At 37.7% G+C, this 130,513-nt stretch overlaps 1 protein-coding gene across 2 annotated transcripts; it reads right to left on the reverse strand.

Moving 5' to 3' along the window:
- Positions 1-21,608: 21,608 nt before the first annotated feature.
- BMP5 (bone morphogenetic protein 5) lies at positions 21,609-78,375 on the reverse strand. Of its 2 annotated transcripts, XM_030945219.1 has the most exons (8): positions 78,135-78,355; positions 77,158-77,525; positions 53,392-53,584; positions 49,196-49,344; positions 38,798-38,995; positions 31,007-31,083; positions 29,035-29,145; positions 21,609-25,380 (listed from the first exon to the last, which is right to left on the reverse strand). In XM_030945219.1, exons 2-8 carry the CDS (start codon positions 77,405-77,407, stop codon positions 25,231-25,233), a joined length of 1,128 nt encoding a protein of 375 aa, XP_030801079.1. In that variant the 5' UTR covers positions 77,408-77,525; positions 78,135-78,355; the 3' UTR covers positions 21,609-25,230. The 2 variants fall into 2 exon arrangements, with proteins under 2 accessions (XP_030801079.1, XP_030801078.1); XM_030945218.1 differs by having other exon boundaries at positions 77,158-78,375.
- Between the last annotated feature and the right edge of the window lie 52,138 nt (positions 78,376-130,513).

Consider the following 130,513-nt stretch of genomic DNA (forward strand, 5'->3'; position numbering starts at 1 on the left):
TGATTTGGCCGGGGAAAAGTTCAATTGAAGGCACACAGTTAGGCTATACATACAACAAAGAGACGGGGGGGGGGGGAAATGCAAGACAAAGGATTACTTTAAAGTTAGACATCAGCTCCTTTAGCTTTACACAATGAAGGAAAGCACATAGGTTTCAACGGGATAAAAGCAGACTTTATTTTGTAAAGAGATCTCAGGATGAAACAAAGGACTGTAATTGTACCTCCTATCTGCAAATCTGAGGTGGTGAAGGAAAAGAAAGTGGGTGGATGGTTAACAAGAATAGCTTGAAACCATGCTTTGTTAACAGAGTAAAATTAGCTTGCTGAGAACCTTTATTTTCCACATAACTTTTAATAGGAGCATTATTTTACATATCTCTATGGTAGAGACCCCATTTACAAATTTGCAACAAGTAACCACTGAACTTCAGCTAATTTTTCTCTGTTTTCTGTTTCATCTGCTGAATTAATGACAATACATCTGAGGTGGGTTGCTAACACTTCCATAGCTGAAAGTTTGTCAGCATTTCCATTGTAGGCACCTCAGGCTATCACACTGTATTAATTTCACCCTGTGAAATCAAAACTGGAAAAGATTTAGAGGTAAAAGTATTGTTGGGTTTTCAAAAAAAGCATCATTCATATAGCTCTGTTTGAAATGTTGGATGAACCAACTCAAAACAGCAGAGGATTCAATTCACATGTCCTTTTATTTTGCTGGTTTTTGAAAATCTGAAAAGCCACAGATGGGTCAGACCAGATATTTGTCCAAGCTCAGCATCTGCCTGGTTAGAGAAAAGTGATCCCTCTGCCCCTCCTGCCGTGCCTCTCAGCTACTGTCATAGCATTGTCTTACATGTCCATCATAGAAATGAGTTATGTGATTTCTCTTTTTTTCCTTTCACAGTTGTATCCTAGCAGACATATACTGTACTTGACATCATCAAACCTGCTCCCAAGTACAGTTACATTATTGTTGGTTCATTCTGCCATGTCTACCAATCATCTGCTGTGGGGCATGTGGGAGTGTACTTTTACTGGTGAACATTTCTGTTTGCCTGGTGCTTAACACCAAGGAAGTGGTGAGACCTGTCATTGCTGCCATCCAAAACCAGAATTCACAATTCTGTTTTAAAAATCTGACAACGTCTCTCTTTTTCTTTTCTAACCTCTTCCAAAATCTTCCAAATGCAAGACGCAGGATATCCCTGTCATCCATTTCAAAACCTGATCGGCTTTTGGCTGGAAGCCCCCTCTACAACTCCACTTTCAAATTCAGAAATAGAGATTTTCCACTCATTTTTTAGGACTTTTCTACTTTGTGAAGTGAATTTCACTATGACTTATGTCATGGCAGGTGTTCATCTCCCCTCACCTTCTTAATGCAGGAAGCATATGGGGCATTACCCACAATAATAACCCCACTGAATGTGTCTACCAGCAATGATGACTGGAAAGCCAACTGGCCAGCCTGGAGTTCCCTTTCATAAGGGAAATTCCATGGGAGTTATGGGGCTTGTATAATAATAGCCTTATTCTAGAATATTTTCCTACATGAACTTCATGTTCAGGTTGTGGACTTGGGAAAACATTTTTTTAAAGAAAGAAGTAAATGTTTCAGAATAGCAATTCAAGAACACATCAATTCAGATTTAATTTCAAATTGTCATGTTTTGGGGATTGTAGAGTCAGGCTCTTGATCTTATCAGACTGTATTTTTCACACGTTTCATTCTTTTTAAAATGTTTTATTTCATTTAAATTTATTTAGCAGATCCCTCTTTGGAGCAGGAAATCCCAACATTATTAAATTCAAGGACTCAAGAAAGGAAGGTAGAAAAAATATGTTATTTGGAAAAATCTGTTGATTAATATTGAAGGGCTCTCTAACCAATTTAAAATTAAGATTAATCTGAATCCGTATAATATATGGAAACTCATTCTAAAATTGAAACTTGAGAAACTGTATTTTAATCTTGAAAAGTTTTATTTCTTCTACTACACCAAAGTGAATATGTATTTACACTCTAAATTATACACAAGACTCATCCTCCAAATAATTTTTTTAGAGTATTCATTAACTTTTCAAACATTTTGTATGAGCAATTTTTTGCAGTACAAGAGTCACACTATAAAAATGCAATACAAACCATATAATATAGACAAATGTTAGGGGTTTTACAGTGCTTCATTATTTCTTGGAATATTTCCAAAGAATTTTTTTCCTTTCTAATTTCCCTTTCTAATTTAACACATCAGCCAGTCTTTTCTTCTTCTGCGGTTTTAGCCAAACTGTGCTGCCCGGTCCAGAGTGTGTGATGTTGTTTGTACTCTGCTCTCAGACTGGGACAAGGAAATCCATTTCCCTGGTAGTGGGAAATACAGGATTTCCACTGTTCAGTGGAAGTGCTATTCTAAAGAAAGTTTCTTGCTTGGCCAGACACTACACTACACAGCAGAGGGTGAAGATTGACCCAAATACATAGATTTCACAATGCTTTCCGTAAAATTTTATGATACACCCTGTCTGCATGTTTTCCTACACTCCTTCTAGCCAAGAAATATTTACCAAACAGTCATTGACATAACAAGTGAAGAACAGATCATGAAAACTCTTATTTGTTTTCTCTTTTCTCAAATACAAGAAAAAAATTAAAAATGGACAGAAAATAAATATGCGTATAAAGTAAATTTTAAAATTTAAAATAAATATTGAGAGCTACTCAAAGATATTTATTAACACAGCTGAGGGTCTTATGGTCAGAGACCATGAGTTGGGTTAAATATGATTTCCTGCTGCTACCATGCTCCTGTACACAGGGAATGCTGCACCACCAGACAACCCCCTGCAATGGGACTGAATTTATAGCAATAAACTTGTGCAGAGATTTACTGATATAACGCTGCCTAAAAACCTTTGTAGTGCTAAGTCCTGTGTTTCCAATCATGTATAAGTTTCCTCTCATTCTATGTGCTCAGGTATTGTAACAAGGATTTAAGTGCTATACTGGAGGAGGGTTGAAAATACTTCTATTTTCTTAAATCTTTGGAAAATTATCTTAAACCTCTGTGACACATACTGATCATTTGGATCATTTTAAAAACGAGAAGTTTAAAGGTCCTTGTATGTGGGGAGGAAGAAGTTTAAAAAATGCAATATAGGACTTCTAACTGTGCTTCTGTATAAACCATGCTCTGCCTAAGGGTGCAAGTAGTGCTCTGATCTGGAGCAGAGCTTGCTTCTTTTGCCTTTTCCCAACATTATAAGGATTTCCCAACAACAATACTACAGGACCAGGGCAGGAGAAGACTCCCATGCTATGTTTGAGTGTAGTGAATAGTTGTAGCCACAAAGACTGAACAGTATCTTGATTATAAAACTTAGGCTTTTTTCAGATTTTTCAGATGTCTAATTTCACTTCTACAAATGGTTTAGCTGTTGGTTCATTGTAAGAGTTCAGTAACACATATCATATTTACAGGGAAAAGGCAATAGAAATTTGTTTAATCTACTTTAAACACCAAACAGGTACAGATTCAATAAAGTAGTAACAATAAAAGGAGCAGTAGATTTCAGAGAGCAGCAAGAATAGTACAGTGTGACTATAAGGATTCCTCTTGACAGACTCTGCTCTCACACAGATCAATACCTCTGTATGAATTGTCATTGCATTGCATTTTAAACTAAGAGATTTTTATTCCCTGAACTTTTCTGAATCTACTTACTGCTTAGAATATAAGTTCACCACATGATTTCCACCATTTTTAACATTTGGTGGTTTTATTTCAGGCATGCAGAATGGAGAAATCAGGTTATCATCAGGATCAAAGGTTTTGTGACAATAAGGAGAAGAACATAGATTGTTCACAGAAGCTAGAAACTAAGATGGTTTGCTAGTTAAACACCACAGCATTAAAACTTGTGTTAGGACTCAAAAATGGTAGCATATGTACTTGATGGGAAGTGGTCACAGCATCAAGCATGTTCAAGGAGCATCTGGATGAGGTTCATACTCATATGGTTTAGTTTTAGGTAGTCCTGCAAGGAGTCAGGATATGGACTTGATGATCCTAACAGGTCCCTTCCAACTTGAGAGATTCTGTGACAATGCCAACTCAGTTTTGATACAAACTGCTGCAGAGGTGTTTGGTAAGGCCCAAATTCTATTGTAAGCAGCTGTCAAATTATCACACTGTCAGTCACCTGACATGCTTGGTCCAACCACTGTTTCTAATCCACATACAAATACTGGTGAAATAAATATGCGATGTCAGAAGATGTTCTTGCAAGCCACAGAATCACAGAATGGGTAAGGTTAGAAGGGACCACAATGAGTCCAACTTCCCTGCTCAAGAAGGGCCATCCTAGACCACATTACAGGGAATTGCATCCAGATGGTTCTTGAGTATCTCCAATGAGGGAGAGTCTGCAACATCTCTGGTCACTCCATTCCCAGATGTGATCATTTGTGGTGACTTCCTCAGATTCAGGTGGAATTTACTGTGCATCAGTTTCTGCCTGTTCCCTCACTAAGACGAGCCTGGAAACATCCTATTGATATCTTCCCTTTAGATACTCATAGACATTGATGAGGTTCCACCTCAGATGTCTCTTCTTGAGGTGAACAGGCCCAGCTCCTTCAGGCTTCCTTCATAAGAAATGGTCCAGTCCTTAATCATCTTCGTAGCCCCCACTGGATTCACTCCAGGAGCTCCATGTCTCTCTGGTACTGAGGAGCCCAAAACTGGACACAGCACTCCAGATGTGGCCTCACCAGGGCTGAGCAGATGGGCAGGATCAGCTCCCTTGACCTGCTGGCAATGCTCTTCCTAATAGAGCTCATTGGCTTTTGCAGCAGCAAGGGCACACTCTGGCTCATGGACAGCTTGTTGTCTAACAACTGGACAACAGCTGGATCTCCGCCTTATTTCCTGAAATATGTGATGTTTTATGTCTCTTAGCATTCTCATCTGGATATTTGGGCTTTACTAGTCTAATTCCTGAGGATCAGAAATATACTGGTAGATATCCAGCCTCCCTCAGATCCAGTCCCAATGAACTCTTGCAGCAATGAGTTCCACCAGCTAACCATGAATGGTATGAAGAAACATTTCCATTTGTCACTTTTCATTCCAGTTGCTGGCAGGAAATCATTCTGTTTTTCCTTCTTTATTTCAGCCAGTTGATCTTTCTGCTGAACAAGGTGATCCACCCAGACTTAGCAGCTGTGACTTGCTGTGATTCACACGCAGAGGAATGTGGTGATAATAAATGGGATTTTTCAAGTCGGAAACAGATCTGTGGGCTTGGAGGGCTGATCTACAACATGCACCATGGCTTTCTTTGTAGTCAAATTCTATAATAACCTGTAAAACTAGTTTGCAGTTTGGAAGTGGGTGAGTTAAGTGTCACTGAGGTATTTTTTAAGTGTCACAGGTGTTTTTAAAGTAATTGTCTGTATTCTTTTGATGAACTTTGCCTGAAGTCTAATGACTGTAAACATTCCTGTATAATAAGAGGCCTCATTAGCAGATTGCCAGCATTTGTCTTGGAAAGAAAAAAAATGTAAAATCTTCATGGCTTGAAGGAACTAGTGTTTTTTCTTTTGTTTTTATTTTTTGAAAATTTTTTCTGGTGCACTGAATGTGCTGATGCTTTGGTTGCTTTTACAGTTTATAACAGTATGTGTTTACCATGCTTTCCCCAGTGACATTATGAAACAACTATGTTTTTTGTGATACTAGGAAGTTATGAGGTTTGTGAGGCAAAATTTGGATTCTTATAATGACACTGTCTGTTTTATTCTTATTTTTTTTAAGATGAAATTGTCCTCTAAGGAGTTTATTCACATGCTATATATTTGTTGAAAGTTGTTGTGAAATCTGGCTTAGTCAGTAGCATGACCTGATTCAATTGCTCTCCGCATCTCGGGCCAACTAATGTTATTGGTCTTTATTATTAAGTGACTAACAGCGCTACATTACTTTTATGAGTTTCTACCACAAGATACAGAACATAGGTAAAATCATGGAGAATAGATTCATCCTGGAAAACATAACATACATGGCAAATGTTCACCCCATACTTGAGAGGTTAATTATGCATACTTTTATTCCACATCCTTTTGTGTATAAAGTGTCCATTATGTGCAAATTTTTTCCTAAATATTTTTGAAGGTCTTGCCCTTTTGTCGTTATGGAACATTTGAAGGAGTCTCTTTTTGTTTTTCTTCCAAGGAATAGACAGTGATGCAAAACAAATTTTCTTTAGTCTTACTCAGGGAAATTTTGAAAACAGTGCTAACTGAGTAATAAGTGCAAAATTGAACAAAAACATTAAAAAAGACATGCATTAGAACATTCTGAAAATGAAAAATAAATATATTTTTTAAAAAAGGAAGTTACAGATAATACAAGACATTAATTGGTTCTTAAAAATGAATTGTTTGTAGTTATGTAGACAAAACATTTTCTATACCTACTAATCAGTGGGAGTATGGATAACGTTTTCCCAAATTTTATTACATTTATAGTAGTTTTGGTGTCGTACCACAACTGCTGTCAGCAAGGGCAGAAAGCACACATGGCTGTTTCACTCCCAGAGATACCATAGCAGCTACTGCACCTGGTATGACCTAGCTTTGCTACAGGAATGGTCTTTGCATGCCCACAAACTCTGCTATTGATTTCACCCTGCTCCTTTCCCAGCAACCTGACACTGTGGAGCGCTGGCACCGATGAAATCTTTCAACATGGAAGCTCTTCATCACCAAGGTAAATAAGGAAGCTACAGTTTCAGCAGCTGAAGTTTGTGGCATGTCAGCTTTAAATTATCTCAGTCCCATAGTGACTGCTAATCCCCTCACCTTGAGCCTCACTGTACCTGCTGGTTTCTGCTTGGTGTGTTTGAAAAGAACCCAGTGATAGAGTCTCCTCTTCCAAGACATGCTGTTGCTGACTTGCTGTTGCAGACCCATCTTAAGGGTTTAAATGCACAGAAATGCTGCATTTACCCACATTCTTGATACACTTGAGATGCTAAAATTTATGTTGTATTTAGCCTTTTTATGTTAAAAGAAGAGTAACCCCCAGGAAGACTTGGTAGCCTGTCTTCCATTGGTTAGAGCTGATTTTCCCTCAATTAATTCAAAGTTCATTTGCTATTTTAAGCAAATGAACTTTGAATTAATTGAGGGAAAATCAGTAAGATTTTATTCTGTGGGAGGGCAGTACAGCAGGGAAACAGTGAGGTATGGCTTGCAGCCAGAATTACCCAGAGAATTTCTGGATTTTGGCTGCACTTGCTGTAATAGCAGATTAGTCTAAACTGAGAGATTTATCAGGGACTGCACAAAATTAGAAAACCAAATCTGTTTATGATGAAAACTTCTCTATCGTGTCAAAGCCTGCTTAGGTGTTCCCTGTGCAATCCACCACTACCTGTTTCCCTCAGACATCTGATGCCTAGATCACAGCAAAGCATCTGAGAAGTCATCTGTTTTGGTCCCTTGGATGAGCTTTCATGAGCATATTGAAATGAAAACAAAGACAGAGAAAGAACAGAAAAAGTTTAGAACTACATTCTCTTCATTGTTTCTCCATAGCCTAGCAATTATTCATGAGATAATGACTGAATTTTAATATACATGGCAAACATGTTTCCATTAATATTTGTGAATGAGCTACAATTATGAAACTGGTTTGCTGTCTGATTTTTTGCCAAACCTCTTCCAGGCGGACTATTTTTGTCATGGGAATTGGCCATAAACATTTTATGCTTCAGCATAAATTTAAGATAATTCATTCTGGATTTACATCAGTATATCTCATTTTAGCTTGTGGCATTTTCTTTATTTAAAACAGTACAAATCTCAGCAGCATCTGACTTAGTAAAGTGAACCATGGAGGTTCTATGGAAAGTGAGAGTCATACTTTTTTAAACAAAAAAGCTGTCTGCCTATGTCAGTACTATTGAAAAATATTTGTGTCATAATAGTGCATAAATAATAATGAAATCTTAGTCTGCTGTAAGGGATTTCAATCATCATTTCTGTAGCTTTTTCCCCCCGACTTTTCTCACACAATTTGTATAATTTTTTTATCCTGAGCAACTTTTAAAAGAGTAAATGTATTTGCATATATAAGTCAAATTTAGAAATGAGAAACATGAGCAAGCTATTTCATGGAAACAGCATCAGGAAATTGTGGAGAAATAAATATTATATCTCATCTCTGACCATGAGGTCATACTACACCCAGTTATGAAAAGTCATATTTATAAGCTCTTACCTCTGTGGTTTTGAAGGAGGGGGAGGGTATTCTCAGTTTGCACACTGCAAATCACAAAACCAAGGGATTCACTCTTATGCGAAGAAATTTGTGAGTTATATTAGTCTAAAACTGGATACTGTTCCTAAAACCAGGTTTACATTATTAAAATACATAAATAAATAAATACATAAATAAACAGAAAGAGATAGGAGAAAGAAGTTATTTGCACTGTAGCAAGAAATCCTCAGATCAAACAGCTTCTTTTCAAAGTGTGATTATGGAATGTAGCAGCCGCTCAAGGTTCTGCTAACTGTGGAAGATTCATGACCAGTAGATTAATTTACTTTTCAGCAATTATAACTTATCTTACATCAGCCTGTTTACAATTTCTCTGCCATCTACATGCATTAGCACCAGGTTAATGTGCAAAACATGCACTAAATTATGTCCTGGATAAATCTCTCCTGCTAAATACCACAATCCTTGTCCCTACTTCCTGAGAATAACCTTTGATCTTCACATCAACAAAAAAAATAATTACTATCTTTGCCCAACCCGGGACAAGTAATTTTGCTCCTAAATAAGTGCACAGCTGGAGACAGATGTGTTCTTCTCTCTAGGCAGACCCTGCAGGGTCTTCCACAAGGCTTTATATCATACTTGTCATTCGTTTATCAGGATCCAAATGTTGTGCGCTGAAAATGTGTGTAAAACATTCTCAGAATTTCAAACAATAACAAATCAGAATGGGGGAGGGGGGAGAAAAGGCTGCAAGAAAAAATAGAAGTCTCCCAGCTGTGCAAACTTAAGTAGCTGGTTTAGCAGAAAATGCAGTCCAAAAGTTACATTTTTGCCATCTTCAGCAAAAGTTGATTCAAGGACTGTATTATCAAATTTTAAATTCAGTATCAAACTAATGAAAAAATGTTTCAAATCTTCCTTTACATGCACAAAGACTCCAGACTATTCTGTTCAGAGAAGTCTTGGAACTATTTTTTTCCACTTCCCCCAATAAACTGGTATTCTCTGAGGAAGACAAAAGAACTCCTTAAATCTTTTGTTTCTTGGGTTAAAGAAGATTTTTCTTTGAAGCATATGTGTTAATATTTGATTCTGGTTTTTCCTTCTATCTTCATGTCTCTTTTAGGTACTCTGGGTTTTTTGTTCCTTAATCATATAAAAGATTGTGTCACTTTTGCTACATTAGGAAAAAGAAAACTAAATAAGCAATATCATTTAGGGAAATTATTTATTTCAAATAATTTTTGATATTACAATAAAAAAGAAAAATGTGAAGAAGAGAATTAGAACATATAGATGAAAAAATGCTTTAAACAGCAACTTGTGAAATTTAATATCACAACAAATATGAATATTACAATCAGTTATATGGCTACTGATATGTAATTTATTAAAGATTAACAAACAGAGCTGTATATCCTAAAAGGAATATTAAAAACCTTTAAGCCAATTTAATGAGCCAACTGACATTAATCAAAACTTTAAACCATGTTCTGAGATCAAATGTCATATGAATTTGATCCAATATAACATGTGCAAATCAGAACGAAAAAGCATGAAGCTGAGCAGTCTGGATAATAAGTTTTTTTCTTTAATTCAGAAATCAGTAGTATTCAATCAGAAACTATCAATCATGTCTAAATGAGGGAAGAATTGCTTAATTTTATGGATTTTTTTTTCTGTTCTTTATTTACTTTGTCTTGAGTCTTGCCTAGTCTCTGCAGGACAGTCCTGGATTGCTGCCTCTTTCTTTGTCATAACCTTTTCCACCTGACAGTGGTACCTCTCCCAGCTCTCTTAAAATATCAGGGTGAAATCAAGTGGGAATACAATCTGGAGGGAAAAAAGTGAAACAGCCTCTTAGCAAATTACCATGTTCAATTGGCTACTTTTCCTATACTCCACCATGTGAGAAGTCTGGACAGATCAGTCTTCTCTGGCTGAAACAAAAGCCTTATCCTTGCTGAATGTTCTTTTTCATCCAGGGTCTGTTGCCTCTGTAGATCCATATTAATGAATAAAATCACTGAGGGCTCACCCTGTGGCTCCAAGGACAAATGGTTTGGCAGGGTGATGTCCAGAGCTGTCCAGTGTGTGCTTGTCTCCCATGCAGGAGGGCCTCACCCTTCCTGCCTGCTGGCAGCAGTCCCCAGCACACACCATCCCTGAGCTGAGCCTGTGAGACAGGGCTGGCTAGCATGAGCCAAATCTGTGTCCAGAGAAAAACCTGCAGCTATTAACCAGCAGTTTGGAGAAAGACTGCAGAAGAACACAGAAATAAGATGATCCCATGCCCCATTCCTGCTAGGCTGGAGCAGACAGAGTTGCAGCGACTAAAGTTGCCATTCTGCTCCATGAGATACGTGTGTATAGGTGAGGCAAATGGACAAAATTCTTGTGAGCATTTTCAGATCTAATGTGCATGGTCTTACATTGTTTTAGTTATAGACAATTCTCAAACACCACAGTCACAAGGAAAATACAATTTTAACTGTCAATCATAGAACAGAACTAAAGCTAACAATGCAAGACAAGAAGAAAATGCTCCCGTACTTTTAAGCTGATTGCTGAAATACGGTCATGGAAGCAATTCCTTTGCTTTCTGCAGTGAAATCTCCTAAAATAGTGAGCCGAGTCTGATGAAAATTAGATCAGCTACTATGTAAGGGTCTCACATTACATTTGCCAGAGAAATGCAATAAGCTTTCTTGGTCCACATCTCTTTAACTTGTCTGTGAATGGGAGGCTTCACAGTGACCACAGGGTTCAGAGTCCAGATTACATACCCTGAAGCAAACAGGGAGTATCACATTCTGCATAAAACATTTTTCAGCTAATATGGCAGGCAATGATACTTTCAAAAGTTTCTAAGGGACTTAAAGGTGTAAGCTCCCTTTCCAGCCAGGACCCTGGTCTGTACATAGGGTATAGTCATGAAAAAGCTAAGCACCATAGCCCCAGGGGTTTGCATATCTCACTATCCCCAAGAGTAATCAGCGAGACTGAAGCTGCTGTCTCTGAACAGAAACTGATAGAAGAACTGACTAAGCTAAGGAGCAGATACTGCTAAAGTAATTTTTGAAGATCAGCCAGAAAAGAAGGCCCTATGTAACTGGAATTCACGCCATGAATTCCTTAGTGAACTAATATTTTGCAGTCTTAGGCAAAAAAAAAGTGTGGTATTGGTGGTAAAAATAGTCATGCCAGTGCCAGTGCTCCCTTTTGTCCAAAAAGCTGAGTGCTAGAGAGCAAAATGTGGTAACATGGGGTTCAGAGCAGCTTGAGGAGATTACAGCCCACATTTCCCATGTGAGTTCTTTAGCCATGAAGGTAATGATCCTCATAATCATAAACATATTTTCTCTCCTGCACAAAGATTTAAGTATGCTACTGAAAGAATAACAATTCTTTCAGACAATACAAAGACCATTTCATCCCAAAATATCCTTCAGAAGAGAAAGTCAACTTGTAATATCTAGTTAAGGCACATGTGGCTGAGAATGGCACATCATGTGGCACACACCTGGGAAAGCAGAGAGGCATGGAGGAGCTGCAGGGATAGTCCTTGGGTGGAAGACACTGGCTGCTCGGATTCCCAGAGGGTGGAGTAAGCTGGGCTGGATGCTCAGCGAGGTTCCAGGAGGATCTGGCAGTGTCTGCTTCTGTTCTTGAGCCACTTGCTACCACAGAGAAAATGTGGGATGCACAGTAGCCCTTGTGATAGGGTCAGGGGATTTGCCTCCAAATGAGAGCCCAACTTAAAATGCTCATGGCAAATAAAGCAGATGGAAAAATGAATGTACAAATCTTCCATGGTTTAAGTGACTGGAAACAACGTTCACAACCACTGGGATGAAGAAAACATCTTTACTCCTGCTTTTTCCATGTGGTGTAATCCAGCATTTGCCAAAAGTGGGTTTCTACAGCAGAAAGGCTGAGTCACATGATTCTGCCCCCCCCTTTGCTCCCACCCTTTCTACCACACTCACCTGAGCATTTGTCTGGTGTTGTGTTGACCCTGGTCAGCATACTGAGGGAAAAAACACTTTTTTTCACATCCAACATTTTCTGTCAGATTTGCAAGCTGAATGATTCAGCACAGAGAAGGCCAAACCAGCTGAGAAAGGGAGAGGTCAGGACCCTGGCAAGGGGTGGGCTCTTGGAAAAGCTAAGGCAGGTTATGATTGCACACAGCCAATTGAGCCAGCAAGGAAACAGGCAGGGAATGCCTGCTGCAAACATTAAGGCATCAAGCTACAAAGCAAGTGTAGCCAGTACTGAAGTACCTCTCAAGGGGAGGTATTTGAGCATTTTATGGAACTTTACCAAAAGAAATTAGACTTCAGGCAACTTAAGGATTCAGTGATGCCTATATTAATGTTTATCTGAATTTATGTTTGGATGATAGTTTTTGCAGCAATTAAGTAACATTTGGTTTCCTATATCAATCTGAGGTTTCTAACTCATGATATCAAAAGTACTTTTGAAAATGTTATGGAAATAATTAATTACCCTGGTATCTTTGAGAATTTTAGCCATTCTATTTACAAACCATTCAAGACCAATTGTAAAGGCTGTAATAATTTCTATGTTATACAACAGACTCCTGATTCCAGGTGCCATGTATTACTAAGCATCATGTTATCTAGTACTCAGCTAGAGCCTTTTTGAAAGACAGATTGTAATTGAGTGTCATAAATTCTGTTTTCTGATAACTATTACTACTTAGTGCTAGAATAAGTGGCTGAAAAATACATGTCTATAAATAAGTTTTAATTATATAACTCACAGTGCTTACTTTGTTACTTAGCCTCAGACAATCTTGTTTCCCTGTTCTTAAGAAAGACATAAAAACCCAATCCATAATGTCTTACTCTCCATATGGCACTTTTATCCAAATCTTAATTAGATTTCTCTCACTATCTGAGTGAGGCCCTAAAGAGCATGCAGCAAAGCCAACAGTCTGCCATTCTTATACTTTTAATTATTCTTCAAACCTTTGTGAAGAAGTTTAAAATGCAATTTTAGCAGTTGTAGCAAAAAATCTGTTGGCCAAAAGGATAATAGAGGATCACATCTTTATGCATTTTTGTGTGTTGTATTTTATTATTAATAATATCTTCCTGTGAATGTCTGATAACTGAGAAATGAGAAAAAAGTCTAAATATCAGGTACAAATAAGAGGAAGGCTAAATTCTCAAACTCTACTTCAACAGAATTAAAACAGAAAATTTCATGGAAACCAAGAGCAAGAAAAGTTTATACTGTCATTCTGATCAGATTTCCTGTTACCTATATTATAATTATAAAACCTATATTAATAATTACCTATTAAAATTGTTAATTTACAACATGTACAGCATTTCATAAAATAACAAGAGTGTAATAAGAAATAATCAAATTTTAAGACTCCTCCATTGCCAGCACAATCTATGGGATGAAAATCTGGGTTTTTTTGCATCTTTCCATTATTTGGAAAGATGCAAAAATTATCATCGAGATAAATGCTTGCTGTTGAATCCAGCTTTTCTTTCTATGCACACAACATTGTATGACGTGGGAAAACTTCATTTTTCTCTGCTGCAATAACAAGATAACATTGTCAAAACTCTAGGTGATACCAGCCAAACGTAATAGCACTGCTCCAAAATGCACAAATTGCAGATCTAGCTCAAGGACCAAAGCTTCTAGTCTTATGCATGACATCCCAAAAATTAATAAGCAAAGCAATATACAGTAGTACCAAAGTACAAGCCCAAGCAATTCTGTTTTCATGGAAAGACATTGATGCCTTTTAACAATGTCGATTTGAGCTGATATGGGTGGACGAACACCAGTGCTCAAAAATCCCAAAATAACAGCAAAATTGAACAAAGGAGGACAGGGGAGCCCTAAAACATGTGTTACATGTGCAGTCCTTCAGGGAGAAGTCTTGTTCTACTCTTTAACACTGTGCTGCATACACTGTCTGGAGAAGCCACAAATAAGCCAAGCACAGGTCCATCGCCCAGAGAGACATGGCTTTTTCCGTGATTTTTACCTATCTTCCAGGGAATTCAGAAAGATGAAGGCAAAATGTAGAGCTTGGTACCATCACATTGTGTTCTGATCTTTCCAGCAGTATACTGAGTCCATAAACCAATTTGTTTTGCTCAGCGATTCTTTGCTTTTTTTGAAATAGATGGAGTGAAAAAGGCTAACATCCTTTCCAAAGACCAATCTGTATCCCAACAACAGATATACTCTTTATTTATACATGCAAATAAAGCACAGGAAAACAAATATCACATGGAAAGACACACAGATATACAAATGCTGAGAACATATGTTAACAAATAGACATCTAAAACCATTTTTCAATGATAGTGTGCGAAGAGGAAAAAGTGCTTAGATATCAAAGACATGTGCATGGTCAAGTCACTAATGTATTGAATGCAAATTCAATATGCAGAACAGTTCACCAGTGTAAACAGGGTTAGAGCTGGGAAAGAAGAAAATTAAGATAATTATGAATTTTGGGGCATGTATATTTTTGACTAAGGCGTTTTGGTCCCTTGGGGTGCTCTGACCCTACTTTTTGTTGTGCAGAAGATGAAAAAAATATGTATAGCTAGAAACCAACATAAGAAGTAAATCCTTCTGGGGGTATCATCTCATGATTATTTTAATTGAATGCAGAGTCTGTCGTCTTACTCCAAGCTATTTTGAGATAGTTCTCTCTCTCGACCTTTTAGATGAGGTCTACGGTTACATCTACCTTTCTTTTTGTTCTGAACATAAGTGGAGAAATGGTAGCAAGGAGTATTCTCATCCCGGGGGTTCACCATGATTTTGGAGAAAGGCTTCTGAAGTGAGCAATTGTAGATGGCCCTGAGTGTGCATAAGCCCCAGACTGCTCAGTTTTTGGTGACACTCAATATCCCTATGGAGCCATACAGTAAAGAATATTGCTATAACCAATAACAGATACTTCTGTTTGGTTTATTCACTTTTATGTCATTAGGGGAATAAAGATCAACACAACTACAATGACTGTTCAGGCATTTATTTCTGTTCTCTCTGCTCTGCCCCTTGCATTAACATGAAAACTCTGCAAAGACTGCTACAGTGCAGTGAATAAGACCACTAAGTCACTAACTAGAGAAAATTGCTCTCAGATTCTGTGAGTCATCAGCTCTGCACATTATGTTCTTCAGACTTTTTCACAATATCTAGAAAAATCTGAGAACTTGAACAGTAACATGTTGTAGACTGGAGAAAGTGACTTCATGGGAATAAATAAAAAAATAGCTTGAACAAATAATTTTATTTGTTTATGACTGAAGGAGTTCTTTAGTACTAAAAAATGAATACCTTGAAGGAGAAAATTAGAAAAAAGATACAATTTTCTAATGAAGGAATATTATTTTAATTAAGAAATATATCAGATGGCATGTGTTTACATACTTGCATTTGTACATGCAAATAACAAATATGCACAAACAGGACTACCTGTTATCTGAACCCCTCATCAATGTAAAGGTATTTAACCTTTTAATTTTCTTTTGATACTGGTAAATATTATTTTACTACAAATGAGAACTGAAAGAGGCTAACAAATCTCTGTGAAAATTTTGGTTTCTCACAAAAAGAAGGGTATGGCAGATAAGAATTCAGAAACAAACCAATAACAGCATCTAATGCCACAAATAGCACTATTTTTGCTCTGCTTAATGGATCTGAATGTCAAAAGGTCTCACAAAGCCTAATTAATTTCACTTGTCCTTTGTCAATGTGTGACCAATTCATGCAGATATGGGACACTTATTTTCCAAAGTTTCATTGTGAATCAATGATAGGACCCATAACTTTTAAGCCCATCTCATTTTATTGCACCAAGGAAACTTCTAACTCTGGTTTTATGCCCTTTAAACTGCATTTGAAGTTTTAATAATTTATATGAAATGAACTGGATAAGTGACTTCAAATATTAGTCTCTAGACTTTCCAAAATGAATTGACTAAATTGCTTTGATAGTCAGCTGACAGTCGCTCCTGTCTTTTCTTTACTGTCCAGATAGAAATGGGAAGAAAAGATCCACATGTATTAGAACATAGCCAAGAGTTAATGTGTCTGATACGAAAATGATACAATTTCCTCTTGCAAAATCTATCCAACAATTTCTAGTAATTTGAAGATCTACATCTTTGCACATAAGCAAAGGTTAAATAAGGTTAAAACTTTACTCGCTGGGCTGTTTTTATACTGTAGTAGACTCTTCAAAATATCTAGCACACAGTCTTGACCTTGGAAGGGACTGAGAATGCAAGTGCTGTCAGTGGCTCTTACTTATATAAAACCGAGTCAGCATCAAAAATGTCAGCAGAACACTTTCTGTTTTAATTTAATTCTCTCAACATTTTCATTGGAAATGTGCGTACATTTCAACACTGGGCTGCCAAACTTAAGGAATTCCCAGCTCTGCACAGATGATTGCACTGTATGGTTAATCACTTCACTGTATCTCTGGAGCACTGCATAAAGCAGGGGAGCAGCCACCTTCTCACAGAAGTAGGACCCTCACAGTTGCAATGAACCAAGGACAAAAGTACTCAGAAGTACTCCTGACAGGATGTTAGTCAGAAGATGGTGCTATTATAACAGAACTTTTAAGGCAGCTGAATCTGCGTGGGAAAAGGCAACAGAAAGTAAACCCTAAGTGTAAATTAAAAACTGATTTCCATGTGAGCTGGTGTTCTGCATCTCACTGAATACACCTCACAGATATGCACTCACTAGGACACCCTTTAATTCTACACCTTGGCTTGCTTGCATCAAGGGGGAAATGCACAGGAAAACACATTTTAAATTGCCATTCACAAACTTTTGCACACAGGTTTGGATCATTTCAGCAGCCCTCAAATAAAAAAAAAAAAAGACATTTTTATGAATTTCTATCCCATATAGATTTCTATCCCACATAGTGTGTTTCCATGTCAATATATGGGTTCTGACTGAGTTGCTTCTGGTACTACAAAAAACCTGGAAATAGGCAGTAATATAATTTCATAGCCTCTGAAGCATTATTAGCTCGAATATCTACATAGAACCACTGTTTTGTGTCATATATAAATTACTTTGAAAGCACTTTGTCTTTGTAAGGGGAAAAAATGGAGGTTGCACAACTCTTCATAAAGAGAATACTAAATTTTCTGCAACGTGAAAAGATTGCATTGTGACTGTGAAGGAGAAAAAGCTGATGTCGGTGGGAAAATGAGGAAACAGACGTATAATTACTAAAACATTCAGTTGCAAGTAAATGAGCATAGTAATTACTGACACAACAAATGGGTGATTAGAAACGCATGAAATTAGAGCAGTCCATAGGAAAGCTAATTGTTATAATTGATATGATGAGTGATATGGATTCTGTAGTCTTTGGACAATCGTGAAAACTAGATTATAGAGGCAGAAACACTAAGTAGAAGTGACTACAGATGTTTTTTACTGTCTGACAGAGATCTCTTCCTTGCTAGAAAAGCCATAGTAATGTTCTTAATATCTAGAATATAATGAATGTGAGCATACATGAAGAAAACCAAACTGGGGACAAGTGTTGTCATCATGATCCACATACATTAATGGGAGAGGTTACCATTCCTGGCTGCACTCCAGGGCTCCTCTGAAGAAGGTTACTGTATTGAGTAAACTTCTAGAGGAGCAATCTGTTAAAAAAAATTGCAAAAATCACATCTGTGAAATGGAACAGCCTGACAGCCTGGCATTGCTTGGAAATTCCAGCAGACTGCTCTCCTGGAAGGCTGATAGGTCTTACTTAGTGCTTGAGTCAGGGCAGTGCCATGTAACTAATGTCTGTAAGGAGAATGATATAACAGCTGAGTGTACCATGTTTAGTTACCTAATTAAAACAATTTAAATATGATTTCTGCCTTAACAATTATTATTTGACTCATTTCTTACAGCTTTTTTCAGCAGCAAAGGTCAGCTAAGGGAAAAGATTCAGAGGAATGAGAGGAAAACATTGAAGAAAATATTTTGCAATTAGCTATTCTTAGCTATTATTAGTTACTTAACTATTCTAGAGTAAATCCAGAGGAGCTCTGCTGCGTCTACTGCAATGTGTATTTACATCATGGGAAAAACCAAGAGAATGGGAAAAGAGACAGTCAGTGGAAATGGGGTGTAACATGATTGAAGAGAGGGGTCAAATTCTTTCCTGCCAAAAATGAGCAAACCTCTGTGAAAATGTCAGTGAAGCTTCACTCAGAAATGTCAGGAGAAATTTTAGCTGGAGTGGGAATTTCACAATGAATACATTTCTGTTTTTTTGAAATAGAGCCATATCTTTAAGCACTTTTGTGATTAAATGCAAGAAATTTCAATGGCCTCTACTGCGCACCATTCTATGAAACCCTTCTGTTTCCTTGCTGGACAGCCCCTGTGTCTGCACTGTGTTAGAGAAGGGAGCCCTGCAGCTTCCAGGCTCCTTTCCACACACGTGGGCTGCTGGCTCCTCACTGAGTCCATCAGCACCCTGCAGCCACAGCCTCTGCCAAGCTGGTGGGGCTTCTGCCAGGCGCCAACGCAGTCCGGGCTTCTCTGCCCCAATGGCCACTTCTACAGCACTGCCGTGAGCTCTGCAGATCTGCAAGGATCTTTTAAAAAACTTTTTAAAAACTGCTTTCATGCTTGTTTTTAAAACTTCTAATTTAAGTTTTGGAGCTTCCACATTCAGTTCAATTCTGAAGCATGAAATTAATTTCCTATAGTTTTGAGTTATCTTCAGCCATATTTTGTTATAGATGAGTGAGAGAAAAGATTAAAAGCATCAGGCCTTATTTATAAGGTGAAGAAATCTGAGAATTAAGGAGTTAATTGTATTCTGGCATGAATACCATTCTCATTACCTCACTGTCCAATATGGGTAAACAGAACCAGAAATATGTTTACAAGTACTTCAAGGACACTATTAATTTTGATAGATTTTGTATGTACACCAATATATCTGAGAATATTGATTTGGTCCATGGATATATGTCCTGAACTACACAGTATAGGTCCTGCTAATTAGAAACTCTTAAATTTTCACTAAATTAGTAGATTTCAAAAGATGAAATGTTTTCAGGCACAGTAGCTTGCTAAAACCTCTTTCCTTTACAGGGAATAGAATTAGCTATACTAATTCAATTTGCAAAGATGAAACCAATTAGGGAGTTTTGTTTCTTACTAAATGCACAAATCCTTTTCACAGACATGTTTCATGGAACCCTATGCACTTACCTATGTATTTTTATCCACAAGAATTCATACCAAGATAGCAAACCAAGAAAAATCCAAGTGCATGCAAAAATGAAAGAAAAAATAAGCAAAAAGATTTCTCAAAGTTTCTCATCCCAGTTAAACAAGTAACTGACCTTGCAGGTCTTGTCTTTGTTCTGTCCCTGCAGCACAGTCTAGGAAAGAGCACTCCCGGTGGGAGCTGTTAGTCTTGAATAATAAAACAGATAACATGCAGAGAAGGCTGAACAGAGCCCTTGCAGAGGTTAAGGGAGAAACACTAATTTTGGAAAGGAATCCCAGTGGTGGATGTAAAATTTGCCCGAATAAAAGGGAACACATGTTCCTGTGGCAAAACAGCTCAGCAACCAAGAAAATAACCAGGCATGAAAAGCTTTATTTTCCAATTATATCCATTTAGGGAGTTTGATATATGCACTGTGTATCTCTACCATGTCTTATCCAACTTTTGGTCTCTCTGCAGTCGAGTAGCTCCAGGTTCAAGCCTGGACTTCTCTGTCAAAGGATTTATGGGGCCAGAGATGCCAGAAAGATCCCCCACAACGTTTTCTCCTTACAATTTAGTCAAAGACCTTTCTCATTTTCACAAGTGTTTCTGCTCATAAGTCAGCTGGAAACCCAGAAGAGACCAGGACAAGTTTTACAGAGACGATCTGCTCCCATATCTCTGTTGCAATATTATTCTCTGAGAGCTGTTCCCTAGAAAATATGTTGCTCTCACATCTCCAGCCAACATCTGGCCTGAGAACCCCTGCTACACAGATATGAATACAGTCCCAGTCTTAACACATTGCTGAACTTCCCACTGAGGAGGAGGAAAATGTAAGAAAAGGGAGGGATATAACATTGCCTTCAACTCTACCAGTACAGATTTATGACCCTGTTGAAAAGGTGCTCCAGGATCTGCTGCAAGATAGTTGTTGGCTCCCTAGAAGTACCTTTTAAATTCCACCCCTCCCACATTGGAAAGGTGTAGTCTACATTCTGCACACAAACAGCCATGAAAATAGAAAAATATTTTGTAAAGGCCAAGTATAGGTCCAGGTAACCCCTAAGACTGCTTATCTTTCCTTAAAGTTACGAGTTGCATGGACAGAAGTGCCAAGTGCATAAATCCCTTGCCAAGAGTGTGCAACAGGGTTTAGAGCACTGGGACACTGGAGGCCTGGTTGTCTTCCCTATCCTGCCTCTCATCTGCTCTTCTCTTTGTCAAGCCTCTCCACTTTCCTGTACATGTAAAGTTTAGCAATACTAATAACACACACTTCTACTGTAAAGCATTAACATCTGCTAAAGCAATTAGAATATTCATTCATATTAATAAGAATAATCAGTGGTGCCTATTGGAAGCAAAAACGTACAGGAAGAGAACAGAAAGCATTTAGCTGGAAATATAACAGTTGGGAGAAGCGTCTGTGTCATGTGTTGTAAATGTGGAAAACAGAATACAAAAGGCCCTTTTCATTCACATGAGATTCACGATCCCTCGTATACCACGTTTGGTGCTGATTTATTTGAATTAAGATGGCAAGAAAACCTCCTCTTGCTGTTTTTTGATGCATTTTTTTAGTTTAGTTTTCTTTTGTTTTTAATCAAGATCTTGCTCAAGCCCTGTGAGTAAGAATTCAGTAACACATTGTAAATCACATTTTGCAAGTTCTGTGACTTCAGATGAGATAGTAAAAGATAATGCTGTATAATTCACATGTGGCTGGTTTGTCATTCCGGCACCACATGTCAGATTCTCCCTCTACACAGCTGAATGTGTGAGCAAAAGAGCAGTAGAGCTTGAAAATAATGTAATTTTAAGGCCCTGGTAATTAGAATGTTTTGATTATTGCTGAAACAATTCAGAGTCTTATGAGTGCAAGCCTAAGCCATTTTTTAAACAATCTTTGAGTAAATTCAATTTATGATGAAACTTTTCCAAAAGAGGAATTGAAAAAGAGCTCAAAAACCATCAACCAACCGAAACAGAAGTAGTACGCAGTGAGCAGTCAAACCTTTCCCCTGTAAATGGTAGAGAAAATTATATTCCAAAACAAAAGTGTGACATCACATCATACCAGGAGGTTTCTCAAAGCTTCACATACAAAATGAACATCTGAGTAAAACTTTTTCAACAATGTAGTGTTATTTTTAAGGTGTCAGGGGCTGTCACTGGCTACAGTTGCTCAAACAAGGTCTAAGGAGAGTCACTGTCCTAAACCTGTCTTTGGAGAGAAATAGGTGATTTGCAATCCAAAAAAGCAACTTTTCTATGTTGTCCCTAAGAGAGTCTCAGTTAAGGTGTCTACATCACAGGTGTAACTAACACCACTCATGCATCTACCATTTACCAAAATGAGGACCCAAAGGGTCTGACAATTGACTCACATCGTAATGTAAAGACTAAGTATTGTTTTATAGTGTTATACATCCCAGTATGCAAAACAATCAGCTGTGCTCTCGTGGGCAGCAAGTAAGGCCTGGTTTCTTATTCCTGAAAGTACCCAAGCCCCTCGAGTGCCTTCATTTTCACTGCCTACCTAATCACTCACACAATTGCACATTTACCTGAACAGCCTACTGCAGAAGGAAGAGTCATGGCACTGTTAAGGACATGTCAGCATTTCAGATAGATGCACAGTGAAAAGAAGCATGATCATTGTTTTCTTGAAGACATCCACACCAACGACTCTCCGAGACCTCTCTAGCTGGGTTTTGCACTGGTCCAATATATTGCTATGTTGTCAGCTACCAGACAGCTTTGCAACATTAATTCTGGGTTCTTTGGGTTTTCAGCCCTTGAGGTTCCAGTTGTTAAGGACGTTGAAACCCTCAACAACTTGAAAAAGAGCAAAGCTCTTGTGTCCTAAATTATAATAGAAAAGTCTTCATAACTAGAGAAACTGATATAGCTACAGATAAGGGTAAATTTTCATATAATTATGTACGTGTTGCATTAAATATGTGTATGTATATTATGAATAAATATATATAAAATAACAAGTATTTGATAGGACAAAGGAAAAGAACAAAAAGTCCTGCATTAGTTTGTACTACTGAAGAAGAGATTATCTGAACAGGTTTACATGAAAACATGCCTACATTTACTTCTCCAGAGCATGTAGAAAGTTTGGTGCCACTATCCCTAATTACAAACCAAGGAATTATAGGTTATGAATTTATTAGGAATTTTTAAAAGCATTTTTCCTTTCTAATGTATTTCAAGTAGAGTACTGGCACTTGGAGGTATGATTTGAAGGTATGATTTTTATTAGAAGTGTAGATGGTTCACCATTGGCTGTCTAAGAAGCAACAAAATAAATGTAATTTTGCAAAATGTCTGTACTAAAAATGAAGTATAACAAAATCTGTCCATAACCATTGATGATCTCCTGCTTTTCCTTTTAAAAGGATACATCAAGTCAGTGTCATTTTGTCATGTATCTAAGGAGTAAAGCCACAGCAGAGGAAAACATTATTACAGGTTTATTATGTCTCAAAATATAGAAATATATTCCAACAGCATATTTTAAAGAATAATATAACAATAATCTTCAGCTTCTTAGTCTCAAAATGGTACACCATTATTTAAAAATATATTACTTAATGTACCCAAAATTTAGTGTCCATCAAATTCCATTTAGAATAAATTGAATTCAAAAAAGCACATCCATGTACCCATTTTGTACAAAAAACCAGTAATTTTTTGAATACGACAGAAGAGTTTAACTTTTCTAAATGGTAATTCAGATGCAGACCTTTTTTCCTACACATTCTTGTGCATGAACTGCAACTAAATCTATGTAGGCAATGTCAGTATAAAATACAGATGGGAGTGTAAAATGGAACTGTTCTATTAAGCGGAAAGAGTTCCCAAGGCTGAAATCAGAACTCCTAATTTTTTTTTAATTGAGTGTATGCATAGAAAGGATTTATGTATTACTCCAATAGCAAGATAAAATAAATTAGTTTCTGCAAAAAAAAACAGCTGCCTATTCACATGCATACACACAGTCACACACATGCTGATTTTATCAGTCTGTAATCATCTGAGTTTTCTGAGATATGTTTTAAATAACCAGAGAAGTCAGAGTTTACATGATTAGACTGTCTAAGAAGAAACTTATCAATCCTATCAATTTTTTAGCAACTCTTTGAGAATGGTTTAAAGGAAGCATTTTTAATGAAGGCAGCTCATGATAAAAGCGTATGTGATAATTAGCCATGTAATAGAGAGAAAAACATTTCTATTTTCTCACTTTCACAGCACTAAAACAAAGGGGTGCCCAAAGACATTAAGTGTAATTAATTCAAAATAAACCTGTGTGTAGTGGTGATGAGAATGGTAATTTGTAATTGGTTGTGTAATTCAAAGCCAAAGGATTTAACTTGAGGCCAAAATTTAGTGGGAATAAAAAGTTGTTGATATGGATTTAAGAACTATTAAAGTTGCAAATGCTAAATAAAAGAAAAAGTATCACATATTGAGTCCCATTATTTAACTCAATTCCCACCTGATAGAAAAGCAGATGGGACTGCAAGTAGGCTGCAAGTTACCCAGCATCATCTTATGAAAGGTGTTTTTCACCTTTACCTGAAAACAGCCACCACCAGGGATAAGATTTTTGATTAAACATTTGACAACTGCTGCACCCCCCTGTGCCTTCCCTTGCACACTCTTAAAACACATCCAGGATTGGGAGCTAAATAAAGCAAAGCCCTTCCATACCCTGTATTCTGTATACTTTGTGCATATAGTAGCATGTGTATGTAATGGGAAAGCTTGCATGGTTTTTTAAAATTTGATTTTGGCTTGCTTTACACTAATATAAAAATACTTGCCAGAGCAGTGTCATAGATAATAGACTGATATGATTTGAGGTAAAAATGTTGTAGTTCAATTTTTAGTGTTAACTTGGAAAGTCATAGATAGAGGCAAGAGTCTCTCTACACAGAATTTCTGAAGCCTGCAGCCTTTTGCAAACTCTGCAGGTCACAAGCCAAAAAGTAACATACTCCTCCAGTTACACTCATCGTGTTAAAGAGAATAGTTATAACAATTATGTGCAATTTTTCACTTCTATTTTTTATCTCCTATTTATTTACTTAAGCACTGTTCAACATTTCACTTTTTCTAATGGAGCAGAAGTTCTAAAAGAAAAAATATGTTTAGCTGTGCAGTTTTGTTTAGTTTTTTTCTTCCTGTGCCTTTTTCTAAATAAATACCTTGCCACAGTTTTCATTGGCAAAATATGACCAAGTGCACTTAGTTCTTCTAACAATACAAAGCAGTTACAGAACTTCTGGAGTTTCTTGTTTAAAAAAATTCCATACAAAAAGGCTTTACTTTACAATATTGAAATGGGATAAAGCAAATTTCAGTATGGTCAATTGAAAAATTAATTTGTGAACTTCTGCTGCATAGTGAGGTGACCCATTAAATAAATGTTTCTGAAATTTTGCTCATACAAAAGCAACTATATATTTTTAAATAAATAAAAGCTACTATGTACACTATACTGTACAATTAAATGAGAGATGACATGAAATGGAATAAATTTAGGCCTGCCTTTTCATCAGCGATGCTCGTATCTTGACTTTATTACAATTTTGAATAAAACCCTCTGCTTTAGATTTTATTTTTTTTTGTTTTAGTGGCAGCCACATGAACGCACCACCATATTCCTGTATTTTTTTAAAATAACATTGGAACTGTCATCAAAGTAGAGCACGGAGATTGCGTTCAGTTTTGTTGGTGCACAGCATGGCTTGGGTACGTGATCAGGGAACATCAAATGAACCTGAAAGACAGATAAATACACAGCTCATATATCAAACAGAGAGGTGCAAGGACAATGTCAGTGCAAAACATGTCTTTGCAATTCAGCAAGGGCTGTGGTCACAAATTTTCCTTGGTTAGCAAGTTTAAAGTACAGCTTACCTCCAGCACATTTTTCTGATTTCAGTTGCACAGGCAGGGTTATAGAATAAAAGCAGATGGAGAGATAAATGAGAAGCAGCCAAGACAGAAAGTTGGTTTTCAGATGAAATTTAGAGAATTGGAGTTAGGCAGCTGCTCAGGAAGACATTTAAACGTATTGTCTGTACCATCTTTGCTGAGGGCAAGGCATAACATGAAGCAAATGCTCAAGCCCCAGGTCTCACCAGGACCCCAGCATGTGCTAAAATGCTTTCCTGTGGTGGGGGCTCAGTGTGGAGGAAAATCTATTGCAGACAGCAAAGGCTGTGCAGGCAAAGCCTCATAGTGAAACTGTTTTCAGCCTATGAAATGGTAAGATGTGGAGTCTCAGACAGTATGAGTGCATTTTAAGGTCTTATCTAGGTATCTATGGATCCAATTCTACTTCCACTGAAATAAAAATCAGTTCATAAGGTGGGTGCCAGCTGGACAGAATATTTGGGGCAGGAGCTGAGGCAGACAAGTCTATGTTCACCGGGCTGAAATATATCAATGAAAGATTAAAGCAAAAGAAAAGAGTTTTGAAAAGTGTCCCAGAACAAACAAGATCTAGTGGAAATAAAATGGGGGAAATTCAAGTTCTTTGTACTTGAAAGAAGGTTGGATGTAATATTCTATACACGCTGAAGACTTGAAACCTGGGGAGTGAGAGGAGGGAGTTGTAATAGAGAGGGTAACAGATTATTAAGGCATGGATGAAGACTTCAGCAGTAATAGATTTTGTTTGTATGTTAAGTCTTTGTAATTCTGTTAGAGCCATCTGTCTTGCAGTGATATAAACCCAGAGCCTTTGCCAGAAAACAGAGAACGGTCTATCAGGAAACGATTTTTACATAACAGTTACCATGAGAAGGTCTTTTGAAATGAGCAATAATAAATCCTGAAGTAGCTGTTTTGTAACAGTTTAGACACACATTTAAAAACTATTTAACAAATGAATAGCAAAGCACTGGAGAAAAAAATGATTGTGCCTGACCTGGTCAGACGTTTGTCCAGCCATAAATCGTGGTCCCACCAGCCCCCGCCACCCCTGGCGGAAGATCCGTGGCCCCACAATACCCCCTTGGAAGTGTGGTTCACAGCCTTTTCAAGTGTTTACCCCAAATTCAGTGCAAGCCAACCTGATAATCCACTGTCTTACATGACCAGGAGGTCAATGCTAACCCTGTGCCTGTTCTGAGGGTGATGCAGGAGACGAGAAGTTTATAGAGCTTATTAAATGCACCCCGTCTTTTATTTATATGCATCTGTATTGTCTGTTTGCCTGAGTTTAATTGCAGAGAAACAAGAGAGGGAGAGAGTGAGGTACTGGCCTGTATTTCTCCTATTCTTGTTACAGAAGAAAATAAAAAAGAATCAGTTAAGTTTGGAGGGGTACCAAGGAACAATCACTTCCCACACCAAAGAGCAGGCTTTTTCAGGATGGTGTAATCATTATGGCCAGGAGGTGACTGCATTTGGATTAGGGTGGAGCATATGAATAATTGCTTCCCAAGCCATCCCCATATGCACACCTTGTGTAAATCTGAATTTTGTATAATTTAAACCAGAAAGCATTAAACTACTGTTATCTCATCTAATTTATGTACAGCTAAAACTTAATTGGCCTCATGATTTTTTGGCTGCACTGAATGCATGTACAGTACATGCAAAGGGAGACACGCAATTCCAAAATGGCCATAAAAAGAGCAAAAATTAAGTATCCAATTTAAAAAGTAGGACAAACTACACACATTTCCTAACAATGGGAAAATAACCATTTTTTGGAAAGGAAAAACACACAAGAGAAAGTAGCAGTGAGCCAACCCTTATTTAACAGTCCATAATTGCAGGAGGGAACTCTAACCTGGGGATCTCAGTGATATTGGCAACTTTTCTGGACAATGCTTGTGTAATACTAAACTATTGCTTTGCTGACCTACTTCTTTTCTGCTCAGGACTGCAGATATGCTGTTCTTCATTGTCTTCTAAGAACATTGCTGTATTCCTTGCCAACTGGCATTTTCTGTTCCCTTTCACCTGAACTCCTTAACATACTTCTCCTTATTTTCAGCCTCTGACATTTTCCCTTCTTTTCGTAAATCTTGCTGACTGGAATTCTAGTATAGAGGAATAATGTTGCCTTGGTGACTGGACTTGGAGAAGGTGAGTAAATGAAAAATTGAATGGAAGGGAAAAGTTCTCAGCATATGCTGAGTTTTTGAAAATGTCCCTCTCATGTAGAAATATTTGGCAATTTTCACAAACAGAACTTGTTTCCTATCAGAAAGAAATCAAATTTTATTTTTCTTTGTTTGCTTGCTTGGTTTTGGGTTTTTTATTTTTGGTGTGGGGTTTAAATTTGAGGGGGGTGTTTGGGCTGGTATCCCAGGTAGTAACTCCACTCATTTCTCAAGGGGGGAAGGTTTTTCAGGCCCAGATTTTGATGTGAGAATAAAAGAAAAAGATCATTATCCTTGGACAGAGTCATCAGCATAATCTGATAGTCAGGATACTTTACAATTATTAGTTTAAATCAAACAGAACCTTAAATCCATGTTTCTCTAATCTCAATTGAGTGTCTTGAACTTTCCAGAAACTAACTGGGGATGACAGCCCTTTCCTGTTCTCATTTCATACTGTGACTCCCTCCTTGTGTATTATCTCTCATCCCTCTCCTTCTTAATCATTCTGCTAATACCAGTGCTATTCAGAGCCAGTTCTTCAGCTGGCACAGGTGAAAAATCAAGTTTTGACCAGGCTGACCAGACTTTGGCCTCAAATGTAATGACATTTAGTCATAGTCTAAAGGTCATGATTTCTGTAGCTGAACACTGCTGGGCTAGAGGAGGCCTAGCCAGCTGCCTCAACTAAGATCATCTTTTTGGCTGCTCCAGCTGAGGCACAGGACTAACATAAGAATTAGCAGAGGCAGAAAGCTGGCTGCAAATCCCGTTTTAGATGTACCAGGCAGAGCAACAGATCCAAACACACTTATTTTTAAATTGCATTTGTAAGCCAGGCATGACTGAACACAATTTCGTACATGCAAATGCATCTGTTTGCAAAGCTTCACATTAAATTACAGTGTAAGAATCTGTGCCAACAGTTGACAACAGAGGTCCACGGAGTGGCCAAGTGTCATCATTTCTGGAAGGTATAACATGTAGATGTTAACACTGAGCTTCAATAAGTTGCAAAAACTCTTGGAAGTCAAACCAGGGGGCCCCTTTGGTTCCTGTCTACACAATTCTCCAGTAATACAACACAGTCTTCTCATGCGCTATTGCATTTGAAATGGAAGTGAAACCTACCACACAGGCCACTCTGAGCAGTTCATCCTCTCTCCAACAAAACCACTAAAGCAGGTTTTGAAACGAGTTATGATTTACCAAGAAATAATCAAAATTCAGTAGTGGTAAACAGAAGAGTCAGACTCTGAGCAAAGACACGAACAACCGCAGCATAGGCAACTACAACACAGTCAGAGGCATACCAGAGTCTGAACAATGGCATGGTTTGTTGCATTCATGTGGGCATTGAGGGGAAAAGAACACTCTCCATCACAGTAAAACGCAGCGTAGCCCTCCGGTGCAATAATCCAATCCTAAAACAACAACAAATAAATCCACTCATTATATTTTCTCACGCAGGGAATTCATAACTATATCAAACTAAGACTTGCTCAATGACAAAATGAACTTCAGAAGGTGGCATGTGAAATGAATTTTTTTTTTAAAGTACTTGCTTTGTTCATGTAAAATTGAGATGAAAATTAATGAAACCTAAAAATCTGTACTGAATACCAACTAAGGAGGCTATAAGGGAGACTGAAGATTAAAATATATTTGCAGAATATTTTTCATTCCAGACTAAAAGTCTTGAGCACTTCTTGCTGCAACAAAAGTAATTAAAATGCATTCTTTTCCTTCAGCATAGTCAGCACTGTTAACTGTGTTACTGTGTGAGACAGCGTTGCTAGGGATTACCTGTTGGCATGTCAATGAATCATACATTTTCAGTATTTCAAGCAACACAGCATGGGCAAAAGACCACAAGAGGGAAAATATTTTAAAATGTTAATGAAGGCTGTGTGTTTAGTTTGCTGAATTCCTCCTCTGGCAGGTAATGGAGGTGCTGCAGGAAGGGCAGAGAGGATCAAGTAGCTACTTGGGATTTGTATCTTTTTTTTTTTTTTTGTATCTTATTTCACCCTGTGTTTCACTCATCAAATATTGTACAGTGCAACTCTGGCTTTCCAGCTGAAACTTTTAGTTCTTATAGTAGCCTTTGTGTTAAAAATAGATTTTCTTTTTTCTTTGACTACTGCGGCCACTATGGCCACTGATCTGAGAGCCTAGCACGTCTTGGAGCATACCAGAATTTACTGTTAAAAAAAAAGCCAAAACAAACCCAAACCAAAAAAAACCTGTTGATATCTGAAAAAAAACCCTGTAATCAAGAGACAATGGCTCACTTGTTCAGTGGCCTGAGTCCAATACCACAAGCCTGCTCTGTGGCCCTGGACAGGGTAATTATGCTTTGCAGACTTGGGAAAACAGCCTCTGCCTACTTCTTCAGGCTGCTGTGGGGATAAATGTACTACAAAATATCAGAGAGGATAATGAGGCCATAGGAGAGTCTGAGCTAGATACATAAAGGTTGAGCTGTCACTGAAGAGATAGCATACTTTTGCTCCTCATAGACTTGTTCTGCTCCTGGAGAATGGTTTCAAAGTAATTCAGAGAAATCTGAAATGCACAGGCAACCATCCCTGGGTTCTTACCATATATGCAATAGTTAGAGGTTGCTGAAGGCCTTCTTGTTCTTTCTTTATAGAGAGTTCCTTGCTTTCTGGAAAAAAACCCTAGATTGATCTCTATTTTCTTTTCCCATAATGCCCTGCCTCTGACTTCATGACCTTTTACTGTAAGTATATTATTTTTTTGTTACTGTATGGCAGGACGAGTTTTCCTCAGAAATTATATAAAATTAGCTATGGTATCATTAAGATCACTGAGCCTATTTTCCTCAGGGACATAAATCCAAGATTTATTTCCCTAAGGACCCTACCCGAGTGAAATCTCTATGACCTGCAGCAGACAGCACTGAACAAGGGGGATTTAAATCTGAACTAGTCAAAATTGAAAACTTTTCATCACTTGATGTGGAGATTTTGGTTTCATTTAGAAATTCACTCAACTCTTGAGCAGTAGTTTAAATTTATCTTTATGTGAACGAATCCATATAATAAAGTCCCTAATGTATGCAATATGTTTGAGAGTAGAGCTAAAAAAGGTATAGTGATAGCAATATTGATAAGGATTTGTTACAAAATGCATTCAAAGAATCTGTCTCTCATCATTTTAATACCAATTTCCATAAAGAAAACAGAGTGCAAATAATGGGGGACTTTAAAATAGATTGTCCCAGTTTGAACTGTTAGGAAAGAGCATTTATAATCTTACCTGCCATCCTAAGTCTCGGAAACTCACATAAAGTTCATGTTTCTTACATGCTTGCTTTTGCTCGCTTGTGTTATAATCTACAGGAAGTAAATAACATTCATAAGTTATTTGGAAGCATTGCTAGAACTGACAAGCTTTAGCTATTTTTGAGATCCTTACCAAGCTGTACAAAGGAAAGGAAAACCATGCAGTCATTTACACTCCTAGGGTTAGTTGTAAAGGCAATGTAAACCTGGAAATATGGAATCAGCACAGTCAGACTGATACAATTTCTGTACACTGGCAAAATATTGCATACAGTATTAGGGGAAACAGGTTTTCAAAATGTCTATTTGCTGGCCAGCTGAGTAACACCTCTGATAATATCCACACAGGTCATCAAAGAGGACAAGTGAGACCGTGATCCAAAATATCAGGGAAATCATCTCTAGGTTGGCACAGTTTTAACTACCAGGTAAAGAAAGTAGCTGAGTTCAAAAGATGAATTAGCAGCAATAAAAAACATCCTAAAACAAGGGAATTTCCAACAATCTCTTAGTTAAACACACAGTGGCATGTATTATACTTCTTAATTTTTACCATATATTCTGGAAATATTCACCACTTGATGATATTTAGTTGCTAATACTAACGTAAACAAGAAGACTAACAAGTGCTTTTTAAAGGACTGAAAGGTGTCTGTCAGAGATGCGTCAGGATAGAAGGACACCCAGAACTTCCCATACATGCTTCTCCATGAGGACCTTACTCCTGGAGAAATTCTGGTGCTTGTTCCTTACTGCTCCTAAGTAACAGGAATGGAAGGGAATAGGATCATGCCTTCATCACATTAACCCCCAAGGTTGGTTTTTAGAGCTATTCATGTGGTGCCATAAGTGAAGCATGTGACAGAGCAGGGAGCACAGACTGCCTCCTCTGTTTCCAATTCAAGAATGCTTAAGGTGACTTTTTTGAACCAAAATAATCATTCTGGGAAAAAAAGTTCACAAAAAAATTCACAACAAAAACAACAACAAGAAAAAGCAAACAAACAAAAGTCCACAAAACCCTGAAAATGAAGACATGGAAAAATAAAACAAAACTTTCAGTTTCAGAAAAGGAATTTTTTTAGGCACATTTCTTTTTTAACATTATAAGACTTGAGACTAAAATGGGAAGGTCTCTGAAAAATTTCAGGATCGTTAAGATTCAGAGAGAAGCTCCTTTCTCACATAAAATGAAAGGAACTTCCGCGGTCTGTTAACTAATCTGGGTAGCTCTTCACCATCCTTGCAGAAAACTCTTCCAAATATATGGCCTAGAGGAGTTTTTCTGCAAATTTGTCAAGCGCATCTTGTCAGCCGTCCTGACCTCTGCTACCATTGCTTCTCTGGGTTCTCTTCAGCTTCTCTGTGTCCAAAGATGTGATGGCCACAACCAAAACCAGTATAAAATAAAGCAAAGTAGTTATTGAGGCTTGTTTTCTAGTAGTGTTACCCAGAATAGGAGTTTTGCAGTAAAACCACACTGTCAAGTAATCAGCTTCCAAACTTTTTTTTAATGTATTCCTGCCTTGTCAGCCTTAGGAGTCTGTTGTAGTTTTACAAATCAATGAATAAAGAGCAGATTGGGGATGAGGATGTTGATGAGATCTGCAGCATGATGGGGCTGCAGCAACCATAGTAGAGTAAAGGTTCTGCGGGATGACATCCACAACAGCATTGCAACCTGTTGCAAGTCAAGCAAAGGTGGCACAAATGCACTGTGGTTGTCTAGGAAAATCTTGACTGAATTCAAATTCAAATAGGAAGCAAAAGTAATGTGTAATTGGGATGAACCACACAGAAATAATATTAACATGTTGCCTGGGAAAACATAAGAAAAATACAGCTTTGTTGTGCAGTAGAGCAAAGGGCCTAGTGACAAGGACTCAGAAGAGGTTAATGTGGCCAGTGATTTCTTTGTCTTGTTTTTTCCTGGCAAGATTTACCCCCAGGACTCCCAAGGTCCTGACCCTAGCAGCTGAAGGTCTAGCCACAGTAAAAGAGATAGAGTTAGGAGTCAGCTAAGCAGCTTGAAGATACATGAGTCCATGTGAGCAGAAGGGATGAATTTCAGGGTGGGGAATGAGCTGACCAGCACTGCAAAGTCACTTCCTGCCCTTTTTGAGCATTCATACACCAAAAGACATTTCCGATGATTCAAAATGGAAAATGTCACACCCATCTTCGAGAAGGCCAATCAGCTTAACTGCAATTTCTGGGAAATCTTTGGAACAAGTTCTCATGGAAACTGTCCAGGCACACAAAGAAGGTGTTTTGGGAAGAGTAAGCATGAATTTACTAGTTCAAACTGTGCCTAACCAACCTGACTGTTTTCTGTGATGATCTGACTAGCTTTGTGGGCTTTTGAAGAGCTCTGGGTGTTGATCCCTTTCCTTTAGGAAGGCTTTGGATATGGTCTCCCATCATATTCCTTGTGTCAAATTGGTCTAACCAATAAAAAGCTTTGATAGGTTAGAGTACTTTGATAGGTAAGAATATAATGGATGGAAACTTGCCTAGGCTTCTGGGCCCAAACAGTTGGGGTCAGTGGTACAGAGTCACCTGGCAGCTGGTTACTAGGGAGGTCCCTAAAGGATCAGTGCTGGTATTAGCATCCTTTTTAGTAGCTTGGACAATAGAACAGAATGTGTTCTCTGGAAGTTCACAGAGGATATGAGATCTAAGAGGAGTGCTCCATCATCCAAATTACCAATAAAAGGTTGGACTGCACCAGATCCAGAAGAAACTCGACAAGACCTCATTCAAAATACACAGATAATTTTTTCTTTTACTGGTAACATGCTCTTTGAATAGGCTTTTTCTTTATTTTTTAAACAGGCTGTGTACCCACTTTCTATTGAATACACATGGCCCCAATATGACTCCCAAAACTGTGTCAAAAGCTGCCCACAAGTCACAATTATGTTCATTTGCAATACTAGATAAGCACTAGGGATGTTAAGCTAGGCTTTCTAAGCTATGGTTCCTCAGATCCTCACGGTTTTTAAAGACAAGCACTGTGCTCTTTCCTATGGTATTTTTCTAGCCCTTCAATGACCACCATTAAAGGATCTCCACATACATCTGGTTATGTGCTGCCATCTCAGATACTTTCAGTTGTCCCAGGGTGTGCAGGGTCAAAATATACACCCACATCCCATGGGATATCTATGTCTTTTTGGAGAAGCAGCTGGAAGCAAGGCAGTTTGCCCTAAGACATCACAATTTTTCAAAAATCTATATGCTTTTATACAACCAAAATCCCTGAGTTTGTGCTGAGTTGTATGTAACAATCCAATGGGTTTTGCACACACTCTAGAAGTGAAGGTAGTTAAAAGTAAATGAACTTAAAAAAATTGGAGCTGTGTTCACTGATTACTCTTCACACAGTCCTATATATTCATTTTCACTAACATCAGTGCCCATAGGAGATGAATATTGAGCTTTTCTGTCTCAGCTATTAGAGGGAATATAAAACTCATACATATAGAATAAAAGTCACTTTGAAAAAGAACTGTGACTGAAAAATGTGGAAAGTATGCACATGAGAAAGTCAGGAAAGCCACAATATGTTTTTTAATAGCACACAAGCAGGCAAACAAACGAAGGCTGAAGATTGTGGTTTTGCCAGCCTTCTCTGCAGTGACAGTTTCATATTCAAGAACATGTACAGAAGTTTTAGGGCCAAGATGTAGCAGAACATCCTCCAGTTAAAGGGGAAAATCTGAATAACACATATGTAAGTCATTGCACAGATGTCATCATTGTTGTGATACTCTGAGCCATCTGAATATAGGTTCAGATGATGTGTGGTCACACCAGAACACCTGATAAAATGGCCAGCATGTACAGACTGTAAGCCATCTAACCCATTCACCTATGAAGAAAGTGAGACTCAGGAAAGTCTGAACCCTTCCCTAAATTCTACCTTTCATGTAGGACAAATGTTGTGTGTAATATAACATTTTATGTAAGTATCAAATGTGACATTTATAATAAGATCTGGTGCTAAGGATTCAATTTCACACACTGTAGCTTCAAAGCCCATATGCTTATTCTGTCACGAATCAAAACCATAGGCTATTGTGATTGAGAAAACATTGTTCCTCAGTGGAATCTAAACCCCTACATAGCAGAAAAAGCTGTGGAAGGAGGTCAATAAAATATATGTATAAGAAATTTAATGAGTTTTTTTTCAGGGGAAATAAAGACATAAAAACATGCTTATACATACTATTGCAAAATACTATATTCTGAATCAGTTCATGTTACACCAATCAATAGCATACACAAAATTTAGTCTTAAGTATTGTTTCTTGGTTTTATCTCCATATGAACAAAGATTATGTAGCTTTGTTTTTTATTTTCCTGGTGTAAGTCATTTTTCAGTATTTAAATGTGGCTATTCTCTAGTGCCCAGTTACATTATAAGTCTTTTCAGACAATGCTAAAAAAGTTAAAATTTAGCCAGCTTTTTTTTAGGGGACAGTTATGTGACTGACTTTGTAAACAACCTGCTTGGTCTTGTTTTGGTTTGAGGATTTTAATTTTGATTTCTTCTATTTATAGTTCAACAAAAATAAAACTAGGTAAATAAAAAAGAGTTTAATCCTCTGAGCATAGGAGGCAGGTAGAGCCTGAATGCTAAGCTTAATTCTGTCTGTCTTTACACTGCATTGATGTCATCTCCTCTTGAAGTTCTTAGCAACACAGGGGTGGTGATCCCAAGTCTGTCAACAATTTCCCAGGTGTTATAATAATAGATACATAAGATTTTATTCTCTTATATTGAGATTGTGTATATGAGAGAATCACAGAATGTTGGTTGGAAGTGACCTTAAAGATCAGCTACTTCCAACTCCCCTACCAGGGGCAGGGACTCCCCTCATTTCCACTAGATCAGGTCTCTTCCAACCTAAACCATTCTATGATTTTGTGAAACTTCATGAATAATTAAAAAAATGTCTTGTCCTTTGGAAGGGAAGGGCTGGGTTGTCTGGTGGAGCTTTCCTTTTTGACCGTCTGAGAACACAGTAAAGCTAATTGATGAAATCCAAGAACTTAAAAAGGGAAAAACAGGGTGGCAAAATACAAAATGCAAGAGGCAAAAGAAAGATGAAAAAAGGCAAGAGCAAGGGCAAACAGGAGAAAAAAAAAAGAAAAAATAAAAGGGGGAAAAAAGGAAGAGAAAATGAAGAAGAAAGAAGCAAGGAGGAAGGGAAGACATGATTGTGGTAAAGTTGAAACTCATGTATAGACAGAGAAATATTAGAAGTCTGTCATACATGAATGACAACATACCTATCTGGGTCTGGCTACATTACCTCTGGCTATGTAAGTGAGCATTTTGCACTGTCAGTGTCTGTCTTATTTGTTGTAGATACAAGGTCGTGGAAGAAGCTTAGAAACAAAAGACCTACATCACACAATTATTTTTGCCCGTCTCTGTATCAAGTGTCTTGCTTCAAGGAGTGAATGAGGATTGAATACAGTCTATTGACTATCTTCCATGAAAAAGATGATGGGCAAAATTCTTTGGTTTTTTCCCAAAAACTTTTTGTGTTTGAATATGAAGATGTGAATTTTTGAGAACTTTTGAGGTTCTGCTCATTACTGAAACTGTAGGGAACTGGGACACTTAGTCTTCACCACAAACCTAAAGGGATGAAGTATATCCCCCAGATCCTGGGGTTGGAAAAGAGAAGAAAAACAGCATAGCTTTTCTCTGATAGCAGGCTCTCCATATAGAGGGACTATATTCTGAAAAGAGTCAGAGATCAGAGAAATATGTTCTCTTCTCTATGTCTTTTTTTCACACTGGTGACATCTGGATAGAATCCCTACATTGCCTTTGCAGCCTTCAGCATTATCATCCACAATATTTCAAGAGAATTGTTGCAGTTGTTATTAAAAGAATTCTGGATCACCCATGGTGGGAAAAGTCCAGTGAGCAATTGTTAATGACACCCAAACAAGTTTGTTTATTTGTGACATGGGGATTGTTGAGGCAAACTGCAAGGCAAGAGCATGGAATGTGGTTTGCCACAGTGCAGGAGCTACACCTTCAAGCAGTTTTGCCAGAGATGTTGCTATGTGAAGCTGTGGTCACTTATCTACCTTCAGCTTTGCCATCTTTTCCAGTCTGCCTATATCTTAATGCTTCCCTCTCCAGGCAATGCCTCTGATTTTGATGCGATTGCATGTGCAATTGCTTCTTAACCTGATTTTCTCTTAACAGTATGGTTTTCTTGACCTGCAATCTCTTCTGAAAGAGATCTGCCATGGATCGACATATGCAGTGGTGTATCTATGCTTAGGTAGACCTTAAAAGATTAGAGAAAATTTGTTTCATAATGCCCATTTCACTAGAGATGTTCTGATTTTCTTATTTTACAACACGTCTGGTGCACAACTGGATGCAGAGACAAGGTTGAAAAGTATTTTGAGACTTACAGGCAGCTCTCCCTGAGGTAATTCTTAAGTCAATATAATGTGATAAGGTTGTGTTTTTCCCAGGTTAAAGCAGCAAGGAGCTTTGTCTTTCCTGCTATAATCAATGAGGGTTAAGAAACCTGTTCAATTCTCACTTTTTCATGCACTAGATACATAGGATTCAATCTGAAAGTGTGAGATATATATTTAGGTATCTTGCATGTACCATGTACCTAGGTGATTATCCCTTCACCCAAAATAATGTGATTCTCAAAATCAGGAGACTTTCCAGAGAATATGAAAAATTATTTAAATAATTTCTTTGATTTCTTTAGCAACTTAGCAGTAATTTTTGGTTGTTATGGTAAAATTTTCCTTCTGCAAAAGATCTGGGAAAGGCTTTTTCATTGCATTAGAGTAGTCTTAGCCTGCCTCTGTCAAGGTTCTGAGACAGATATAAGTAATGCATATTGCTTGTAACATTTCTCTTCAAATAGGTGAGCCCCACCCCAAGGCTAAATTCTTTCCACAAAATATTGATTTGCTTACTTTTAGACTTCCATGGGATTTAAGAACAGCACTTATATTAAGGCTTTGATATGCTGTTATTAAATCTGCCATGCCTCTAGAAAGAAACTATTTCACACCCTTTTCCCAAAAAGTAAATATGTTTGTTCAGAAATTAATATATTTAGAAAGTGACTTTGTGCCTTCAGCTGAAAGGATTGTTCCAGGAAAAACTGGAGCAAAATTTATTCCAGGCTCTAAAGCAATTAAGAACATTTTTATGTGCATTATTGTCCATACCCTTCAGGTAAGGGAAATTCGCTCCATAGAGGGATATATTTTATCTTTATATCATTATTTGTCAGCTGGTCTGAACTCCAAAACAGTTTACAATTTCGCAGATTGGTTTAGCTTCCTCATTTCCAGTATTGAGGTTTTTGTGTTACATCTTGCCTTCTTCAGCTGAGGCAGTTTTGCTGAGGATTGCTAGACAAGTAGTAGGGGTGCAATCCTTTTCCTCTGTTTTTCACTTATGCATAGCAAAGTATCATCCAGTTGCATACTGTGTAGGCTTAGTTTCAAGCTCAGACACAGACTTTCTTAAACTGCTTGGTCCTTTCACCCGCCTGAGGCCCATGATACATGTAATTGATCTGACTTACAGAAGGGAGATCACGCCCAGGGCCAGCATAACGAAAGAGGAGTGGGAACACTGTTTCTGGCAGTTCCGCCAGTGAGCAGCACCTTTTCGAGCTGTTGTAACTGCATTGCATTTGAGCAGGTGCCCATACCTCCTATAAAAAGACTGCAAATCATAGCTCCATCTTACCCCCAGCACTTGGCATCCTAGAGGACTCCTGTTGACTACTGGATTTGTTGCGGTTCTGATTTTTCCTCTTGTTGTTGGCTGCTCGGACAGAACGGAAAAGCACTTCACTTGCCTTGAAGAATGCAACCATGAATGGTTGCTTTGACTGAGGCCCATGTCTTCCAACTAGGCCAGCAGATTTAACATTGATACTTCTACCTAAAAGCAAGGGAAAATAGAGGTTAAAAAGTGAACTTCTGGCCCTCCCAAAGTCCTAGCAGAAGTTCAACTGCTGACTGAATCATAGCAAGGAATTTGCTGCAATCCTGAATTTATATGATTAGTAGTCTATCCACATTTTGTTTAACAGAACTTAAAAAGACAAAAAAGCTAAGCAATTTGCAAAAGTTTCAACAGCTTTACAGATACAATTTTTATTTCATAAAATTGCAGTCTCTGTGTGCTATATACCTTTTTCATTACAGAGGTGTTTTAATTCAGTCTCATATACACCTCTAGAACTGAAAAATAAATGAGGCCCATTAAAGTTTGTTTTCTATAGAAAGGATAATGTAATAAGGTCTTCTAATTTTGCATCGTTTCAGTGGGATGTGGAACTTTATATCCCCCAAGCAAACCAGTAGCAAATAGAAGTGTAAATAATAAATATAACTCTGCTTTAAAAAAAAATATTGTGCAGTGTTACTCAAACTGATGTTCATTCACCAGTAAAGGTAGGAAGACATTCAGTTGTTCAAGAGAAGAGAGTTTGAAATATGTGTGTTATTGACTCTGGTTCTGTTCCCGCGGGATGTGCATATTTCTTTAAAATATTTGTTCAGCCAGGACTGTGTGGTAACCTCACTATATTATGTGGTCTAAACCTCACTGAAAGAAAGGAAAGCAAAACAAGTCACTGAAACTGCATCAGTGACATTTTAGCAAATAAACCCTCACTCTTAACAGAATTTATTTTGGCAGCATAAACACTTTTGTGCGTACGTGTATTATGCAGAGCCCTTCAACCGTCAGAAAATGAGACAGTGTCATGTGAAGCTGTGCAGCTGTGCAGGGTGGGGACACAGAGGTCCTTTAAAGCCAGGGAGGCTCCGGGCACGGGCACCGCGCGCCGGGCGGCACCAGGGCGCCTCAGCACTCTTCTAAACCCGCTGGAAAATTCGGTACGTGGGCAACAAAGGAGCATCTGCCTCACAAATGTATAATGCTGTTAACTCAATCACCCTGAAAAAGAACTTGAAAACATAGGAGTAAACATTATAGAAATAAGCATATAGGTTTCCTTTTCAAACACAAACTCACAGTGGCTGCACGCCAGAGTCTATATTTCTTAAAAAAACTCTATCACTGGCGTAAATGAAAGAGGCAGTTTGATTTGTGGTTAAAGTAGTTTCCATTCTACTTCCACTGTAACAAATGTATTAATTCAGCTCAGACTTCCTCCTTCTGGCAGCCCTTTTGCAGTAAAAAGAGAAATTAGAAGTTCCAGCCAAATACCATACCTTGAACTGACCCACTTCAATACATAAACACTTTTACAACATGTTTATTCAGGTGTAGCACTTTAAATTGGTTTAAGATGTTTCCAGTGACAGAGAGCCCAGCAAAGGCAAGAGAAGAACTGAGAAAGTTAGCAGTTATGGAGCAGAGTAATTGGCAACATATTCTGAACAATTTTGATAATTGCTTTTTTGACTGCAATGGAAAAATATATTTGTTGAAGCTTCTGATTTCATTTTAAATGCTTTTTTAGTCTTGTGTTTCTTTAATTCTTTTTTTCATGTGTTTGAGTTACTATTAAATAATTCAGTAACATTAATTTCTATATGTTCCAATCTTCTGTTGCAAGTCAGATATGAAAAACTGTACATGCTATTCTCTATTCATAACAACATGGACAAGCTAGCTTCTCACCATAAAGTTCCACATTTCCCTTCATTTCTAGAGGGAATATTTTTACTATTTTTCTTTGCTTTTCATTCCAACGACTTTCAGAATTTTAATTTTATCTGTAAAATATTAATGCTTTACTGCTAGACATATGGATAATACTTTTAGATTTATATATTGAAAACTGTAAAGGTGTGTGAAGCTTTTCTGAATTTAAATTTAGGTCCCCTGAATTTACAATGGTGGATATTGTGTGCGAAGCAAAATATCCTTCAAACCAATGTGAACTCCCTTTAAAATAACTTTTAATATTATTAAGTTTCCTCTGGGTTTCCTTTAGACTTCAGCAATGAGATGGCTATTAAGATTCCACAAGTTAAGGCTTACTTGGTTATCCAGGGTATAGAGATATACTATAAAAAATTAATCCTGTAACCCACAGCCTTTTTACACAGAGAAACAGCTTATGTGACTAAATTCCTTTATGTGCTTGATCTTCTAAGCAGCCAGCATAAGATTTTAGCACTCATTTGTTCAATTCATGAATGGCATATGCACTGGATCTGCTTCTTGTGCAGAGGAAAACTTTTATTGACTTCTGTGGGTACATTGTTAAACTGTTCTCTCTCAGTTTATCATATACCTTAGCTTATATGCACCTTTCAGAAGATGAAGCAATCAAAATATACACTGCCCTTGAGACACTATATTTCTTCTGAGGAGGATCTCTGAACTGTTTGGTTTGGAAAATCAAATTACATATGTTGTCTCCATTTTAGGTTGCTTCTTTTCAAAAGAAATTTTGCATTTACAGAACTTCTCTTATCCTTTATTAAAATTTTTTTTAAAAGAAGAAAAAAAGAAAAAAAATGGTCTTCAGTCTAAAAAGCATTGCCCCTTCTTGAACAGGAGGTATTTCAAAACATTCTGTTCTGAAAAGCATCAAGCTTTCTGCCATAGCAGTAGCTCCATTGTGTGTGCCATGGTCTTGTTAGGTAGACCTTATTTTTGTTTGTAGTGTCAATTTCAGCATACATTAAAAAAATATTTGCTCTATGCTGAATTTCCCCTTGTAGCATTCATTTTTGTAAGTGGTTTTAATCTATCGTTTCTTGTAAACATTTCGAAAGCTCTTGGCTTCAATGGCAACTGGAAATCCAGGTCTCTGGGGCATGCAGTTGTTCCATACTGTGGCATTAAAGCAATACTTTCTAAAGTCAGCTGAATGACTCAGGCTGACCTGCTTAACTACACTCGGAGCTTCAGCCAGATGAAACTCATAAAACCAAAACAGCGAGGTTTGTCTTTCTGCTTCTCTTGAGCATCTCTGAACAACGTTGTCAAGCATTCTGAAAAATGGGCTGCATTTTGTCCTTCCATCAAATCTTTAATTCTGAGGATTTCAAAGATGTTTTTCAGATTTCAGAAGAAAAGAAGTGCAAGTAACCAGCAGTCTGCTAGTGCCTGCTCCTCTGAACGTAGCCATTGCAATTGCCCCTGCATCTAGGAGAAACCCCAAAAACACAATAGATGGATTTACTCTGTGCAGTGATAGTCCAGAGCCCTTGTATTCTTCACATTCTGGCATGCAGTCCTCAATACTGCTCTGACAATTAATTATCTCCTCTACGCACTGGCAGGTATATTTGGAGACTAAAATTTATTTAAAGCATTATGTTTCAAATTTGCTGAACTCCTTAGTCCTTATTCATAGGATTCTGAGTCTTTGGCAAGATGTATTTGTTTGACTTGGCATTTAAACTTCTTTTTGGCTTTTATACTATTTGATAGTAAAGTGCCCTTAGCAGTTTGCATGAAAGCTTGCATGGAAGTTTGGGGTTGACTGACTGAACTGAATGAATATTATTTGCCTTTTCACATTCTCTCCCCTAATAATAAAGGAATCACTGCTGCAAAAATAACTATAAAGTTCAGCTTACAAAAAGGTCCTATCTCAACAATCCTGACAATTTTGTGGTTTTTTTTTTTTCACCCACAAAATAGGAATTGCACTCGGGTTGATAACAGCAGAGCTATTTGCTGTGTCACTCTGTCTGCTTCAGTTCTGTCACATGCAGTCATATCATACAATCCTTTGCATGAACTGATCAAGTTCCATCTTAAAAGTTCATTTCCCCTCCAGCTGCTCCAAATGGAAATGCAAGAGGCCTTCAAACTTTCAATAATAATCTGTCTTGCAGTCTTGACCTGGAGACATATCCTTGTTTTTCATAACATTCAGAAAGCTGACTTTTTCTGAGACTGCCAGTGTGGATGCTCATGACAGTAAGATCTGTGCCTTGGCTTTATCTCCTCAGACAGTATATATTTTAAGTAAAATATTGATCAGACACTTATTTTGCAAGAGCTTTCAGTCATTATGCATCCTAGCCAGATTTACACTGGCAACACAGCACAATGAGTAATTCCAAAATCCATTATTTTGTCCTGAGTCATCAGCCTGCACCAAACCACTCATTTTGTTATAAAAAACAAGAACTTATTTACTTTCAAAAGCGTTCAAGAAGTCACAAAACACATTTTATAGATTAACCAATACTGCTAGGTCACAATAGTTATTTTGGTAATAATTTTACATATTTGTACTTAGAAATGAAAAAATTAGCAATTCTGAGAATTCATTTCAATGCAGTTTGCTGAAAAAAAATTAAAGTTCCAATGCCACACCCAGGATTTCCTTCTTTTGGACAGTGACATCTGAAATGAGGAAAGGCCTTTTGAAGAAAAATCCTGAGCATCCAAGGTCCAATAACATTTTATATTTGAGCAACAAAACTGCCCATAGGCTCTGACTATGAAAGCTGACACAGTAGTTTTCAGAATTAGAGAGAAACTTCCATGGTTTTTCATGCCCGAACAGCACTCTTGAGAGCAGTGGGACTTGAAACAAAAAAGAATTGAGCTGGAGCTTGACTACCTAAGCTTATTTTAAAAAAATACAAGAAAAAAGCTAATAACACCATTGTGATGGTCTATATATAACACATCCTCAACACTCCAACTCTAAAGTATTTTTTTACTATCTCTATTGTATTATCTACATAAACTGTTGCTCAAACTTTTCCTTTGGTGGACACATTTATCTATAACAACATAAAATATGCTTTTGACGCATGCTTTATGTGTTTTATTAACTCTTCTTCTCCCTGGAGGCTTTAATGGGGGGTCTTGGATGCTCTGCTCTGACTTTCCAAGTTTTCACAGCTTTAGTCAAGACTAGATTCATCTTTTGTTTGTCAAATCTTACATTTAGTTGTTTTTACTCAGTTCATTTAAAGGAATTTCGGGTATCTTTTTTGTGTTAATTTTGGTATTCATAAAGCTCTTGAAGAAAGCACTTGGGAACACATAAGGAACTCTGATATGCTGTATAATGTGGCAGTACCATATATGCTTACACAAAAAAATCAGTTGTAATTATACACAAAAATGCTCTGTAAGTACTTGATTTATCCTTCCAAGTTAATGCACTTAAACTGTGAGTGGCTTGTGGGAGTCCTGGGGCTTTTCTGCACCATTAAAAAATGTGTTCAGGAAGACAATAAAACAAGGAGAGATTAGATTAATTGGTCATCCACCAAAGAATAAAATGGATAAAAGCCTTCTGAATGGAATGGAACACAAATGCCATTATCTCTAAACTAATGGTGTTGAGAAGCAGCTGTATCCTTCAGCTGTCTGGGGAGCAGGGTGTGGGGTGATTTGCACAGCTGTACAGCCAGGGCCAGTGTGCACCAGTGGTGGAAGGAGAAAGGGTGGGAGCCCATTTCACGCCCCTCCTTGGCCCTTGTGGAGTGTTTGTACCCAGCTGGAAACTGTGGTTCCACCTATCTGAGCAAATTAAAGACTGCTGGAACTGGATCATCCGCTCTGCTCAGGGCGGGAGTGTGCTCCTGGTGCATTTACATCCTCTGCCAGCTCCACCACAGTCAGCAGAACCTCAAGGCAGCACTGCAGCACTGGGACCTTTCTCATGGGGACAGCTGTCATGGGATCACCCTGTTTTGGAGACTGAGACTCATCCCTCCAGCTTGTTTCACGCCAAAGTATTGCCGAGCACGTTTAATTTAAAACTAGTATAATTTTGGCCAAAGTCAGCTCTGAACCAGAAATGAATGTAGCTGTACTTAGGCAATGCTTGAGCCCAAGCTAATAAAACCTGCTGAGGGGCAGGATGTATTAGCTTGGGTTCAGTGCTGTGCTAACATGGCTATATGGCTTCCAGATGGCCCAGAATTTAGTCAGGGCTATTGCCTGCCAAAGCCCAGATATATATATATATCAATATAAATACATATTTCCTAAGTTCCCCCACTATAAGGACAGTAATGGAGGAGACATTGCTCCTCATACTTTGCCTTGTAAATACCAGATCCATCAAGAGATTTAAAGGTAACAACCCAGCAGCATCCTCCAGAGTACTTGATAGCTACCATGGCCCAGGTGGTCTAGGGGCAGCTGTGGGATAAATTCATGACATTTAGTGTGGTAATGGTGAGGCCAAAACAACATCAAATATACAGCCAAGTACATGAAGAGGCCAGAGTGCTGCCACAGGTTGTCATTGCTTGCAAGCAAACCAGCCACTCCATGCCACACTGAAAGCTGCCTTTCTGAAGGCTTAGTTGAAGAAAGGGACATTGGAAGATATAGGCTAGAAGGAAGGGAGGGTAAAAAAAGAGAGACTATGGTTTTTAGTTTCTTCCCCAACATGTATGGAGAAGAACTTCACCAGTCCTTCATGCAGCATGTGGGGTTAAGAACCAAACCCTCTTCCAGGGGACACACATCAGAGCATACCCAAATTCATGCTGAAGAGGGAATCAGCCTTCCACAGCCTTCACTTGGATTGAGTAACCTATTTTTTTCAAGTTTGCTTTTGCTCTGGGGAAAAAAAATACTTGAAAATACTTGAAGAGTCAGAGTCAGGGAGCTGAGGGTTCCTGCTGCCTGCCCACCTCAAAAAGCAAGAAAGCCCAAAGAAACCTTCTATTGGACTATGTGGTAACAGAAATCCTAATCTTTGTTTTTTCTAAGTAGACACCAGTTTATTCCCTTCTGGTGTGCTGGTAGATAAAAAATAAGTGAGAGCTGCAGTAATCTAATAAAAGGCACAGAACTATATGACTGTGGGGCTACTCAGGATGTTGTGTATTTGGAATCCATTTTATTCTGTGGATCACCACCAATCACATTGCACATTATCTCCCTCTCCCATACTCTGTAAACAACCCTAGGTTCTCCTCAGCAATGACATAAATAGAAAAAGGCTTGCTCTTGTAGCTGTTTATACTACTTCAGCAATAGTGATGTTCAGATCACTGCTAACATCCACTTATAAAAATGCTAAATGTTAATACAAAGGTGCTGATCCAGTAGAACAAGTTTTAAGTCTTAGGAGACGTGACATATATACAGGAAGAGGTTGCATGGAGCTTTTGAAATTATTTGTGCATCTGTATTGATTTTATGCTGCAATTCATCCAACACCCACGCATCCATCAGCGTGAAAAAGATCACCTCTCATTTGAATCACGACAGAGACTTTTGGTGTCAAAAGTAGGGAATCAGCCAAAAAGGGATGCTGCAGAATGTTGAGGATACGTTAAAAAAGAGAATAAAAAAAACCTGATCCTTAATTTGCCACAGCCCCAGGGAAAGAGTGCATTATATGTTGACAGCTTCCATATGTGTCATGCAAACCTTTATTCTTACTGTTCAAAATAAAATCTCCCATTAAGAGAAAAAGTCTACATTTCATGCTAAAATGAGATGTATGATACCGAATACTATCCTAAAGAAAAAATAAAACACATTCCAGTGTCATGTGGCTTTTTGTACTTTTTTCAAGATTTTCAAAGGGGGAAAACATGAATTACAACAACCAGACATTTTTCCAAAGATTTTCTTTTCACACTGTTGTATTAGTTACAAACTTATTTTTATTCCTTATGTAGACATTATTATTATTATTTGTGCACCGTCTTCAGGGATGCAAAGAAATATACACAAGTAATTGCCAAAAAATGTCTCTGATAGATGATGGTAGAAAGATTACTTTAAATGGTAGTGATAACAATATAATAGCACCCTGGAGTCTCATCAACCATTGGTTCCCCATATTGGCTGTATGAATAAATCTAAAAATTAGTATGTACTTACAGATTATCCAGGACCCCAGTGTAGCATCAGAATAACTCAATCAGGGATCCTCTTACTTACCAGAATCCCATTTAGTTTAATGATCTGTTGCAATAGAAAGGTTAATGGATCAGGTTTTATCATAAATATCTCTCCAGTTATGGGGACAGAAGTACTATGCCTCCTGTAAACTCAGCTGACAGCTGAAGGCATGAAGAAATGTGTTTCAGACCTGCATGGCCTGAAGTTCACTCAAGCCAAGGGAAGGTTTTTCAGCTGTTTTGAGCCAGTCCCTGAGCTCTCTCAGAGAACTCGTTGGAGGAAAGGTGGGTGGGGTTCTCTGGGTTACGAACTGAGTCCGCTACACACTGAGTCGTATAAAAATTCATGTTCCATCTGTACACAAACGTGTCATTCAACTGCTGGTGTTTCTAATAGCTTCCAGAAGTAACAGCAACCCAATAAAAATAATCAAAGCCTTAAGAGCAAAATTGTAAGAGCATGAAAGGATGATTTTGCTTGTGCTAAGCTGAAGCAGTGTAGCGTAGGTCTATCCTATAGTTTTGAAAACTTTAGTCCCTAGAAGTGGACTCCTTGTACAAATAAAGGGGAAAAGGGAATAGAAAGTGAGGGAAAAGGCAAATTCCTTCATAAGTCAAATAAGTAAGGTGCAAAAGGTAAAGCTGTTTGTGGCTTTGGAATTTAAAATAGAAAATTATCTATCACCTTTCCGATCTTGGGAGTAGGACAGGGGAAATATTTACATGAGCTATTCTTTTACAATTTCTTCAGTGTATTAACCTAAAGGTTTCCTTTTACCCATACAAACTTTCCTGTAGTTTACCAAACGGATGTAATTTTGAGGCTAGAACCAACAAATTGCTGGTTGCAGGGTTTCTTAATGAATGCCTTTCATGGATATTTAATTTTCAACAATTTCTGTGTTCAAATCTCCTGGAAAAAAAAAAAATCAAGGATGGAGTTTATTCTGGAGCAGGAAAGCTGGCCAGAAGCCAGTCCACCTAATTTGGATTCCTGACGGAGGTGTCACCTCCCCAGAATTGTAAGAGCTTTAAAATGGCTCACTAAACCAGGCTGCCTAAGAGATCTACTCCCCATGCAGCCCAGGCTCAGGAGTGGTGCCTTTGGAGGTTGGGTGAAGGCAGCAATGTGGTCTGCTCTGCACTGGTGCCCCCCTTGTCCACTGGCTGTACTCTGACCATAAGGTAACACCAGATGGAATGGCCGTGAGCTTCGGTGCAAGCCTGCCATCTCTCTTCTTAAGCATCGTGCCTAAAGGACAGTTTTTGCATAACTCTCCAGCAGCCAGGGCACTTGCTGAAAAAGTATAAGACGCTTTGTTCACAGCCCAGCTGAGCCTGAGGGAGAATTTAGATCAAAACCAATGAGAAAATGTAGCCAGAACAAAGAAGAAAAAAAATATTAATCCTTACACCAGGGTTTCTTCTGCTACTCATTAACATTATGTCAGCTAAGGTTTAGATTAACTGGCATCATAGATCCCTTGACCTCTGACATAAAAAGCTTTTTGACAAAAAGAGTTAAATCTGAGTTTGCTTGTAAAGTGGTATGGATTAAGTGAACCATCACAGAAAAAACAGTATATAAGTCTCTTTTTATTAGTTTCTAAAGAAGTCTAAATAAAGAACATTTCTTCTAAAAATATTGTTTTGCACTGAGATGCATTTTCAAATTTAATGAAGAGCATAACTCTGAATAATGCAGTAGCCCAGTAAATTTGTACTAAAACCCCCACAGCTCAAAACTTCAGTTTTGATAGTGGTTTTTTCTAATTTACAGCTAACTAAAATTTTCAAGATTTCAAATTTTTAACCCATTTCAAGGTTTAAAAAAATCTTTTTTTTTTTTCAAATTAAAGAAAACCAGTTCCCGCATTACCCTATTGTTAAACTTGCTTCAACATCAGTATCAACAGATGCTATATCTTTTGAATGGCTCTGAGGTTTATTTTATAACGTTTTCTATGCTTCAGCCCAAGAAGAAGTTCTGCAAATCTGTCTGACTTTCCTGAATGTAATCATCAGTAGTAGAACATTAAAATGCATCTTAATTTTGTATGTAGGAGCTCTTATCCTGAACCCAATTTCACTTGATTCAGTTAGTTTTATAACTGTAATGTTCTAAGGAATTGAAAATAATAGAAAATTTGCAGGCCACATCAACAGCAGGATAAGATTAGTGTTATTTGCTTACAAACTCTCAGTGAATTGTCACCCAGTCAAGTTAAAAAACACCCATCCAGAAAAAGGTCCTAGCAAGGTTTGACAAGAGCACACAAGGCATTGGGATCTGTAGTTTGGATCTTACCGTCCCCAGTTTCAGCGCAGAGTTGCAAGCCCAGGTTGTTCTGTGGATTAATCACCCAGTGATTGCTGGTCACAGTGATGTCGAAGACAAACCAGCCCACATCTGAAGCTTGAGCCTTTCTTGTGTCTAACAGGAACAAGTCTGCATCCCTAAGTTAAAGAAAATAGAGACTTAAGGCATTCAAATATTATTAGCTTTGCCCCTAATTTTCTTGCTGACAATAACTTCTTGGAGCCCAAATTAATAATCCTTTGACATATCCTCATTATGACATAGTACAGCATGTGCTGTAGATGACAGGTAGTTGGTAAGTATAATGCAGGTATTTCCCCTAAGAGGCTTTTCTGAAATGAGTTGCAGCATGTAAAAATGATAGCTCTGGAAAATCTGAAAAATACAACTTCCTGATACAACTACATGAAAAACATAATTGAGGCCGTGTATAAAAAATTCATCTCTCAACATTAGAATGCGTCAGGAAGATTCACTTTTATAAACTTTTCAGCATAAAAGACAAAAAATGTCAAAATCACTTCCCAATTTCAACTAAAACTCAGAGGTATAGCATTGCTAAAAAGATCTGTTGTTAATAACATATGACGGCAGCTGTATCCTATGACAAAACATTAATAGATAGCAGTTCAGACCGTTTCCTATTACTGCAGATGTTTAGAAAATAAGTCTCTATATCAAAGCAGAAATTACATATCTATTCAATAATATAATTATTACATTTTAACCCTCAGTTCCCTGGTATATTTTCAAATTTGTTCCCATGAAATCTTCCAGTAATTCAGAAGGGCTGCTCGGGGGAGTTAGTATAATTGTGTTACTAAATTTTTAGCATGGGTCATTTACTTGTTCTGTTTCCACATATCTTGTGACACAATTGGTTCCAGATCATCATCTATATTACAAATAATTTACTACAATGACCAGACTAAACCCAAGATATTTAACTCTCATCAGTTTCATTTTACACGCTTCTACAAAGCAGCATGCATTATTAAAAACTGTTTTCACCATTTAACCTTTTAAACCTAAATCTATAGTTATAGAAACCTATTTTTTATGCCATAAACAGTAGTCAAAACAGTAAGATATAAGAAAAAATATTTCATTCTTATTTTTTACTGTACAAGCCAGCTAAAGGCAGAGTTGGCTCACATAGATCTGGGAATTGTACTGTTGCCTACAGACAAAATGAATTCACACTTAAAGAGGAAAGACAACCAGCCAGAACAGGCTTTGTGTGAAAAAGTGGATTTAAAATTGCTAGTGTCTTGTCACTGTATTCTTACATGCTTAATCACAATGACACCTTAGAAAGTTCCTGTCTTATCTAAACACAGTAAATGCACCTAGAATGTCTGATACTAAAAAAGCATCGAGTGCACCTTTTGAAACTGTGATTGCTAAATAATGAAGAAAATAAGACCAAGTGAACTATGACAAGCATATGTTTACTTTTATGTGAGATATATCTGCAAAATCAGGTTCAAGAGCTCAGAAATTATAAAGGAAGATAATTTAAAATAAAAAAGGGAATTGAAAGGGCTTTTTTTTCAAGTTGCCTTTTTTTTTCTTCTGTTAAAGGATAATCTTTGTGCTGGGCTCTTATCATTTCCATTCTAGTAGAACTGTGCTAATGACCACACAAGGAGAAAACCTACATTCCCCCTCTGGAGTTAACATGAAGAAAATCTTACAACTCAAAAGAGCCTGATCTGCTATGCTAGCACTGAACAAATTAACAACGTACCACAAGCTCATAAATAGTACTCTCTGGAGTCTTAAATGCCAAGTTTTTTTCTCTAATAAGCAGTTTTATCAGAATTTTAAACCTGAAAAGTTCCGACTGTAATAGTCTTTGAGATTTTTATTTAGAAATACTTTTGCATCACTCAGTAGATTTAATAGAAAACTGTAAAAGTGTTTGGAATATAAAATACTACAATACCACAGTGATATAATTCCACACTTGTCTTTTCTCCTCCTAGAATACATAATTGCTTTCTCATATAGAGTCTTTCCATTCCAAATCCTGGACTGATACTAAATGTTCTCAAAATTACAATGTTTCCCATGCTAAATCAGAATAAGGCACTACTAATGGTCCAGTCCAGAAATGCCTATGAGGGACAAATTTTTCCCCAATGTGACTTTATTACTTTGTACTGCAGCAAAAACTCAAACTAAAGTGTCTTTGATATTGGCATATCAATTACTTGTCTGTCTCCCTGCAAGTACGGCGATCTGGCTAAGGTAATAAACTTTAAAGAGACAGATTGCTCTTACTCATTACCTCAGCAAATGAAACAAAAATGAGTTGGCATTACTTAGAGAAAACCAGAACTGATTCTTGAGAGCACACAGAAGAATGGAGAAAATGTGTCTGGATCAATACTAGTAATTTAGCCCAGGTAACAACAGCATGTTACTACAGAAATTCAGTCTGTAAAACTCGGGGAAAAAAATTCGGGGAAAAAAATTCAGGGAAAATAACAACTTCTTCCACAATTGATACAGATACAGGGTAAAAACCTGACCCCTGAGAAGGCAGCAGGAGCTCTGGGATCAGGGTTCCCCCATTAGCTCATGTCATTCATTCAAACTTCCCATCATATTTTGTGACATTTTTAATTTTAAAATTCTCCTTTATTCTGTGCAATCACACTTAAAATGAAAAACAGCTGCAAATTTTGGCTGAATTTTAAAAAGTATTTCTATTTAAAATATAGCCTACAACACATAATAAAAACCCAAGGCATTATGTCGTAAATAGCCCAAAATGCAGAATGCAGCTGATTGGCTGTACCTTTACAGAAGCTCTTTAAGTTCAGTGATTTCAGTCTGGTCCCCAGTGATCAGTTTTATAAAGGAGAAATGCTACCACAGTCAAAAATTTCAGCAAAGAGGCTGAAGGCAGAACATCTAAGAAGCTCCACAACTCCTGGGACCCTTAAGGAAGAAAAGGTGGAACAAACCAGCTACGTGTTCCTTGAAAGCCAGAACAGTACTTGATCAGATCAAATAATCATTACAGTGTAATAAGCCATCCCAATAATGCTGTTTTACCTCCATCCTCATTCTGGAAACTGGCTTTTGTATCTTACTGCCACTTGAGCATTCCCTAATGTGAAAACAGCCCTCAGAGTTTACTTGAATTAGTGGCTAGCTGCCACCAAATCATGAACCAAGATTTGGCATCCATTGGACAATATTTACTTCTATCTTGAGAAAAGAGCCGGGTAGGATTCGATGGTGGGGCTCCATAGGAAGTCAGCCTGCTATAGGCCATGCTGTACATTTCCTTAGACCAAATAAGAAACTTTAATCTCAAAGACTGGAACTTCAGTAAACTCCAAGGGAATTAAACACACACACTTCAGTAGCCATGCTGCCATAGAGACAGAACAATGCCTGAGACTACAGGCAATCCTTAGTATGCAGCTTGGAAACCCTGAGCCCTGGACACCCGCTGCCTGAAAGCACAGCAGGACTGTGTTTGGGATTGCAGAGTCCTGTCAGACACCCGTGTGTCCTGCTCAAAGCAAAGGGTGCAGGAGCAGTTTTGCTGTGGAATGTCACTAGTAAGGACTGTGGGATATTACAGAATCATAGAATCAGAGAGAGGTTTGGGTTGGAAGGGTCCTCAAAGATGATCAAGTCCCAACTCCATGCCATGGGCAGGGAAGGCCCCATTCAGCCCGGCCTTGAAAGCTTCCAGTTTATCTTTTAATTACCTTCTGCAGAATGGTCAAACACAAGCAAAAAAGCCATGCTTCTTCAAAAGTAATCCAAGTTAGACAATCTTTCTGCCTCTAAGGAGCTAAGTGAATCTTGGCTTGCAGTACCTCAGTGTCAGCAAATGGTGCATTTCCCAAACCCAGACACTTGGACTGTGCGCGGGACTCCATCATTTGCTTGTTGAGAACATGAACCCTCACCTGCTCTGTGCATAGGCAGATTATTTGGTGAACTTGGACATAACCCTGGATTAAATTACCTTTAAGGTAAGTTTTATTCTTGTTCGGTGCTTGCTGTTGTTGCCTAAGAATTAACACTGCACAAGGCACAGCAGTAGCAACGAGGCCTTGTCAGGTGTGCACTTATGATCAAATATTGTCCCTACTTAAGACAGGTAAAGGGGATGGAATTCAACATGTGGTGAGTCCATGCCAGGATTGGGATACCTGTTGGGATACTCCTTGATGATCTGATATATGCTAATCTGAATGGTTTCATTCTCAAAGCGGCTGTTGCTCCGATCTTTGTATATCCGGAACTCGGCGGCTGTCACTGCCTCTCCGTGAGGGATCTGAGTCAGGTCAAAGCGGAATTCCTTGTAGTGCCTTCGGTGGTGGGAGAAGTCCTTGTCCCTTTCAACTGTGAGAAGAAGAATTGAATGTAAATTAAAGATGTGAAACAAATGCCCATTTCCCATGATGAATGGAGCATTCCCTCTGCTTGGGGGTTAACAAACATGACAATATAAAACTGTGCAAATAATAAAACCACAAGCCCAGACATACTTCCAGTTAAAGGAAATTCCACCAGCCCAGTATCTTCAGTTCAAAAGGAAAAAAAACCTCCGTGGCTTTCATATAAATTCCAGAAGCTGGAGTGGAAAGAATATCAAAAAAAGCTGAAAGGGGGCATGTTGTAAAGCAACTAGAAATATGGACAAACTAAAAGCTGTGAAAGGATTTAGGACTTGAGTGTAGCTATAAGCACAGCAATGGCAATGTCAGAACTATAGATTACTTTGAAAAACACTAATTGCCTCTAATAACCAGGCTGATGAGAGGAATGCAGCTTATTTCTGTTTAATGTAATAAAAGTGGTACTAAAATGCACTGCAACAACTGTATAGTTACGAAGCAGTAAAGTCATATAAATTAACACAAGTTGTACTCTAATGGCATGCACGTCATCTTTCCAGTGGTCAGAAGAAGGAACAGTGGGTCAGGGCCAAGTGGTTCTGGCACCCCAGCAGCATAGGATGTACAATTCTGGCTTGAGAAGTGCCCTCAAACCTGTTCTTGGTGGGCAGGTGCAGCTCCCACTGCTTCTGACACTGCCACAATTTAAAATAAAAAAGCAAGCCTCATGATTGCTTAATTGAGGTTTCTACAGAATTTTAAGAGGAACAAACCAGATGATTTTAATTTATAACTGGTTTGGGTCTATTTCCATTGTCTGCTGCAGTTCTGATTCTGAGTTAGAAGCAGCTTTTGCAATGGAATATATGTTTTGATGTGACAACGGAAACTACAGGCCATAGTACTGGCTGATCATTGCCTTATGGGATTCATACTTCAGATTTTAGGGATGTGGAAAGGAAAATGATCCATGGTTTCCACTTCCACAGAGTACAACGTATCATTGACCTATGAATAAGCTGTGCTCCGTGGGAAGACAGAATTTCTGTCTTCTGGAAAGTTCTACCTGCCTGGTGACATACGTGCTTTGTTTAACTGATGGTGGACAAAGTCTAAAATGCAGAGTTGGGATTTGGTTTTAGATAACCAACTAAACATTTATGGCTGCACTCAGCTTCCCTAAACACTCTCTCCTGTAATCCCAGCTCTTTTGCTGCATTTTAGTCCTCAGATCTGAGGGAGGAACAACGTCTGTTCTGAAAAAGCACACATTTGCATTACTAAATGCTACATGTATGAATAATGTGTAAATTATTACAATATTTATACTTACATGCTTATATATACATGCCTCCCAAACAATTCTTTCTACATACATAATGTGTATGCGTTTGCATGTATATACATATAATTATATAATTTGATATATAAACCTACATATCTGTATTATTATAATGCATCTGTTGTCTTACAAAATAGAAATCCACTAAAAGGTAAATAAATAATTTTGGGCTTGATACATAAGGGTATAGTTAAAGTGGGAGCTATCGAACAAAAAGTATTTAACACTATTTTCAGAGCAGTAGTTACTAGTTAAGTCACCTGTGGTCATGTAACTAGCTCTTTACAGTGTATTTCCCTGTCACCTTTTCAAAAATCCAAACCCTCCTTGCTTTCATTAGCTTTTTTTTTTTACATACAAGTCTATATTGCCTTAAGAACCACAAAAAATAAAATATATAGGTTATAAGAACACTTTATCTTCAGTGAAAATGAACTTTCTCCTGGCTGACAAAAGGAAAATTGTCTGCTAACTGTGAGGTTTACTTGGCTCAAGTGCATATTTAGCTTACATGGGTTTGCCATCGAACGCTGTGCAGAAAAAGTAAAGCAGAAAAGCAGCAGAAGCATGTAAACTGGCTGCTCTGCAGCTGAAGATGGATGGGCTGCTACTGAAGAGAAACAGGATACAGTCTATTTAGCAGCTCCACTGCCCAGTTCTAAACCATGAGATATATACAGAGATCTGACTTAAGGTTTGGGAGTTGTTTGCTTTTTTTTTTAAATACCCATGTAAAGCCTTTCATTTCAGAGGAGCTTGGCAGAGATTAGCATATGCAAAAGCACTGAGCCGGGAGGGTTTTTTCTAGTACAAAGAGTCTGCTCCAAGTTTCTGAGGTTATAACTGAGCATTTCAAAACTGTCATGGAACAGATATGTCAATAACCTTCAAATGAGAACTATATTTAACACAGACTTAGTACAGTGCAAACCTTTCTGCTGTCCCTGGATAGTATTTTCTCAACAAGTATTTACCAGCATGCATGGGTAATTAAGCACTACTCACTATGAGTAAATACTGAATAATTAAACACTGAATAAAAGGTTTAAATGCCACTACTACTGGACAGATGGATTTTTCTTTGGGTTTGAAGCTTCCTTTCGTGTAGTTTCTACCAAGTACTTTTTAATTAGTAATATCAATTTAGAAGCAGTAGTTGTCTGCCTATATGTTATAGTTTGGACAGAAGCCTCCACAACACCCCTAACAGTATCAGTGGGGATCTCTCAGGATCACTCACAACTGCTGAAAGAATACTGACAGCCACTTTCTGGCAGGCCTCAAATTAATTGTTACAACTCACACAGACAGAATTTATCTGTGTTTCCACGTGTATACCCAAGGAAGATGCAGCACTGTCATCTGAAAGGGACACAAGCTCAAAATTTCTCTGGTTCAAGACAGCATTTACAGGCAGGCCAGGACTTCAGAGCAGCAACAGTCTGCAGAAGTGAGGGGCTGTAGGAAACACTGAACAACACTGCAAAAACACCCCAAGTCCAAGGAGGTCCCATTCTGCAGTGAACCCAGAATGTCTATCTGCAAATTTATATCAGCCAATGTATAAAGCAAAAAAAAAAAATTGCATGCAAATGTAGACAACTTAAAATCTTGCATTATATAGCAGACTGCAAAAAAAGAGGTGATGGTGATGTTACAATAATGACCAATAGTTAGAATGATAGACAAGTTAAAAAAGTAAAATAGTATTTAATGATAATGAATATTTTATTACTGAAAATAATACACAAATCTTGGTCCCTTCTGCATCTAATAAATGCCTTGTCAGGCAAGACTGTGAATTCTCAGTAGGGTATCTGTCAGGTCCTTTGTCCTGCTGAAATAGCATGAAGTGCAGGGAGGCACCATTTCTCAAATATTTTTATTTCACAGGCAAGAGCTTTTCAACACTAGCAGCCTGAAAAACACAGGTTAAATTTTCAAGTATTCAGTCCTTTCAGAATGTTCTCATGTCATTCCAGCCCTGCTCAGTACATCTGCCAAAATGCATTTCTGTGGGACAAATCACAGCATCTAAAAAACAGTTGAACAGAAAATCAGTATTTTTTAATCATTGGAGGAATAGAATTTTTCTAAGTAAAAAATAATAGATTAGGGGCAATACTGATTACAAAAAAAAGGAAAAAAAATCTTCCTTTGCTGTCATTGGTCAGGATTCTTAGCATTGACTTTTAAAAATGGCATTTTTATACCACCTGAAATTAATATATGCAGCACTACAGTTACATCAGACAAGTTGTGGCTCAGGGGAATATCACAAACACCTGTGTGTAAGATGGGAAAGAATGATATTTTCCACCCATGTGGCAAACTGATGAAACATTTACACTGTATTAACACTAAGTCCAACTCTAAGAAGAAAAAAAGTCGAATTTACAGGAAAAAAGGTATTTTGGAAAAAGGGTCTTCTTTTATACCAAAATAAAATATCATGCATTGTTTTTCATTAACAAAACTATTTGTTTTATGAGGGGGAAAAAATAACAACTAAAAAACACCGAAAGCACTGACTTAGATGTATAACAAGTAATCAGTATTTTAGCAATTCAGTTATAAATATCTGATTATGTTGACTGAGCTTAAAAAATATAAAAACTGCTAGCAATGAGTTTAGGTTATAGCGCATGAGGGACTATTAGGTGTGCTCTTTCATTAGTGATTAGCTCCACAATGATGTGTGCTTCACTTTTCCTGAAGATGGTGTGTGGCTGTGACACATGGGCAAAGTGAAAGCTGCTTTGGCAAATGGGTAACAAACCAAAGATATGCTGAAAGACATGTTATAATAAGCTGATTTTACAATATAACATCCCAGGATCCCAACTGGCGTCACAAACACTGAACCTTCACTAATCAAATTAATGTCACTTTTAACTATTAAATCTATGTTCCAAGGCAAAATGGAGGGTTTAGAGACATGTGTAACTAGAAAGGGTCATTTACACTAATCTCACTGAATTTCACTGTTTGACTCTAAATTCTTTGTATAAGTACTAAGTAAACCAGTCAGTTTTAATCACTCCAAGGTGATAAAGTTTACAGTAAGCTGATACACTACAAACGACACTCATTTACATCTTGAATATAATGAAATGATAGTTTATCTACAGTGAACACTAGTGGTTATCTGACCAAAACAGGTCAAAGGTTCCAGGCATTTTCTTCTGAAATTACTCAGTGCTGCCTCTAATGACTGATAATTGAAAGCAGAGACTGGAAATATCAAATGTGGTAGGTGACAGATAAGCAACAGATTAATGCAAGTACTCTGTTACAGGACACTGAAAGGTCAGAGGCCCTAGGAATTAGCTATTGTGCTACTGTGAAAAGACAGACATCAAATAGCTGTTTATCCCACTCTTGCTCTTCTCTCTCTCATTCAAATTCCAGTATCAGAGATGAGACTGTTTAGGGTGACTCACCTTTCATAAATAAAGGCAACAAATGTTTTGTAGGGTATATAGAAAGGGGAAAACTGATTCTAGAGAACCATACAGGGTTAAAAAAACCCCAAAATAAGGCAGCTATGCTAGGTGCAAATGTTTCAATGAAGTGCTTCTGAGAGAAGTTAAGGACATTCATAAGAATGTCATTCTCAGTTGAAGAGAGACCAGATTATAGATTCTAAAATATATATATTTTTATTTCTAAGCTTTATAATTTTTTTGGCTTGTAGAAAATGAATATCAACTTTAGAAAATCACTTTATCTGGGAAAGCATACCTTTCATTTTTTCACCCTGGAAGTCCTAAATATGTACAATCTAGTCAATATTGAAGTAAGTGGCAGCCATTTCATCCCGTTCATTGGCCTTTGAATGAGGATTACAGTCTTCTAGAAAAGGTTTTAAATCAGGTGAACTTTTAAAGTCCAAGAATGAAGAAAAATAATTTCCCAAAGTAGTGATTAAAAAAAAAAAAGCAGCAGACTATGGTTCTACTCCTCTAAGCACTACTGCTTTACTAGTTTTATCTGTTTTTTGAATGGTAAGTTTCCTGATCTGAACTCAGGGAATCTATTTTGAGTTAGACGTTGAAATTGAAAAAAACAGTCACCTGTCCTTAAAGCATTGCTTTGGACAGCAGAGATGGCTGCCTGATATGGTCAGTGGAGAGACAATTCTGTTTGTTAAGGGTCAGCTGTCTTGTACCAGCCAGTAAACAGAACAAGAGTTTATTTACATTCCCTCTTTGGTCCACTGCAGCTCCAGCGGATAGTCCTTGCTCAAAGGACAGTTCAATCCTTATCAGCTGATTTCAGTGACTGTGTCCTAACTGCCAGGATGCCAGTAACCCAGCAATGGGACATCCTGAGAAGAAATGGTTGAGGTCCAAAATGAGAATGAAATGGGTTTTTGTTCCCACACCTGACTTCTTTTTACTATGTGACATTAGACATTTACCATTTACATTACCATAATCATTCAGCTGAGTATTTTAACTACAAAACTTCCCCACTGCATGTCTGATGGCTTGCTCAACTGAAGTGCTGTTAAAGATGGCTATAAACCCTTGAGAAGGGATAGGAAAGGAAGGAGAGGCAGTGAGGCAGCCCTCTATATTAGGGAATGTTTTAATTGCCTAGAACTTAATTATGGTCACAGCTGGGTTGAGTGCTTATAGGTAAGAATCAGAGGGAAGGCAAATGGCAGGTATCCTGGTAGGAGTCTGTTACAGACCATCCAGCAGGATGGAGAGGCAAATGAAATGTTCTACGAGCAGCTGGGAGAAGTCTCCCAGTCACCAGCCCTTGTTCTCATGGGGGACTTAAACTTACCAGTTGTCTGCTGCAAGTACAACACAGCAGAGAGAAAACAGTCTAGGAGGTTCCTGGATTGTATGGAAGAGAACTCCCTCCCACAGCTGGTGAGGGATTCAGCTAGGGAAGGTGGACATGCTGCTAGTGAATCACTGGTGAGTGATGTGATAGTTGGAGGCCTCTTGGGCACAGCAAACACAGAATTATGGGGTTTTAATGGAGTTGTTAATTCTCAAGAAGTAAGAAGTAAGGTAGTGGGTTAGTAGAACTGCTCCTCTGGACTTCCTGAGGGCAGACTTTCACCTGTTTAGCAGGCTGGTTGGCAGAGTCCCTTTGGAGGCAGACTGAAGGACAAAAGAGACCAGGAAAGATGGACATCCTTCATGAGAGAGATGTGAAAGGCCAGGAGCAGGCTGTCCCCATGTGCCAAAAAAACAGTCAATGGGGAAGAGGAGCAGCCTGCCTGAACAAAGAGATTTGACTGGAAATCAGAAGAAAAAGGGGAGTTTATGCACTTTGGAAGAAGGGGCAGGAAATCAGAAGAACTCCAAGGATGCATGGGTTTATGCAGAGAGAAAATTAGAAGGGCCAAAACCCAACTATAATGTAATCTGGGCACTGCCTTAAAATGCAATGAAAAGGTTATTGTAAATACATCAGCAACAAATGGAGTGCTAAGGAGAATCTCCACGCTATTGGACGTGAGGAAAAACACAGTGACAAAGGATGAGGAAAAGGCTGCAACACTTAATGTCTTCTTTGTCTCAGCCTTTAATAGAGCTGGGCCAGTTGTTCTCTGGGTGCCAGCTTCCTGAGGCTGAAGACAGGTACAGGGAGCAGAATGAAGCCCTCAAAGTGGTGCACTTGTCAGTGAATGTTTAATACTTGGAGTCAATGATCCCTTCTCAATATAAATTATTTTATATGAAAAATGTAGGCAGAGGCTGAAAACAGGAGTCCCCAAATTACATTCCACACATATCCTATCTTAGACATGAAAGTCATTGTCAGAAACTTAATCTACATTCAGATCCCCTTCCAACTGGAGCAAAGCTGTTTCCTTTATCAGTGGGGATTTTGCTTAATTAGAAAGGGCAAGTCTGGAGAATTTTTTTTTTCATTGCAACAGTTCTGTTTCTTAAAAACTGATTTATTGCAGTACTTTTTATATGAGTTTCTCTGCATTTATTATTACTATATTGGTTGTATTTAAAATAATTATATATTTACAGATGTGGTTTTGAAATAATAATGTAAATTACTTTCACATGAAACTTTATTTTCAAAACTCAAAAAATGAAGTTTGATCAGTCATGTACAGAAGCTAGATACACTGCTGTAAATTTACAGTTATTTCACTAAATCCTTTATTTTCAGGTCAGCTACTGACATCAATGAGCAACATTTTCCTATTTTGTTTACCAAAATTAGAGGCAGTTTGAAAATTGTTTGATGAAATACTGTGCAGTTAGTGACAGTTTAAATAAATGAAATACTTATTGAATCCAAATTTTTAGTGTTTGAACATCCCTTCTATAATTGAACAGACATACTGAACTGTATAAATTGCATAGTAATTTAAATCAAAACAAAGTCAATGAAAACACCTTCAACAATGGCAATATAAAGCAAGAAGGAAAAGAGAAAGCACAATTAAAAAATCAAACCAACAAAAACCAATTGCATTTTTTCTTTTTCCTTTTTTCAAAGCAAATATTATTTCACTTATTGTTTTTTTTCTCTTTAACCCTCAAAGAAATGCATTTCAAAATCCCATAATTCATAAAAAAAGAAAAAGTTAGACTGTATGAATGTATTTTAATCAAGCACTTAGTATTATATCTTTTGAGAGCGCTGTTCTATTATTAAAATGTTCATTTCTTCATTTTGTTATTGTAGTCAATAAGATCTCATAGATCCTTGCCAATTTACAAAACACACATTTCAGAAACTACAAATAGTGTAAAGACTAAAATATTAAGCTGGACTTTCAAATTATGTGATTTCTACTTTCTAATCCCATCAAACTGTACCTGCAATGTTTTACATTTATAAATAAATGTAAATTAAAAATAAATGTTTCACTTTAGTAAGTGATAGACAGTACCCAGGTGAATAATGAAAGTTATACACGCATGCTAATATATAAGTGAATATGTAAAAGGATAAGTTTCTTTTTTTTTTCCATTAATTATTTTCAGAATTAGAACTCAGTTAACAGTTAAAAGATTCCAGCATTCACCATGAGAAGGAAAGAGTTCCCAGAAACCACGTAACAATGCCTGCCAGCAAGTTTTATAAGCAGATACCTAAAGAAACACCTCCATCAAAGAGGCATAACTGGGCTTGGCTTTCTCACACACAACCTCCCAGGTGATCTGGACACGGTGAGATTACCCATGATACCTTCTTGCTACTTTACATTAAATTAAGGAGTGAAGCAGAAGTTTTAATGAAATTGCTGGTCTTCATTCAAGAGCCAATGTTTTGTTAAAAATTTCATTGCTAAACATGTGTTATTCATTCAATTTACTCTTCTTCCAAGTCAAATGCACTTGCTCAACAAGTCAAAACAAGTGCTGCACTGCAGCTGGTCCAATGATAATTAAATGCTGGAAGGCTTTCAGTTGTTGATACAAAATAAGTGGGAAAGCAACACTCTGCCTTTCTTATGCTGCCTTGAACCCAGCCAAAACAAAAGGAGAAGTAACCAGACAAAGAGATTGAGTTCTAGAAGTGAACAGACCTTTGAGAGTCTAAGGTTGGGTACTATCATATTCCTAACATAGAAGATAGTTCGCAACGTGATTCCTCAAAATCCCCTTTTTCTGATGGTTTTGACAGTATAATGCACTGTCTCTTTCAACATGAAAAATGCAAATCTTTCACTCCAGTTGCTCAGCTGTAGCACAAAGCACAGCAAAAGATACAACTGCACATATGTGCTATTTAATCTTTAATAAATAAGGACCCTGTGGTTTCTTTGTTGTTTTAAGACACACCATATAACAAAGGCACTCCAATCACAAATGCATGTGTTAATCTAAATCTACTAGATTTCTGATTGTGTTCAGTTTCATCAGTGATAAATAAATCTTTACTTGGAGAAAAAGAACTCCACAAAGATCCCTCTATTACGTAGTTCTGAGCTAATGCATAGATAAATTAGCTAATCCTTACACCACCACCACTTCTGGTTGCTAATTTTGCCTGCTGTTTTCAAAGATGTCTATTTTGCCTCACCTTTGGCAAAGCCAGTAAATTTTGATACCATCTGTCAATGGACTTCCATTTTTTCTCACATTTAATTCTGTTTTTCTATAATCACAGATCATCACAAAGAAAACGAACAATTATTGCCAGGTTTCTAACTGTGTGTGAAAGTCAGGATGTCAGATCAACACAACCTCAAGGTTAACAAATGACAGAAAAAAAGATCCCTCTTGGGTTCAGCTGCAACTGAATAGAAACAAAAGTTATACCTCTGGGATCCAATGGTCAGAAAATAGGTGTAAGTTATAACTGTTTTGACACTGTAAAAGTATACAGATGGAACATAACATCTGAGGAGGGTGAAAGGGCATATATCATCATAGGGCAACTGGCAGGGGAGGAAAAGCTAAACATTAAAGTGCACTCTATCTTCTCACATCTCCTTAGTTTCTGCTCATGTTAACCCTCTGCTCACTTCCAGCCAGAGGTGGCAAGCCACTCTACCATTCACCCATGTTGCCTAATAAACTCCGTCTCTTTTCTGCTGTGGAATTTTTTGGAAATGCTTCCATGGAAGTTGTGTCTGAACATTAAGCTGGATATGACTGGATAGGCAATATTTTCTGCTTACTCTGTGCTCACATCTGAGTATTTTAATATTACCCATACCCATTAACACTGACCAAACATTCCATAAAAACAGTCCAGCTGTAACAAGGATAAAGAAGGAAGCCCTCAAGAACATATAATTTAGAAAGTAGAAGGCTTCTTTACATATATAAGAAATCAAAAAATTTTGCCAGACTATATTATAGACAGGATATTAAGTACAGTTGCAAAAAATAGCTGCTGACAGGCCATGCACTTAGTTATTCTGTCAGCTTGGCTCAAATAAAATCAGAAGTCCTCTGATTTATACTTTGGTTGCAAAAATGTATACTGGGCTAATCACTACACTGAGCCATCTCCTTAAAATTAAAAATGTAAGGAGACTAAGCTTCATCTTTTATAATCTGTTGGCCCTTGTTTTGCAGGTTTGTCCTGCACACTCTTGTTGTTGTCCAACACCAAGGAGCCATCTAGGAGAGCCTAAGAGGTGGTGCTGAGAAACAGAGCATCGGGGCCAGAAGCACAGCAGGGGCAGCCCTCACAGACATTGCACTGGAAGAAAATCGGAGGAAGATGAGGAGGAAGAGCAAATAGGAGACTGGCCTGGGGTGGTGAGAAATGGCACTTTCTGATGGCAGGTTTTAACAGCCAGTTTGGGATCTGGCTGTGGTTTTAACAGCTTGTTAATATGGATACAAAATGTACCCTCTCCTCTGTAGCTCTGTCAGTCTAATCAGACCATGATTTATGCTCACAGAGATAATTTCACCCCCATATGGAATAAGTCCTCGCAAAAAGAAGGAAAAAAAAGTGGGGTTTTTTTCCCTGAAAGAAGCTTAAAATTTACCAAAGCTAATTATCATTTTGACTCTTTTTCTGGGCAGAAACTCACTGATGGTTAGTGAATAAAATACCTCTGGATTGGCCATCCAGCATTACACCTGTACTGCCAAAGGAAAGAAAAACAATCTTCACAAACAATGTGAAGATCTCAGATTAACTCCAGGTAACACTACAGTAGGTTGTGATCCCTCACAGTAGATTCTTTTGGAGACTTGGGGAGAAAGACACAGGAGGCTCAAAATGACATAAGCAAGGAATTAATTTCCAAAGTAGAAAGTATGACATTTTGAGCACACAGTACTGTTCATCCAATAATTGTCTGATGCAAGATCATCACTCCTCTCAGAAAAAGACCCAATGATTGATGTCAATGTACAAGACAAGAGTAAGGTCCCCCTTCTTTGTAGCTACTCTGTCACAGAGTCACAGAGAGGCTGTGGTTGGAGGGTACTTGAGGAGATCATCTCCTCCTGTCTCAGGCACAGCCACCTAGAGCTGGTTGCCCAGGACTGTGGACATGCTTGTAATATTTCTGCATTTCAGTGTTATTCCACCTAAGACTGCACTTCTCATATTCCTCACACAGTTACTTACAAACACAATACCTAAGCCAATAGTAGAGGCATCAACAATCATGCTGTAGGTGTAACACTTCTCTGGAACAGCAAAGATGGTTTCCCGGACCTCGTACTCTGCTGAGCTGATGTGCCCCAGAAAACTTGTGTGTCTTTCTGAGCAGAAGGTAAGAATGAGCAGGGAGTGGGAACCTGACCTGCAATCTTTTTAATACCACACCACTAAGAATATTTCACATGCATTTTGTAGCAGCTGATCAATCTTTGCCCACGCTTGTGCTAAACCTGTGTTTCCACTAGTTTGGAAGTGACAACTGCTCTAATCTCTGGGGATAGGTGTAAAAAGTAAAAAAAACCCATTTGTCAATCTGGAAGCAACACAGCCTCATCTTTTGGATACATGCTTTCATTCCCATTTTGATGAAAACAAGCTCCCTACCTGCAGACAAGGAGAAGCAGCATGATTTAATGGAGGTTGTGGTAAATCTCACTGATATAATGATGTAATGTTAATGATATAGTGATATGTAAATAAAAGAAGCTTTATTACTGTACAGCAGCAGATGGTAATGTAAATACAGCATGAACAGGTCATAACTTGTTTGGCAGCTGTGCCCATGGAGCCAAGATTTCAGTTCATGAGTGTTCCTGTGTAGTGGTTCCAGTTGAGTGATGAATGCCTTTTAGACAAGGTCTCCCATGCACACACACATCCTAATAGAACATCTTTTGTATTTTGCATTTATAAGGAATACCTACAAATATGGAGGAAGTAGAACACAACTGCTGAGCAATCAAAACAGTGGCAATATGCTGTCAATCCTAATGACATTATTGTCTTCATTCTGGCCCAATGAATTGCAGCAGGAAGTTGAACTAATCAGCCTCAAGATTAGCTCAGCTGGCCAGAGCATGGTGCTAACATGACCAAGGCTGGGGGTTCAATCCCCATATAGGGCATTCACTCAAGAGTTGCACTTCATTCTTGTGAGTCCCTTTCAACTCTGAATATTCTGTGATCTGTGTCTGATAATTTACTCTACAGCATCAATTGCCTCTGGATTTTGCATTAACACATATCTATATTTCTATAGAAAAATATATATGTACACATATTTTATAAAATTATAAATATATTTAAGATACACTTACTTAAATTGAAAATGTGATATATCTAAAAATGTTTGTCTTTGTAAATGTGATCTCATTATATACAGCCTCATTAAACATGATTATTAATTCAATAGTTTAAGAAGTGATAAAAAAATTAGCTTTTGAAGAACCATAGTTGATAGCTATAGGATATAATATAGGAGATAACCAAAGAATTAAAGAAAAGAAAAAACTTGATTCTGAAATAATATGTAATTTTAAATTACTGGGATGTACAATATTGTATAGTGTCACATAATACTACTTCTCAAAATTCTGAAAAATAAATCAGGCCTCCCTGAATGTCATCATATTTAACTGTATGTTTTCAGGTATATTTTCTGTTGCTTAACACCCAAGAGGATTAAAAAATTATGATCTTTTGAATACCTTACTGTGACATCCAGCAAATTCAGTGTTTTATTTTAATCACATAGGCTTGTAATTTAAATCAATACTCAAGAAAGATTTAACTATGTAAAAGCAATTGTGTCTAGTTGAACTATAGGTTTAACCTTTGCTACATGAAAGACAGTACAGAGTTTTAGCTTTCACAGTAGTGTTCTGTTCACAGTGACAACCATGGGCAGTACTGCATCAGCCAAAGAGCTCACAGCACAGCCCTAAGTAACTTACCTTCTTTATCTAGCATTTGACTCATGGGATGATAAAGCATTGCAATAATGCCATGATGTGCAATTAACCACTACAAACAATTAAATTTTTATGGCACTTCATTCTGCAAGAAGTCTATTGATCACTGTTATAATAAAATGAAATTGAAGGTGTATTCTTTTGCCTTGCCTTAAAATTTTGGGACTAGATCTTCACCTGGTAATGGTAATTTTATAGCTTCTATTTCCTTTTTCCTTATTGTATTTTTGGAAATCAAATTTACTACAAATTTGTGGAAAGTAAGCTATGGAACAACAACAGAAAAGGACACACACACACACACACACACACACATTATATATATATATATATATATATATCTTATCACTAGTGAGAAGAGAAGTGATATGGTCAATGCCATGTGTTTCAAAAGCCGTCAATTATATGAAAAGCATTGTAAAATAAAAAGTGCTTGAAGTTGCTTTCTGAGCCTTTAGACTGACCATTTTCAAGAACTGCAGCTCTTTCTGGATATTGATTTGTTTTCATTTCTGTTTTTCTGCAGCTGCAGGGGATAATTGCTGATCTTTAATGAAACCTTAGATGTGCTCATAAATCATCAATGCACAGAAAATCTCGTAACAAATATTATCTAAGTCTCAAAAAACTCGTGGGAACTGGCAATTCTATGGAAGCCTAAGAAACTGTGAAATCTTGGAAAACTACAGAGATATAATTTGTGGAAACAGAGGCTACTGTCTTTTATATCATCAAATGTGAACTTCAGCCCTTGCAGTACTGTTGATATCTCACTTCTTTCTTGATCTCTTTGGAAAAACAAAAAAAGTGTGATCTTATTCACAGAAGTACCAACGATCCTAAATGGAAAAGAACTGGTCCAAGGACCTAATTTTGCCATCGACTGGACAAGCCACAGCTCTCATCAGCCTCACTACAAGATTATTCAGCATCTCATACCGCTGAATTCTGCTGCTGTTTTAGTCTTCAGGTCTTTGGAGCAGATCCATAAACTCGCCTCCTTATTTCAAAATGTTACAACAGGATGTAATTAAGTACAATTAACAAGGAGGTCAAATGGTCATCTGATAAACACTGGTCCAAACAGGCAGCTTGAAAGGTCAGGGCTGTTAAAGCCACATAGTATTGATGGGAAAAAATATTATGATTTAAGGGGGAAAAAATTCCAGTGACTAAAACTGAAGAGATTTACATGCTTTCTATATTACATACACAAAGCCATGCACACAGACTGATATGCAAGCACACATAACTCAGAGACACACAAACCTATATTCTGAGAACAAGAGCTAAGCTAGCCACACTTCCTCTCTTCATTACACCAGAACAAAAATCTCAGTTTTGGTGCTTACATTCCAGTGCCTCTTTCTCATATTCATTATTTTGTAAACTGTGTTTTAAGAACATCAAACTTGTTGCCCTTATAGAAGAGCCTTTTTAGCCCTTTCTAAAATAACATTTGAGATCCCCATGATGAAATGCAAGGTGTTGTGAGGCTTTTAGAAGCAAAGTATTTTACAGAGCACACAGCCAGAGTAAAACACAAGAAGAAAGCTGTAACAGTCCTCTGCAACTTCAAAGAATGACAATGCACAGAAGATAAAATGAATGCAGGAGTGTTTGCCCATCCTCATTTTATGGACTGGAAAACAGAGGCACACTGTTTTCATTCTCTATCTGAGGCTCTTCAGGATTTTCCTATTAGGTTGCTCTGATATTTCATTCTGACTCAGCTGGGGGGACTGACTCCCTGCAAAACCTTTGCATACATTTAATTTTCACGTATGAGGCAGCAAGGTAACCTGGTCAGGAGCAGCAGAGTAACCTTTGGGATCACTGGCACGTTATGACTTGTAGCTTTTGATGAATATTCCAGGTGAGCTAACCTTGGGAACAACCTTCCCAGAGCTATGTTCCTGCTGGATCTCCACCATCCTAAATCACCCCAAAGACTACAGCTGTTATGGAATTGTACACTGGGCTTGGACTTGCTCCCACAGCGATATCATCCACACTACTGTTCTCCCACTCGTTCAATTTCTCAGCTAGTGTTTTGAAAACTGTGCCACCAGAATCCCATGGCTCTAGGCACCAGATACCATCAGATGCCATCTGCCCACTGCTCCAAAATCAGAGCCCCTGCTCATTCAGTGTCCCTGCTCCTTCTTTTTCTAAGGCCTAGAACAAAACAGAAATAGGGTTTTTTCCCAGAATTTTATTCCTTGTCAGAACAGAATTTAACACCTTTAAGTCCAAAAATTATGCCACTCACAATTGAAGAAGTCCAATAAAATGAATTTTTAGATTTATTTTGCAGTATCTTATAGGGGCGTATGTCATGTGTATTTCCCCTCCATTTTTGTTTTAAATGGGTATGCCTAGCCAAATTGCTCTTAATTTACAATCATTACTCTGGAATAGGGGTACAGCTTTACCAGATCATAGGAATTTAACTTCTTTAACTTGACTACAGTCAAATACCTGGGAAATAAAACAATAACAATTTCATTTAATTGACCCAGTCTACAAAGGCATATAATTACAGAATCATCAAAGATGGAAAAGACCTTAAGGTTCTCACGGAGTCTGAATAAGTAATATTGTTAAGTCAGATAAGGATAAACCTTACAGAAATTTCAGTTGTACAAATTTCTTCCTCCTCCTGACTCTCCTTGAATAAGAGAATAACGTGGAATTTTGCTTCTGCTAAGTCACTGCTTATTAGCTACAGATACATATCATGAACCAGCACTAGCTGCCCTGGTTAGTTTTCTAGGCTCTGACTCATTAATAATTTTTGCCTCAGTTTGCCTTGAATTACAGTGGGAAAAAAAAGTAGAACCACATTTTGGTAAGGTACGACATGTGCCTCATATACTACATGTGTATTAAGTGGTATAGTAGTGGTTAATAAAGCCAGGTTCTTGATCTATTGCACCAAAATAATTGCTCAAAAAAAGCTGGGAACTAAACACCAAAATTCACCTCTTGGAGCATTTCTCAATAACTGGGAAATTTCTGAGTGGAAAGCTGAGCTACAAAATCTTTCCTTTTCTACTTTTATTACAGTCATGTTTTGTATAGAAAAAAATTCATAATTCAGTACAAAACAAACCAGCTCTTGCTTGGTGTACCCCACCCACAAACTTAAATAATGTAGTTGTCAAGGTTGACAAGTTCTGCCTGCTGTAGCATTTCTGCGTTTTATAGGAAATTTTAACCAGGGGTGTTATTTTAAGAGATGAGCAAATAGGGAAACCCCATGGCCTAGCCAATAAATATGAACTTTAGGTGCAATACAGCACTCATAAATATGACTGAGAACAAGGGGATTCATTGTTTCTCCTGACCCCTCTTAGCTGCTCCTCTGATCTCAACCTCTGTGTGCGTCATGGCAGCCCTCATCCCTTAACCTGCGGTTTTTAAAAGCGGCTTCTAAGTTATTTACGGCTGCTAATGTGAGTAGCCCGTCTGTGTGCTCCCGGCGCACACATACCAAAGGCTGGGGGGAGCTGCATTTTGTTTTGCAAGGATGAAGAGTCTTGCCTGGGAAGCCAAGTGCCTGGGGAGGCTGAGGTAGCTGCTCTGCCGCAAGGGATTCAGCAGAAAAGTGCTCCCTTTGCCTTCAAGGCTTACTCAGAGAAGAAACCCACGCCTGCGCTAATTTTGCCTTTCATTTCTACAGTATCTCTCTTTATCATGCTCTTTGCTCTTTCTCCATTGCATTCACCTTCTCCCTACATGACTCTCCTACTGGCATGGGAAATGCTTCCAGTGCTGCAACATCATGCTCCACATGAGGCACGGAGGAGCAGGACTAAATCTTCCAGCAATTTCTGCAGAGGCTGTTTCTCTGTTGTGAACCTTTCCCATGGTATCCAGCCCTGCACGTTGGCTGCTACCTACTGGGAAGAGGGATGTCCTCCCTCTAAAGTCCAGCCAGTGCTTTGCTGCTTTTCTCTCATGCTTGCTCTCATTCCTTCCCTCTCCATCTCATGTGCTGTCTCCTGGACTCACCACTTCTCACCCTTTAATCCTTTCTGCAGCCAAATGCCACTGACATAAAACTAAAGTTCAGTGACCCTGCCTAGGCAGCAGGGGTTAGAGACAAGGGAAAGGACAAGGAGGAGAGGATAGGGAAAAGTGTGGGAAATAATTATAAAGTCTAGTAGCAGCCAGAGCTCTCCTGAAGCCCTGGGGAGCCTTTCTTTAGCTGGAGGCTGCAATTGGCACTTCATAAACTGTTCATTCTCAGCTATGTGGAAACACCAGACGACACCTAGAATGATCAGACTGCAATCAATCATTTTTTTTCCAAATTCTATTAGTATGTGGGCCTATGAAAGCAAGCTGAAAGGAACTGCCATGGCAGCAGAGAAAAAAGAAGGGAACTGCCCCTGTCATAATTACCCCCATTACTCAGGCAGTAAGTAGGCAGGTAGCCACAGTAAAATTCTTTGCATAATTTAACATTCAGAGAAAATAATAACAGGAGCAATAAGTGTGGGAGATTACATAGATGCCAAAGTTGTCCAGTTATCTTAGAAAACAACCCAGAGTTTAGGGAGAGAACCAAGAGGCTCTCCATCCAATCCATGGCAGGATTCCTCCCCTAATACTCTCCACACAGAGATGTCTCCACAAGCCTGCCTCTTTCATGGTTAGCCAGAGTCACTGCCAGATTTTGTTTTCCTGGGAAAATATGCACTGTACAATACATGCAATCCCCAAAACCCCACCCAAAGTCTGTGTTTAGTCTGGAAAGGAACACTTTCTAAAGAAGAAGCGGAACTGGGTCAGCCGTTCTTCCCAATGGGAAAAATATTAATAATATTTTTATATATCCATACATATATATAGCTTTTCACCATGCACGTCTAACCATCTGCTAAATCAGTTTCTCTTCAGTTATCTGCAAATTCTTTCAAACCTGTCGGCAAGGAGAGTCAGACAGTTTTATACCCCAGTTAATGGAGAGCTTGACATTTTTTTGGCTGGGTAGATACAATAATTTACTTGGATTTAAAGTGTTAACTTTGGCAAAAAAATTAATTGACAGTTATAAAAACATTATTTTGTTAGATGATATTTATGGATCACACAAACCTATTTTGAGGTAGAGCTATATAGTTCTTAAGATTCATGTAACTTGAGAGATTTCAAAGGAAATATAAAGTATTTCAATATAAAACAACAAAGGTAGTGTAATTCAGAAAAGGGATATAGAGGATATTTCTTTCTAAAAATTAAAAGCAATCTCCAAAAACCTGTTCTGCCATTGTACAAAAATTGTTTAAAACTCTAATGAATTGTAAGTATTGGATGAGGATTTTTAGCTCATGTCATCCTGTGAGTAAAGTCCTTTTGTTCTAGAAACAAGCAAAAGTATTTTACAAAGAATTGTCTTAATATTTAATTTGATCATAGACAATTGTTTCATAATTCATAGTTATTTCTAATGCCTGACTGTACTAGGTCACATAAAATTCGTTCCATTCACTCACTGGGTGATAAAACTTTAATAAAGGGAAAAAAAAGTCTTAGAGTTTCGAGATGTCAAGTGGTATCTACTTCAGATGAAAATTAAGTGAGACCTCCTTGATCCAATTTGCTCTAAATGTTATGTAAAACAGTGAAAAATGACTCCTTATTGACTTGGGGTTACCATTGAATAAAAGCTTCACAGATGTTTTCTCATTTTTTCTCAGTATTGATCCAACTCCACAATTAAAGACATGGGGTCTATTTGTAATTTAACAAGCTTTATCTCTGCAATAGCATCCTTCTGTTCAAGGCAAGATAATAGTGCTCTTTCCATCACTTCAGCTAAGGCTGTGTCAATATTTTCATTAGAAGCCTGGGTTTATACACTAAAACTGTACCACAGCCAAAGAAATTAATGTACGGTTAAAATTAAGACAGCAACATCTGAAATCCTCTGGAAAAGAAAGAAAGTGTGCTCATTCCTGAGCTTTAGGAGAGAAGTTAATGATCCTGAGGCCTTTTTGCATGTATCCTTCAAACCCCTTCCTCAGCTCCTGGCATTTTATAGCTTAGCACTCCATATTCCTTGCTGATATGTTAGCTGTGAGTGGAAGGTTGTAGAAACTGAATTAGTTTAATTTAAGAAATGAGCTACTATGTATGCTCAGGGTCTAACTGCAGTAAGGAATCCTTTCTTTTACGTGTGTAACAAAAATATATTTTTACAGATATTTGGTGCGGATTGATGTACTATAGGTTTCTCAAAGTAGCTGTAAAATTTGTTCTATACCATGTTAGCATTCTCCAGTGAACACAATGGGCTATAAATCTTTTGAATTTATGTATTTACTTAATGATTCAGGTTTTAAAGAAGCATATAATCTGTAAAACAGTGTTCAAAGTTGGGATAGAGAAGCTGGAGAAATATGAACAGTCCTCTGTGCCTCAGACAAAATTTCCATTGATTTCAGTGTCTGGTTTAAGAACTGAACACAGCACGTGCGGTTTCAAAATTATTCTAAGATTGTGGAATCATTCACATTGTTTGTGAAGAAGAAAAAATGTCTTTCTGAGGTGGGTTGGTTACTTTAAAAATCTCAGTAATTATTGTATCCTTCTTAGCACATGTACATCAGGGGTCACGAATTTTATTGTGATCTTCAAATTCAAGTTTTTGAAATTAATTTTATATGCCAAAAAAGAAAACATACCAGACAGCTACAAAAGCAGATATATATCTCCCATTTTATGGAAGTTTCATATCAATTAATAGGAAAATATGAAGAAAGCAAACAGGCTAACTTAGCAATTGAACCAATCTGTTACAAAAAAAATTAACAGACGTGATGTAAAAAAATGAAAATACAGACAATTTGAATGGCATAAGAAGGAACACCTAAGTATAATGAATTTAATGATCACTTTAATGATAATGGAAAAATCAGTATTTGAAATGTTTAAATGTAGTTTACAAAAGGGCTGCTGTTTTTCCAAGTCTCATCCATGTAGATCTATTTTATTCAATACCCCTCTTTTTGTAAGAGGTGAAGAGTGGAAACACTAACATTTATCTTAAAAAAGTCCTTCCCTAACTAAATTTTGAGTGAGCAAAAAAGTGAGTTGGACTGCATAAGTATTATTTGCCTGTTCTCTGGGGAATGGGGTATCCTATATATGTCATTTTGGGAGACCAGCCAAAAAAGAAGATGCCAGAACTCTAAAGAGTCGGGGTTTTGCAATAAGACAATAAAATATTATAATAGGATAAAAAAACACTCAGTCAGGAAAACAAAGTTCTGAATTTGAAGGTGATAGAATCAGATCTTTGAAAACCCCAGTGTGTTTAGTGGAGGATTTATTCTTTGACTGCTGGACCAAACCCAGTTAACTCCTCTGTTACACTCATCAATATTTATGGCGAGTTGCCAACACACACAGTCTTATACAAAACACAAGACAAGACAAAGTCTCTGTCTTGTTGTGTCTTTCAAGAAAGAAAGAGATGGAAATTCTGATATAAATTCCAGTAGAAAGAGCAGGTGTTTACAATTTTAACTTCAGGAAAAGTAAATGTATTCTTATTTTTCTCCCTGGTTGCTTGACAGAATTATGATTGCAGTTCCCTTGATAATTATTTTCTAAACTTGTTTTTGAAAGTGAGGTATTTGCAGCTCTGACAGGTTGGGGTTTTAATCAAAGTTAGCATAAGAGTTTAATTTTTTATTCTTTAATATGAAATTATTTGCTTTTTTCTATTTTTCCTATACTTTTTAATTTTTTTCAGTCTTTTCAATTCTTATGCTTAATAATTTCTATCCAACCTCTCAGCTACATATTTCTTGTTTCAATATATATGTCTTAAATAGTTATAACTGGTACAACTGTATACAAAAGTTTCAATTTAAAATATCATGACGATTAATAGAGTTTTATAATTACACATTATGTAATTAATGGTGTGCAAGTATGAACATGGTGAATACTATTTTCAGAGCAGATTTATTTGATGCAAGTTGTCTGGGGCTTCAATTCTAAATCCATTTGAGTTATTACTCTGCTGCATCAGCATTTATTGATTTTAAGGTACAGCATTAGCATTCACTTATCACTGCATATTTTTCCCCATTCTCCATTAAAAGAGCTTGCCCTCATCTGTCACAATCTCCTACTGCATAAATCATATAAAATGGTTACTTGTTTCCATGATTTATTTCATTTTTATGTTAATTATACTGAAACATAGGATTGTTTAATAAAAATGTTGAAGCTAATCTATATTGGTCATCAATATTTTTTACGCATTTTACACCATGGAAAGTGTGATATACCACAATATCCAACTTGCATGGAAGGGTATTCAAAGTGAATTAGGATTTAAACTAACTTAGAGCTGAGATACATTTTAATTTTACAGATGCCAAATCAAACATGACATTTACACAGTATTTTAAGCTAATGGTGTCTATTAATATTAATCACTAAAAAATACAGCATCTCAATCCCAGCTTTCACAGTTTTGAAACACAAGATAAGCTTTAGCTTCTCAGAATTACTTTCTTAAGGCAGCACTGGCATCCCAACAAAATAAGACAAATATTAGAAAATTCCTACCCAAGGTAAAACACTCAGTGGAAACCTGAGTTCTTCCAGAGAAGGTTTTTGTCTGGGAAAGCGCAGTAGGATCAGCCTAGGACATATCTGACTCTGAAACTTCAAAGACTTCTACTCATTCACTGCAAGAAGTCCTATTGTATTCAAAGACATTTCTGAAATCAAAGACTAGGTCTCATGTAAATAGTCCTCAGGGATGCTGATGGAATGGTCCCTGATATATTTACAGATGGTACTTCTCAGGACACACAAGGAATATTTTTGCAGGATCAGTGCCTTGACTAATGCTAAGTATAAGACCATTTCTGATTTTTCTGTATAACTTTGCTATTTTAAATTCAGCTGACTCCAGATGCTCTGGGTAAATCGAGGCACGCAATGTTAGTTTAAAAGTAACGCATGAGCAATATATAACTGTTTCCTAATGATATGGAACACATATTCAAAAAACAGATTCCATTTCTTTCCTAACCTGCTATTTCCGAAGCAAAAACAACAAGCAAATGTATTTAGAGGTGTGGACATCTGTTACTCTTAAGGAAAAAGACCTCAGACTTGAACACCTTCTTGTCAGCCAAATAACTAATGAAAAGTGATTTTATTATTATGGAAAATAAACTCCAGAGTGTTACTTTCCTAGAATTTTAGTATTTGGAGTATTAGTATTTACTAAAAACCTGGTAGACATAAAAAGTACAGAATGTTTGTGATAAAATGAAGGTATTTTGGAACATTTGCCGCTGTTAAAAAGTTTCTACAGAAAGTATTACCCTGGAAAACAAGAGTACATCAAATTTTGTACCAGCTTATTGTGAAACTTCAAGTTTTCAATTAAATCTCTTGTTATTCTGATCCAATGAGAAGTGGCTTTTTTATCCAAATTTATGAGTCCTGCAGCATTTCATATACTTATAAAAATACTAAATGGATTTCTTGAATTATTTGCAGCTTTCTAGATGAGATTTAAGTTGCGCTTTAGTAAAGAAATCTGTAACTGCTTTTTTCTCCTACAATGTAACTGGCAAGCATGTTTATTACACTCAGAAGCCAATATAATTTAGTTTTATCAGGTTTTCTATCTGAATTGATATAATTTTCAAAAGCATTCTTTGCTTGCATGTTTCTGGTGTTTAATACTCTACTTGTCATTTAATTTATTTATGACAGAAAAAATAAGAACCATTGTAGATTCTGAGCACCATAGCAGTGTAATAAAACACAGACTGTTGTTATTAAATAGAAATAACAAAGGAACAGCAACAGATTATTTAAAATCCAGCCATTCAACTAAAAAGATAATAAAATTCTGACTCTTAACAACAGAAAAAACCCACTAAATAACCTAAGAATTTTTTTAATGGTTTAACTTTTCCCTTTTCATACCTTTCTAGGCTTTAAAATATTAACAACTGATGTTTGTTCATGTGTAAGCTTTAAGGAAAACACTGAGGGAAATAACTGAGCAATAGGCATAAGTGTTTGATTTTTAGAGATTTAAAAAAAAAGGAGTTAGTTGGCCTAAGGCTAGAATTTTCATTACATCAATGAAAGAAAGAAAACAGAAGCCAGCAGAGGGAAGTTATAGAAACTGACTTTATATAAACAGTGAGAAAAATCTTTTTCCATGGCCACCTACAATGTAGCTACTTTACCATCCGTATGATTTTTCTTTTACCGGTGGCACAGCAGCCCGGGCTCAATCCTGCTATCCTGCTGTTTTAGAACAGGTTACAGTTCGGCCGAGAGGTTTGCCCTTCACAAGAGCAGGCTAAGAGTTTGTCAGAGAGAGCAAAAACAAAAAATATTTCCACATACCTAAATTGACAAAGCTCATGACCATGTCAGCATCATTCAGAAAGTTGGTGTCGTGCAGGCTGGCTAAGGGAGGATTCTGTGTGGTCAGGGGGGTCATGCGAGATAATTGCATTCTCCGCGAATATCCATTTGGAGAGGCAGGGTATCCTTTCCGTATCCCTCTGCTCTCCCCTGCCATTGATCCCTTTAGTGAATACTCCAGCTCCTCAGAATCCTCTTCATTTGTCATGGCATTATACAGGTCCAGCATGAAGAGGGGTGCAGAAGAAGCCTGTTTTCCTGGTGAAAATGGTCTGGGTCTGTGAGGTAAACCCAGGATAGAGAGAATCTCTCTCTGAATCTCCCTTCTCTCATGGTTCCGCAGCCTCCTGTAAATAAAACTTGAATGGACATGATTGTCTCCTAAACTTCCCTGTGCGTGACCCACCAGAACCCAGCAATTCCAGAGCAAGCCCACGAAAGCTTTGAGCGCAGTTAGGTTCATCTTTGAAAAGAAAAAGAACAAGGAAAAAAAAAACAACAACTTTTCTCCTACTTGTTCTGAGTTCCTATGAGGTCTGCTTTCCCAGTAGTTGAAAAACAAAATTTACCTATTCTTCATGTCAATGTCATCTCTAAACGTAACATCGTAACATCTTTGGTGATTCCTCTCCCCCCACCCTGTTTAAATATTATGGAATGTGTCAGGTTGCAGTTATTTCTAAGAAAGCTGAAATTCAGACTTCCAATTTTCCACTGTTGTTATCGTCTTTTCTGCATTTATGGAGCAGAAGACCAGTATTTTGTCAGCTGACCTAGGCATTCCTATATAAACCTTAGATAACCGGGTCTTTGGTAGGGAGCTGTATTAGCAAGAGATGTTCTTCTGACACATTGTAGTTCCCAGAGTTATCTTCCCTCGTTATTCTGAGTTCTTCGTACACCTTGCGCTCTTCCCAAGATAAAATCCTGAGTCACAGATTTGTCTTGATCTGTACCTTGGTGGTGTAACACATATTTGTCCAGCAGCCTGGAGATAACTTTAACATCTTTTGAATCTCTTGAGTGTAAAGTAATTCTAAAGCATGTACTAATCAAATTAATGTGTTGCCATGAATTTACTTGCAAAAAATAACCTTCTGTAAATCCATTCAACCCTTTTCAGCTTCTGAACTGTTATTTCCAACTGTAGCAGGCACAAATATAACAGCTCTCTTCAAGAGAGATCTAAAGACTAATGTAAGCACAACCCTGCTGGGAAAGAAGAGGCTTCTCATTGTAATTTGAAACGGGTATAGCAAAAAAGTCCTTAACCCTTCTCTTGCCAGATAGAGCTTTAAACCTCTCCCCCATCTCTCCAATTTACAGTAATATACCTAATTTTGGCTAATGGCTGGTTTTTTGTAATAGCTTGTACAATCAATTTTAACTTTAACAACTTTAGGATATATAGATGGCATAATATGGAAGCTCTCATGAGCCTCCTTATGAGTCTATGGTTAATTAAACCTGAGTAGGAAACTCTCATAACACACTAAAATAGCAACCCACTAATTCAAGAAAAGTTTATGTTTTAGGCAAATTTAGCAAACAAAGATGAGCTTCTTAATAAAATCTGTAGGACATTTTGTAAGCGAGGCTTGATTCACTCTTTTCTAAAAATGTTGGAAATGCAATCTGAATGAAAACAAATTTATTCAGCAAGTAAGATTTCAAATTGTGCACAGTCAAGGCTGTAATTATGGTTATAGTCACAACTTTCATAAACTGTAATTTGCAATGATAATTTATTCAAAGTACATTTTTCCTCATAAATTGCTATACTACTTTTCCCTGTAAATATGTAAAGTTAAGATTTAATCCCACAGCCTGTTATTAAATTAAGTTTAACTGAAGAAATAAGAATATTAAATAGATTTTAAAGCTGTTGCCCATGAAGTTAAGGTTCAGTGTAGAATTTTTTGACAGCAGGTAACTAGTGTTTTCCTCTCACTAAAACAAAATCACTGTGTTAAATTTCATACTGCTCAGATTATTGGTGGTCATTTTCCTTGCTGCTAAAATTTGCCTTTAGCCTTGAGAAGACTTTACTTTGATGAAGGGTAGGAAAAAGGGACAAAAAAGGGTTTTTGTCGACATGAAATTATGGGGAAAAACTAGCTATATAAAATCCATTGCTTTGGGTTTTCCTTTACATGACACCTACTCAGCAAATCACACAGTCCTTGAGTAAACTTGGGAGTGTGACAGCAAGTATAGTCACACCCTAAGAAGCCAGGAACAATTTATCTAGTATATTAAGCACAAACAAACTTTACACTCTAGTCCAGCCATCACCTAAATACAGCTGATTCTCTCTCATAAATCAGCACATGTAATGCACAATGCTTCTCCCAAGAAAGGATTTATCTCATGCTAGACTGGCCGAACTGGCACTAAAATTAGGAAGATATTTAGCAAAAGTCTTGTTCTTATTAGCAGAAGAGCAATCACAATCAGAATACATTTTCTTTCCTCACTAAGGTGTTTCTTCAAAATCTATTTGTTAAAAGAAAAGTGTTATTTTCTGGTTTTTCTTCTTTTCATTTGTTCTGCTCAGTCAATTGCAATGATACATGAGACTTTACTATACATGTCTTTTCTAAATTTGGCCATAGCATAGCCTGCAACAAGACTTCTTCCTCTTTTCCAGTAATATATTTCCTTTTTTCCCTAAGCATTCATAAAAGCCAGTGGATTGATTGCTCAGATGATTTAAGTCCTCAGCACATCAGTATGTCCAGCAATAGAAATTTCCTATATTATGGGACTAGAAGTTCCACATTAGTTAATTTTTTTTTCATTAAAAAGCCAAAAATGCCTTTAAATTCAAAGGTATTTTTATGTGGCAAACATCTTTCCAGACAGAAACTAAATAAGAACACATCAAACTTAGTAATGATATGTTTGACGAAAAGAGCTACTGTTAGTTTTTTATGGAGCCACAATTAAACAAGTAACATAAATACAAAGCATTTATTTTACAATAACTTGCACTCCACTCAGGCACCAAATGTCTCAGACTAGAACACAGAAATATTTTTTTAAAGTTTTTATTAATATAAACAAAATGTCCTTTTGCATAAGCCTATATTCCACAAATACTCAGTCTTAGCATGGGTATTTCATACAGGGCAGCTCTAAAACTGAAAGTCTCTGCTAAAGAAGTGAAAGGTGTCTGTAATCATTGATAGACCCCATTTTGCATTTCCAATATGAAACAATGAACATCTAAAGAAAAAATACCGTTTACAATTTCAGCATGTCAAGATATACACAGATAGACCTTTCTTTGCCAGATGCTAAACCTGGTAGCAACATAAGAAATCACCTGAACAGTCCTTACCCAGCCCTTTAAAAATAAAAGGAAAACTAAAATGGCTCCAGAAGTGAGCTCCCCTTAGGGATAGATATCTGAGAGAGGAGCACATAACCAGTGGTGCACCTGGAGAGCTGGGACTCAGAGGCAGGAAAGCAGCAGAGCACCGTGCAGGCACCCTGGCAGTACAAGATAGGAAGCAGCTGCATGAATTTCTTAAACAATGTGGCATGTATGCACATGATGAGTGAATTCAGAGCTCATTACGTTTGTACTAACCTAAACAATGTTAGAGAAAATATTGTAGGGGAAGTAATGAAACCTGGGAATCCAGATCTTGCCAATCTTGCATTCCAATGGATCGCCATTCACTATAATGGTGAAAAAAATTATAGCTACCCAGCAGACCACTGTAATCATTGAAGGTAGAAGTGGTTTTGTGGGCAATGCCCACTACTCAAAAATATACAAAAATCAGTGGATGGCTTCTCAGTGCAGAATCCCTTTGGTTCTCAATGTCACATCAATAGAGGGTGATTCCCCACAGCAACGTTTCTCTGCAACTGTTTGGCAAGTTAGGCTAAAATGTGGACCCTCTTCAGGATATTTGCAGGCTAAATCTGAAACATATGCATGCACACAGAATAGTTCTGATGGCCCTGTCCCTTCTTAATGACCAGATAAATTTGACATTCAGATCAATATTATGCATAAACAGATGATTCAGCATTAAAAATGTTTAAGTCTGCTCTTGTTACCTCCCTACAAGGCTATTGCTGCAAAAAGTACCTGGAGAAAGACTCCTATGAAAAGGTTTCATGAGAGCTGGAGAATAATTAGTTGCTAAAGCTACAGATTCCCCAGCAAAAAGAAAGCAAGTAGTCTGAACATCTCCAGGGGGAGGAATGTGACACTGACACCATAATTTGGCAAACCTGTTGCACTACCTGTATCCAAGCCAGATTTAGAGTGGTATGGACTGCGTAAGGTGTACATTTCAGATTCAGGACATAAGTATGCACACGTCCATATGTTCCAAATGTCCAATCAAAAAAACTCGTACATAACTTTCACTCAGTTTTTTATTTTATTGAGTTGGATGTTGTATGACATGTATTCTTACCCTGCTAACATAAGAATGAAGCACAAATATATTTTTCTGCATCATTGAAAGACACATCTTCTAATGCAAAGGTAATTCCATTTGTAATGAGCGCAGTGTGAAAACTGGTAGAATTCACTGCAGAAATTGGCAGCTAAGACATACATTAACTACGATGTTTGAAAACCCCTTTTATTCAGAGTATTATTTATTTATAGAGAGAGTACTTCCATTTTATGCTACAGCAAGAGGAATCCATTGCAAATAACACTTATTATGTGGAAGTTTTCAATACTTAGATTATAGTGCTATTTATTCAGTTACCAACCAGTTTCCTGAAAAAAAGAGTTTTTCATCCAGGTATTTAAAAGCACAGGAAAAATCACAAATCTGCCTAGGATGTAAGTCATCAAGCATTTTATAGATGGCATTTAATAGAACACTTTGTTTAAAATTTACAGAAAAGGCTCCAGCTTCAAGTACAATAGTTTGTGAAGTTTGTCCTATTCACAGTACATACACAATGTTGTAAAACTATAAGAACAGAATACTCTGCAGTATTAAAATTATACTTTTCTTTAACATTAAGAAAATTGAGAAAAATAATTTTGCAATCTGCCTGAGGACTTTTTGAAACTTCTTGTATTGAAGGACTGAGAAATAAAAAACCTTGTTTCACACATATACTTCAGAAATGAGAACAACAAAATATACAGTTAATAATATGATTCAACATCACAGTGTTATCATTTGTATAATTTAAAAACCCAAAGAGCTCCCAGAAATCCCCTTTGGTTTAAAGTAAGCCCCTAATTATCTCAAAAGAAAAAAATGGAGCTGCACTGAAGCAAATACAAAACACTTGGACAAGAGCAACAACATTTGCAAGTAGTAAAGCACTTTTAAAGAAGATTATTCTTGGCTCAGCTTGTAGAAGGGTTTTATTGTGCCCCAGCTGTAGACTGGTACCTGCTGGTCTCCTTGTTCTCTGGCTGCAGCACGGCCAGAAGTATCTTGTGCTGTTCCCAGGCTGGTTGAAGTGCTTTTCCAGGGAACATCTTCTGCCTCTTGCTGGAGTTCTTTTTATTTTCAACTACAGATTCAAACAGAAATTAATTTCTAAATGGACGCCTTCTGGGTAGCTGCACTGTACTATTGTTCATATCGTGAAATACTCTACCTAAGTACAGGAATTATTTCTTCCCTTGAGCATTTTGCTACTCTATTCCATAGCCGTGGCTTTAGCACCTCTACTGGCAATGGGATAGTGCAGCAGTCTCTTAATCTCTAAATTAGTTTTGGGGGTTTTATACCGTTTTCCTGTGCTTCATTTTACACACTCTCTCCCTCTCTTCCCAATACTTTCTCCTATTACATCTCTCTACATTTAGTTTGCCACTTGAATGTGCTGCCTCTGATCCCACATGGACTTTCTTTTCAGCTTTTTAAACTTTAAATATTTTTTCCCCACCATCTCCATTTTCACATTTCTTCTTTCCCTCTCCACATATCTGTAGACAGATGTTATTTCCTTCTTTTAAAATTACTTCCTTTGTTTAGCAAAGTTTCCCCTTTTCTAAGAGATCAGCTGGCCTCTCAGGCAGTAAAAAAGGAGCTGCTGCTCCAGTAATTCCAATTGAAAGTGATCACTACCATGAATCACACAGTCCTTGAGAGACTAGTTATCTCCTGCTGTTGGAGGACGATTATGGGAGAAAAAGATGTGCATGGTACAACTGCTAGACTGTGTGCACCCTAAAATCTTTGATATGTGCTAACTGATCTTTCTACATAGAATTGTCGAATAATTTAGGTTGGAAAAGACATCTAAGATGATCAACTCCAGCCATTAACCCAGCACTACCAAGCCCACTGCTAAACTGTCGCAAAGTGCCACATCTATGTCTTTTAAAAACCTCTGGAGGTGGGATCTCAGCCATTTCCCTGGGACAGCCTGTTTCACTGACTGACAGTCCTTTCTGTTAAGAAATTTCTTTATCTAAACTTCCCCATGTGCAACTTGAGGTCACTTCCCCTTGTCCTGTCACTTGTTACTTGGGAGAAGAGATGGACCCCCACTTTGCTAACCCCTCTTTCAGGTAGCTAAAGAGAGCAGTAAGGTCTCCTCTGAGCCTCTTCTCCAGGCTAAACAACCCCAGCTCCCTCAGATATTCCTCATAAAACTTGTGTACAGACCTTTCACTAGCTCCACTCTGACCCAGAACTGGATATAGCATTCGAGGTGTGGCCTCACCAGCGCTGAGTACAGGGGGAAAATCCCTGCCTTGCTCCTGCTGGCCACACTATTGCTGATACAGGCCAGGATGCCACTGGCCTTCCTTGGCCGCCTGGGCACACACTGGCTCACGTTCAGCCAAATGTACACCAGAACCCCCAGGTTTTCTGCTGGGCAGATTTCCAGCCACTCAGCCCCCAGCCTGTAGTTCTGTGCAGGGTTGTTGTGACCCAAATGTAGGACTCAACACTTGGCCATGATGAACCTCAAAAATTTGTCTTTGACCCGTTGATCCAGCCCATCCAAATACCCTTTCTTGCAATTCAGCATATCATCATACCTGCCCAACTTGGTGTCATCCACAAACTGACTGTGGTGCACTTCATTCCCTGGTCCAGATCACTGATAAAGATATTAAACAGGGCTGGTCCAAATCCCTGATCCCTGGGGAACACCACTAGCGACCACTTACCAAGTGGATGTGGCACCATTCAGCACCACTCTCTGGGCCCAGCTATCCAGTTTTTAATCCAGCAAAAATGCAACTGTTCAAGCTGTTGGTCTATTTAATAAACCGACATGCTATAGCACTGTGGCAATGATAAAACACAAATCAAGAAAAGTCTTTAAGACAAAATACTGTTTTCCTGAAATTCTCTCATTCAACCATACTCTCTTCTAGCATGTAATGCCTTGATCTTGCAAAATTATTACAATTGGCCACAGCTGATAAAATTTATTTAATTAACAATCGGTAACCCTTGCCAGTATTTACTACAGCAGTCTGTTCAAACCAGAATTTGATAAGCTGGCAAAGCAAAGGAATAAAGTGAAAAATCAGTTTATGCTGTTGGTCCAGAAAATCCATTTGTTTCTCTCAGATGTTTGTTATGGTAGTTGAGAAAAACTGAAATACTGAAGAAAGTATATACCTAAAATCTGCAGTAAATTTGCTGCAAAATCTTTACATTGAAGTTAAAAGATTATTGTAGCTACTCAACTTTCCTTTATGTAGCCAGAGGTCTGAAAACATGACCTGCATGATGCCAAATAGAGTAATCCAAGGCTCTTGTAAAGTAGGCTTAGGCAAGAGGAACATGATTTACATTGCAACTCTTGCATCTGAAACTGCATTGTAATCTGTAATCTGTAAACATGGAAGAGACATGTGAGCAGTCCATTTCTGCTTCTTTGGCTGTACTACTTTCAGTGTTTGTTCCTTAACATTTAGACCTTTAAATTGGAAAAAAAAATGGTATTTCCTGAAGGAATTCTAGCTAAGCCATGCAAATTATAAAACAGCTACAGATGCTGACTAAGACTGTAGGACAATGTTTTCCTTTGGGCAGTGGATTCACAATATTTTCATAGGTTTTGCTATCTGTTGTTCACTGCTAATTGTCAAAAAATATATCTGCCTCTCTAGAAAGAAGCACTGAATCACAAAAAACAAACTGAGCCTTGTTCATGAGTAGCTTAGATTAGGATGATACATATGATAAAAATACTTCTGCATAGCCCAAGCATGTGGGTGCACCTTCTCATCGTGATCTCTCAGAGCAGATGCCCAATATTTTCCACGCTCTTTTTCTCCTCTTTATCACCTTTTAGTTATAAAATGCACACTGGGACAAATCAATGAGAATTTTCCATTACTTTTAGGCATTTTGGATATTTTCTGTGTGCTCCTGTGAGCGCTGCTAGAAGAACCAGCTGTAATGGACTGGCAGGAGAGCTTCCACCTTTGAGATGTAGCTGCCTCCTGGCTCTGACATCTTCCTTTGGCATAAGAAGGGTGCTAGAAAGGGAAGGTCAGTCTCGTGGCAGAAGCATTTTGCAACAATTCATTCTGAGGCCCAAGGTTAACGAAGTTCTCATTTCTTCATTGTAATTCGAAGCTGATCAGTCTTCATTATTTCTGTAAAGCTTTGTGAAGTTTGTTCTCCTATATTTATGGACATTTAAAGAACTAAAATTCTCTCCTTTCAAGCAGTGACTGATCCTGTTAATGCAGATGAAAAAAATAAAATATGTTTAAACTACAGAATGGCCAGAGAGCCTCAAACCATAAAACTTCTGGCTTATTTAGTGCTCTCCTAAAAAGCATAAAGATGACCAAACATATTATTTGTATTTAGAGGGAAAAAAAAGAGAGAAACAAAACTTTTCAGTCTAAGAATTTTGTTTCTAAGCTCTATCTAAAATCATGTTTTATGGTTACATTATAAATTGCTTAAAAATGGGGTTTATAATGGAAATGGTGACAAACTTAACTATGGCAGCACTAGCAGGCGCCAGCATAATTACAGTCTTCTCAAGACATAACTTATTACAAGCTACACAGCAGAGCCAGTATTTTGTATTTTAATTAAGAAACCTGGATTTTGTTTGTAATAATTGACTGTTATGCTGCCCCTCTTGCCAGGACACTCTTTTACAAGAGACTCTTGCCTCTAGTAGTCTTTTTTTGTTAAATATTTTAAATACATTTTATATTTTTGACCAGAAGATTGCATGCATTTTATAGGTCATTATTAACTGTCTTTTGATGACTTCAGTTGTTCTATATTTTTTTATGGAGATCTTTTTTCCTCTCATCTGTGACCAGAAAAGGTTTACATAAGTCTCTGAGAAGTATAATACGGTAATATCTGTTATCTGCCTCAATCTGCACTATGCAGGCCTTCCATAAGAAAGCATTTTCTTTGGCAATGCTCTTCTGATGCCCTAGGCAGGTACTACAGACCCCGTTACCCAGAGATGCCAAAACAATTACAGCATCTCTCTGCTGTCCTGACAAGGGCATCATGTCAGCTCCCACCATGGGACAGAATTCAGTTCCTGGCACTGGGCCGTATATCCTACTTGCTACCAGCTCCTTGTACATTGCTGAAATTAAAAACCATGGTGCATAGTGGTCTGAGAAACACCAGCTGTTTGTCAGTGCTGGGGAGGAGCCAGCCAGACGCTGGGACAATGCCACAAGGGTTGCTGCCACCACTCAGCACATCAGACCCTCAGTGGCCTCTTCTGGCCATGCTGCTCACCTGCCTTGCCCTCAGCCTCACCCTCACCTCTGCAGCAGCTGCTGCTACAAACACACTCCTTCTCTTTTTCAGCTTTGCCTTCAGCTCCTGATTTCTTTCAGTTGTTCTTCATGTTGCAGGAGTGTGTCCTCCACAGCCAGCACTGACAACTAGCAGCTCTGTACAAGCCTGGTCCACAAGCACTAGGTTTCTGATTTTGACAGCAGGTAATTAAATGCTTAGAGAATGACCTTGATATACACAAAATTAAGATCACACTAGCCCATGGGCAATTTAATACGCTGTAGCTTCACAGGCACACATACAAATGAGATCTATAGAAGCATTTACCATTTTAAACTGGAAACCACATATGAACTGAAGCAGTTCAGAACAAATAGAATATTTTTCTCAAACTGTTATTTTTTTTGTGCCTGACTGGCACTGAGTACAGCAGACTCAGCTAAAAGCATTGTTCACAGTCTCTTTCTCTCTGTTTGGCCTCAGAACAGTGCTGTTCCAACTAACACTATTCAGTCATTTTCCCCCAGGACTGTCTACCAACCAGAGAGGTTATCAAAGTTAATTATGTCACTTCCTTTCTTCTCTCCAACACACTTGCAGACTAACAAAAGAGACAAAGCAGTCACCCTTACCAGCAGCTCTCTCTCTGCTTCCTCCTACAGAAGTTTGCCTCCTGCCAAGAGCACCTTCAACAAGACTTTGCCGTTTTGGATCTTCCAAGTGGACCACAGAAAAAAGGGAGCATAGAATATAATCTACCACTACGTGGTATGGGAGGGAAAAAAATCTAGAAAATAGTGGCACTGTCTTGTGATTTTCTTTTGGATCCTGAAGCACTTATCAGTATTGCATTAGCAAAGAGATGATTAAAAACAGACAAAAAAGTTTTTATTTCTATTTTGAGTCCTTGAAAAATACTTCCAAAATGAAGAGTAAGTGAAGGAAGAAATAAACAGCAAGAAAATTCATAGAAAATACTCAGAAATTATATCACAAATATCTATATTTGAGATATCAAATATCTTAAAAATCACTCTTCACCAACTATTTATTAGGTGGCATTGATTTCAACTGTGTGAGGGGAAAAAAGCTGTAAAACATATTTCAGTGATAAAGCTCAGTCAGAAGAACTGATGATCAAGCAATAATCTGTGAGATGACTGGAAAGGCTGAAGTCTGAGCCTAGAAAGCCCACATCAAGGTCCAGTGAGGTCCCTAGGAAAAGGAAAGTCTATTGGATGAACTAGTAGATAATTTTCTGATATGCACCCTACTTTTAATCATGAGAACGAGGGAAGGCTGTAAGGTGAGATATCAAGCAAGTTCTAGTTCAGCTGATGCTACATAAGGGAAGGAACAACCTTGTCCAGCGCAAGAGGCACCCAGCACCTTCCAAGCAGTGTTATGGAGCTGAGGGCAAGGAATCAGGGTGGGGTATGACCACCAGACTTTAGAAAACACAGAAGATTTGAGGAATGCTAATGAAGTATTATTGCAGTCACTGCTAATGTAGGTTCAGTCCCATAATTTTTTCTCTGCTTGATCATATGTTAAAACACCTTTTCATCTAATTCTCCAAAGACAGCCCAAGCAATATTTCATCATGCAGGAAACAAGAGGGACCAACAAACAGACTGCATGTGCAATAAAAAAGAAAAAAAAACCAGCCCCATGATCTGATTCCTTTATCCAAACTGACTAGACTGATTGCCTTGACATCACGTTTATCAATTCCACATGTTTTATGGGGAAACTTTTTCTAATTCCCAGAAAAGGATGCCTACAAAGGTAAAAGCAGAAACGAGTAGAATCCATCTCCTAGGAGTATGTATTTGACTGCAGCACTTTGTTTTGTGCCACAGAAGGGAAGTTAATACGCCCTTTAAAAGCAGCAATAAATTTTGAAAATATGCATGTATTTCAGAAACAAAACTTACAGAAAAAGAGGTGTGTCAGAAAAAGTAAATGGAGTATAATTGTCTCTTCTGTGGTCAAGGGGAAGACAGCCTGACAGAGAAGTTCTTGAACACCAACAGATTTTCCTCTTGAAGCGTCTTGTAATATGAACCTGAGTTATTGTCAAGATTTAGGTTACTCAAGAAGAAAATATATAATTAAAAATACTATTAGGAATCATTGCTAGAAAACCAGAATTAGCTATTAGTCTCTGAAGAATGATACACAAATAGGAAAGTAATGAACCTAAATCTCTGCCACTAGATATCAAAACCAGAAAAGATATAAGTAAAATAAAAGATTAAGGATTTTTATTGGAAATACAATACTATTTTTACAGGATTTATCAAAACAGAGTTACCTATGCAAAATGTATAAGAGCTAAGAGCAAAAGCTTTGTTTTGTTTACCTGACAGGAAACCTCTTCTATCTCACGCTATGTGTAAACAGAAGGGTCTTTAAACCTGAGAGCTCAACAGGAGCTGAGCAACAGGATTATCTGCTATCATTAGCAGCTGTGAATCCATTTTCAGGTTCTGCAGTCTTCTTCCATTTGTTCTCTGAACGCAGTGTGGAGCACAACTCCTTCTCAGCTGGAATTTTTCCGCAACTTCTGTCATAACAACGGAATGATAAGAAATGTTGGCCAAATCATGCAGGCTTTAGTCAGGCAGTGCACCTAATTAAGACAGTGAGAGATCTTCACTTCATTTGAACTGTGGAAATGAGCTTGTTTTCTTATTCACTCACAGAACATGATTCTTACCTTTTGTTTGTTTGTTTGTTGTGCCTTACTGAAAGATGACATGAACACTGTCTGGCTATTTAATGGAATAACAATCCTGTCCACCATGTACCAGCTCCATCCTTCACAGGCGTGCAGTTGGATATAAAGGTGTCTGTTACAGCACATGCACAAACTCATTCTAATCAGCAGCAAAATGTACTTTGGCCCCATTCCAGCAGAGCACTCAATCATTTGCTTATCAGTTGAAAGGACAACTCAAATACTCCAAATTATGAACACACTTTTATGCCTTGTTCTATCACACCCAGAATGTTTGCACTATTTGCTTGGATTAATATTAACCAGAGACTGAGAGAGATGAAATGGGAGAGAGAGGTTTACAGCAAACTGACATTCCAAGCACTGCAACACACAACTGCAATATTTTAATCCTACTAATACTTTTCAAATGGTTTTGCACAACCACCTGCTTAACAGATGAGATTAGAAACTTAAGCCTCTGGTCTTAAGTCTCTGATTAGAAACTTAAACCTCTGGTCTTCAGAAATACTAATTTTTTAAAGAAATAACCTTGTTTTTAAGTCATCCCAAACCATTCCACTTGCATTTAAGTTGGTGTCATCTGTATTTCAGTTTCCGGGGATGAATACTGAAAATGTCCTAAGGTCTTTGCTTTTCCTAAAATTATTTCTCTTAACTGCTATAATGACACAATATCGATAAAATCAGGACTTCTTCCAGGTAGTCCCAGCTGTCTGTGGGTGATGTCTAAGTGAGACTACCAATAGTGCAACTGATCAGATTCCAGTCTGGCACAGCTTCTTTTCCACAGCCACATGCATGTTTCACTTTCTGAACCATGGGCATACCCCATTTTTACCCATTGATTTATTTCTAATGAAATAATACTCGAAGTCAGAGAAATATTTATATGGATAAAGTAGTAAAGAAATTAATACCTTGTATGGATGACATAAAATATTATTTTAAATTATTGTGTTATTTGATAAAAGGTAATAAAAGAAACGCATCGAACCAGACTTTGGTCATTAAAATTTAAAAGACAGTGGCTACAGACAGTTATAGATGAACAAATGCATACAAAAACAAGAGTTAATGATAAATACTTCGAAAATACTAAGACTAGGAGAGAACCAAAAGTCTGTCAAAAGAAAAAGTAGAACAAAAAAAAGGGAGGGATTTGTCAAGAGATTATATTTTATACAAATTTCTTCATTGTAGCTCAAGAAAATACAAAAATTGTTCAGTGTAAGTTTTTAAGGAAAAAAAACAAAAATCAGAGTTGATGTTATGGACCAAAGCTCTGTGGTTACCATCATGCTGCAAATATCTTTAGGTTACAAACTAGTATTTATGCACACCTTTGAAAAAAAACCAGCATGTTTCTAGCATCCCTTTTAATAGTAGTATGAGGCTGATACCAATGGAAGTGGTTCACTCCTATGCTCACTAGGCATATTTAACAAAAGTATCAAGAGTAAAAACACAGATATCCACACACAATTAACTCAGCAAATGAGAAGTGAAAAAATAACAGTTCGCTTTTACATGACATTTATGCTTTTGAGTGAAGTTTGCACAGACACTATCATTTACACTTCTTATTTCACCTCTAATCTACCTGCCTTTTTATTTAGATTTTTTACTACCTGAATAAAATAATCTACAAATTGTCCATTACTTAAATCTCCTCTTATTTCCCGTAAGATGACTTGTACAACTGGAAGTTGATTGCTATAATTTTTCATCTTAGCTTCAGTGTTCCAGTGCCCACTTTGGTTTGACAGAAACAACCTAGCTCCCTGTTGGTGACTATTAGGGAACTTTGTAGGACAGACAGCCATTTGTCATTGGGCCACCATCTCTCCTGAGGTGCCTGGGATTTATACCCATCCTGCCTAATGGCAAGCATAAGGGTAGGCTTGTCAGAGTCAGAAGAGAGGAATGGGGTTAACTAGGATGCATTTCATTCCTCTGGCATCCTCATCCCTCTCAAGAAATTACAAGTCACTAGAATTCTGTAGCCTATAGTTCTCTTCAAAGGACAGCTCTGCTCTCCAAAAACTCCAGCTTTTCTGTTTAACAGAAGCTAGGTGTGTGAATTGTTCAGTAAAGATAGTTGTACATGGATTTCTATCATGGGATTTTCCCATAAATATAGAGAAAAGAGAATTGATGAAATCTACCACGCCAACAACCTGCATTAGCAAAAAGCATCTATCTGACCTTATCCAATACAGGTAGAGGTCATTTTCAACACACTTGTGCCATTTACTGTTCACTGTGCAAGTGCCAGTGCATCATTCCTAGCTGAAATAACTGTGATACACTTACAAACTCAATATATCTAGAAGACAGAATAATCCTGAAAATTAACAATGTCTCATAAAAGTCACTGACATTTTGATTAAGTTAATTGCAGAAACTATTTACTAAATATCTCAGTGAATTATTAAACCTAATACATCAAATATCTAAAATATATAAATAATGAATTTTAAATCTGTCAGAGTATGGGTTAAATAGATCATATGATAAATATTATTCATCGCCACTAATAAATTTTCTTAAGCAATCTTAATCCTGCTTGCTGGTTTATTCTAAAGTAATATATGGCAAGCACTGGGGTTTAACTTAGAGCTTCATTTTTTATCATAAGAGAACTCATATTTTTGGAGAAACACAGATTTACAATCAAGGAGACAGCTATATGACAATCTTGATAGAGAAACTGGTCATACAGTGGGCATATTTAATAAAGAAATAAATCAAACATTAAAAAAATTCTCTGAGGAAACTTACTTCATTTGAAGGGAGAAATAAAGGTTCACCAGTAACCATAGTGAGTTCATATTATTGCCTTTGTTTTTATAAGTTGTTGCCATGACTTTTTTGACTTTTGGGCTAGATTGGACTTAAAACACAACAGATGGCTACAATTATGTGTCTGTAACTCTTTTTTAGAATAACTAAACAGAACACAATAAAATAAACAGGCTTATATTCCAAAGAGACTCACACAGTTTAAGAGAGCTATACATGGTTATTAAAAAAAAATTCAATACATTCTAGACTCTATATACAATAGGAATAAAGCATAAATGAGAAGTTAGTTTCACAATGTGCAGTATTCCATAGGCACATGATTCATACCTATAATTTAATTCCTTTGACTAACAATTTCAGGAATAAAATGAAATCACATTATAATTTTGTGATTACTTGGGGTCCAAGTGTGCATTCCTTTCAACAGAACAGCTTCCATTGAATTTTGTTTCAACAAGAAGTGCTATCTTGGGCTTTCTGTAGGGTAGCTTTTAAGTAAGCACAGCTTAATTTTAATATTTTTTATCTAGAATGAGACCTTAAGAAGCCTTTGGATCAATTGTTTCCTGAAAAGAAATTTATTTTATTACCTCATGGTACATCAATTTGTATACCAGCAGCGTTAGTAAAGGGCAAAAAGAGACTTTAATAATGGGAATGGAAAAAGTCATGGAATTTTTTTGTGACTAAACAACACCTCACTGAATCAAAACCACAAGATCGTTGTGCCTTTAAGGCCATGTTGTGCAACATAGGTTAACATAAGCTATTTTGAAGAGCACAAATGACCTCAACTGTTGCAAAAATCAGGGTATATCTTAATGGAATATCAGCTTAACCTTTGAACTTTCTAGCATTGTTCCTTGCTATTTTGTTTTTTAAATGAGGCTGTTAATTAATTTCTTCTCTGTAACTGTCTATGTTATTAAGGCACTTTAGATACTTGTGTGTCTAAAAAGACTTCGGTATTACTAGTGGTGTCCTGCTCATACTCTGCCTGGGTCAGCCAGCAAAGAAACATTCATTCAGAAGGCCTGGGAGTGAGCCTTTCTGCTCCTGTCACACGCCAGGCTGCTAAATCCAACCCATCCAGCACATTCCCACGTTCCTTTCCCACCCATGACTGAAGCAGAAACTCATTTTTTTTCTTCAGATATCACTGGTATGTTCAGTGACTACAAGACCATACCTGCAAGACTGATGTCAAGCTGAAGTTTTGCAACTTAAAGTCAGCAGCTTTTCCTTCATCAACAGCATAGTCTACCTAAACTGTAAACAAATGCAGAGCAATAGTGACTTGAATAGGTCAGTCTCAAGCACCCATTCATGTAATCTTTTATTTCTCCTACGAAAAGTAACCATAACTTGCCCACTAATATTATTGTGGGTATCTAGATTCATTAGTGGTGCAATGTCTTCCGTTCTGTAGGCTTCTGCTACTCAAAGCTCATCCCTGAACACATTAAGCACCTTTTCAAAGCCACATCAAAAGCTTTGAATGGACCACACTGAAGTTTTTGACACAATGGCGGCAGCACACTGAAGGATCAAGAGGCATGCTACTACAAACATGCCTCCTTATCTAAGAAGATAGGAAAGAAGTTTCTTGATCTCAGTCCAGTTGACTCAACAGTTCTCATTGATCTCCTCATCTTTTGTTTCTCATCCCTGCTGTACACAGCTTTCATGGGACACTTTGCTTTAAAAAGTGACATTTTTCACTACTTATCAAGAGCAAAGAGAATTTTTAAAGTGAGAAATTATTTAAGCTGTGAAAGCAAAGGTGACAAGCATGATAAACTTAGACAGCATAATAAGAGCATGATAAATCATAACATACAACCAAGACAGGCAGTTCAGCAAAGCCCTCCAGCATATGCTAACCTTTAAACACATGCAAAAATTCACCGAGGCAAATTCCTCTTAGGCACTTTATTGGATCCAGGAAAAGTTTTAGAACACAGTAAGTAACAAAAAAGGCAACAGACATGTCATATATTTAAAGATTTATTTATAAGCATTTACCAAAACTCTGTATACAAAACAAGGTAATTTTGTCTTCAGGATGTCCACAATTATCCTGATGATATCACTACAGTCTTTGCTGTAGTGCCCCAATTTTAGTCAGAGTAAAATAGCTGGCAAATCTAAACACAGAGAAGTTATTCAGACTGGCTGTATATATATTCAAAAATGCCAAGGAAAATGGGAAAACCAAATTTGCTGTACCACTGACACTTGATTCAGAAGTGTCATGGAAAAATGGAAAAATGCAAAAGGTGAGAGGCACTAGTACTGTTTAAGGTGGGGCAGACCAAGAATGACTGATTAGGTGTAATCACCAATGCACATTTTGAGTTTATAATTTTACTGTCACGTTGTCAGTGTGGCTCATAGAAAAGGCTTTGCTGACGCATACTCACATACACTGTATGTACATAATCATTTTCTGTAATTGCTATTCCTTGAATTATGAAGATAGATAGCTTTTCCTTAGTTTGGTTGATTTTCCAGTTCAATTTTGATTTCTAATGTATCAAAAATATTCTGTTCCTTGCTTCAACAGCTCCTTTAAAGTCATCTCTTCACTTTTACTCTGGCTAGTTAAATGTTTCTTAAGAATCTTTATAAGCTGTTGAGGTCTAAATGAAAAAAACACAGAGGATGCCACCTGAGTAGGAAAACTCTACTTCAGTTCCTTCAAACCAAATTCCACCAGCTTCTGTTGAAATCATGAACTCACCACTTTCTTTATGAAAGCTGACACTTGTGAACACTCCCCAGAAGCTTCATTTTATAAGATCTGATGAAAGATGAAACAGCAAGATTTGTTTAATAGGTGAAGAGATAGGACCACACCAAAGTGTAAATGGGAATTGCTGGGTTGCTGCAAAGAGTTCTTCAGTCTTGCAGCACTATTTGTATGAGATTTCTTTCTCCTACAAGAAAACTGATGGGGGAGTTTTCTACAACTTGTTCAAACACTTCATGGAAAGGAGATTAGTTTGGCTTTAATTTAACCAACTAAATTGAGTGTTATTACTGGAAACAGCTCTAAGCTTTTCAATTCCCCTAATGAGGTCCAAACTTCTATGGATGCTATCACCTGAGACTACTGTAATATTTTATTTGGATTTAAATCTTTAACTTGGCAGCACTGCTGTGTCTCCGTGGACACCTCTCATTTTAGTTTTATATTCTCCCAGGTGGTTGATTACTTATCCCCGTAACAGGATTCCTTTTCATATTGAGGAAGCTCTGACCTCCATTCCAGCACTGTACTGAAATTTTAGCAGACATGGGATGTTGTTTTTGTTTGTTTTGTTTCACTATCAAGACCAAACAACCCATTATATTGGATTTATTTGACAGATATTTCAAGGCACCTCAATTTGCTGAGTTTCTTTGATTCTTAATGTTGTTTGGAACTAATCTCTTCTGCTAACATGAAAGCAAACTAAGAGCCAAGATTTTTATGGGAGACAGGAAACGTATATTTAAAGTACTGCTGTGTTATCTTTTACAGCAACAACAAAGGGAATATAGACCCAAATATACCCCCAAGTGACACAGCTGATTTTTTACTGGTTTTAAGTGTAAGTACTCTTGGAATATTTATATGGTATCAGCAAGAGCATTAAAATCCGCTTAGAACCACAACCCCAAATTAGCATTACTGTCTGCCAACCTGCCCAGAACTGTAATGGATACCTGATCAGCTGGAAATGTTATTTCACAGAAGGCATTTCCCTTTGTTGATGACTTGCCTCTGTTTTCTATTTACAAATAGAAAACTAGAAAAAAAACCCCAAAGCCTAGGCAACCTTTTCACCAAAATTATTTATATACATTAAAACAGCTTCTCATACACAAGAAAGAGTATTTCTTAACGTGAATGCCATTCTGTGTGACAGACCTCACTGAAATAATTCTCTTAAGCAATGTAGAGAGAAATAACATTATACTGTCCAGAGTATCTTCTTCCAATCTAGTAATAAAATATGTTTATTTAGCCTAATTGATCTCTATGAGATGTTGAGGTTAGGCTGATTTCTACACAGTGCTGTTAAGACATTTCATGACTTGTGTAATAGTACGTATGAAAATAGTAGCAAGAAAGCAAGGTTGAGCTCACTTGAGAAATACAGTTGACAGCACAAATTTTCTACAAGAGACATGAGTTAAGGGAAACAAGTTTGACAATGTTTATGTTTTCTCCCTGATAAAAGGATTAAGAAACAACAGCATAAAACCAAAATCCAAAATAAAAGGCAACTCCCATCAAGTTCCAAAATAATTTGCCTGTATCAGCTTATCATTTCAGTAGTTAAATGTAATACAATGGACATCCTCAAACTACACAATAGAAGGAAGGGCATCCTTCAAAAAATAATTTGTGTTTTGCTATTTCATACGCAATCCAAGAATTTAGAATTTTAAGGGTAGTATGAGGGTAGTGACATCATTCTGTATGAGACAGTTCTTGCAAGAACACAGGCACAAAACAAGCTAGAGAGAAAACAGCACAGTTAAATTCCAGCAATATATCACTATCTTTTTGCCTGATACCAAAGATACTGAGATGGCTTCAGATACTGTCAGGACGTCTCCTTTGTCAAGCAAAACATTGTACCTGAAACAAATTTATGCTGAGAACATGCATTCTTTTATGCTCAGTCAGCCCAATATTCCTTCTGCAGAACTGCATATCCAGTTCTCTCACTGGAGTCATCAGACCAGATGCATCCAGATTAGAAATATATACATCTGAGCTGGGTTACCCCACCCACTGGCAGCAGACTTTAAAAGACAGAACATGTATTGTGCCTTAGAAAGCCTATGCAGGGAGCAGCACACAGTGGCTGACAGAGATGCATGAAATGGGCACTGGTGAATCCAGCCTGATCCTTTACTGTCTCTGGCCACAGTCCCATGGTCAGAGGGCAGCGCGCTCACTCATGCTGTGGGGGTGCTGTGTGCCCTCCCTGGAAGACCTGGGATGTATAAATATGGTTCCTGGACACATTCACCCAGAAAAAACACGGAGATTATACAACTTATGTGCAAGTAAGGTTTTGCAAAGGCCTGTGACAGACTTTGCTGTGAGTAGCAAAGGTCACATTCTGACTCCAAAATGCCTTTCCTTACCAATTCCTCCTCATTAGAATTTCAAATCTCTTACTCCAGAGCACCAGACAGCAAGACTGATTAAAAAAAAAAGAGACAAGATTTTATTTTTAAAAAACATGGAGCAAATAATCCTTTTTCCCAAACCTTCTCAGCCAGAAATTTTCAAACATTTCAGCCTGAGGCACAGCCAGGATATAAAATAGTACCCTGAAAAAGTGTTCAGTTCAGAAAATCATAAGGGGATGAAAAATGGCGTTTCGAACTGGTAATATTAAAAGCATGGGTGATTCAATTAGTCTCAATAATAAATAATTTACATATCTAGGATATTTTTAAGTCACGAGGATAAGTTAAGTAACTACAGTTAATTAAAGCAAACTGAGGTCCAAGTATTTTTCTGTTTGGAAACTTTCTACTGACACTGAGCAGTTCATCTGTTCCATGGATATAAAACAATAAGTTTAGCTGGAGTTAAGGCCTTTTACACCCTTTTGCTTTCCACTGACCTTTTCAGAATACATTCTACCACCTTCAGCCCGAGACATAGCTGGGTTTTTCAGTATTTCCAGCCTGCAGATGATATTGAAGCCAAATTTGTATGAAAAACATTCACAGTAAACAACTGCGTTATCAGTTGTGGGGTTTTCTCATGCTGAGAGAAACACCTAGGGGAAAAAAGTCACAGCATGGATCCATATTTACATAAATGCATGTATACATGACAGAGGGAGATTTCTGTATCTATGTATATGTGCAGTGTACATTTGCTGCATTATTCAATGAAGATTCCAGCTGCTGGAGCTCCTAATGCTCTAGAAAGAGCTGGCAAAACAAGAATTATTGTCTTGTCACAGTGCTGTACCTAAGCCACGTTAAACTGAATATCCATGCAAATGTTACTGAAAACTATTACAAGGTAAAAATCTTATCAACTCAGTATGTTACCCAATTCAAAGCACTTAAAATACAAATACTATATTATATATACAGTGTCAAAACATGGCACATAATATCATGGAACATTGTACACAACAGTATTTGCATCAGTTTCATTGCACTTTTGCAGCTTCGTTTAGATTGATTTTTTATACAGACATTTCTATAAGCATTTCTGATTTCAATGCCATGTAAGTAGCAAGAGATTTTTGCAATCAAACCCTTGCAATTTAAATTCACTTACTGACCTACTTTTTTACCTGCTAATTTACTTATTACTTGCTTATTTGTAGGGAGAGAGAATGGGGTTGTATACTCCAAGTAACCCAGATAATGTATGACCAAAAAAACTTGTAATAAATGAAATCTCTGTAATTGTGAGAAAAACACAGTATACGAGTCCAGTAATTCTGTATGTTGTTCGAAATGCTAAATATTGTGGTCCAAAGTATCTTCTGCCATCTAGTGGGAAAAGCACCTCACAGGCCGCCTTCAGGCTCACTGCTTCCCTGCCACTCGGAAAAGCCACGGAGAAATACTCACACTGACTGGAAAAGCAAGTATCACTGCTTTAGCACAAAATCAGGCTCACTTTGGAAATCTTCTCTGAGATAAGTACCTACCCAGAAAATTCGTCATTAATATATATTTTATAAATTCAAATTTTAAACATTGGATGGATTTATTACCATGGCTTTATCACTTGAAGTACTTCAGAGCATAGTTAAAGCATATCAAGTCTGTACCAAGGACCAAAGCATCATAATATCAGGCAATGTGAAGGAGGAATCAAAAATAATGGCTTCAGTTTCAACTAAAAGCCTGAGATGGTTTGCTGTCAAAATTAATGTCTTTTAATCAAAGGATTAAAAGACAGTGTACCTATATACCGCTTAGAACCTCTTCCAAATAATGGTACAGTGCTGTCAAAAACCCTCCCAGTTTCTTGTAGATGATTACATACACTAAATTCAACCTAAAAACAAAAATTACTCCAGTATAGAATGAGATGAAAGTTTTACAACCTTTTGTCCAAACAGAGACAGAAGATACCATAATTTTAGCATAGCTAGGAATTATTTTCCCTCTTAGCTGGTCTTTACAGAATCAGGCTCAATTAGGTTGGAAAAGACCTTTGAGGTCATTTAGTCCAACCTATGACTGAACACCACCTAGTCAACCATACCATGGCAGCAACCGCCACATCCAGTCTTAGACATTTCCAGAGAAAAGACTCCAACAACCTCTCTTCCAGCGCCTAATTACCCTTTCCATTAATAAATTCTTCCCAATGCCTAACTTAAACCTCCCCGGCACAGTTTAAGACTGTGTCCTCTGGTCCTATCATTGGTTCCCTAGAAGAAAAGGCCAATCCCCACATGGCTACAACCTCCTTTCAGGCAGTTGTAGATCCCTTCCAATGGATTCAGCATTTCAGACACACAAATCAGAACTGTCAGTCCTGAGAGGCAATATATTCTTGTATTTACATTCACAGTCATAATCCTGATCTTAAAGTGTAGCCTGGAAAGCTGTATTGGGCACTTTTGCTGGACAAGTGACAGGAACCCAACAGACCTCCTGCAACATTCCTCCACCTCCCCACAGTGAAGTAATACAGGAAATTACAGCTTAAGTCATTAAACACTGTCGACAGAAAAAGGCCAATGCTAGATTCAGGAGCCCTGAATTCAGCAGAGAAGGGGATGTTCTGATTCACACCCGAAAACAAAGAATCACAGTTCAGGCCTACCCAAACCAGAGATTTTATCTTCATTGTGCCTAGAGAGGTGCTATTTTTCTGAACACTGAGAGGTGTGATTTCTCACTGATACCAGGGCTGGGCCAAATTCTGTCCACAAGGCCACACCTGCAGGATGAAGGTGTAAGAGATCCTGCCTGGTGTCACGGCAATAGCCATTACGAAAGAGCTGGTACAGCAGGCTGGCCCCAACCCTCACACACACTTCCATGCTTACTCCCATGAGTCAGCAGGACCAGGGACAGAACAGGACAAACAGGAGTAAAAAAACCCATAGACTGAGATGAAGACAGGGAGACCAATTACCAAGCACTTACCTGGGCAAAACAGATTCAACCTGGTGAATTAAACGTTAATTAAAAAATCCATTTAACAACTGATCCAGAAAGTGCGGGGAAAAGACAAAAATAAAAGGGAAAAAAAACACCTGTCATTGTCTCCCAGTCTCAGCTCCTCATCTGACGCCTCTCCTCCCCACAGCTGGTCCCCACGTCACTTCTTCCCTCCAGTCCTTTCTTCTCTCTCCTTGCTCTTGCCGCAGGTGCATTCATTCAGTGCTTTTAGAGGATGCAATGGGTGGCACAGGCAATGGGGGTCAGTTCACAGAGGTTCCTCTCTGCCAATCCTTCCTTCCTCCAGTTTTCCTATGCTGTGCCATGTGCCCTCCATGGGCTGGAGAGTTTCTGCTGCGTGCCAGCTCTGCCACAGGGCACCTCCTACTCCTCTGGCGGTGTGCTGCCTCTGCTGTCCCTTTCCCGGTTCCCTCCTCCTCCTCCTCCTGTCGCCCCATCTCCCTGTCCCCCGGGATGTCCCACAATGTTTTCTCCCTTCTCAAACACCTTTCCCCGCAGTGCTCTGCCCCGGCCACGGCTCGGCCCTGCCCTGCGGTGCCCGGCAGGATCCGGCTGGAACCGGCCATTGGATCCGGTTGGAACCGGCTGTGTCCGCCTGGGGCAGCCCCGGCCTCCCCTCATGGAGCTCCGCAGCCCCCGCTGCGAGTCCTGGTGTTGAGAGGAGCTGACTAATTTGAGAGGAGCTAACTAGATTGTTAATTACAATCTAGGTTGTAATTAACTATCTTTTATAATATTGAAAGTAGCGGTAAAGGAAATTGTACATCCTACATGGAAAGGTTATTGCAGTAAAAATATAATTAATCCTAGCATAAAGCTAACCACACATGTGTAGGTCGCATTATTTGTTTTTCCTCCATGGGGTCCCTAGTAACTAAAAGCATCAGGGAAATATTTGTTTACTGTTCTTGTCTGGCTCAAATGCACAGATTTTTAAGTGACACAATGTTCCAAGCATTTACTCTAAATCTTGCAAACAAATGTAAAAACAGCAATTAAACAATCAAATATACTGACGTAATTATTTTTTCTGGGTGACAAAACATCTCTACCTCGGGTATGACAGCAGAATCCAGCTCTCTTCTCTATGGCCACCTTGTCAATTCCCTAATTCTGAAACAGGGACAAGAAGAACTCCTGAAGATCCCTTTTTTGAACTTGACTCTTGAAGTCCCCACAGCTCTACAGCTCCACAGGAACAGGAAATTCTGTTTCAAGTGGCCCCGTAGGGATGAGGGCAAGCAGATTCAGTGGAGGCACACCAGAACAGGACTTCAGTTAGCATCGAACATTCAGATGAGAATTACCCACCTGCCCTGCACGCCAAGGGAAAGAAGAGATGGAACAAACTGTTCTATATTGACATTTGAACTTCACGTCACATATTTCTTCTATCAGAAAAGGATCGGGTGAAAAAGGAAGGGACAGCCAAAGTTGCATTAAGTCTCAAAGCTGCCATCCTTTCAAAAGTCATACAGATAGGTATGCTTTCCACTAAGGAGCTTCTCCAGCAATTTACAATTACTGTCATTTACAGATGTAACATTATAGAAAACACCCAATTTGTTAGTGCACCTTAAAGCTATGGACTTGTTCAGAGTATACGGAGAGCCAAAGGTCAGCACAGAAATATTTGGGAGATTCATCTGGTGTGTGAATACCTACTACAGATGGTACAGCTCATGCTTGATTTAGAGCAGAGACTCAACTGCCCATCTCCCACATCCACAGTGAGCACTTATTACTATTTGCTATTTTTCACTGGCAAAAACCCCTAGACATAAGCTACCTATGCAGCTGGCCTGAATTAGGACTTTAACTCCAGAAGAAGAAATATAGATGAGGAGAGATCTCGATCTGGCACTAGCACAGCAGATTAGGAACAGCACTATAATATTAAAGTTACTTAAAGATATAAATCAAGATGAATTTACAGTTAAAACTGCTAACAAAACACAAAAGGGAATCCAATTTCAGCGTAAAGTCTGTAGAAAAAATACTATTATTTTTAATATTTCAGGTCCATTAAGACTTCAAATTGGTTAAACATCCAAACAGAAATGAACTGAACTAGCTTGCCACTCAAGGCTAATTATAAATCTTTAAGAGAGAAGTACAAGTACTTACTATTCCCAAATAATATAATGACAGGCGGAGGCTACAAACATTTTTCCCCTTGAAAACTGCGTAGAAACAAAAAAATAATAACCAAACAAAACAAATAAATAAAAGGCCCCAAAATAATGGAAACAACTAGTTTATTCCATGACCTGGAAGTTCTTCCAATTTATGCAACATGTTTCTAGATGAACATGTCACATCAATTTTCTATTTCCCTGAGAGCATTGTTAAATATAAGTGTTGCAACTGTGTCTGATATGTTGCAAAGCTTCATAAGGTAAGACTTTTAAAATGTATTAAAATTGACCAAGAAAAAAAGTGTGGAAACAGAAATCAAGAATTCATGGCTTCCCTTAACTTCTGCCCCAGATGAAAAGGTAGTCAAGTGAGAAAATAAAATGCATCAGTTTATGTCTTGATTAACTTGGTATGATTGCATGGGCATATTGGAAAAAAAGAGATTGCTGTCTCATTTATAAATTATAATGTGATCATAGAATTAATGTTGCAAATCATTCTGATGAAGCAGAACTAAAAGTCTATACTTGATATTAAAACTGATGTATTTTTCTTGATTCCTTAGCCTGATCAAACGACTTTAATTTTTCTTATTTACATTTATAATTAAACAACTCTAATTTGTACTAAGTTTTTCCTCCTTATTTTTCCTGACTCACCAGCAATCAGGTTCAAAGCATAGTTTAACAGGGATAAGATAAAGATGTCATAGTGAGATGGGGATCTCAGGAGTCTTCCTTCTTACATCAGAAAGTGCAAACGATTGCTGTCTTCCCACACTTGTGCAACCATATCTTTATCTTCTCATACAGAGCTGGGACTAGTTTCCCTTGAAGTATTAATTATACCAAAAGATAACCTAGAAAAATTGAGACAACTCTAGCTTTCTGCAGCATGTACCAAAGCATTTCTCTCTGTTGAAAATGGCCATCTTTTTAAGGGTCAGGTTTCTACTGTGAGTTCAAATTCGACTGCAGCAAACAATTTCAGGATAAATAATAGGCAGAATTTTAAAATGCAATCCACTAGAAGTTTACTTTAGACAATTACTTTTTCTAAAGGGATTGAAATAACTGTTTTGTGTTCTTTTATTTATGCCTTGCTTACTCTAGCATACACATAATAAATAGTAATAACCACTAAAAGCAAGAAGATAAACTGACCTCTAAGCTACACAAGAGTCAGACTGAACAAGAGCTGGTCATAACTGTATTTTTAATTACATTCACTTTTTAATTACCATTTAATCAAACAAATGTCTTTTATAATACTGCCCACATCCTCTTAAGCAATCAGTGAATTTTTTTTTATATACAACCTTACCAAAAAGGTCACAACAAAAGTAAGCCATTAAGTTATCACAGATAAGTCTGGAAGTAATTATGTAAAGCCAAACAAATCCTGACAGATGAATTAAACAAATCAAAGTTCATTGTTAGAAGAACTAGAGCCTGACCCAGTAACCTCATGTGTTTGTTCCTCTGATTCCATGAGAAGAGAAAAAGAGGTCCTCAGAAACCCAAGATAAGAAAGATTAGTACTAAACATGTTTATTAGCATGGCAGTCTTTCATGACTAAGGAGAGCTGGACTCCACTGTGGTAGACAGACATTGTAGAGCCACAGAGCAGCATGTGTACTGCCATTGTTTAGAAAGTCACGCAGCTAGCTTACCTTAAACTCATCCAAACTAGAAATCAACTGTTAAAAAAAAAGGTGACTTTTGAAAAGTTCATTAGAATAATTTAAAAAAATCTTTACATGGAAATTCAGAACCAATCCTAAAATTATCTTTGTGGGTCCCTTCCAGCTCAGAATATTGTGTGATTCTGTGACTGCTCCATTTCTCATCAGACTGGATGCAGTTGGGGTTTGGAGAACTGTGAGTTTTTGCTTGCATTTAAGAGACTTTAGAATTTTATTTACACTTCAGAAAAATGCATCTACTTAAGCAAGCATTTTTTATTTATTGCCAATATTTTAAACAGAAAATCATTTTATGATGCCTACCACGTGACAAACATAATATTTGAGGAGCTAGTTTTACTAGTTTTCATAATACCAGAATCACCCTTGGTCAGTGATTATGGAAGATCTGAAGACATATTAAAAAGCTGATGCAAACTCAGTTGCTTATTGTGAGACCAAATGGAAGTACCTACTCAAAATCTGCTGTTTAATCAAGCTAAAAATTAGGAATCAAACCTTTGCTTAATTTAAATCAGTGAAGCATCCCCTAAAATCCATCTGGGATGGAGGTCTGCTTTTTTTTTAAACTTCTCCTTGCACAAGGTACAAGCAATAAAGATGCTGCACCCTCAGTGCAGTGCAGTGCTTGTCTTACTAATATAAGCACAATTTATTGTCTTACTAATATAAGCACAATTTTTTTTTCCAGGATTGTATTTGATTTCCTCTCATAGCTTAGAGATAAAACAAGATAGATATTTCAGCCACTGGGAACCAAAGCCTCTACATGTAAGTAATCTCCACAGTAATTTAAATGTATCATTCCCATAGTGTGAATTCACAAGTGTTCAGAAACACTGTACAAAACAATTGCATTGGAAAGTACAATAGTTTTTAGTTCATTCAGGTCAATAGGTTGATTTCAGAAAGTTAGAATCAAATGATGGAAGTTTTCTGCCCGAGGACATTGGATTTTAAATAGTAAAACTAATAACTAGAAATTTGAAATTTTGTACAGCAGATGGCAATGTATTCTTAAAAATGCCTAAATGAACTGTTTCAAGGAGATCATCAGATCATTGCTGCTTGTTACTGACTACTTAACCTGTCAATAAGACCAACTCAGAAGACATTGATCCAACTGCTCTGATGAGCAGATTCCACCTGACTCTTCACCTCAAACTCTCAGCAGAGATCTTTATTCTAAAGGTGGAATTTCCACTTCTTATTTTAAGGGGTAATTCTTAGTATTATATACTCCAATTACTCCAAGTTGAGATTTCAGGTTTATATGAATGCTTGTATTTTAGGCACTTTTCTTTTGAGAATTTCTAAAATAAAAATGTCTAATGAAAAAGGATACTCAGTAGTAAAAGAGCATTGGTGTTCAGCTGCAAGTCAGCAAGTCTACAGGGCTTCATCTGACAACATTCAGCTTTGTACTAAACCCTGTAATCTCTAAGTTGTCAAAGAAGGGTGCCCAGCAATATTCAACCAAAGAAGAGGTCAAGGCATATGTGAAAACCTAAAAATCTCCTTCTATGTGAAAAGTTTTTAAAAATCTAGGATGTATTTCTTTTTTTTTTTCTTCCCAGCAGTAACACAGCTAACAGCTAAACCACACCAGAACAACCTTTGCATGATGATTTACAATTTTGCATGATTGCTTTACAGTCAAAAAAGAGAGGCTCAGTCCTAAAAATCAAGTTAAGTATTTTGCAGACTTCCATAATAATTAAAACTTTCACAAAGAAATTCCTTTCTTCATCTCCATGCATTGACTTGGTTTTAGCATTGTTCTTCCTCTGGAGAAGAGAAACGAAGTAAGTCTTCAAACACAGGGATGAGAACTACACCATTCCCCAGGAAGAAAAATCCAAACAAATGTTTCTTCCAGCAACTGAAGTTTCACCATCTCCAGACATAAACATTTCCTTTACAGTTCATGTGATTTTTGTCTCTCAGTAGCAGGGACTTATGTGTCATCAGACAGCCAGTGTGGATCCAAGATTTCTTCTCCAGATTCTTGATCAGATCTTATTTTTCTACAGTTATGGCTGGGAAACTCCCTGATTGTCTCTTTTAAGGGCCCCATCTTAGTCACACAGCTAGAAGTCAGGATTAATCCTGCTTATGTCAACAGCCCTGTTTCATTGAAATTACAGGTTCCTATCTTTGGTTTTTACCAGTTTCACCCAGCTAGACCATAACCCTGCTTGCCTTAGATTTGTTTGTCCCATATTAGAATCTTATTCCAGGAAAAAGCAGAAATGCTTTTTCCTTAGGGGATCACTGCTCAAAGCCTCTTGTGTGTCAGATGTTATCCTGATCCACAGCACATTCCAGACTTTCATTGAAGATCTGCAGGTCTCATTTTCTTCCTAATTTATACCATAAATATGGGCTTTACTGCTACTTCAGCTTCCTAAGGTACACATTGCTTTATGGGTACTTCAAATCCACCTAAAATTATACAAAAAAAAAAAAAAAAGGCTTTTCAGGGTAATATGTCCAAAAATTCTTCACCCACTTAAGAATGCAATGGAAAATTTTGGGCCACATTTGTTTGTCTTAACTTTTGAAACCAAAATCATGGGTGTATGCAGGAAGTTAGGAGGAAAACATCTCTTTGGGTTCTGTGGAACAAGACAAGATCCTCTGAGGTTCTCAAAAATCTTAGGTAATACTCATTTCCTTCTAAAACTGTTTTACTAGTAATCAGCATCTGCATATCTAGGAGTACATATTTACCTCTTTTCTGAAGTCCCTAGGAGATAGGTATAACCTGAAGGTAAATAATTATGGCTATGGAGACAAAAAGACCCATTCAAGAGATGTGAAGCTTTCATTCACTTGGAAGACCATGCAATGGACAAGTGTCCCCCCATCAAAAATTTAAAAAAAAATTAAAATCTTACCAGCAACTGAAGTGCTCAGCTATTTGGAGTTGGTCTGAAAGAGTCTAAATATACAAAATACAAGCTCTTTGTGTAAGTTATAGTTGTGATTCAGTGGCTGACCTCTGCCCACAGCAGTACACATAGAGACATGTACACCACCTGGTTTGGGTAACTCCCCATTTTGTTGTGGGGTTTTGTTCTACACTTTTTACAAGCTCACACTTTTTACAAGCTATATTGCTCCTGACATGCTGAGCAACCAAGCCCCTTTGTTCCTCAGGAGCTTTGTGGCAGAGTACAAGTGACTCCAGGGTTGCTGCAATGGACTGCCTGCATGAGATCCCAGCAGTTCTTTCTGCAGGTTACAGCTCTAGGTCATGCAAAACTCCAACAAATAAAATAATAACAAAGCAAATTCTGCTGAGAATGACAAGGCATCTTTCGAAATGTAACAGGTACCCTTCAAATGTAATATTTTTGAGACTAATCTAAATCAGGATTGATTATGTATTTAAACTCATCTTCCTTTCAGAAGCAGTTGATTTCAGGAGTAATATAGCAGGAACTATTGTTAATGCCATGATGGATCTCTCTCAAGTCACAATTCATTTGTAGTAGGAACAGCTTCGGGGAAAAAAAGCAACCAATCAACCAACCAAACATGTACCTTTAAAATGAAAAGCTATGCACAAAGATATCCACTATTTAAAATTTAAAAAGCCCCAACCAAGCAAAAAACCCCTCCACAAAAACCCAAACCCTAACCCTGAAGCAAAATCTTACATTTTCAAAGTAGGTTCATTTCCCTCTATTTTTACCATATATTAAAAAACATAGTATTTTTGTCTTACTGTTTCTTTCTCAAAATATTACTCTCAGTTATTAAAAATTTGGGCTCAGAAACTGAGCTGCATGGGATGCCATCTAAGTTTTGCTAACACAAGTGCTGATTCCTCTTGCTTACTTGGTCAGGTCAATAAAGAATCAACCAGGTTTCACTGATATGAAGAATAATATCTTATAATCATTGGCATAAAAATGCATTTACAAAATAAATTTTATGTTCCTGGACAGTGGAAACTACATATTGGTTTCAGCTAATGCATACATATGTTGACCACATGTTTTAAGCCTGTCCTGAACACTTACAAGTATTTTCCAATAAATCCTCTGTGTTATTTCACCCTCTCTGCTCTTCCTAATGCAAGGATTTCTTGATTTTATTTAAAAAGTAGATATTTGTGAAGTATCAGTTATAAATATTTGAAGACTATACTGTACCCCACTGTGAATTGTAGCCCATCTATCCTGACCACTGTATTTTAAGCACTGTTCTGGAGCCCCTGTGCAAGCCCGGCTTTAAACAACTGTTTTATTACTGAATATTTTGCCAAGAGGAAAATTGCTAGTTTTCTGTGAAAGAAAAGAAGAAAACTTTTCTCTGGAAATGCTTGTGAAAAGTAAGTTAAATGGTACTGAATGAATTTATTGCAGTCTGACATCCTACGTTTGCATGAATCCCTAGGTTCAAATGCTTGAAAAATATGTAGAAGGAAGATAAAATCCTCATTAACTGAATCCCACAGTCCATGTGAGTGCTGTAGTTTCCCTCTATTTAATTTCTACACTATTCTGAGTTCCCTCAGCACCTGCAAAAGAGTTCACAACTCTTGCCTGAAGTGAGACCTGCAAGGAGGAAGTTCACATCACCAAACTTCAAGCTAATATGGAGACACATGCACCTCCAAAGGGTAATTCTGAATAGGAGCAATGGAAAACTTCCTATAGTAGTGTCTCTTTTTGGCATAGGAGTTGAATTTAAGTGTTTCTCTTTGAAGATCTTATTTTAGAATTTTCTATATATGGGAAGACAGAGAGACTATTGTATATCTTAGGGAGGTGCCTACAGTTTGACAACAGAGAATATGAAATATGTCTCCTCCTCAAAATATATTCTATAGATTATATTGCATTTTCATGTCTTCTGACACTTTCACTGGTTAGCAAAATTATGACAGTCTTTGTCATCTGAGCATAAAGCATTTTCCTTTGCAAGTAGAGTGTTTCTTTAGCCACCTTTTGTTTCTTGTTAAATAGATGTTCCATTTAATGAAAAATTAAAAAGAAGAACATATTATAGTGCAACCAGGTATGTTCTCATAACAATTCCATTCTAGTCTTCAAAACCCATGTGAAAAGAGTGGCTGTCATCTATAGTAACACTGGTTTTTGAATCTTCCTCTTAATAATGTAGGATTGTAATGCAAATGCGAGTTCAAACAGTAGACATCTTGATATAATCCAAAATTAACTCATAGAAGAGCTATTTTTGTCCCAATCTTTTGAGACATTGCTGACATAATAAGAGGATCTGGCTGCACAACATTTTTCCTACCTTTTTAGGCACTGGTCTCTTTATTGAAATGGGGTTAGAGTACCCTGTACCCTTATTTTGCTGCATAAGTAAAAAGCCTAAGTTCTAAACAATTAGAAATTTCACTTGAATTGACTTACCTGGGAAAACATTTACTAACAAATAAAACTTTGTTAGAAATAAATGTATTGATCCTGCTGCTCAGGAGCTTGGTTTAGACAGTGACATCCCTCAATGGAGCTGCTAGTTCTGAGCTTTTGGCCAGAAAAAAATGACCCTGACGCAGTAAGTATATCATGTGGGTTAGACAACTACATTATCTGTGTTGCAAATACAAGTGTTAAGTGCATAATATATTAACTGCATGTTGTTAAACACAGAGCAGTGGAAACATGCATCTAACCATGTATGGTAAACTGGAGTTTATATTTCAGCTCATTAGCGAAGTATGAGAAGAGGAAGAGCCCACAATAAACACTTGTCCAGTTTGTTAAACATCATCAATAAATGACTCGGCAGCGCAATTCCTGTTTAAGGGTGTAATGTTCTTATGTACAGTCTCATGACAGAACAAAGTCAAATAAACCAGGGGCCTCTACACAATTCTTTTGTGTCCTGTCAGTCTTCTCACTGATGTCCACGTACAGCCACATTGGCCTACTGCTGGGAACACCTATTGTCCAGGGTGTGATTGCTTCCAAGAGCAGTAAAGAAAACAGTGTTATCACTCAGCAGAGAATGCACTTTGCCCATAACAAGTATTTAAGAATCAACAAGAGGAAGCACTTTTTCACACAACACATAATTACATTTTGGAACTCATTGACACAGGATGTTGTTAAGGCCAAAGCATAAATGGAGTTAAAGAGATTAGGCAAATTCATGGAGAAAGGGTCCACCAGTGGCTATTAAAATATGATGGTCCAGATGCTGCCTCTAATTCAGGAAATCCCTAAGCCATTGATTGCCAAAAGCTGAGGAGAGAGTAAGGGACATAGAACAGCAGACAATGTTCAGTACTGGTGTGTTATTCTTGTATGGATACTCAGTAAAAAAACATTAAAAATTAAATAAGAACTATACCATACTATCAATCCTAACCTGCCTAAAATCTTTTGATCTCAAGGTAACCAAGATTTAAGCAAATTTGACAAAGTTAGTGAAAATAGGCAGATCAATGGAAGAGAGACTTTTTTAATGCCTCAAAGCTGCAGTATCAGCTCAGCTTTTATTAAATATTTACCCACGACAAATACGTAGGAGGTCCAAAAGCATTGCAACTCTGTTCACAAAGCTATGTGCTATTATAATATATAAATACTGCATAGCCCATCAAAATAATTGCAATTGAATGAGAGCTGTAGTGAACTATAATGAATATTTAACACTCAACACAACTTACGGTCACATAAATAACCCTAACTAATTCAGAATCCAGAGTCAACCTAGCTGCTGAAATGCAGTAAATACATGCCATGAAATAAAACAAGGAGAAAAAACAGCCCTAGAAACAATAAGAAACAAATTTGTTTACATTTGATAGTAAAAATGTACATTTTACATTGCCATTCACTTGCAGTCACATACCATAAAGTCACATCTGCACCAAATGTTCTACTCCCTCCTTTTGAACTCCTTTGAAATATTTCCTTGGTCTTTTTAAAGGAATGTAAAAATGGTTTCAGACAACTAATTCAAGTTCTGTTTTGTTTCTTATCAAGATTTCCTTCTAGATTATTAAGAGGGCCTCAAAATTTAGCTAAACAAAATAATCATGTTGGAAAAAAAATTAATTATTCATTAAAAAAAAAACATGTTTCTTGGCAAAAAGGAGAGGAAACTAATAGAAGACAAAGGCAATAACTGAAGTACTTCCTTATAGAAGCAAGCCTGAATGAATGTCATCACTGATTCCTTATAGTCAGCAGACATGATATGAATTGTATTACCTCTTTGTGTGTTATACAGTGTATATGGTAGTACACCATATATACTGACCAAACCATTTCACAAAGTCAATGCTCGTTCATGGCTTAACTTTTTATCCAGCAAAGCATCTTCCTGGCATTCCTGAGAGAGGTACAGAGTCCATAAAAGACAGAAATGAAAATATGTCTTGTTAGAAGTTATTGCCCTTTGGGGAAACCCTAAATCTGGATGCAAAGCATCAGTATAGGAAGACTACACTGCTTGGCCAGGAAACAGGCATGCCTATGGGATTGCTTTTTGGATTGACTCTGACTTCAGTATATTTATTTCTGAATCTCAAAATTTCAAGCCAATAATAGTCCAAAACCACAATTTCATCTTTTAATATTGCATCAGAAGTGTTTTATATACTGCTCAACTTACAGTACCTTGTAAATGGAAATAAATCAATAAGAGTACCCTGAAGACCAAACTTACTGATAATGGCTCAGTCCTAAAGCTTGTAGTTTTAGTGAGTTCACTAAGGCATTGAGCATGTTTAAGTGTGAAGGCTCAGAACCCTCTGAGGAAAATGTAGAGTAGATAATTGTTTCTAACATATAATTTAAATGTTGTGAGCTGTTCCCAGTTGTCCACAAAGAAATCACTAATTCATGCCTTCTCCTTACAGAGGGGTAAGGAGTCTGGATAATAACATGACATTCAGGGAATAGAGAATGCTAAGACTTGCTTGAGATAGTAAATTTTAAATTTTTTTTTGCAAAGTAATGAAAATTACATCTGCAATTGTCTATGTCAGACAATTAATTTATCAATAGAAAGGAAACTCCTGTAGTGGAAATGGAATACTGTGAAACTATTTTGGGAAAATAACCATTCCAGTGCCTCGAGGGCTCAGTGAGTGCCTCACTGCCTGTGCCTGAGGCTGCAGACAGCTGCAGTCTTGTCAATAAAAGTGCCCTCGCAGTTACATCTTGCAAAGCTTCCATCCCTGCCCAGATAGTGAGAAGGAAATATTTCATTAAACCTCAAGTCCATTTACTCCTTAATATTCAGCAATGGCAGTACCTAGGGCAAAGCAAGAATATGTCACTAAGATGAATATCTGTTAAGATACTCCCATATCACTTTACATTGATTTCAAAAGAATTTCCAGCTAAAGTAAAAGCCTATCAATTTCCAGTTCTCCAGCAGTCATGTAATTGTGTGATGTAAGCCCATTGGAGCCTACTGGAGTCTTTCCAACTGCTTTAATATGTCTGGGGATGAAATATATCAGCTGAACTGACTAGGTAATAACACTGGAGCAGATTTCCTAGGACTCCAGATGAGCTTCCTGTCAGTTCCCACGGCTCTTCCCCCAAACAGCTCTGATTAGGAAACAGCAATAACCATACTCTGCTCAAAGGAGGCAGTAAGGCTCTGACTACTGTGTATACACTGTAACTTGGAGGCTTCCTTCTGATAAGGGTTTGAAGGATAGAAGCTAATTATTTTCCAGGAACTTAGGTTAAGAGTACAGATGAAACCATAGGAATAAAAAACATAAATCAAAAAGTAAACTTGATTTACATGATCCTCTCAAATAAGACATCTTTCTAAAATAAAGGAAAACATTTTCATTCTTTTTCATTAATACAAATGATTCAATTCACTTGTCCTCACACAGGCATCCAATGCCATTTTGGGATATGCAGAATCCATTGTGTGGTCTTGGAAGCAGAGTGTTCTTTCTTTTCAAATAAAAAATGCATTTAAGATAATCTAATTCTGAACTACAAACAAATGTTAGAGTAAAGTTTAACTAACAATATCATAAATAGGTAATCTCATCACAAGTAACATTGATTTTATAGAGACACTCCTGAGACATGCTGGAGAAATAATGAATCTCTACTTTTCAGAATAATAATGCTGAACCCAAAAGAGAATTTCAGCTGATGTGATTTCTCTCATTGCTGGGCTTACCTGGCCAACTATTAAATTTTACCCAAGTAGTCTCTGTGTCAATATAAAACAGCAGATCAGGTAATGCCTTCAACAATTACAATACATTTTAATTGCACTCTCAAGGAATCTTCACTTAATTACTGAAGGCTCAGTTGATGCAAAGTCATGTAATGGTCATACAGGTCAGGTGTGAATATGAGAGAAAAAAGTAAAGTCTTCTGGAAAAAGAAATGTAAATTATGACATTTTTCAGCCTGATAGGCTTCATACAAATATTTTGGCTGGCTGGCCAAAAGTCCTTCTAATTTGGAAAAGGAATGGAGTTACAGTTATTTCACTGTGAGTTATTGTCATAGAGAGCATCATCACCTTCACTCTTCCATCATTATGTATCCTCGCACGTCTTTGAAAAAAGACAGGGAGTCATTTTAATGCAAGAAGACATGACGTAGTCTCTCAGTTTGGACAGAGATAACAAAAGGGAGACATGATGGAGGTCTATAAAACCATTAAATATGTAGAGAAATTGAATAGGGAAGCACCAGTCACTGGTTTTTTTTTAGTATAATAATCAGGGAGTACCCACTTTATTTACCAGGCAGAAAGTTTAAAACAAACATAGGAAGTCATTTTTCACACATAATTAGATTTCATTCAAATTAAACTGTGGAACTCATTATCACAGGATGTTGGGGAGGTCAAAAGTCCAAAAGGCTCCAAAAGGCATTAAAAAATTCTCATGGAGACTAGATCCATTAGAGGCTACATAGCAGGATAGTCCAGATGAGACCCACAGTTCAGGAAATGTTTACAACCACTGATTGTCATAAATGAAGGACTCACTCCAGGGAAGTGAGCAGGTGTAGCATACTCTATCCATATTAAATTTATATTGTGTCTGCTACTGGTCATTGCAAAAACAAACATTGACAAAATAACAGTCATGATGGACAGATGATCTAAATAAATATAGCATCGCTTCTTTTCTGTAAATTTGTTACTTATATGAATGAAAAGTAAATATGGAGTGATTGCCATTTTGACATAGTAGAATCTTAAATGAAATTGAATAAACAAAATGAAAGGTGCACAGTAATGATCAGGTGTTCCCTGGAGCACCATCAGTAAAACTGATGAGTTCCAGTTTTCCTCTTGGTTAAGAATTCAAGAGTGAAAACTGTGGTTTTTGTGCTCAAAAGAAGTATATTATGAAAGAACTATGTATTTCTCAGCCTAATTCCACATAATCATCTACCAAAAGTATTGTATGCCTTTTTCACTCTAGTAGTAAGGAATTGACAGATTTCCTATGCTCTTATTGATTTCATCATCTAAATAATTTTCTTTTAAAGCAGGTTTTCCTCAAAGATCCAGATGACATTTATGAAATACTGATATACTTTGGAAAGGAAAAGAAAAATTGAACAGTCATTGCTGCATACTGCTATTTGTTCAGGGAGTGTTTTAGCTGCAAAGCAGTATATATATATATACTTACATATTTAAGAAGGACAATATACTTGAACTAGAGCACATCATGTTAAAATACAGGCCAAGGCTATAATGATGTGTCTTAGTAATGAAATTTCCAGTTCTCTTTACTATGTTTACAGAAAGAAGTGCTATGTGCTGCAGAAAGAAGTTTTAACATCAGGCAAGAAAGCAAGTTTCCACAGGCAATGACCTACAACAAGATGCATTTTTGTAGCCAGCACATGTGGTAGTTCTATTAGCTCAGAGATTTCAAGTAAGAATCACCCAAATCCAGCTGCACACAGGAGCTGCTTAATTTTATGTTAGCTACATGTACTTTTTTTCCAGCTCAAAAAACTGTGCAAATAATTTGACTAAGGATTAGATGATTTCCAGCAATTTTAAGTGTTCCAAAGAACATATGCTAAGTAACTTTCTAGTTTGTTTTGCCTTCAGTGTATTTGAACAACTAAGGAAAAAGAAGAAAGTAGAAAATTAGCTGGTAACCAATTCTGATGAGCAATTTACAAGTTCTGAGGGCTTGAATTGCTGCAACTGTGTCCTGAAATCACCTTTTGATTTTGATAAGCTTATGACATTGTTTTGTTCCTTCATGGTTAATTTGGAATATCCTGTGATGGAATTACACTACCATGTAAATTCTTGCAAATTAGGTAAGTTTCACTTTGATTAATAATTAGAGGTATCAAAAGAAAACCAAAGCCTTTTGCTGCCATGTCACTAGAAAATAGTTTTATTGTTAGGATTCTAGCTATTGCTCTGGACAACAGTAGATATTAGTTTCAAAAGTAGATCTGAGTATCCACTATATTTTCATTTGATATCCTGATCTGCAAACAGCAAAGCAGAAGGGAACTAGCTGTTACAGAATTAAGTGTAACCAAAAGCATAACTGTTTCAAGGAGAATCAAATATGACAATGCATTGATTGAGTTTGTACAAGCCCACAAAATACAGATGTTTCTAGCATATCACACATCCCAAATCTGTTTTGAAGCACATTTTGTATAGAAATTTGTCCTGTGTATGGAACTCTTCCAATAAAAGTATTATTTGCCTATTGCTAGGTTCAAACTAGCCCTTCTTACTCTCCTCTTCTCACCCATTCCCTCAAGAATACCACAGCTAGAAAATTATATTTGTCATGGAAATGTGCTCTCCAATGATGCAAAAGGTCAATAAAAGGATGCTTTCCCAATCTATTGTCTCTGTTACTCTGCCTTGATTGGTGAACTGGTGATAAGTGGGCTGATAATATTAACTCAGTTTTTCTGTTCCTGCCCTTGTCTCTTGCTCCTGGGCATCTTTTCTCTTTTGGTTTCTGATGCATTCTACATCATGTCTTTAACATACCCAGCATTGTAGCCTCTTCATCAAATGACAGAAATCTACAGAATAGCTATAAAAATAAGATTTTTTTTTTTTTGGTACAGAAGAAGAGTATAAAATTCGCCATCACATGAAATGTGAGCATTGTCCATAACTAAAGGGCCCTAAAAAATGCTGATCTTATGGATCAGAGCTTGATCTAACTTCAAGGTAGGCTTTAATTTCCAAGTTGGCCCTTCTTTGAGTAGAGATACCCGGTTACTTTCAGAAGTCCTTTCTAATCTAAATTATTCAATGTTTTTCTGTCCTGCCAGTTTATCCTGGCTACTAACATCTACTTAGCTTCCCCAAATTACATATGTGTTATAATAACCACTTATTTGTATCCATTTTTGTAATCACTATCTTGTAGGAACATACTCTAGGCTTCAATGAGAATTTATTGTAACCACCTAAAGAAAAAAAGGAAAGTAAAGAGGTAATGCAAAGGTGTTTACTGTCAGAGTTATAGAACAGGAAAATTAAGATCGTAATAATATGCAAGGGAAATGTTTGGGCTTCAGTGTAGGAGGGCCCCTTCATAATGGACCTTCATTGGAGACATCTGTTTGGCATATCTTCCACTGCTTCTGTAAAGGCTGTGTTCAAATGGAGATGCCAATAAATACGAGGATCTACTCATACAGACTTCTTAAAGACTGGGTCTTACATCCACTGGAAGTCAGGAAGTCAAAATAAAAAAGTCCATCCAAAACGTTGCTGTTAGGAGGTCCTCTCTAGAACAGCAGGAGAGCTTGACAAGGAAGCGGGCTGACTGAAATATAATACATATGTATTTGCCTGAAGCAGAATAAGATCTGGAAGTGTGAAGGCTCTAGGTTATCTAGGGAATCTGAAGCAACTCTGGCAGGAGAGAAGGAATGTGGCTCAGTCAGGAAATGCTGCTTGCTCAGCCTCAGCAGCCAAGGCCAATAACTGATTTCTGTCTTGGTGACCTGCAAGGAATCTACCCTACAGATTTGAAAAATGTGCCCTAAAGCCTCTGCTTCTTCTTTATAGTGGTGCTTGTGCATTTCAAAGAGCAGTGCTTCTGGGACTCAGTGCTGAGGAAGCTGAAAGAATGATCTGCTGACTTGTGAAGTATCCGAAAGTGCCACTGCAAAGGGCCTGCAGTCCTCTTAGAGAAAAGCTGCCAGGGCTCATCTGAATCACGAACTACTCCACCACATTGCTAACCCACATAAAAATTGATGGTTCCTCTGGGACTAAAAGCGAGTAGATCAGAAACCCCTCTGGCTCACGTTATTTTCTCCTCAACTCTCCTCAGTGTATGAAAAGGCTAGACAATGACTGACCTCTTTTGGATAGAATGAGATAAACACATGCTTTCAGGGATATAAGGAAAAAATACAAGCAGTTAGCAGAAGGAAGAGAAAATATACCCTGTTTATGTGCACACCTATTCTGGTAGCACTTTGGCTTCCTTCTTTATGCTACAAAGAGACTGCTGCATAAACATGCTATAGCACCCAAAAAGAAAGGAAGGAAACTTTTTGGATACAATCATCTGAAACTCTTGAAGAAATTTCAGTCATTGAGGATAAGTGAGTAAAGCGGCATGAAAGAAAAAAGGAAAGGTAATTTGTTAGGTTGATGAATATCTTCCATCCTAAATTTCATCCAAAAATAAAGAGCCCTAGCAAAATCTGGAAGCCTTCATACCTTCAAAATGATTAGCCAATGAGAATAACAGAGATTTCTTGGATACAGCATTAACAAAGATCTCAGTTTTTCAGAAATAAAATACAGTAGGAAGATGATTTAGGGGTTACCTGGAAATATATGCATGTAGGATTTGGGGTAGAGAGAAATAGCAACCACAGTCGTGATAAGGACAACAGTGATTGTCCGTAGATATTGAAACCAATGGGAGCTCTGAAATAGAAATGGGACATTAATACTCTCATACTAGTTAGCTATTGGTTTATTAACTTTCCCAAGCAGATAAGTTAGTAACTTCCCCATACAGCCAGGTCAACTGAAATGGAGCTGGCAATGTCTAATCTGATGAACTGTCTTGGTGTCTAAAACATGGTGTTCATATGTGCCTCCATGCACTTGTCTTATGAGATGGTCTCTGGAATGCTGTCACTTCTGAACTGAACTTGGCAATTATGTAGGTGAACATCATGCCAGGGGTTTTCCCTCTATTCACTGACACAAAAACTTTCACTGGCAGTATTTCACTTTCTAGTACAGATTCAGCCAGAGAGAAGGATGAATCTTGCCTGTTTTTAATATAACTCCATTGTAGATGCTACTCCCAACATAGTAATCCTTAGTTCTCAGTAAATGAGAGCAGGCACTTTTAGAAAGGATTAAATCTAGCCTAGTATGGGCATTTACACTAAAATGAGAAAAAATCACACTCTGTTTCTGTCTCAAGAAAATAAAAACGATAAGAATGTAGCTAAGGATGAACTTGGAATGGAGTACGCCTGATTTTTCAAAGCTTCTCAGCAAGATCCCATGCTAAGCTAAAAGAAACTATCATGCACTAAGAGTAAAAAATTCCCAGGATATTAGTAACTGGTTAAAAGACAGAAAGCTAGGCAAAAAGAAATAGACTGAGATGGCAAGAATCTGCTGTCAGGTCTTTTTTGCTGCTCCATATTTTCAGAGCTTATTTGAAATATGGAACAAATATTGAGTTCACAGCTGCTGCCAAGTTCACAGATGGCAGGGATGTACTCAGGATCATTAACTCATAGACTGGATGAATAGGGCAATAAACAGAAAGTGTTTTTCACTAGAAAGTGCTACCAAGCAGTTACACAGACTGAAGATGAAAACCATTATCCAGTAAGTGAGAGCCTATGGATGTAGGGGAAAAAGAGTTCCAAATCACAGATACAGAGAGGTGTGTGTGAATTTCTTATAACATTTCAAAGGCCTCAGAGTTGCTTTAAGTATATTTGTGAAAACATCAATTTAAGGCTCAGACACAGCTGAAAGTCAAGTGTTATTTGGAATTACTACAGTAAAGGAGGAAAACACATCAAAACCCACTAGAAACAGTACAGAAAATGAAAAAAACTCACTGCATCATGCCATGGCATCATGCTTTTCAGGATATCATACAAGTAGGAAAAGCTCAGAAAAAGAGACTGTAAGGATGGCATGGAAAGACTCCTATACAAAAGCAGATTAAGAACAGAAAAAGAGATATTTGAGGAAGAATGTAGTAGTGATCTACAAAGTCCTTTACAATATGAAAAAACTGAGCAGTTTAACTCACAGATTTTAGAAAACATAGGTCCAGTGAGGAATCCATATCCAGTTTGGAGAAAAGTTGTAACATGAATGAGGAAATTAACCATTTGAGTGAGAAATTGAAAAGAAGTAAAACAGTCTTTGCTTTTTTTGATCACAAAAATGTGTTTCATTGTCCTACATCTCTTGCTTTGGCAAAAGAAAAAGGGAGACCAAAAAAAGAAGATGAAGAAAACAGCAACCCCCTCCAAGTACTAAACGTGGTTGGTTTCCATTTCATGTAGATTCTGTCTCACAATTAAATAATAAGTAATTATGTGTCTATGTATGGAATTTCTCAGCTAGCTTTTTGTGCTATGTTCTTTAACAAAAGTTTGGGTTCAAGCAGAGAATGAGGCTTTGAGCCTTCTGACTGCCTTTTTTAATATCTCCCATTTGTATACACATACACATTTTATTTGTTTGATTGTAATGGTTTTGTTTGCCTTATGGGCTTCTTCCCCCTACCTCCTTATTCCCCTTCTTTTGTGTCTTTTTACTTCAAAAGCTCTGTTTGATTTTCCGGGAATGAAAAAATATACAAAGCTGTGAAACAAAGGAAATGTAACAATTTAATATTCCTTCAGGATGGAATTGTATGAGGAATTTTGTAGGAGGGCAATTATAAACCTCAGTATGGAGCTTTCTGTCTTTTATGTGTGTATTAATTTTGGGCACTCATTTGGGCCTGGGACGAAGACTGCAACTGGCTCAACCCAAAAAAACAATTAATTGAATGTTTCAGTCAAAAGCTGCAATCCTAAAATCCCCCTTAGTGTGCCACTGCTGGATGCAGAGAGCAGCTCAGCTCAGTGCTACACATCTTCTCCTTTGAAGTCCCCCAAGTATTTAGACAGCAGTGGAACTGCTTCTAAAAACAGATGTAAAGCTGGTCTGGTGCCCAAATTCAAGCCCTACATCCACCATCCATGTGAAACCAAGAAGGTTTTGTCACAGAACTTTTCTGGCCCTGTGACGGGGTTTGTTCCTGGCCCAGCTACCTTCAGCTATTTCAGGTACCCCTTGGGGGTACCATGCTCTCAGAGCTTCCCTCTCTACCTCAGGAGAGGGGCAGAAACTCCCACCCTCCACTGCATGTACTGTCAGTTCCAGTTCTGGTTGTGTGAGAGGGGATATGAAGGCAGCCATTTCAGCCCAAAGGACTCCATGGGATCCAGGATGCAGAGGAGGATGTGCCAGGAGCCCTCTAACACCAGCAAACTGGAGAAACCTGGGAAATGCTTATTTCTCATTCAGAATGCCTGGTCTGGGTTGTTCCCTGCAGAAATCCTGCCATGACCCTTGTTCCATGTTCTCCACTGCAGCCAGCTCTGCCACTTACAACTCCTCCAAAGCTCCGCAGCCCGTCAGCAGGAGGTCACACCCAGGCACCAGGGGAAACATCCAAGAATCAGGGAGGAGTTTCAGCCCTCTTGGCTTGAGACACTCAAGGTCCCAGCCAAAACACCAATGTAAAGAGTACCCAAGAGTGCTTTCTTTAATTCCTGCTGCTCTGTAAGCTTTTCTGCCAGGGTGGGAGCACAACACTGTGGTCTGACTTTTAAGGCACTTTATCTGCAATTGTGTGCAGTCAGTTCAGTTCAAAGCCAGTTTCTGTAGGCAATGGGCATTCACACATGTGGAACTTCTCTGGGGGCAGTAGTAGCATTTCCACTTTCCCACACAACTTCTGGGCAGGTGGCCCACAGCTGCCCTACAGTTCTGCCCCTCCTGCTCCTTTCGGCCAAACCAAACCCTTCCGTTTCAAGCAGGAATCAAATGTTCTCACTGTATTTTGGATGAGTGTTTTCAAACATAGCCCACTTTATAGGAAAGGGAAATTACAATCATAATGGTGTGTATCAGGAGAAAATTTCACAAGCCTTAATTTAGATGTGGCTAATGGGTTGGAAGATTTGCTACCCTCCCTAGCACTGAGGGAGGTTACTTGCAGAATCCAAGGCTGATCCTTCCCTAAGTCTTTCCCTCTCAGCTCGCTCTCAGCAGCTCTTTATTAGTTTAGGAAATCCAGGTACATCACCCAGGGCTCTAAGGCCCGCTCTAGAGATCACTGGCTGTACTGGATCTGACTCAATCCCCTTCCAGCCCTTAAATCCCTTCATGTCAGCTCCCTGAGCAATTATGCACACACTTAGAGTGGTGTGGTGAGTGAATCCAGAGAATTTTCACTGTTTTTCTGAGTTCTTAGCATCACAATGAGAGGAATTTCAAGCCTTGTCTTCAGTCTGGAAGAAATATCTCTATCAAATTAAGATCAACCCTTGCTTTCTGAGGGCATCTGATTCATTAGTGATAGACTGAGGCTGATACATTTACTCATACTATAAAAATATTAATTCTCATTTCAAATAATTAGGAAATATCTGGCAGTTGATTTATATCCTCCCCTAATCTGAGGAAAAATCAGTCAGAAAAGCAGCATGATTGCTTTCTTTAGAAAGGCAAGTATCCCTTGACCTGGAATTTACTCTTTCTTGACTGGACAGGCATTCATTCCAATGAGGAACAGAGGAACTATATCTGTAGTGTTCCTTTAGCTGTAACTCTGCGAACAGTAGAGACTCTGCTTTTTCTGAATACTTTTTAGCAAATTCTTTTCCTTTCCAAATTCTGGGCTATTTTTGATTATGAAAGAATACACTCAGTTATCAGCAACATGGAATGCTAAATTGCTACTGTCTTTCAGCCAACATGTCTTCACATGTATGGATTTGGATGTCATCTTGTGTTAAATGAGCTTTCAAATGACAAAGATATTGCAGAGAGAACTTGATATGCATATTAACACTGAATATATACTTTTTAGAACTGAATGAACATTGCTGAACATTGCTCAGAAATGTTTGTACCTTACATTAAGGAGCTGTATCTATTTTCTCTTCTGAATGAAGACAAATGCATACTTAGATACTAAGAATATACACAAGACACTTTCTTTGACTTGTGTGCAGGACTGAACTTCAATAATTTTAAACAGCTTGAGAAATGAATTTGATGGCAATGTACATAATTCACTGAATATGCACAGAGAGGTGAACTTACAGAGCTGAAGCAGACTGCACTGAGCGCAGTAAAAGTGACAGAGCCAGGGGACCACTTCATTAAATAGCATATTACGAGAGCTTCTCATGGCACCACAGTCACTTGAATGATAACTATGTTTTGTCTGATCATATTTTTAGACATAATATCATGATTTAGACCATCAAGAGACTTTCCCCCAATCAGGCTGTGAGCACTGCTGGCAGAAGGGGAAAGAACTTGCATGGAAAATTTCCCTCTATTACATGTACAATGAAAATGAGCAGATGAAGTTGTGTGAAAACAATGTGCCAAGGTGTACAGTTGTGTGTCTTCCTTCTGATCATCCAGCATGGAAAATGTGGCTGCTTACTATCAAGGATATGCCAGAACACCTCCTGTAACCATGAAATTTCCCATAAGTACACTTGCTATAAAAATTAATTTCCATTTGTCAACACTTAGTGCCCAGTGCTCTCAGGGTAATTTAACAGATGAAAATTTGTTTAAACTTTTGATTTAAGCATGACATACATTTTGTTATGTATCTATAACAAATCATGCAAGTATGATCCAAGTATTTTTACTGGAAATTAAAATGTCACTTCTTCCAAACATGTTATTTCTTTACTTGGCATACGGGCACAACAGATGGAGTAAATGTGAGAAATTGCTGTAACACTGAGAAAAGGTGGTTCCCAATGCTGAAGAGTTTGGAACTGATGTTAAAATTTGCCTCCTTGACTTCCTTGAAGTCACTGCCAAGTAATGCCATTAATGCACATACTGCATAATCTTCCAAGGAATAAATGTTGATATCACATGCACTGATGTGAAGCAGCACTCTCCAACAACCTGGTCTAGTGAAAGGTGTCCATGTCCAAAGCTCACAGCCCCACCCAGCCTGGCTTTGAGCACTTCCAAGGATGAGGCATCCAAAAGTTTCCAGGCAACCCGTTCCAGTGCCCCACCACTTCCATTGCATATTTGCATTGTGATTATATTGATGCCTTGAGAGGCTACCTGGAACAGAGGCTGGGCAGAGTCCAAGGAATAAAGTAGGAATTTATTAAAAGGCCTTCAAAGGATACACCTTGGGCAGTACAAGAGCCCGGCTGACACTACACCCAAGCTGGACGACAGCTCACATGTTTTCATACATTTATAAGTTTTGGTTCATTTACATATCGAGGTTAATTGTGCAATTACAGCTTTGGGTTATGAAGTCCCATCCTCCCAGATTGCGCTCCTCAATCTGCTGTTGTTTACACTTTTTGGGCCTGAAGCTGCAATGGTGTCCTTGGTTCTCGGGCTGGAAAAGCATTGTTTTCTCTAACTAAACTGAAGAGAACTTGTGAACATTTTCTATGAAGTTCAGAGTTATATACTAGTGCAGTACAGAATCTGAAAAATATGAAAGCTAAAACTTAAGGCATCAATATTAGACTATATAATACTGCATAATATAACTTATATTGGAAAATAAGATTGCAATCCATTCAATTGCACCTAATTATATCTCTCACCAACTCTAACTTGTTTAGTAAAACATTCAGCCTCAATTTTTAAGCAGTAAAGAAAGAATTTTTAAGCAGTTAAGAAAGGGACACATAGTAAAGGGTTTGAGCTGTATTTGCTGATTAGACAACACAGGAAACCAAGTTCAAACAGGCAAGAAGTTTAGTCCTAAGAGACACTATTTTTATTACCACGTCCTTCCAGCTCTGGTAACAGACACACAAGGCAGAAGATTTCCCCTGTCAATATCTCACAGCTCCCTCCCACTACACAAAGATTCCTTACAGCATTGGTTCCATGAGTCCTGTTCACAGACCTGTTCAGCAGCTGCCCCCTCCTCCAGGCAGTCTTTTCTCTCTCACACAACTTTGCAACCAGAGAGAACAATCCCATGGTAGCAAAGGAATATGCACACAGCTCTCAACAGGCTGCATGTCTGCCAGTAATTCACTGTATTTCTCAGGATCTGGGGAAATACCTGGCTTTTGCACCTCCTGTTTACAGGAGCACTGCAAGCACAGCAGAAGAGACTGAAGTAGAAGGAAGATGTGGATAAAGACACATACAGACTGTGCCATGACAAAAGCAGAACAAAAGCTTAACAAAAGCAGAAATGTCGTTAAAAAGAAATGTAGTCAAAAAAGAAAAAAAAAAAAAAAATCGAAGTGAGATTAAAGAAAAAAAAGTTCATTGCAGATAGAGGAAAAAAAAAAGAAGATTCACTGATGAGTTACCATCAAAATATTACTCCAAGGTTTCTCAAGCGTTTGCCAGTATGAGTGAAATACAAAGACATCCTTTAGGTAGAGATGTCATTGTGAGGTAAAATGATATTAATCTACCTCTATTTTGAGCTATGTAAAATTTACTTTCTCTTGACAGACGCTGCCTGAGTTCATCTACCACAAAAGTAAATTTTCCTATTTACTATCTACTACATCTACATGTTAAAGGAGCATTGATAGTAACTTTTAATACCTGTTTGCTTTTGCCAGTTGTTATTTTGTGGGTACCTCCAGTAGCTGCTTTTGTATGAGCTCAGTGGTATGTACACCTGTTGGAAGGCACCTCCAACAAACACTAGCGGGTACAATAATTTGGTTCATAATTTAGCAGTGATCTGGTCACAGTGAATACTGAACAGTAAATGACTTCTGAACACTGCTTCTGTTAGCCTGAGTAATAAGGAGTTGCCCTGGAGAAAGCTGCTGGCTGCTGCATTCCTGAGTGCAACAGACACCCTGGTGCAAGAGAAAAAAATGAAGTTTGGGGAATTTATTTATTTATTTATTTATTTATTTGGTTAGTTAGTTAGTTAGTTAGTTATTTATGGGGAATGCCAGTTCAGCCCCTTCCTCATAAAGGCAAAGCAGCCCAGTTCCTGAGCACAGATGGCTTTGGATATTCACTACAGGATTTATGTGACCACAACACACAAAGCCACATTCTTTTTCCTCAGTTCTAGGTTTGGGGCTTTTCTCCTAACAAGCATTGTAAAAGGACTAATGTGTACATAAAAAAATATCTTTAAACTTTCATAACACAAATACTGTTAAATACTGTTAACTGGCATTTGCTTGCCAGTTTCCAGAGGAGGAGTTAGATAGTATCAGGGCGAGACAGTTATTATGATCCTGAATTCTCATCCAGATCTTTGGTCCCAGCTGTCAGAGATTGCTGGTGCTCATCACTGACACATTCATCACGAGCTGTCACCTTTGGGAGGTCTGTTCCTTCATATCAAGAGGGGTGCTATACCCACAGTGTACTTTCCCATAATTTTTTTGGAGAAGGACAGGGAGAAGCACAATTCATTCAATACATATTATATTAGAATGAAGGAATAAAGTGGACGACCTTTTTCTTCCGCTTCATTTGTTACCCAGACTACTGTACTGCTTAAGCCGTTTCTTCAGGATGCATCTTTGCTACATTAAAGGTAGCCATTCATTCTCACATTCCCCATCTTACATACCTTGAAGAACCATGTCCCAGTTAGAAGAGAGCTTTTTTTTCCCCTCTATTTCTCAGGTAGCATTATATTTTTCAACAGTTCAATGATGTTATTTATTTGAAACACAGCTTCTTTACATTATTGGGGGGTTTGGGTTTGCATTATATTCAATATGTGATTTCAATGTTTCCCAGAGATACCATGATTGTTTTTTCATGTTTTAAAAAAGGGAAATCAGAAAACAACAAATTAAACACTCTTTGGAGTTACAAGCTTCAACATGAGAAAGATATTTTGGAAGCATTATGGACATATGATGTTGTAACTGTCAAATGGCTAAATCTTCTGATGAATTCTCACCTACTTTTTCCTTAAGTGGATACTACATACTTTTACAAGCATAAAACGGAGGGAAAGTGTCAGAAAATCAATACAGAGCACTTTAGTTTTTTAAGCCTATCGCAGACAACCAAGGAGCTTCAACCTGCCAATATACCGACAGGACAGCTAGCTGAGTGGCCAGATATGACTTCTGAAAAAACATCTAGAGCTCGCATTTTGTGCCAAGAAATAAAACCATAACACAGAATAATACAATATACTGGAATGTCACCAGAATATTTTTTTATACAAAAAAGCACTTCTATGCAAATACTGGGAGATGCTTGTAAAGAAAAAAAAATCAGGAAAAATATAGTAATGATTTCCCCATTGTAAAAATGGACTTAAATTCTCCAAGATACATAGATGATGTCCTCTATGAGAAAATCCTGCTTATCAACAGAAGAAAATAACCTACAATTTGTTACATTTCAATAGCACTCCAGAAGGCAATAGCTCTTGAAGGGGTTTATGGTCTCTGCTGACTATGGACTATCAGGTATTGTGATTTATCACCTATGTGTTCCTCCTACAGGAAAAACTTACAATATCTTTTCACAGAGGTTTGATTCAATCCATGTGAGCCATAGAGAGTGTTCATTGCCAGGACAGTCAGATGTGCCGAAATTTCATTTTAATGCACCTTGAGTTTTCACAGAAACAAGGTTCTCTAGTTCTGAAAGATGCACAGCTAGCAATTCTCAGCTCCTCCTCTGAAAGGCCAACCAAACTTGACATCTGCTGACTACTCCTGAAGCTGATAATGACACCTTGGCTCTGAAGCAGTAGAAGGAGTGAGATTGTTCTTAGTTCTGAGAACAATCAGTAGAAGGACTGCGTTCTTACAAGACTAGATTTCCAGACTAGACTGCACAGTCCAGAAAGACAGCATGCCATCCACAGGGCCATGGACAAGCTCAAGAAGTGGGCCTATGAAAATCTCATGAAGTTTAATGAGACCAAGTGCAAGGTGCTGCACGTGGGTCAGGACAACCCTCAGTATCAATCCAGGTTGGGGGATGAGCAGATCCAGAGCAGCCCTGATGGGAAGGATCTGGGGGTGCTGGTGGATGAGAGGCTGGCATGGCAATGCCAGCTTGCAGCTGAGAAAGCCAAACATGTCCTGGGCTGCACCAAAAGCAGTGTGGTCAGCAGGGTGAGGGAGGGGATTCTGCCCCTCTGGTGAGACCCCACCTGCAGGGTCCCCAGTACAGGAAGGACAAAGACCTGTTGGAGTGAGTCCAGAGGAGGGGCACCAAGATGATTAGAGGGATGGAGCATCACTCTTATGAAGAAAGATTAAGAGAATTGGGATTGTTGGGAAGAAATATTGTCAGGGTGGTGAAGCACTGGAACAGGTGGCACAGAGAAGTTGCAGATGCCCCATCCCTGACAGGTTGGATGGTCTAGTGGAAGGAGATGTCCCTGCCCATGGCTGGAAGTTGGACTTTAAGGTCCCTTCCAACCCAAGCCACTTTATGATTTTATGCTTTTACTTTTTTATTTTTATTTGTAGAACTATGATATCTTTCAGTTAAACAAATGAAGAACTGAGAATGATACATACACACACAGATAGATGTATACACATATACACACATGATATATACATGTATATATTTACCAAATAAATCTGCACATGTGGAAACCATCTGTGATATCTGGTCTTTTACTAAATCATATCTATTTATATATAGACATATCACTCCATATGTATTTACTCCAAACTTCTCTAAGATCATGATTCTCAGAGGTGAAAATTGCTGAGCTCCATCCATACAGCATTAGGCTTTCATTAAGAAATCCAGTTCCCACAGTAATACTTTTCCATTCTGCATCTTTATGTCCAAGTACATGCCTAAGAAACTGAGAGAAAATAGCAATCAATGAGCATAGTAAAGTGGTAAATGTTAAATCTATTTTATGCACACAGAGATATTATGAGTTGAAGCCATGTTAAAAATTTAGTGTAGTGAATCATAGTTCCTCTACTGACACCAACAGGCACTAGACAACCAGAGAGGATATTTCTTAACTCAAAGTTAGACAGCAAAATGCTACCAAAAAAAAATCCAGACTTTTTTTTTAATCTTGCCCTCTGCTTAAAAATTAGCCCAAGATCCAGTTTTAGAGACTATCATCAGGAGAGTAAGTAAGTAAATGCCAGTTAACAGAGTTTCTAGTAATTGTGTCCAGAGAATATCAGAGATGGTGACATGTTGCACTGTGATCTTTTTAATTCACAGCTTCTGATTGAAGATTAACATCTGCAAGAACCTCATATAGTTTGCATCAACAGTAAATAAAAGTCTCTCTCTCTCTCTCCTGTGGATCATTAATCTGATAATACTCAAGTTTATACCAGTTGTTTAACCTCTTACTGTAGAATCAGATGAAGATCTGGAAATATAGTCATATTCTCAGTTAAAAGATCCAATCAAGATGCAATCTTGGACACACCTACACTGCTGTATAATCCCACTGTATCAAATGGAGTCAGGAAATTAAATGATTATGAAATCTGCTAAATTCTGGCTTGATAAAATTTTAAGGAGCAATAATTGAAATCACAGGTTCCTAGGCTATAACATATGCATTTCACTGGCATGCAAGATACTTCCTATAGAGCTCCTGGGCATTTAGTAATGTAGAACTACATTTCCAAAGTGTCTCCATGTATTTAAGCTACTACTACTAACTTTCTAAAAGGCACCTGCACAGACTGGATGGCTAGCATGTCCTCTGGAAAATTCCAGCTTGTCAAAACCAAATCCTTTTTTGTAGAAATGCCAGAGTTTCACAGACTCAAATTCAGAGCAAAATACCAAAGATCCAGCAGCACTAAAGCTCAAAGCATCCAAACAATTCAGGAGTGTAGGAAATCAAACAGATTCAGCATCAAATCTCTCCCTTTTGCAGATCAAGCCTTTGAATTTGCTTTTACATTCAATGAAGCCTCTTAATTATTCACGTTACTAACTCAGTCTTTCTTACCATATTATTACACAAAATGAAATGGGTCCAACATGAGATTTTGTTTTATAGCTGTAGCTAGCTTAGATTGTACTTTTTGAGCAGCACTGTACAGAAATACTCATGGTAGGCCAGACCGAGCTACTTCAGATATCAGAAGGAGCAGAGGATAAGTAACTATCTCTTTTATTTGCATGGGAAAAAAAAATTAAAACAAATGTTCCTTAGCAGCCTGACAAGATGACAGCCAGAAGACCAACCACCTCAAGTGTATGCATATCAATGCATACAGCCTGGGGAACAAACAGGAAGAACTGGAGCACACTGAAGGTTAGTATTAGAACATTTTAAATTTTAAAGAGAAAATTTCAGCTCTCTCAGACGTAAATTGGGAAGGATTTCGTGGGAAGCTTCCATGAAGGATAAAGGAGCTAGACTGTGCCAGGAGTTTTTCTAAAATTCTTTTAGCACAAAAACAGTTCATCTCCTTTAAAGACAGAGAAGTAGGCAGAGCAAAAGACCACCTTGGCTTAGCCGTCAGCTTCCGAGTCTGTTCAAAAGAGAAGCATTCCAGAGCTGGAAAAGCAGACAAACACCTGTCAAGAACTATAAGGGAACTGCTACAGTGCACAGAAATGCAGACAGAAAACCAAAGCTGAGCTCAAACAGAAATTGATCAGACATATAAAAAACTACAAGAAAGGGGAAATTAATAGATGCAAACTGGAAATTCCTCATAGATCCTCAATCAGTCACTCAATCAGAAACAACCCTCCAGTAGGACTAATGGGGTGACAAAACCACCACTACTTTTAAAATTTAAGCTTAATGTATGTGTTAATTTGATCAAATGAAATCATAAACAAAGCTACCAATCAAACTGTCTGAAAATCAAGAGGATTTTTCTACAATTAGG

The sequence above is a fragment of the Camarhynchus parvulus genome, chromosome 3 (genome assembly GCF_901933205.1).
Source record: "Camarhynchus parvulus chromosome 3, STF_HiC, whole genome shotgun sequence".
NCBI lineage: Eukaryota > Metazoa > Chordata > Aves > Passeriformes > Thraupidae > Camarhynchus > Camarhynchus parvulus.

Coding starts and splice junctions, on each gene's coding strand:
- BMP5 (XM_030945218.1), bottom strand. CDS start 77,641: ATGAACCTAACTGCGCTCAAAGCTTTCGTGGGCTTGCTCTGGAATTGC. Junction 49,345..53,391: donor ATCAAGGAGTATCCCAACAG/GTATCCCAATCC, acceptor TCTTTAACTTAG/GGATGCAGACTTGTTCCTGT. Junction 29,146..31,006: donor TCCGAGACTTAGGATGGCAG/GTAAGATTATAA, acceptor TTGTTGTTTTAG/GATTGGATTATTGCACCGGA.